Source organism: Cervus elaphus, chromosome 25 (genome assembly GCF_910594005.1).
Source record: "Cervus elaphus chromosome 25, mCerEla1.1, whole genome shotgun sequence".
Taxonomy (NCBI): domain Eukaryota; kingdom Metazoa; phylum Chordata; class Mammalia; order Artiodactyla; family Cervidae; genus Cervus; species Cervus elaphus.
Genome location: NC_057839.1, coordinates 37,965,431 through 38,087,326, shown reverse-complemented (window position 1 = coordinate 38,087,326; position 121,896 = coordinate 37,965,431). Strand labels below are relative to the sequence as shown.

The 121,896-nt window shown below is 40.8% G+C and overlaps 1 protein-coding gene across 5 annotated transcripts; it reads right to left on the bottom strand.

Moving 5' to 3' along the window:
* Positions 1–355: 355 nt before the first annotated feature.
* LIFR (LIF receptor subunit alpha) lies at positions 356–116,322 on the bottom strand. Of its 5 annotated transcripts, none has more exons than XM_043887143.1 (21): positions 116,189–116,322; positions 115,807–116,034; positions 53,381–53,529; positions 51,657–51,771; positions 49,065–49,201; positions 41,765–41,928; positions 36,813–36,987; positions 34,496–34,750; positions 30,395–30,524; positions 29,791–29,960; positions 27,724–27,869; positions 26,382–26,544; positions 23,936–24,006; positions 21,425–21,635; positions 17,700–17,879; positions 15,701–15,802; positions 14,946–15,113; positions 10,593–10,754; positions 9,584–9,677; positions 7,848–7,926; positions 356–7,462 (listed from the first exon to the last, which is right to left on the bottom strand). In XM_043887143.1, the coding sequence occupies exons 3-21, from the start codon at positions 53,520–53,522 to the stop codon at positions 6,839–6,841; spliced, it is 3,288 nt and encodes a 1,095-aa protein (XP_043743078.1). In that variant the 5' UTR covers positions 53,523–53,529; positions 115,807–116,034; positions 116,189–116,322; the 3' UTR covers positions 356–6,838. The 5 variants fall into 5 exon arrangements, with proteins under 5 accessions (XP_043743078.1, XP_043743076.1, XP_043743077.1 ...); XM_043887141.1 differs by lacking the exons at positions 115,807–116,034; positions 116,189–116,322 and adding exons at positions 74,513–74,569; positions 76,410–76,481; XM_043887142.1 differs by lacking the exons at positions 115,807–116,034; positions 116,189–116,322 and adding an exon at positions 76,410–76,539.
* Between the last annotated feature and the right edge of the window lie 5,574 nt (positions 116,323–121,896).

Sequence of the window (121,896 nt, the reverse complement as noted above, 5' to 3'; positions counted from 1 at the left end):
TTTTTAGAATCTCCAGAAATGTTTAGGTTATCCTCGGAGGAAATAAATTAAAAGCCATACTTTAAGGACCAGTATTTATTATTTGTTTTATAATGCTGGTTCCCCACTACTTGTTTTCATAGTTAACTTCTCCACTATACAGAATGTAGATTTAGTGGAATATATGGAAGGTTTTATCAATGATATAACAATATATTAAAATATTAAAAATTTAGTCATAGCCCTATGGGATTGCTTCACAGCCATTTTAATTTCTGAGACATAACCAAAAGTGTTAACAACAAAGCAGAAACCACTTCTCCCAAGTGCTTAAAATAGGAGGAAACCATCCCCCATCCTAAATAATGCCCAAATCTGTCAGTGTAAGAAAATATATTTATTTTTTCCATGACAATACTATGATAAAATTGTTAAATACATGCATGTTTTAAAAACAGACATAAGTAACATCTTTAGCATTAACAGCCAAGCATACTAGTTTTATATTTAAGTGTCTTAGTAATAGGTTACTTATAATTCTATGTTCTTGCTATGACCATGTTTCCCAAAAGTAAATTAAATTCTGAAATTATACAATGATTTAAAGTGTCCAAATTTTTCCTTTTAACAGCAACATAATTTCCAAATTTTCATTAAGGCAGAAAATACTTCAGTTGTTATCTCTGTAAGTGGAGTTATTTTATTCCATGTTAAACTACAAATTCTGTGAACCAGACTGAAACACACAAATATACTGCAATCTATATAGTTTGCTTCCTGCATATGTGTATTTAAATGTTTCCTGACATGATTAAGCGCAATCTTAGGTACAGAACATCGCAACTGATCATTCAGGATTAAAAAAAAAGTCTGTAGTGGTAACATTTCAAGAAATCAAACAGTTTGGATTTGCAGTTTCTCCCTTTCAGCTACATTTGCACACACCTGACCAAACAAAAATTAGTAAACAGTTAACTAGTATTTATAAAAAACTGAAAATATTTTAACATATAACATCCCCTTTAAAAAAACACTCATTCTACAAACAACCTTATAAAAGACAAAAACCTATATCTGTTCACAGTATGTGTATTTTGTAAACAGTAATTCACTATAATGCAATTTTGAAAGGAAAAAATGGTGCCGGTCTAGCATTGTAAGGACCTGACTTCTAGCCGGCTAACAAAAGAGAAGGAAAGGGAACACACGCCAATGAGCAAAGCTGAGTGCTTTAAAACGACTCTACCTTTGGACATACTTTAAGGTGGCACCATCTCAAGCTGAGGATGTCTCTCTATCCAGGTCAAATTTTCTCAAGCAATTCTGAATTAAAATGTAAAAAAAAAAAAGCCTTGTCCCTTTTGGAGGAAATAATTGGATAAATCCCAATCCCAGGAATATCCACCCTTCCACAACCATGAGTGGAAGTGGGTTTCTTTTTTGTGTGTTGGATTCATAACAGTCACATTTTTCTGAAACATTATGCTGGACGGAAAAAATGGAATTGAAGGATGTATCAATAAATAATGCGGAAAAGTACTGAAAATCAAACTGGGGAGATTTGAAAAAAATTTTTATGAGAATTATTCAGTATTGTTTTCTATCATCAACTACAAAAATACTAATGCTAAGGTTAAACCTAACAGTTAACGTGTCCATGTTTTGTAAATAAAATTGCATTACCACCTAGAAATCTTTTGATCTTTTATAATATACCACTGGAATGCTTAGGAAAAAACAGTAAGTTCAGAAACTGAAAGCTACCTATTTAAGATGGGGTAATTCTAAAGGGAAGTACATTTTAAATGTATAAAGAAATTCAATACACTTAGGTGAAATTCAATCAGGTATACAAATTACTTTTGGATTCTGTGCAGTGTAAGGTCTATGTTGTTAGATTTTTTGTTTTAAAGCTCTGATTGGCTACTGCAAAGGCAATTTTAGATGATATATGCATTAATAAATGTAATAAAAATTAATTCCTTATCAATTAAGCATTCATTTTTTTTCCCCAACGCATCTTTTAAGTTTTTGGGTATTCAGTTTCAGCAACCAAAGAGTAATATTTATTACTTTTTGTGTTTGGTTAATATTCAATCAGTTACAGTTTACTTATTTAAAAGCTTTTGAATTTATTGTTTCTGTATTTCTTCAACTAGGCACTTGCATATTAAAAAAAATTCAGAGGCTTTCCCTCTAAAAACACTACTTTTAATTTTCATAAAAATGTCCCACAGAATTTGTCTCGCACATGTAAATTCTCTTGATAACACGCTTTATAATCCAAAATATTAACACTCTTAATGTAGGGAGAAAGAAATGCTATTCATGATTAAAAATAATAGAATTCCATCATAATCCAGTATCATAATTATAAGGATTTGGATATATTCAAATCACATCCCATGAAACTTTACCATATACAACAGAATCTGACATCTCAATTAACAGAATATTGTTCTCTAATCTATTACCAGCATTAAAGACAGTTCATCTGTGTTAAAATCAGCATGAATATGATCATGTAATAGTTAAAAGACAAAAAGTACTAACTGAAAAAGAATAAAAATCTCACCGCCTAATTGAAGTAAGAGGTTTAAATATTAATAGCCTTGGCACATAATCCACGGAGGTATAAATAGACCAAATTCAAAACAAGTCATTTCCAATGATATTCTAAGGTCATGTCTAAAAGCTACATTGCCAGTAAGTTTAGCCACAAATCGTTTTCTTTTGTCAAAGATATTCTTCTGGATATAAAAAATAAAATGGCCATGGTACCATGAAACTTTGTTTCAGCAGGAAGTATCAGTTTAAAATAAAAGCTTTTAAGAGTTTATCAGGAGAATGAGTGCTCATTTTAATCAGTAAAACTCATGCATCAATGTGTTGATTTGCTAGAACCAACTTAATTGGTTGGTACAAACATGTCCCGCATTGTTAACCCATCATATAAAAGTTACTGTGAATATTTAAAATTAGAGTAGATAAGATACCTGTGTAAGACCCAAGTTTTCACTCAACCTGTGGAGTCCCTTGTACAGTAGATCTGAATCTGTGCGCCAATGGTCTCAGATCTGTACAAGCTAGATCTTGGCATGCACCATCCTGCCGGAGAACTCTGCTGAATCCACACACTCTGGGATGGGACTCAGTCAGTGAAAAACCTGACTGAATTGCCACTATGTGCCTAGTCGTAGTGATTAACTAATGATCCCACATTTGACTTCTGAGATGCCCTATTTTATACTTTCAAAATAAGGGGGAAATGCATGTTATAAAAGATACACAAATTTTAAATTAACATGGTTCAAAACAGAAAACAGTAAAAATTACCTTAAATAGAAAAAAAAAAAGGTTTTATCAGATTATGTGCCTGGGCAGTAGAAAAATTTGAGATAATATTTTCTGCATATTAACAGGTTAGGGAGCCCTTTCATTTCAAACCATCATAAAACTGATTCCAAATTCCTTTTGGAAGAAAACATTCACATGTCTCCTTCACTAAACTACATCTAATTATTCAAGTACAAAAAAGGACTGTGACGTTCTTTAAATATGACCAGTATGAAGACAACTAAGAAATTACAGGACTAATTTCCAACAAGAATACAAGTTGCATGAAGGTTTAAGAATGTGACTTTTACCACAGTTTCTGAGAGTGCAACAGGACTAGATGTTCTCAATGCAATCCTTCAGATCCATGAGCCGTGAAAGCAATGCTGGTATGAAAAATGAGGCTGAAACGTCTGCCTTTAAATTTTTCTGGGAATGGCTGCCACTGTGTGTAAACTGCAGGGATGGAGCACCTCTATCACTGAAGCAATAAATACCCAACCATCCAGATACTTGGGCCACAATGTCAAGCTCAGGCTCCGACAGGTTTAGCACACTGAAGACTTCAATCATATATGGATGCTAGTCCACGCAACACTCAATTTACAAGGCCTATCTAATGTCAAAAGCCTAGCTAAGTCTTCCAAGAATATTTTTATGTTAAATGTTATTTCAGATGGCCACTCATAAGAGAAATGCAGTCACAATGACCATCAGAATCTCCATTCCTCACAAGGGAAGTCTGGTTTGCTGGCTTGGAGGAGATGTGAAATGTATCCTTTACATGGCACTCTAATCAAGACATACTGGGATATATTTCAGACATTTAGAATTTTCTAACCAATGACTGGGCTTTAACTGGAAACTTTGGCTGGAAAGGTGGGTTTCCCAATTATTCTCCCAGTCAGGAAGGGCTGGAGGGAAGCCCTCCCTCAGAAGAGGAGCTAATCTGACTGCAGAGCAAGGCCCTATTAGACCACCTCTCACCCATGTGCAGGGTCCCGGCACTGAACATTTACCAGGGTCTGCAGTGACATAGACAACCGGATGTGGGACAGAGGGTGCCCTCTTCCCTCTGGCTCCCTCCCCTCCCCTGGCCCCCAGGTGCCCAGGGGTTGGGTGGTAATCACTTCCCACCTGCAGCTCAGGTCTGGCAGTCTTCAACAGGGGAAAGACAGAGAAATCTGTTCTGACCTCAGACCTAAGTCACACTCTTCTAAGCCTGTCACAAGTAATAAGGAGCCTGCCCAGACTTAACAGAGAGACATTCTGCTGCTCATTAACCCAGCGATCCTGTGTGTGGATCCCCAGGGGCAGGGGAGAGGTGAGCTGCACTCTGAAGCTTCATACAGAAAAAGCTATGATGCCTTGGACGGAGTGAGAGGACTTGAGAGACCATGAGCTGAACAAAGGAGTCGTTACGTAGGTAGATGGTAGCAGCTGCAACACACATGATGGAAATCAAACAATCTCTTCCAGCCTTTTTCCATTATCTCAGGTTAGTGGAGTGAAGATCAATAAACTTCTACCTTGGCCTAAAGAGACACTTTAGAGACCTAAACACTTATCCTAAAGAGATGAGGTACAGGACTGGTGAGTTTTGATGGGAAAAGAGGCATGAATTGGGGGAGAGAGAGTGTGGTGACAAGCTTCTGCAGGGAGAGAAGGCAACCCAGGTCTCAGGGTCTGGGGTGGAAGCAAACAGAAGGAGCCCAACAGGAGAAATAACAGGACAGAGCAAACTGTCTAGAGGCGGCTCTGGTGTGATACAACTTTCATTGTTGAAAATATCTATGAGCTATTATGTGGTTTGACTGCACTATGTGTATACATACTTAATTGTATTTCACTCCACATGTTCATATACCAGGAAGCTCTGGGATTTAATTGAATCCTAGCAATTAGAATCAGGATTCATAAAGCAGAGTACTACCTAAGTAGATTTTTGTCCCTTGTTGAGGCTTTTTTCTACAACATGGTTTTTATAATGATACATCATGGGCTAGAAAAGAAAAAAACACCTGATCCATTATGTGCACATACACTACAGAATCTCGAATGATAAATAAAAAGGGACTTATCATGACTTCTTCAGATCTTCCAAATTTTCAAGTACTTTGGCCCTAACTCTCAAAAGACAAAATACACAGACAACCTGAGGGCAGGGAAAATAGAAGACACAGTTTTTAGCTCTGCAATCTGCTTTTCCAAGAACCACACTCATTCCAGACGTCACTTGTGAAGATCGGGGGTGGACAGAGAATTCTGTGAGGACCCCACTCTGGACAGCTCCCAAAGCCATTGCTGCACCTTTAATAGAGGTACGCCCAAGGATTCAAATCCGCTGTAATGACATTCCATATGAAAGAGCCCTTAAGCAACTGTCCCTGTTAAGAAGCATTATATTTTATAGTTTTATATTTAAAAGTTTGAGGACTGAAACAACTAGCTTGGACTGATGAAGAGGAAGGAATTGCTAAGATGTGCGATGAGAAAGAACACCTGCTAGCAGGTGTCAGAGATGGTCACACTGCCTGGGCAACCAGGGCTCAAAGCATGGTCTTCTCAGGAGGAACTGAGGCCAATCCGACCTATACAGACAGCTGATGCTGCCAGATATTGCTCAGTAGTCATCTCAAATAGTAAGTCACTGGAATCCTGTGTTTATGAATAATATTGAATTTGCTCATATATTTATAAAACTGACACTGTCATAAAAAAACACAATTTTTAAAAGAAACTTAAAATCTAGAGTCTTAGAAATTTAGTTTTAAATATTAGGGCAACCTAATAAGGGAAGCTAGCACAAACACTAAAAAATAATGGAACAATGTAAAATGCCTACCAAAGCAAGGAGACATGATTCTGATTTGGGCTGGTCAGTGTCATGCTCGTTTTCCAAGTTTGTACCCCTGAGAAAACTGTTTGATAACCATTATACAGTAGGCACAGAAATCAGCACACTTTATCAAACAAAACACTAAATAGCTGCTGCTACATTAAAAATTATATTAATTTTCTTAAATGCTGTGGATAAAGAATGTCAAGTTTCCACATCTGTGCTTGGTTTTCATCTAGAATGGAGCAAATGTCAGGCAAGTAACATCACCTGTTACTTTGACATTTTACCCCCCTGCCTGCAAATCTGTGTGCAACTCCATAAATTATATGTGTGAGAAAACCAGATGAACAACAGAACACAGCTGCTGGAGGGTTTGTTTTGCACGAATGGGCCTGGCACTGCTTGTTCTTGAAAAGCTTCTTCAAGGCAGAGCAGTGGGATTCTTTGGCTCGAATCCCAAATAGCTTCAAATTGTGAGTTGTGTGGATCCAATTTCTGAGTTACTGTACTTTGGCTTTGAGACTGCATGAAAAGCACATTAACACTTTTTAGTGTAACTTGTGAGAGGGAAGTCCACCCCACTAGCAACACTTCACAGGATTCCTCCAAGGTGCCCTGTAGATGTGGCAACTCTAGTAATGGCGGCTTATTGAGATGGTGGACTGAAGTGACGGGGGACACTTAATCATTTGGTTTGCTCTGAAAAAAGTTTGTAAAGGACCATCCTCCTCCACTCGACTTAGGAGAATCTTCATCTTTAGGCGGAATCAAAAATTGTCGGGAGTTAATGGAGCATGGACTTCCAAAAGACACAATCTCACTGTTGCTGTCTGTGGACCTAGGTGAGTCTGGAGATACCAAGTTCCAAGTATTTACATTTGCCTGAGGTCTGTAACCTGCAGTTTTATCTAAGTCATCATCTGCATCCAGATCGTCTACAGTAGAAGTAACAGGGAGGTGCATCTGTGGCTTATAGCCTGCTCCCCCTACAGGGTCACTGTCCAGTTCCTCCTCTGGTTTTGCCTGAGGCTGGTACATGGACTGGACGTCAATGTAAATGACTTGTGAGGCCCCTCCGCCTTCTTCTGCTCCTGAGCTGGCTAGCTCCTCTTCGATGACGGGTGGACAGTAGGACACAACCACGTGGTTTCCGGGTTCTGCGTCGGAGCTATCTTCTGGACGCTCAGCCACTGGAGAAATTATTTCTGTGTCTTCTATTTTGGGAGCCACTGACCGAGTTTCCAGAACCTCGACATTATTTGGGGTACAAGGATTCATTTCCAATGTTTTAAGAGCACCGTTGCCCTAGAAATAAATTTTAAAACAGGGATTAGGGATACCATGAAAAGCTGCTGTGATGCTCCTCCTACAAAAAGAAGCATTATTTTATATATTTTTCACAGATGCTTACAAAATTGCATCTCTACTATTCTTTAGCTCATACTAGAGCAAAGCTACTTTTTTCTACATATCAGTATTTTCCCTGCTCTTAATAGCAGTGAAAGGAAAAAAGAGCATGCACAAACAATTTAAAATTAATAATTTTACAAGTTCAGCGGATGCTCAAGCACTGCTATTTTCTTAGTACATTTTACTGTGCATGACACCGGCATGTTAAAAACTTTTCACAAAAGACTAAAAAAAAGGAAGTCAGTACTTCAAAGGTAAAGGTAAGAAAATAAAGGATTACCTCACAGACACTCTTTTGAAACTGTAAAGCTTTACAATTTTCTGGATTTGGAATATCAGGATAGAAGGTTTCTTTAATCCTTTAAATAAAGATGATTAAATACATTGAATAATTATAGGATTATCAGTTAGACAACGAGTTAGTAAGTTATCAGGCTTATTTTGACGTTTCATAGGAATATGCTAATGAACACCTGAGATAAAAAGGGAAAATCACTTTCAGTGTGATCGGTCGCTGGAGCTTTCATACAATGCATCCAGAGGTTCCTATCTAAAAGCTACAAACAGTGCTTCTATTTCTAGAACTCTAATATCTTATGAAAACGGAAAGAAAAGAGTTAAGATGCTGTGTTATCAAGTCAAAAGATACAGGCATTACTCATATAACCAAAATGTTCATACTGCAGACTGGATTCAGTACCATTAACTGCTTGAGAACATATTTGCATTTTCAGTTCTCTACTACTCAAAACAGACTTTTTCTGGACTATCAGAAAAAGGAAGGCTATTAATCTTAAGCGAACGCTAAAAACAAAAATGAAATTTGCTTAGTGCCCTATCATAGTTACAGCTGTTAAAAAAATTTTTTGTTTGAAATTCCTATACGAGAAAAAAAATGTTGTCAATGTATGTCCAAAATGCTAACTTCCAATCTATCTTCTTATTTTATCTTTTTTCTGAATTGAAATAGTCTTAAAAATGTGATTTTTGGTAATGAGAATGTGGTTATCAAACAGGGTATTCTATAGTTTTAAACTGTTACTATACTGATTTATAAGCCAGGATAGCTAGAACACATTCTCTTCCTTACCATGAATGATGGCATTTTGAAGGCCAGTGAGGATCAAATGAAGACAGCCATTTGCCCGAAGCCCAGCCCAGGGCAGTGCCTGCTGGCTGAGCATGAGGCGCAACTTCCTCAGCCCGCTCACCTCAGCTCACACCACTCACATGGTCACTGCACCCAAACACACTGCTTTCTCCAGAAGACCAAGCTCTTTCCAATTCCTTTTCTCTGCCTGGCACATCCCCTCCTCTTCCCCTGTTCCAGGGGAACCTCCACAGGGAAGCCTGACCACCCGCAGAGACATGTTCCCCACGGTTCTCTCATGCGCTGTTCCCAGCACCCACTCACACTTCTCCACATGTATTTATTAAATGACTATGGGTTCAAGTCCATCCTCCCCACTATTCTATATGTCTGCGGATCATACTTATTTAGACTACCACTGTACCTCCCCCTTCACATGGGAGGGCCATTCACATTTGTTAAATAAATGACCAGATTTTCTAAATAGATCACCAGGACAAGTGAGAGCGCAATCATTAAACTACATTTAGCCCTGCATATAGCTACTGACATATTTATGCCTTTAGATTTTTTTTTTTTTTTGGTACAATGGCTACTACTTTAATTAGTAAATATGCTTTTGTGCATGTTCAATCATGTCTAACTATCTGTGACCTCATGGACTGCAGTCTGCCAGACTTCCCAGTCCATAGTAGGGGAAATTTATACTTTTCCTTTGTTAAGTTTTAAAACCTGTAAATAATATGCCATGTTCTTGTCTAATATTATCTCCAACATTAATTCTGACCAATATAAATATTTATTACCTAGTTTCCACCAAAAAAGTGTACTTGTTATTTTGTTCAGTCGCAAGCTGGGTCAGACTCTCAACACATGAACTAATCAATCATGCCCTTAAGAACAAAACAGCGAGAGTAAATCATTACCATTCTCGTTTCCGATAGCAAAGGATACTTGTTACCACTCCAATGATGACAGCCACTGCCACTGGGATGAGAATGGCAATAATCAAACCCACAGCTGAAAAGAGAACATTGCAGATGTTAAAATCATCGTTTTCATATATGAACTCAATAAATTCATATCATAAGACATTTAAGTCAGTAGATTATTTGAAGAAAAAATCCTAACTGCTCCAGAGAAACTGAAAAATTATTAAAACATAACCTTAAAAGTACTGTAATGATTTTTATACTAACACATAAATTCTTTAGAGCAGGGTTTCCCAACTTTGGCACTCCTAACATTTTAGGGCAGATATTTCTTTGACATGTGCTGGTGGGGAAGAGGCTGTTCCATGCACTGGAAGAAGATTAACAGCATCCTTCAGCCTCTAATCACCAGATACCAGTAGCACCAACCAAAACGGCACCATACAATGCCAAGTGTCCCTAGGAGGCAAAATCACCCCCAGGTGAGAACTATCGCCACATGGCCCTCCTTTATTTAAAGGCATGTATGACCTTCAACCCAGGGCTAGAGAACAAGCCTGTGATCAATGAAAGTTCTTTGCTGTTGACCAACTAATCAAGTCCATCTCCTCTACTTTCCATCTCAAATTTATAAGTGTTTTACACTTTTTAAAGGCTGTTTCTTACATTCTTCCCTGGATATGTTAAAAATCTCAGAATATTTCGGCCAAAAAATTTTAAACCAGCTGACCTTAAGTTCAACATGAATTTAGAACTCTAAACTTCAGATATATCCCCAATCCCTTAATTTCTCAAGTATGCATTAGACAACAGGTTCAGATAACTGGTAAGAATAAATATGAAGTCATTTCAGGCCTTTCAAGACAGGCCTGCCCTCCACCTACTTTAAAAGTGTAACAAAATGTGAAATTTAAAGAAGGGGGGTTTTCTATATAAACAAAAATCACTAGAAACCCAATGCACTTGAGTATGGAAAGCAACTCAATCACAACATTTAACTCACAGTTTTCCTTTGTCACCACAAACATGCTTCTCTCTGGGCCCATTCCTGCACCTGTGTAGGCTCGCAAGACCAGGTGGTAGCTTGTTTTACCTTGAAGATCAGCAATCCTCAGTGTCTTCTGGGATATGTCAGTAATATTCTTAACCTTTATGTCAAAACGACCTGTTTTTCAAGTGAAGAAGATGATTACTGATCTCTGTACTACTTTTAAACACCTGGTTACTCACACCTGTCACACATCGTTTTTAAGTGAGTCTGAGTGCTAGTCGCCTCCAGGGCCACGGCCTGTAGTGCCAGTCAGCACCATGTTCAATTCCGCCTCCACCAGTTAGTAGCTGGGTTATCTGGACCTAGTATTTGAACCACTCTGAACCTGAGTTTCTCTAACTGTGAAATCCCGTATCATGACTTAGCTCTCAGAGCTGTTTTGAAGCTCTCAGAAATTTCCATGCACATTCTCTAGAATAATGCCTGGCATATAGCAGGCAATCAATAAAAGTCTCTTTTCTTTCTGTTACTAAGAGCATGAAAACCCACTGCAACCCAAACCCACGGGGGCAGGGACACTGTCACCTGAACTGACCATCTGTCTGTGAGTCAAGTGAGAAACTCAAGGGAGCGGGAGCACGAATCAATGGAGATCACTCCAAATTACTCAGGAGACCAAGGTCTCAAGAAAGAGGACGCCTTGGAATTCTTTTAAAAGGAAATGAGAAGACTTGCTTATTAAACTATTGTTTTTTAAAATTTTAACCAAAATAATGCAGTTCAATAGCTTAAAAACTCAATTACACTATATGGCTAATAAAAAGCAGCAGTTGCCTGCCTGTATCTCCCTCCTCCCAGACAATCACTTCAAAATCAAGCTATCAGGTTCTGTGGGTATTCACTTCCATTTTTGAAATAAACTTAGATTGGTGGTGGTTTAGTCACTACGTCATGTCTGACTCTTGCAATCCCATGGACTACAGTCCATGAGACTCCTCTGTCTATGAGATTTCCCAGGCAAGAACACTGGAGTGGATTGCCATTTCCTTCTCCAGGGAATCTTTCTGACCCAGGGATTGAACCTGGGTCTACTGTACTGCAAGGCAATCTCCTGCACCGCAGGCATCTTCTTTACTGACTGAGCCACCAGGGAAACCTAGATTGGTAGTGTTTGACTTTTAAATTTTAGACATTAGCTCTAACACACAACCACTACCCCCTCTCCCCTCTGCCACATCACTGGCAGAAAAACATAAAAAAATTTGGTAAATTCAGTGTTTATATTATCATGATTATATAAATATGAATTATTGCTAAGACAAACTGCTTGATATGTTTCCTTTCTTATTTTTCTGTTGTTTTAACTGCCTTTCTCCCTTATTTGTCTGATGTACCAGTTACTGATTCTTCCCACATCCTTCAATGAATATTCAACGCGATTTTCCATGTGATCCAACACAACTAAGTCCCAGTGCTGTGACCTCCCCTAGCCCCTGTCCGCTCTTTTGTCAGGTTGCTTCCAAGGTGTCTTTTCTGGACTGAAAGCCTTCCGGGGGCCCTTGTCCCAGGACTCACTGCCCCACTTATCTCCTTGTGTTGAGGCTCACTCTTCTAGTAGCTTCTGGAGAAGGGATAGCTGCGGGAAGTAATATGTGCAGCCTTGCCTATCTAAAAATGTCTTCTATTCTCACAGAAGCAGTATAGATACTACTGTATCTGTAGACAAATTGGCTTGAGTACAGTATTATTTTAGGTTGAAAACAATTTTTTATTCAGTATTTTAGCCGTAATATCTTCTAGTATCCGGTATGTTGTTGAGAACTGCCATTCTTATTCTTGATCTGGCACTATAACTGCTTTTCTTTGTTTTTAGGACTTTTTCTTTATATATTAGGTGCTCTGAAAACATACCATGACATATTCAGCATAGATCTATTTCTCTATTTTACTGGTGTATTTAATGGCACCTTTTACTGCATACACTGAGGTCTTTTGGTTTTGGGAGATTTTCTTGTGCTATTTCTTTGATAGTTTCCTTCCCTCCATTCCACTCTTCTCTCTTTACAGAATTCTTATAAAGGAGGACAGGGTAGGTCTTTGACTCAAGCTGCAACTTACTTTTACCTCCAAGTCTCTTTTGCCTCGGTCTCATTTTCAGAAGAATTTCCCCATTTTCCTTTTAATATTTCTACTTTTATTTAATTCCTTGAAAATTTCCTCGATTGCAGTTTTAATTCTGAGGAATTCATAACTGTCTTCTGTTCCTTTTTATAACATCATGTCTTTTCAATAAATAGTTGTACCTCAACTATCCAAGAATAGTTGTTTTTTTTTAAAATTTCTCTGCTTTCCCACGTAACATTTGTTTCCTCTGATTTCTCCTGGTGTCTGTCTTACAGGTTAGAAGCTTTCTCAATCATCTGGTTATCCCTGGCTACTCCTCATGTTTGAGAGTGAGCCACTAAAAGGCTCACTGGAAGCCTGGTGTGCACAGGTGGGATTTGTTGGTGGGTGGGCTTCACGTCTGTTCCTGACAGGAAATGACCAGCTGGGCTCCTGACTTTTCATTGGGATAGTACCCTGAATCTCAGCATGTTTTATGTCTTTTCTCAGGAACCATTTAATCCTCTCACCTCTTGTTTGGGAAACATGCCTAGCTGAAGATCTATTAACCATGTGGAAAGGAGGAAGAAGGAAGGTCACACTGTCTGCTGTGGTGTCCCCTGCCTGGAGGCTCTCTGGTTCGGAATAAATCTGTCCTCATTCAGGGCAGAGGGCACTCACATGAGCTACATGACACTCTGTAGGACTTGGGGGTTCTAGTTGATGCTTACACGCCTTCAGTCAACTCCTGCTGTTCAGCCCAGATTCATCCTAACCATTGGCCTCCACTGCTGGCCCTGCAGGATAAACCAAACTACTTCTAACTGATGCCCGTGCAACTGTCCACCTAGACTGTCCCACCATCCACTCCTCTAGTTCACTTGGCCCACTTCCATGTCCTAATGTTTCTATATCCTCTTTTTCGCCTCTCAGATTCTGTCTTTATTGGCTTTATGGGTTTTTTGTTTTTTCCTGTTTTTTACTCTAATTTTAGGGACCAATCCACTCTAACTAGAAGTCTACATGCTATAATTTTAACTGATTCAAGTGCAAAATTTCTGAGAACCTGAGGTTCAAGTGCAAAATTTCTGAGCACCTGCTGGTATAGTGTCTGGGCTTCCCTGGTGGCTCAGATGGTAAAGAATCACCTGCAATGCAGAAGACCCAGGTTCAATCCCTGGGTTGGGAAGATCCCCTGGAGAAGGGAATGGCAACCCACTCCAGTATTCTTGCCTGGAGAATCCCATGGACAGAGGAGCCTAGTGGGCTACAGTCCATGGGATCAAGAAGATTTGGACATGACTGAGCACTTTTTTTTTTCTGCATTTTTGCAGAATCTGATAGTTAGGGTTTGCCTCAACTCTGAAGGTTCAGAAAACGCTGAACTCCATGATTTGGGGGAGGCACACGTTTATGCAGCTGTTCTCCAGAGGTGATTAAACTAATGCCCAGGTGGGCAGCATCTCCCAGTGGCATTGTTTGTTCTCTACTTGTCAGATAGTCATTAAATAAATAAAATGGTTTCTTTCCAAGAAAAGGTCATTAAGGAAAACAAAAACTCTCAAACTGAAGAGATGATACATGCTTGTGTTATTCAGTCATAAAGAAGCAGCATCTGACTTTGAACAGAAATGTCATTGAGGGTTTAAAGGCAAAAGTCTGCATAAACATTTCTGTATTTGTAAATTTGAGGATTCTCAAAGGTCTCTGTGCATACACTTACCAATTGTCAAGACTGACTCTAAGTTTTTAAGATTTAAGGGACACACATATGCTCTATCAAGTCAATTAAGTTTCCCAGCTCATTAAGGTCTTGGCTAACTGTGGGGATAGCTCTTTGTCAAATAAAGGGAGGCTCTGAAGCCATTCTTTAGGTTCCTGAGTTTTCACCTCCATCAGCATAAATGCAGGAAGACTTTTTTTTCTTAAGGTAACCTTCATAAGATGCTTTGTTATGCACCATGCAAGATTAGTAAGAGATGTACTCTGTCCTGTGGGGACCATAATCAAAGGCCTCAGAATAAATGATTTGAATGATTTCTTAAAGACCAAATGCCACTTATCACATACTAAAAACTTGAAAATCTCATATTCATCAAATGACTTCATTTTCACTTCCTTATTGTTCAGAGTTTTGGAGACCAGTTTAAACTATTCAGTAGTATTTTCTTTTACCTTTTCTTCCTTCTTTCTTTTCGTTTTTTTGTAATTAATATATAACTTCTAAGAAACAGTATATACTTATTCTAGTAATTTACTCACTTGATCCCAAACCTATTATCTTAGATGTGTCTCTCTCTCCTTTTTCAAAGTAAAACAAATATCCTCTTAAAAACCCTCTAAGCTCTTCCACAGGAATTTCTTCCCATTTCACTAATATAGAATCTGCAGATGTATCCTCAACAGTAAAATTTGGAGCAACAACTGGAGCTGTAAAAGAAAAGAAGTCCACACTTAAAGGAGGATTTACTAATACAGAGCAAGACATTAAGGTTTAATGAGATTTCTAGCCTCAAAAATAGCTGAACCTGGAATTAGAACATTATTCTTTATTTAATCATAAACTTTCACATATATTATCACAGCACTTTTACTATGAAGATACAAAGGTAGAACTTACAACTCTCAGGTATAAAACATATCTGGGGGCGTTTGCAAAACCTATGCAAAATCTTTAAGTGGCTACTCCAATAGACTATTTCTATTTCCCCTTTTTAGTAATAGTCCTAAATAAACAGTTTTTATCATTTGTAAAAGCACATAGTTAAGTCTTTTTGACATCCAAAATAAGACTTAGTTTTCTCTATGACAAAAGTAAAACTGTGAAATGTAAACATTAAACAAATGAACAGTAAGTAACTATAAATAATTTTAGTTATCATATAACTTATTTTTCTTCCTTGAACTAATGAACATCTCAATTCAATCTATTTTTAGAATTCAATATTAAAATTGATGTTTACTTATAATTTCTCATGTTATCTTCAACTCTAAGAAAACTTACCCATTTAACTTACCCAATTCTTCTACATATCCAATTATAGAACGTAATAATTGATATCCTTGATTTCTGCACCCATACACTGAAAAATTGTATCTTACACCTGGTCGAAACTGATCTACAGGATGAACACAATCAGTAAACTTTCCTAAGTACATATGACTATGAATATCTATTTTAGAAATGTCAAACAGATAATAACTCACTTTGAAATTTCCAAAACTAATTTTACAAAGGTTACAGAAAATACATTTGCATTTCCAAAACTAGTAAATATTCAGAGTGAAAACTGACTTGACAAAAATTAAATTCACATCTGTAAAGTTTAGTATTATAACATGACATCATCTTGAAGGGAAAAAAATGGTAATCAAGGTTTTCATTTTGTTCCTTCAAATTAAGCAATGACTTCTTCCTAGATTTGGTCCTGGGTCAGTTTTTGAAATGGTCCCAGGTGTATCACACCTCTGAAAAGCCGTTCTCTGACTAGGGTTATTTGTGGGTTGGAAAGAACCCATTGCTCTTCCCTTGTTCCAAGAAGCAGATACTAAAATTTCCACTCTATACGACACCTCGGGGTTAAAGGAAATGGGACTTAAGAATCTAATCCTCTTTACAGCATCAGCATTTAGTGCTATTAACTCCACAAGACAAACAAGAAAAACATTTTAACTTCGATCCAAGTTAATCACTTTCAAATGTCTCCTCAATACAATGCAGAGCGGGGTGGATGTAACAAGACCCCTGGCCTGGAGCAGCTGGCAGGACAGATGTGAAGGGCTAACAGAAAGATGCTATGTGGGGCCTCTACATCAAAGGTCCTCCTTCTCATCCTACAGGTTTCAACTTCATCTTATATTCCAGATATTCCAACTAGAGAGACATTTCTCACCTCTCTGCATCATTCCACCCTGCCCCAGTCCATTCTGATCATTCTTAAGGCCAAAGTGAGAAAGGAGGGAAGAGGGGTCATAATTTATACAGAGCACACTATGGCTGTGTAAGGTTGGGCTGTACTTCTCTGGTAAGGGACGGCGTACTCGGCAAGGAAAAAGAAAGGCAACCATTGAGGCCTTGGCCAATTATGCACATGAAAGAATCTGGCTGTATTCCAAGTAGAACTGGAAAAAAAAAAATCTGAAGCTCCATGTAGGAATCCAATGCATGGGGCTCACCCTGACCATCTGACAGTGAACAGAGTAAATGAGCAGAAGGTGATTGCTGGGAGAGAAGGCTCAGCAGCTGCTCGCTCCCCTGAACTTCATTCACTCACACGTGAGGGAGAACGGGGCGGGGGAGGAGGGTGACGTCAGAAGCTTCACTACCAAGAGGTTCCACAGTTCCCACAGGCAGAGGCACACTCACTCATGCCAGGGACTCAGAAGGAACAGTGACAGCGCAGAGCCTAGAGCTCCCGAGGACAAGGCTGGCTCAGCCTGCAGGTAACCGCACCCCCCTGGCTGCATCATCTCAGGCTTGCAGCTCCTGAGCTGCACCCCGCCCCTCAATGCGCCCCTGACCTACAGCAGGGGAAGTGGTAATGGGTGCAAGTCCTTTGTGCTCAGTAACCTGGCTTGTGGGCAAACAGGGGCAAAAAGATGGCGAGTGAGGTCATTATAAACAATGCTGTGCTGAACATTCTTAGATGTACATCTGTGCTGCTCTTGGATTTTTTTTTTTCTTAGAATACATTCCTAGACAAGTAACGACGAGATCAAAGTCTATGAATTGTTTCACACACATACTGCCACAAACTGCTTTTCAAAAAAGTTAAACCAATCCGTATCCAGCCCAATGGTGAGGGGGAACAGTCACTGCACTGCAACCAGTCACTCCGTGTTGCTCTTTTTTAAAAAAATAAATTTTTTTTTTGGTGGTTAGCCGCTGTAGTGTATACAGAAATAGAAACATAATGGTGTACACATGAAACTTGCATGATGTTATTATAAACCAATGTCACCCCAATAAAAAGTAAATTTAAAAAATATCTTTAAAGAACTCTGAGAGACACCTACCAGATTCTATTACAGTTTCAGTGCTGTTTGAAGGGACTCTTTTCCAGTCCATGAGGCAGGGTTCAGACTGAGATGACTTACACCACTTAATTACATAGTCGCAGGTCATGTTGGGGTTGTAATTCCAAGTGAGAAGGATCCTATTTCCCATTCCAACAGCCTGCTCTATTTTGAGATCATCTTCAAGAAAGAAGGATTTTTACTAGTGTTAAAAATAATGTTTTAAGGTAAACCTCATGAAAATGAGCCAGAGTTACACAAATCATTTCATTGTACATACACTGCAAAATGGTGCTAAACTAGATAAACCTTCAGCCAAGTTTAGAAATGCTGCTCTATGGCAATTACTTGGTCATACAGATCAACTCTGCAGCTGGAAAAACAAAACAAAACAAAACAAAAAAGAACCAAGGATCAGGTGGTGACATAGCTGGGCTGGGACATGAAGCTCAAAAGCCGTGACGAATGGGGCAGAGGGAATGAGCACTAAAGGGTCACGGCACAGCAGCAGAGGGATGGGAGGCTGGAGAAGAGCAGGCATGGGTGGTCAGAATCTCCTCTCTCATCGTCCACTATGGATGTGAGCTCCACAAGAGCAGATGGGGGCCTGCGCCTGCAGCTCCACTCTTGGCACAGACCACGCCAAGCAGGAGCACAACCCCATGCAGTGGGTGAATGAACTGGTGTGCCAGCCCCTCACTTCCCTTCAAGGGAGACTGCTGTCCCACAGGTGGGCGGAAGGGATTTTGGAGACAGGACAGGGAGAAAAGCTATGGGATGGGATGGCCAGTGTGGGCAGAGAGCAGTATGGATGCGTGAGGTGCAGAGGCTGACAGAGGGCGCTGGGGGCCATGGTGAGGTTTGACTTCCCCACCTGCCAGATCTCAGCCTCAGTGATAAGGGAGGCCCAAGGTTGGCAGCAAGTAATTAGTGTGGGTTAGGACAGCATGGCCAAGAGGGAAATTTTCCAGAGAAACAGGGGAAAGAAGTAATTTCTCTAACTGATGCATATTTAAGGGCTCAGTAAAAAGCCACGGAAAGGTTTTTTTGAACAAAATTTGCATTCATAAGCAACTACTACTGGACACAAGACAACAATTTGGCTTGGAATACAGGACTCTGGATACAACAGCTTCTTCGCTCAATGTGACGAAAAAATCCACACCGTCAGCCTGTGCTGAGGTTACAGTAGGGCCTCCCACTGGGGAAATCCTTTAGGAACCATGATTTGTTCTGAGTTGTAGTAACTTTCTGAAAGCTGATGGCCAGACCATTGTTAGTTCTGTAAATTACTCCTGAGAGACACACAGAAAAGGTAGGAATATAGCTCCTGAATTAAAAGATAACATAGGCATTGCCTATTATTGTGAGAGCCATGAAATACCTAACCTAAATCGGCAGCTTATCTTGCCACGGGCGTTCATACATCTTTCCCTTGTCTCGTTTCTGCCTCCACAGCACTGCCTGCAGACCTCTCCTCTCTAGCAAGCACTGCTACCTGGGCTCTGGCTGCTGCTCTGTGTCTTGAAACATACTGTGTGTCCCTATTTCTTCCTCCTAATGTGTCCACAACTGACTGGAACAGAGAAACGGTTACGTAACAAGCAGTCAGACACCGCCCAGTGCCCTCAAGCAAGTACTGAAAAGGTCCTGGGGACCCAAGCTGGACCCATTTTTCTTCCTTCAGGAGTGGGTGCTCATAGAAACGTGACCCCATACTAGGGCGGGACAGCAAGGGGGGCGATCAGGAATGACTCAGAAGAGGCGCTAACTGGGCGAGGAGGCAGGAGTAGCTGCTGAGAACTTGTGACTTAAAAAGCTGTCAAGGCAGCTGAGGAAGAACGGATAGTCACTGTTCAGTTCAGTTGCTCAGTCACATCCGACTCTCTTCGACCCCATGGACTACAGCACACCAGGCTTCCATGTCCATCACCAACTCTGAGTTTACTCAAACTCATGTCCACTGAGTCAGCGATGCCATCCAACCATCTCATCTTCCCCTCCTTCTCTTGCCCTCAATCTTTCCCAGCATCAGGGTCTTTTCCAACGAGTCAACTCTTTGCATCAGGTGGCCAAAGTATTGGAGTTTCAGCTTCAGCATCAGTCCTTCCAATGAATATTCAGGACTGATTTCCTTTAGGATGGCCTGGCTGGATCTCCTTGCAGTCCAAGGGACTCTCAAGAGATTTCTCCAACACCACAGTTCAAAAGCATCAATTCTTGGGTGCTCAGCTTTCTTTATAGTCCAACTCTCACATCCATACATGACTACTGGAAAAACCATAGCTCTGACTAGACAAACCTTTGTTGGCAAAGTAATGTCTCTGTTTTTTAATATGCTATCTAGGTTGGTCACAGTTTTTCTTCCAAGGAGCAAGCGTCTTTTAATTTCATGGCTGCGGTCACCATCTGCAGTGATTTTGGAGCCCCCAAAAATAAAGTCTGCCACTGTTTCCATTGTTTCTCCATTTGCCATGAAGTGATGGAACTAGAAGCCATTATCCTAGTTTTCTGAATCTTGAGTTTTAAGCCAGCTTTTAAACTCTCCTCTTTCACTTTCATCACGAGGCTCTTTAGTTCTTTTTTGCTTTCTGTCATAAGGGTGGTGTTATCTGCGTATCTGAAGTTATTGACATTTCTCGCGGCAATCTTGATTCCAGCTTGTGCTTCATCCAGCCCAGCGTTTCTCATGATGCACTCTGCATATAAGTTAAATAAGCAGGGTGACAATATACAGCCTTGACGTACTCCTTTTCCTATTTGGAACCAGTCTGTTATTCTATGTCCAGTTCTAACTGTTGCTTCTTGACCTGCATACAGATTTCTCAGCAGGCAGATCAGGTGGTCTGGTATTCCCATCTCTTGAATTCTCCAGTTTGTTGTGATCCACACAGCCGAAGGCTTTGGCATAGTCAATAAAGCAGCAGTAGATGTTTTTCTGGAACTCTCTTGCTTTTTTGATGATCCAGCAGATATTGGCAATTTGATCTCTGGCTCCTCTGCCTTTTCTAAAACCAGCTTGAACATCTGGAAGTTCACAGTTCATGTATTGCTGAAGCCTGGCTTGGAGAAGTTTGAGCATTAGTTTGCTAGTGTGTGAGATGAGTGCAACTGTGCGGTAGTTTGAGCATTCTTTGGCATTGCCTTTCTCTGGGATTGGAATGAAAACTGACAGTCACTGTAACTCATTAAATTTAAAGGGGGTACTGAGGAATTTTAAAATTACATCAAAATTCTTTTCTAAAGCTTATACTGAAGATGCAATTTAGACTTCAAGAAAAAATTTTTATCAGTAAAGGATTCCTATTAATAAAGAATTATCTTATCAATGAAGCTGTCATTTAAAATGAGTATTTCTTCCTGTTTAAAAATAGCCTAGCTGATGTGTCAACTGTCATGGTCTTGGGGAGATGTCTGAAAGCAGTTATAAATAAACTGTTAAAATATTTCTTCCTAAGAGTAGTATCTACTGCCATAACTCTACATTATGTGTTAAAGTAATTGGGTTTTGTAATTATTTTATCTATCAGTGTAGATGCTTCCAGTCAATACTGAAGGCTACTGCCTCTCCACGAATATTTAAGAGTAATCTGCCTTACTCGTTACTCATTAGCAGCAGCAGAGGGTATGAGAAGAAAGATGACATTATGAGAGCAAGCAACACCATCAAAATGTTTCCCCTTGGTTTCCTATACTTATATACTACTTTTACCTTAAGTACTCACCATTGGGAATTTCCATACTAGCTATTTTAGAAGGTGGTGATAAGCCAGCAGAATTTTTTGCCACCACACTGATGATGTAGTCATTTTTATCAAGTTGTAATTCTGCCTTGTGTTGAGGATCAGCAATAGAAAGGGACTGTGTTTCCTCATCTGATGAATATGATACTTTATAAGAAAGTATTTTTCCATTAGCTTCATTAATGGGTAAAGGCTATTAAAAAAAGAAAAATAAATTCTGTTATAAAAACTGGCAAAGGTGATGTGACAAGGCAAGGCCATTGAGTCTAAACTGGATACTTCACTAATCCGAACAAAGTAATGTTAGGAAACATGAGTCATTAACAGTGCACAGCACAGACTTTAAATACAGTGAGATCTGGATAAATCAGGGAAGCGATGCTGAACAAAAACTACCCTTGCTGTAAGCAGTAGAGTACACAAAAATATAAAAATTAAGTAACAAAACAATATTTAGCTTCGTATTATTCAGAAGGAAACCAAAAGAAGAGATGAGAAGCAGTGCTCTACTTAAAACTAAATAAAATGTTAAAAAGTATGGCATCATGTTTTTAAAATAGTTATTGTTTTCTCATTTTAAAGTATTACTTGCTTATTACAGAAAATGTGGAAAATATTAAAAAGTTGGAAGAAAAATCTCCCATATTCCCATTTCTTAAATATTCTTACATTCTGGTATTTCCTTCAAGCTGTTTTTCTAGATGGAGACTTTTATTAAAATTGTTTCCATCATACTATACAATTGTCTATCTTTTTTTCACTTTTCTACAAGACACACTTTTTTTTTGATAATACAGTTATGTATATTTCTAACAGCTTTATATTTCATATAGCATTTTCATTAGTTTACCTGAATATTTCTTAAATAAGTAGAATTTAAATTGTCGCCATTTTTTTTTTTTTCACAATAAAACGAACCTTTTGGTGCCACAGTTTTTTCCCCAGTTAGGATTAATTCCTTAATGTGGGGTCCCAAATCTGGGCTTACGGGAAAGGAAATAATCATTCAAACGTCTTTATTTTTATGTCTACACTGCTTTTCAAAACAATCTCTCCAATTTATACAGTACTGCCCAGGACCCTCTGATCCAGCCACTAGTGCTCTGCTGCAGACACAGAGGTAGCTCTCTGATGGCCTGGTCCAGGGAACACGCTACCATCCCAAGAACTGTGGGTTTCACTTGATACTGTCTATTCCTTCACATACCACCCCCATTCCCTTGGTTTCTGCACACTATTTTCTTCTGGTCTTCCTGCCCTTCTAACCTTCCCAATCTCCACTGCTGGATCCTCCTCCTCTGCTGGGTCTTCAGATGCCGCCACTACCCACCATTCCACACTTGGCCTCCTTCTATGCTGTGTGCTCTGAGTGATCAATTTACATGCCACTCAAAGCTGTGTCTTTAGCTCAGACCTCTCCGGAGCTCCAGAGCCTTACACCAAACTACTGCCTACTGAACTATACTCGATCATCCTAGGGGCACATGTTTTAAATAATCAACATGTCCAAAACAACTTAATTTTCCACCCAAATGTGGCGGAACCATAAACTAGTCACTGAAGTTAGAATCTGAATTGCTTCAATATTTTTAATCCTTGGTTTAACATTCATCTAGTCTGAAAAATATCCTAAACTTTCTACATTGAAGTCATTTGTATAATCATTCCTGTATTACTGTACAATCTGACAGACAACTGACAGCAGCCAGGGGGTTTTTCCAATTAAGAATAAGAGGGGATGCAGAGTTATATACAGACGACCTCTAAGTGACGGAAGATGTACACAACGTGCTCATAGACTTCAAAGATTCACTTTAATCAAAGCCATACGATGTCAAGTTTTTGTTAAAGCTTACTTTAAATAACAAAATGCACTATTTAAAAGAATCTGGTTATAACTGTTCCTATGAAATCTGATGTAGAAAACAACTGTTTGTGGTTTTGATTTTCATAAATCAGCAATGAAAACATTTGCTCCAGTAAGGTTTATGCTCTAGTAAAACATAATGCAAATCATATTCTAGCTAAAATTTTAGAAAACTTTGTAAAACTTTGTAATTGCTATACTGTAACACAATTTATTTAGGGAACAACAAATTATGCTGACTGATAGATATAAAAAGTTGGTTTCCTATTCACTGAAGACAAAATACAACATAAACACTTAGGATTCTAAATTGTGGTTTCTGGCTGCACTTCTGACTAAAGTGAGATAGATGGAATTCATGAAATCCTCGGTCCTTTATAAGTCTCATAAAATCAAACTGAAGAATGCCTAGACCTGAGACAGAGATCCTCACTACAAGGACTGTGGTACGTCTGCAGTGATGAGGAATTTGGAAGTCTTAGAAGCCAGGCTACATTCTCAGCAATACTGTCAACTAAGCCAGTCTGGGAAATCCTGGCTCCCTAATAGCCCAAGAACCATATGTAATTTAAGTAGTTTAGCATACTAAAGTTACTTAAATATTCAAGGAAAAATAAGACATTTACCTTCCAATATATTATTAGATTTCTTCCATCAGAACTCCACTCCCTCCAAGTATCTGGTCCCTTTGAAGGAACTAGAAAAGAGATTTAAGAGTTAGTATTTGAAGATGCATACTATGTCAGTTGATAAGATCAGTAACTGGGATGGCAGGGTTTAAAACTGAAATTTTCAATAAAAATGTGAAGCAGTTAGTGCTTTTAAGTCATTTTCCACTTAGAAAATGAAGCAATGGAAAAGCTGAGCTCTGAACATCTGCAAAGCACAGGTCCCTTACAAGGGGTTAAAATCACCCTCACCTCCCTCAGAGGATTGGGGCTGCCTCTCCATCTCACATCCTCCAACCTCCCCTCATTCAAGCTGGCTCTGGCTACAGGCTGGCTTCCTGATTGCTCCTAAAACATGCAGAGGACACCCACTCCAGTCTTTCTGCACTTTCTGTATTCTCTCTTCCTCTACCTAGAACTTTCCTCCTCTGAATTAACTATGTAGCTTCCTTCCCCACCTCCTTTATATCTCAGATCAAGTGTTACCTTATTAGTGAAGTCTTTCCCAGCTACCTTATTTAAAATTGCACCCCCTCTCCCCAACCACTTGGCCTTCATTCCCTAGCCCTCTCTCTAGTTTTTATTTTTTTCCATGGTACTCATTGCCACCCAAAATACACTATTATACATGTAGTTTAAAAACTCATTTCTAACTCTATCCTCTACACTCCATGGGCAGAGAGTGCTGTTTTATTCACTGCTATATTCCTAGTAACTAGATGATTCCTGACACATGGCGGATACTTATAAGTATTTATTAAGTGAATTAATGCCTTTATTCAATGAGGTGTAAATAAAGTGCTTCCTCTAGGCAACAATAGCTCATCAACTAAGGGCAAAAGCTCCTATGGTAACTAGTTTCCAAAAGGACCAATGATGCTGGTCATGCCCCCTGACATTCACAGTGTCGTGGTCCCTCCTCTACTGTATCAGGGTTGGCCTGTGTGGCCAGTAGAGTACAGTAGATGTGATGTGTGTTCCTTCTAAGACTAGGACATAAAGACATTGTGGAAGCTGCCTTGTCTTCTCTTTGATCACTAAATCTGGGTGCTGCTGGCTGCCATTTGAGGATACTCCGGCAGCCCTATGGAGAGGCCTACACAGTGAGGAATGGAGACCTCATGCCAACAGCCATGTGAGTGAACCATCCTAAAAGCCAATCCTCTAGACCCAGTCAAGCCCACAGCCCCCACTCACATCCTGATTGTAGCCTCCTAAGAAACTCTAAGCCAGAGCCACTCAGCTAAGCTGCTCCTAAATTTCTGATCCAAAAACACTGTGAGATAACAAATGCTTGCAGTTTTAAGCCACTGAGCTCTGGGGTAATTTGTCACAGCAAGAAATAACTAGTGTACTCTCTCTCGGGACTCAAGCATGATCCAAATAATTCTTGGATGCGTTGTAAAGATCCTCTCATCTCTCTCGTCTTCATGTGAGGAGACAAAATCTGGGTTAATACCTATCAGTTTTTGTCTTACTGTTTCTCTGCTTATTGCTTCCCCTGTGGTTCAGACAATAAAGAATCTGCCTGCCATGCCAGGGACCTGGTTCAACCCCTGGGTCAGGAAGATCCCCTGGAGAAGGGAATGACAACCCACTCCAGTATTCTTGCCTGGGAAATATATGGACAGAGGAGCCTGGCCAGCTACAGTCCATGGGGTTGCAAAGACTTGGACACGACTGAGCGACTAACACACATTACATTTTTTGGAAGAAGTTTGATATTCCCTATATTATATAGTGCAAATAAATCTTTTGCTATTCTTTTACTGAATAATTTCCGAAAATTACACCTATTTCTAAATTTTTGCTGTTTGAAAGTTGATATCTGGATTAATCAAGAGTAGAATCTCAATCTGTCTTTAGAAATTATCATACTCGGCAAACCAGTTACCTGATTTTTTAGATGTTTTGATCTGGGTGTACCACAGAAACTGAAGTTCAAGAACTTGTAGTCCCGACCATCCTCAGGCCTAAGTCACAATATTCTACCAAATTAGCTTTATTAATAATTGCTTTCAATAAAGAAACACTCTAAATATATTATAATAATTATAACACCAGGAATAGGAGGAAGAAGTGTGAGAAAAATCACCCCATAATCTTACTAAATTTCAAGTTTGGTTTCCTATGTATCATCCTAATATAGTTATAATCACATTGTGGATAAGGTAGCTTAGCAGTTTCACATAACATAAGCCAAGCATTTTTCCATGTTATCACGAAACTAAAACTCATTTAAAATCTTTGTATGGTATTTTACTGCTGCGGTATTAAATAATTACACAATTTATCTAAACATTCTCCTACTTTTAGTCACTCTGGTGATATTTTCGTTAAAAAAAAAGGTATAAAATTTCAGGATCTATATAATAATTAGCCATAAATCATTCAGTTAACTTACTGGCTTCTTTGGTTAAATACTGTTTTTCTTTGCTCCATTTGCTCCATTTCCAGAAAGGGTCAGTAGAACAACGAATCCGAAAAGTGTATATGGTATATGGATTTAACTTGTCCACAGTAGTAAGATAATTTGAACTTTCTACCCCCCTCATTGTGACACTCCGCTATTAGAAAACAATCATATATATTACATATGTAATATCATGTGTATATGAATAAATATATATATACATATATTTTTTAGAAGAAAGCCTCCCAAGTTCGCAACATAAATTGACTGAATGTCCTAAGACTTTACCTCTATAAAACCAAAGACAGTTCATCCACTATATTTTAATTCTTATATAAAATTCAAAATCAGTGAAATTATGTTCTGCAATAGGAAAAAAATTAAGGTATATTTTTAATCCAAATGTTGAATCTAAGTAATAATGGTCAATTAAATTATACAGAGATGATGATATTCTGTCAATGGTTAATGGTGATGCAATATACCTTAATATAATTTAGTAATCTAAGATGACCTGGAGTATTAAATACATTATTCAGATATTTGGAAGCTTATTGGAGGCAGGCATCATTTATGCATTATTTTTTACATGGCACTTAGAGCCTCTAGTGCAGTGCTAAACATGTAGAATATTCAACAAATATTTAAACCAAATAAAATTAAGATGAAGCAATCTGAAACAAATTTGAGATCTGCATGCCTCCAGAAAGTCTCTGAGTTCCCAATTACTTCTGGCAAAGGAACTTTTTGTGTTACATTTTGCAGTTTGACTGATTTTCTAGAAATTATCAGTACATTTCCAAATAACTATTTAAGTAGAATGTCATTTATTTTAGATCTACCCCAGATTACAAGATGGTGCAGCATAAAATTCAACTTAAGTATTTAAAATGTATTAAAAAGTCATGTTTTGACTTATAATGACCAATTATAACTTGCTCCTATTGCTGCACTTAGCAGTTTTAAAAATCACATCTTCTCTCTGCTGCTGATTAGTCCATTAACTAACACAAAGGCTACAGCAAAAACTACTCATTCATTCACAAATTTACTGAGCGCCAGTTGCATGCCAGAGACTATACTAGACCTGGGCATGTTCTGAGTAGCAGAAGTCATACTTATATTCTATAACACCTAGTGCTACAATTGTTTTTAAGTGCTAAATGCAATACTGTTATGATGTGTGTATATATATACACACATATAATGGCTCTTAGGAAACCTCTATAATAAGTAATCTGAGAGCTTACACATGTGAATTTACTTCTTTCTGAAAACTACGTATTTTATCCAAAATAATGTCAAAGGAAGTTTAGAGGAGAATCTTACTCACCAATTCATGCTCTGAGTTAGTTTTATTAATTTTAATTTGACATAACAGTTTAATTTTTGTAAAGTTGCCCGGTAAATGCCAGGAAAGTGTCACAGCTGTTGAATTAATATCCTTCACTTTGACTGAAGTAGGAATACGGGGATGAACTGTAAATATAATTTTCAAAAATTACTTTAAAAGTTATTTTCTAATATGACAAATGAGAGCCAAAGAAAACAAAAAACAGGAGACGTGTTATTAGTGCTGATCAACAACGTTCCACCCAGTGTTTGTGGAAGGCAAACCTCACACTCATGGCCTGACACCAGGCCAGCATTGCTTAAGAACCATTCATGCTCAAGTTGCTCAGTTAGCACCAGAAATACTAAAAGGTAGTCTCTACCATTAAGGAACCCCTCCTTTACTTGAGGAATGACAAACAGAAAGAAAGAAAATCAACAAGAGTATTTACAATAAGTCCTAATGTGTGGTATAGATATTAAGAGATACTGTAATTTGGCAAAACTATTGCAGAAAAGCGTTTCAGGCTGGAGTCCTGGCAAGAACAAAGGCAGAGGGAAGCAAACTACACACTATACTGGTTATACTGCATACACTAACTTGAGTGATAGGAAAGAATCATGGGAAAGACAGGGCTGAAATGGCAGAGGGCAGATAAATACATACAAAACTGCCACTCAAATATAAAATGTAGCCTTTCTGATCTTAGGGGGAAAAAAATCAACAAATAACGAAGATGAAGAGAAAGAATAATTGATATAAGTGACTTACATTTACAAGTAAGGCAACAGGACCATCCACTAATCACTTGAGGGCTGTCTTTAATGCAAATGGTTTAAGCCCTTAGCCCCTGACTGTCTCTAAGAGAAGGCTTCCATGCTACTGCTCTGTATATTGCAGAGCTGGTCTCAGTTGATACATGTGGAAACACCACAGGAATGAATGCCAAAAAGAACTGACCTCTTTTATTTCTATTTTGAGCTATATATTAATAGGGTTGGTAAAAATTCAGAAATCATCAGTAGTAAAATGGAACTAAACTATTTACTGATACATAAAACAACGTGGATGGATAGCAAAGACATCATCCTTAGTAAAAATGCCAACTTCCTATGGCGCAGTGGTAAAGAATGTGTTTGCCAATGCAGGAGATGCAAAAGACACAGTTGAATCCCTGGGTGGGGAAGACTGCCTGGAGGAAGAAATGGCAACCCACTCCAGTATTCTTGCTTGGAGAATCCCATGGACAGAGGAGCCTGGCAGGCTAGAGTTTATGGGGTTGCAGAGTCAGAAACAAGCACAAACAAACACACGAATGCCAAAGGTTACATAGTGTATGGCTCTATTTACACACATTCCCCATGTGACAAAACAACAGACATAAAGAACTGATTGGCTGTTTTCCAGGGACAGAGGTTCATGTGTGTGTGTGTGTGTGTGTGTGTGTGTTGACGGAGGGAGGTGGGGTTGCTAAAGTGACAGCAAAAGGAAGTTCCTTTGGGGTGTTGGACAGTTCTACATCTTAACTGTACTGGTGGGTTACATGAATCTATACATGGATCTGATTGCACAAAGCTACACACACACCACACACAATTAAATGCATAAAAACTGGTGAAAACAGAGCAAGGTCAGTAGTCAGGTTCAGTATTGAACCAGGAGGGTCAATTGCCTAACTGAAGTACAGTTCCATAAGATGATACTACTGAGAAAGTCGGAAGGAGGACTCTATTATTTTTGCAACCACCCCTGAGTCTACAATTATTTCAATATAAAAAGTTTTTAAAAATTGGGCAAAAATATCTTCAGAAATCAAAATTATTAGATAAAGCCATTTACAGTCTCTATGAAACTAATTCAAATTTTTATTTGAATTCAATAAAATAGTGAAACTTGAAATTTAAATTTTAAAGATTTTTAAATGAAATTTTTAAAATGAATACTAAGTAACTATAAAGGAAATAATCAGTTAAAAAAAAAAATCCCTAGAAGCACTTTTCATTAACCTCAAGACATTTTACCACTTCTAAAGTTATTTTTTAGACACTGGTTTATGCAGCAATTTACCTTTTTCAGTTACGTTAATTAAAAGTGTTGATTCTGTCTGACCCAGAAGATTTTGAGCATTCAATGTAAAGTTGTATATTTCTTGGTTTGAAAGTATTTGAAAGAATAACTGGTAGCTTTCATTTGTGGACACTTTATTTCCGCTAAATCTAATATATTTTCCTGAAAAACTGAAAAAGAGAATATAAAGGAATATTAAAATAATTTCAAAATGTCAAGAGATATATTACAGGAAAAAATTGATGAGTAAATTTCAAGTAGTTTTTTCAAAACGGCTTATATTTCCAAGTGTAGATATATTACATACTCAGGGAAGAAAATATATACAATGCAAAAAAACAGAAGAAAATAATCAGTCATATTCCCACTACCCAGAGAGTCTCCGCTCATATTTGAGGGTTCTTCTTTCTAGGCCTTTTAAAAAAAGACGACAAGATATTGAGTCTGCACTGTGTTCAAATTACAGTGTTTATAATATATCCAATTTTCTACAGCATATTTTGTTTTATATCTTTTGTATAAATGAAATAGAACATCTCCTTATGTCATTTAACATCCTTCCAGCATGCAATACTGTCTGACAACCTTTCCCAGCGACCTTCACCTTTCAAATAAAGTGTAACTTGTACTGCGTGGGCCCTCCAAGGACGTCGGTCTTCCTGGATTCCAAGTGCAAATGATTTCTTTTAAATCATATGTCTCACAGTTCAGTTTCTGAGGAATGTCTGGTGGATCTAATTAAAAAATGAAAAAAAAGCAGTTACTTTGGTTACATATACCTTCCCAAAAAAATGCTGCCTTTTATAAATGTTAATTACATTTTGGACAATTTTCTTAAAAAATAAAATAATTTGCTTATTACATTTTGAATGATGCAGCTATTACCATTCTTTGTATAGCATGTTGTGTCAGAGTTCATATTACATTAGGAACGATGGATTAAAATATACCTAAGAGCGACTATTAGCTCATTCGGAAACTTCCTCCTAGCAACTTTAAGAGATCAACTATCATGTTTTTCCCTTAATCCTATTTTAGAGTCCATCAAATCTCTCAAAGGAACCTGTGTGCAACTAGTTCAATCAGAAAAATCTACAGGTTAAAAGTATTATCATCTATCATCTTTATATTGTGACTTGAAAAGAAGTACCAAATCATATTATAAGTCAATATAAGTCATGTTATAAGTTTCAGAGTTCTTAAATAAGTTACAAGGACTGTTATTTACAAAGTAATTCTTGGTAAAATTCTGCATCTCCCTATATTCAAAGTGACAACTGCTCTTTTGTTCCTTAATGAAACTATTCTGTTTTTGTAGGGGCAAGACAAGAAAAACAGTTGTCTTTGTTTTGACAGACCTTAGTGTGATAAATTAAAATTCTACAGTGTGACAATGATTACAGAAAGTGATCTTTTTTTTTTAGAAAGTGATATTTCTATAATCTTACCTAACCAAGCATACACAGAAACTGATATTTCCTGTCATTTTTTTTAAGAATTAAAAAAAAATTACTTATTTTCAGCTGCACTGGGTCTTTGTTGCTGCACGGGCTTTCTCTACCTGCGGCTGTGTTTGTTTGCGGTGCACAGGCTTCTCACGGCGATGGCCTCTCCGGTTGAGGAGCACAGGCTCCAGGCACATGGGCTTCGGCAGTCACAGCACAGGGGCTCAGGAGCCGTGGCCCACGGGGCCCAGCTGCTCCTTGGCATGTGGAATCTTCCCAGACCAGGGATCAAACCCGAGTCTCCTGAACTGGCAGACTGATTCTTATCCTCTTTATCTTATCCACCAGAGAAGTCCCTTACTGTCATATTTATCTAAACTATCTTCCAAGGTGGTTAAGTTTTTGTTAAACAATTATCACTTGTTGAAAAACTCTAAAAAAAGAATTTATTTTTAAAAACCTGTATTTTTAAAATAGTCCTTAGTTTATCAAACAAGATTTAGAAAATTTCACATACTTTCCCCAGAGATAAGCATTACATCCTTCAAAGTACTTGGGGTAACATTAAGAGAAGTAATGAGTATTTATATGAAAGTTTAACAACTGGTTAATAAAACTAACACTGACTTATTTATTTTGAAAACCATTTTAAACTTAAGGCCAAACTTTTAGTCATTTTATTTAACTCAAATACCCCCAAGTTTTGAGGATATTTAAAATGCTGATTATTTTAGGATTTGGCAGATTTTTTTAAGTTGAAATACTTAAAATCCAAAATAACAGGAGCAACTAGACAAAAGTGGAAGGAAAAATTGAAGGAGAAAAAAATATGGAAGGGCAGTATTTAAAATGTAATGCTTTTCAAAAAAACCAACTAAAGCTAGGTAAAAGATTAGTATAAATCAACTGTCTTTCTATATAGCAGTATATAGAAAATGCAATTTTAAAAAATCCATTTTTTATAGCACCAGAAAACATCAAACACCTAAAAATAAATTTACAAAAAGATATGAAAGACCTCATCTCACTAATATAAATGAAACAAAATCTAAATAAATGGAAGGCTATACCACGTTCATGGATTGGAAGACTCAATATTGTAACAATAAAAATCTTCCTAAATTGATAGATTTAATGTAATATCAATCAAAATCCTGGCAGGTTTGAATCTGTATGTGTGTGTAAGGGAAAATTAACAAGCTGGTTCTAAAACTCTTTTCAGCCTTTTCAGTAAATAATGAGTTAACAGGATCCCCTTAAGGCATAGAAAAGTGAATCTTGATCCCTAACTCACACCAGAGCCCTAGTTACAGGTTTCTAAAGACTCTCTGAAGTGAAGGTTACTGCTGCTCCTGAATTAACAAATATTGATCAATATTTCAACCTCCAAATATTAAAAACGAAAGCTAAATTATGAATTAAGTAGGTTTTCCCTAGCACTGTAATAAAAATTAGAAAATTGTTAGAAATACTAGTGAATATTATCATCTTTTAAGTTTTAATTTTTATCTCCTTCTTTTACGTGAATATTTCACTGTTTGGTATCACTTGTCAAGTAGTTTCCCTTCACTGGTTCTTAACTTTAGACTTCATGATTATTTATGAGGAATGTTGCAAATCATTTCCTAAAATTCCATTTAGGAAAGAAAATTTAATTTTTAAAATTTGTAAAATTTAAATTTGAATGTATCCTCACTCTCACTTGAATTCCAAAATGTTCACTGGGAAGGCAAGAAGTAATTAAGGTTACAGCCATCAATCTGAGAAGGGCACCTAATGCTGGTTATTCCCTCGGAAATCTATCAGCAACTGAATGTAATTCATCATTAAGTTTCTATGGAAGTGTAAAAAAAGGCTGAAAGCAGCTGATGTAGAGCACCACTGAGAATCATTTAAAAAAAAAAGGGCATAAGAAAAATCATTCCGTGACACCAGGGAAGCCCAAGTGATCAAAAGAAAATCACAAAATCTGTTCACTACATTTTATACACTTTACTCATGAGATCCTCGGACCACTCAGAACTTTTAAGTTCAGAATGAGAGGTGAAAGAGAAGCACTGCTGGAGGCAAAGCCATCAGGGCTCCTAACATCACAGTTACCATAAGGGAGAGGAGAGAAAAACTCTACATATAAAATTATCCGTGCATGGGTAACACAAGCCATCTAGGTAGGGCAGTCCACCTACAACTTTCAGAAGCGTCATGGGACAGAGGTATAACCATGCTAAAAGATGCCCCTGCATTACAGAGCATCCACCGTACAGAGAACACAGTGAGGGGGGACTCTTCCTCCCACACGTCCTCCAGCCACCCTCCTCTCATCAGAGAAGTGCAGGTTATGCTTTTGCAAGATTTTGTGTAAAATCCTTACAATTTCTTTAATTTAGGTACTTAAAAAAAAGGCACAGTTTAATCAGGTGGGAAATTAATTTATATGAAAAAATTCCTAAACAATGGAAGATTAAGACATACTAACTGCCCCTGACTCAACAAAGCTGTTAAATAAGAATTTAAACTAAAAATTAGCAGCTGAATGTCTCAAATCTTATTATAAAATCTACAAATTTTACATATATATATATATATATATATTTTCTTATGGGGCTTCCCTTGTAGTTCAGTCAGTAAAGAATCTGCCTACAATGCAGGAGACCTGGGTTCGATCCCTGGATCAGGAAGATCCACTGGAGAAGGAAATGGCAGCCCATTCCAGTATTCTTGCCTGGAGAATGCCATGGACAGAGGAGCCTGGCAGGCTATATAGTCCATGGGGTTGCAAGAATTGGACATGACTTAGCGACTAAACCAATACCTCATATATTCTTCTATGGGGCTTCCCTGGGGGCTCAGATGGTAAAGAATCCTCTTGCAATGTGGGAGACCTGGGTTCAATCCCTGGGTTGGGAAGATACTCTGGAGAAGGGAATGGCTACCCACTCCAGTATTCTTGCCTGTAGAATTCTATGGACAGAGAGGCCTAGCAGGCTACAATCCATGGGGTTGCAAAGAGTTGGATACAACTGAGCAACTTTCACTTTCACAAATTATACCGATACAATTATGTAAAAAAGCTTAGAACTCACCTGAACTTGCTTAAAAACATGCAAAAAATGCTGGTACCTTCTTATGTTATTTATCAAAGAATAAAAAAAACAAGAAAGAAAGAAAATCATCCCCCAGAAAAAACATTAAGGCTTTCCAAGAAGACCCAAAAAACATTAATAGGAACTCTTAAAAAAAAAAAAAAGTAATAGACTTACATCCCGCAAAAACAACTGTTCCAAATATGTTATCTTCTACTGAGAAAACCACATTTGTTCCACTACTTGCAGAAGCAGAAATATTGCGAATCTTGATTGCAACATTTTCCCCATCAAGATGGATAAGGGGACAATGTGTACTGCCAATCTGTGCCGATAACACTCTTTCTTCAGTCACACAACAGACTGTTATATCCGAGCCTGCAAGTACCACTCTGTCTTGAGGAAAAACCTCAGTCTGAGAATCAGGAGGCCCTAGAAAGAGCAAAAGGAATTATAAATACTTTTACATAATACATACTTTTACATAAATTAGCCCAGTGTACATAAACCACAGTTAGGTACTTTGAAATAATGGTGACTTAAAAGAAAAAGTACACCCTCCAGGTTTCAAAGGAGCAAGACATACACAAGAAATAAAAATGTGTGTGGTTTTATTTACTTATGATGGGGTGATAGTGGGGGAGTGGAAGGGATTGCAGATCAATGTATAAGGTTACAGGTTAATATTAGTATCTAAGGAGTCTAAAGGTTGATATTAAGCAGGTTTATATCCACCATGTGAAAAATCCACACCAAAAAGAGGTGCACGTTAAATAATTCCACTTCTTTGAAATTACTCTATGTGCTTAGATCAGATGTCTTACTTTCCATTAGCCTACATATATGGTTAAGTATTCCACATCTTAAAAAGCACTTTAAAAAAAAAAAAAGCCCAACTCTCTATATGTTAATGGAAGCCACCCCTTTGTTTTTATTTTCCTAAGTACCCAATTTAAGAAAAGTATCTCTAGTCTCCTTTCTACCTACTCATTCTCTAATCTCCTGCAATCTGGCTTGTACTCTGATACTTACTAAAATGGTTCTGTGGCCCAGCTGCTCAATCAAATGGCCACTTTTTAGTAATCTTTCTTTCAACTTCCATTGCATCTGGTATGTTGCCTAAAGTCTTCCTTTTCAAAATTCCCCTCTCTCTTGGGGTGTAGACTACCGACTTTTGCTACTCTTAACCCTCTGGCTGCTACTTGCTTTGCTGGCCTCTTTCTTCCATCATCCCTCCTCATACCAGCTTCTAAGGGATCTATCCTTGGTCTTCACGCCCCTTTCCTTATGTTAGCCTCCAAGATTTAAAAAATTTCACATCATGTATATTAATGATTCTCAAATACATAGTTGACCCTTGAAGGATACAGGTTTGAACTGCCTGGGTTCACTTACACATGGATTTTTTTCAATAGTAAATATGACAGGATTTGTGGTTGGTTGAACCTTTGGGTGTGAAACCACAGATATGGGGGTTCCACGGGTGCAGAGGTCAACTATAAGTTATATATGGGCTATCCACTACACGGAGGGTCAGAGCCCTTAACCCCCAGTTGTTCAGGGATCAACTAGATAACTCCAGTTCCAACTAATCACCTGGATGCTGAACCTGTATTCCCAACCGACAATAAGAAATTGCTCCCAGACACTTCACAGCTACCTCAAACTCAACACTCAACACATTAAAATGAAATTTATCTATCCTGCCCAGTTTGTTCATATAGTTCTGTCTCATTGGACAGAATCACCAGATACCCAGATGCCCAAAGCAATAGCCTTTTTGGCTCTATTTCTCCCCTACCAAATACACAGTCACTAATCCTGTCTTTTCAGTGTTTTCATACCTCTCCCCCTTTTCATTTCTAAACCCAGGTGTCCCACTTTATGCTTGTCTCTTGCTGAACTAGAAGATGCTTATTAATCTGCTGCTCCTAGTCCCTCCTTCCTCTGGCCATCTCTCCACACTGTCACTGGAGTGAATAACGCACAATGATCACTAGCCTTCTTAAGGACTTCATTTTACTGTCAACAGTATTCCAGGCCCCTTCTCACACTGCCAACATTATACTTGCATATGAGTTTTGGTCAATGTACAGATGATTCGGGGTTATCTTGCAGATTCCCACGTTCTCTGCAATAACTCTGCAGCTCACAGGGGTCTGCTCTATGGGCAAGAAATTGGGAGCTAATTTTTAAAAATATGGACTTGATATCATTACATAAAAATCTTAAATGTTCTTTAATGCTGATTCAAACTGATTTTTAAACGTGGACATTTATCCAATCCCTCAGAATGTTCTATTAAAAAAACAAGATTTCTGAAGCCTCAGAGTTTTTTAATCAAAATGTTCTGGGATGGAAGACTTGGAAGATCCCTAGGTGACCCCTGTACATCCAAATGGGGTTCTGAGAACTAAAAGCTTAAACTCAGCCCTACCCTTAAACAAGACTAATCTAATTCATCTGAAACAAAAATTGTTTAATATGCACTTACAGGAGATGTTCTTCAGTAGGCTCCAGTCACTCCACTCTTTGCGACCAGAGAACTGAGGATCGTCAATGTAGCATCTAATCCCCACATAGTGAATGGCACACTCCAGGGGCATGTCTGAAGTCCAGTTCCAATGATGAACTGTATCTCTGCCATTCAGAGTTGTGCTGTAGGTCACCTACAAAGTAAACATAAACACAAAACTCTATTTTCAAGTAGTATGTTCTGCTTTCCTTTAGGGTTAAAAAACAGACTGTATACAATTTCCAGCAAAGTAAGTAAAACTGTATTACAAAGTAAGTAAAACTATAACATATTAAGGAGAGTTGGAGTAACAATAACTATGATTCACTTATGTTTACCTCTTCAACTTGAGGGCCTACTTCTTTTTATACTGATGTTAATATTAAAAAACACTCAATATACTTCATGAGAAGTACTAGGTTATCCTGGAAATGCACAGTGCAGGTAAGGTGCTAAACTGGTAGCCTGCCTAAAAGTTATTTGAAGATATATTAGGCACTCAAATCCCCTTCCACATTTTGTTCTACCAAAGGACTATTCTTCACCATGGCTGAAGAATGGAGACTAACCCTTTGTAAAAGTGAAACAGAATTCCTCTGAATTTAATAACCCTAGGAGGAACTAAGAATGTGGAATACCATACTAAAAACAGGGAGACTGCAAACTATGCATTCTAAAGGCCGGGACATTCCTCCCTTCCTCCTCTACTCAGCACCCAGAATACTGACAGCGAAGTACATATTCACTAGGTTAAGAGTCTAAACAAATTTTTCTAAGGAGCATATGAACAAGTCAAGATAAAAACCTAAAATAATATTAAGATTTTTACAGCTTGACAGCCCATCCTAAGCAAGTATATGAAGCACTAGTCAACAATTCCCACCCAGGCAAAAATAAGTTCCAGTTAGACTTGCTTTATTTTTTAAGATTCTCACTTAAATAAAAGCAGCAATCAGAATGATCAGAAAGTGAGAAAAAGTTATAATATGAAAGTCAAAGATCAAAATAAAGAAAAAAGCAGCTTGAAAAAACAGACTGCATAGAAAGAAAAATAAAAAATTGAAATCTGATATCCTCAAAGAAGACATACTGCATCTATAAAAGAACATGATAAAAATTTTTTTAAAAAGGACTAAGAATAAAAATGGGATATCTTGTATATTAAAAAGTATATTAATGAAAACTTCAAAAGCACCAGATAAAGTTTAGGAAAAATTGCTTATGCTAAGAATGCTAAGAAGTCTTAAAATACTGATGTAAGAATGCTAAGAGAATTAGACAAAAGGTTAGAAAGGTCCAGTCTCTAAAGAACAGAAATTCTAAGGAAAAAAAGAGAAAACAGGAAATCAAAGACAAAATATGAAAATGTCCCAAGTTCACAGGCATGTGTTTTCAGACTGAAAGGGGCCTAATGAATGTCCACTGCAGTAGATGAAGATAAATCCATAATAAGAAACAAATAGAACAATGGCTTCAAAATCTTGAGAAAACTTCCTAACCTAGAATTCTATACCCAGCTAATCTAGCAATCATGACTGAATGCATAAAAAGACATTGTTAGAAATGTCGAGTCTCAATGTTTTTACCAAGTAGCACTTTACATTCCTACCAGAAGGGTATGAAAATTTCAATTGTTCTGGATCTTTTCAATATTTGGAATTGACAGTCTTTTAAATTTTGTTGACAGCTAATTTAAATTTTTTTAATAAAATATATTTGCAAGCTACCTGCAGTTAGCAGGGCATCAACAATAAATAGCAAATAAATTTAAGCTTCCACCAAAATGAGAAAGTAAGATGAAGACAAGGAATTCAGGAAAAAGAGTCCATTGTAAGAAAAATAAAAAAGGAATCTTCTGGATGAGGATGAACCACAGCTTTCTAACAAATGTGTTGAAACACATAGAGGTTTGTCCTGAATGGGTTACAGACACACTCAGGTATTAATCTCTTTGAACCAAGGGTTGGCTACTACAAGTGGAGGCTTCTGGAGCTTCTGAGAAACCCCTGGCCACAAGAATACTTAGCTATTTATCACATTCTGTGCTTTACAAATATTGGCAGCATCCATGTGAACTCTTATATGACAAAGGTTGGGAAGTAAGTTAGAAGGCCCTCAGAGAGATTTATTCACAAAGGCAAAACTGATAAAATATTAATATGCTTGAACATTTTGACAGACTTATACAACCTAGAAAGAATTCAGAATTGAATTAATGAAGCAGACAAGTAAAACTAAAAGCATAAGACAATATGAAAAGATGTACCCTCTCCAAAAATGGAAAAGTAAGAACAGTATACAGTACTTGGTTCAGTTATGAATAGTGTTTATATAATCATAACACAAATAATGATTACTGGCCTACCAAAAATTATAGTAGAATGATATTGGAAAAACAGGAAGTGGAAAGAGAACATGAGCACAGGTGTAAGTGCATATGCATGGGCGAGTGTGTCTGTGGCTGGGAAGTGAGACAGGATTCAATTCTTATCTTTCATTGTGGGAAGTTAATAAAACAGTGCTTAAAACTTAAAAAAAAGGAAGAGTAACATAAGTGTGCTAACTGGAAAAATGGAGACAAATAATAAATGAATCAGCTAAAAGAACTGAAATGCACTGTTTACAGGCGAGAAAACCAAGAGGAGGAAAGGGGGCTGCGTAACTCCCAGGTGTCACGCACATTCTGGTCTGTGCAGAGCACAGCTTCCACAGCTGCTTGTGAGACTGTGGGCAGAAATCTTCAAGTTGTAAGTGAAACACTACAAAAGAAACTTATAAACGAAGCATTTGTATTAGTAGTGTTTTATGCTCTTTAGTGATCTTTAAACTATTACAAAATAATAGCATTATAATCTGTCATAAAATGACTGATTACAAGCAATTCTGCCTTAAATACTAATCCTAACAATATAATTACAAATAAAAATGTCACATTTTACTATGCAAAGGAATAACGTTTTAAAATTAATTTGTTCTATTGCTATTTTTCTTGCTTCTTGCTATTCTTCTTCAAAGATCGTATTCCCCAAAGTAGGGAATTCCTATTTTGACATTGCTATCTTGTTATGCATCTTGTGGTGGTGAGGTACACAACCTTAGAATAGTATCTCCATTCATTTCTGCCTGATTTCACTTACATATCAAACAGTATCCCTCTTATTCTAGCATCCCTAAGTTAGGGGAAAAAACACCTATTCCCCCAAAGGAAGTAATGACAATGAGGAGCTGCTAAGTAGCTTTATAAACATCATATCATTCACAGTAGCAAATATCAGCACTACTTTACAAATAAGAAAAAGGTTTTGAGAAGTCATCCTAAGCTGGTAATTAGTAACCCAGAATACAACTGTTAGGCCATAATAAAAAGCTACACAATACAATTTTAAAGAAGTCATAGTTCTAAGACAACAATGCTAGACGAAATCAAAGTTGGCTGCAAATCTGACATTAAAATTAAAGAAAAGAAAGAGCATTTTAGATCGAGGTAATTAGAATGGGCTTCAAAATAAGGATTTGACCTGGGTCATGAAATGTGTATTGAGTTTACACAGGTGAAAAGGAGAGGGAGGGCATCTTAGATGAAGATAACAATACTGATAATGTAATATAAACTTTACTGGTTAATGGAGAGCACAGACTCTGCAATCAACTGTCAGCTGGGGTCTGAGTTCTGGCTCCTTCACTTAATGTGTTCCTCAGACTCTATATCTGAATCTGTAAAATGGGGATGATACTGACAGTGCCTCCCCCAGAGGCCTGTTGTAAAGATGCAAATGATTAACATATAGAGAGCTTTCACATCAATGTCAGTAACACCAGAAGCACTGGATACATGATAACCACAATTATGGCTACTGTCGTTTCAAGGGTGTAATACATAGGTTGTCTACAAGGAAAAATAAGATCGTGACTGTGAAATACAGAATAATCTTATTTATTATCTGTACTATCTTACCTATAAACTTAGGCAAAAAAATTACAAAATCATGGTCTTCTAATTCTTAAGTCTATGCTGCTGCTAAGTCATGTCAGTCGTGTCCGACTCTGTGGGACCCCATAGAGGGCAGCCCAACAGGCTCCTCTGTCCCTGGGATTCTCCAGGCAAGAATACTGGAGTGGGTTGCCATTTCCTTCTCCAATGCATGAAAGTGAAAAGTGAAAGTGAAGTCGCTCAGTCACATCTGACTCTTAGCGACCCCATGTACTGTAGCCTACCAGGCTCCTCCGTCCATGGGATTCTCCAGGCAAGAGTACTGGAGTGGGGTGCCATTGCCTTCTCTTAAGTCTATAACTAGGCATATATCAAGTGCATTAAAGAGGAAAAGGATAAAGGGAATTCCCACATACTAGTTGTCAACTTGTTTTACTACTGTCTCACTATTCCTCAGACAAAGAACAAACTGAAGACAGACCATAAAGTAACTATTCATAACCAGTATTAAAAAAAAGCATGTACTACTAATATAAGAATGTCATTTTGGATTGAGATAAATTCAAACTTACAGATTTATGCAAAATTTCTCAACAATTACTATGTCTAAATATGTTTCAAAACATTTATGCTTATATTTATAATGTTAGATAATTTATAATAATAAGTAAATGAAATTATATGTATATTTTTATTCCATTTATGCAAAAACATGCATATAAAAAGGCTAGACAGGAATACACAAATATATTGTTTACTATATTCAAGTGGCAGAATCATGGATTAAACTTCCCTTAGTTTCCTAAACTTCCTATAATTGTTACACATTATTTCATTAATTTAGTGATTTTTTTTATAGTCATATCATACAGTCTTTAATGAACTCCAAAGGGATATCTGATCTACTTCTTTAATAATCAAAAGGTTCACTTCAAAATTTAAAAAAATTATTCAGTTTCTTTAGTGTCATAGGAAAAAATCTATTTTTGTTTAAACTTACTAATTTTACAATTTCCATATTCTTTTTACGTAGAACTTTAATTTCCCAGATGACATTTGAGTCATGTGGAAAAACAGAACCTTTGTCATTCCACTTTAGGTGTAACGTAGAAGTTGAGAAATCAGCAGACAAATTCAAGATCTCTGGAGCTTCTGGAATTAAGGCTTAAAAAAGGAAACAAAAGATAAAATTTATTAAAAGAAGTAATGTTCTTCATATTGTAATTCCATTAATCAACTAATTTTAAACTCTATTCCTTCTTGATCCAAAAATAATTAAGGAGTAAAGCAAGTTCTTAGTACTGAAAAGAGAATAAATATATGTATTCATTTGTACAAGCAGCTCCCAATGATTCATCAGCCAAATCTGAGGAAATTATTTACCAGCCAGATGTTTCAAATCCATAACACAAACAGCAACTGGGTTCCCACAACACTCTGGTGTCACTGGGTCTGGGATCTCCAAACAGGCAACATCAGAGGGAAGTGAAAGAGCTTCCGCTGTATGGACTGTGTCAAGCTGGCCTTGGCAAAGCTCTCCATCTGCGCTCTCTGCTCCCTCCCCACTCATCTTCAATGCCACAGCCTCCACACTAGGGAAAGTCACCCACTTCTGGATGCAGTGAACTGGCACTGGCATATTGTTGTTGCTAAGTTGTGTCTGACTGTTAGTGACCCCAGAGCCCGCCAGGCTCCTCTGTCCATGGGATTTCCCAGGCAAGGATACAGGAGTGGGTTCCCATTTCCTTCTCCAGGCAATCTTCCCAACCCAGGGATCGAACCCAAGTCTCCTGCATTGGTAGGCAGATTCTTTACCACTGGGACACCAGAGAAGCCCACAATGGGCACAGGCAGCAGTAAATAGCAGCAAGATGGTGCTAATGAGATGAGGAAGCCAATGGGATTCCATGCAGATCTAAGAAGCACTCGGCAGGATGTGGGAAGTCTTTCAGAAAGGTTAGTTTGCAGTGGTGGGCAAAAGGCCTGTAGGGAGCTGAGAAAGAGATAAGGTGACCCAGTAGGAGACAGCCAGGCTATGGTAATAAGGATACGGCTCAGGATGTCATATATGGAAAAGAAAGGACAAATCTAATGGACATTTCAAAGAAATAAAGGATTAGTAAGACATGAAAACATCTAAAATTTCCTCAAGTCACCAGCCCAGAAAGCAAGAAAGGCAAAAGGAACCATGGACCATTGTGAAGAGAGGTGGGAGCCAGGCCATGGCTAAGTGTCAAGGAGGAAGAGACCATCACTGAAGCAGGGAGCAGACAGTAAGAACGGGGACCAGGGAGAGTATGCACACAGACTCAAGAGGAACTCAGTGAGTGCAGCTCAAGAAATGAACCTAACACACAGATACAAAGCCGCCAAAGCCGGAGAGCTAGTGACCCAGTCACACTTCCAAGAAACCAGAGAACCCAGCAAGAATCCTGAGAGCAACACATGTGGAAGCAGCAGAAGGCAGAGAAAATCTGGGATCGCTAGGATCAAAAGAAATGGGCTGTCTTCCGGGCCCAAGAAAACAGAGTTCAGAAGGTACAGAAGTTCAGAAGGTCTGAGAAAAGACCATTGATGGTGGTGAGGGTACCATCAATTCTAAGAAACAATGCTGGCAGGGCAACTGGCTCTGAACCTGCATTACAAAAGGTAAAGAGAAAAACCATGCTCAACGATAGGGCCTCTCATAGGGAGAAAACTGGTACACTAAAAAGAAAGAAAGAAAAAGCAGAAAGAATAAGGAATTCTTAAAAATCTTCAAGTCTTTGTACCTACAAGGGATGAGCATCATATGGAAAAACTTAGGGGGTCAGTGGAAAACACACACGGTATGAGCCTATTCTATAAAATTCAGGGTTTCTAGTAGGTAGGGCTCTTTCTTGCCTGTGCTCTCCTCAAATGACAGTTGAGGTGAAGGTAAGTTCAAAATCACTGCAGACGGTGACTGCAGCGATGAAATTAAAAGATGCTTGCTTGTTGGAAGAAAAGCTACGACAAACCTAGACAGCATATATATTAAAAAACAGAGACATCCCTTTGCTGACAAAGGTCTGTATAGTCAAAGCTATGGTTTTTCCAGTAGTCATGTACAGATGAGAGCCGGACCATTAGAAAGGCAAGTGCGGAAGAACTGACGCTTTCAAACCACAGTCCAGGAGAAGACTCTTGAAGAGTCCCTTGGACAGCAAGGAGAACAAACCAGTCAATCCTAAAGGAAATCAACCCTGAAAATTCATTGGAAGCACCAATGCTGAAGCTGAAGTTCCAACACTTTGACCACCTGATGTGAAAAGCTGACTCACTGGAAAAGACCCTGATGCTGGAAAAGATTGAGGGCAGGAAGAGAAAGGGGCAACAGAGGATGAGATGGTAGGATGGCATCACCGACTCAATGGACATGAACTTGAGTGAACCCTCAGACAGTAAAGGACAGGGAGGCCTGGCATGCTGCAGTCCATGGGGTCACAAAGAGTTAGACATAACTTAGCAACTGAACTACAACCGTTATATAGCTCCATAAGGACAGTGGAAGATTCTTTATAGAAGTTTAAGTGGGAAACCGCTTTTAAAAAGAAGGAGCAAATGAGGAGCAACAAGCTGATTCAGAGCCAGAAGGGGCAAGTTCAAGGTGGCAGGGCAACCACAGAAAGCAGAGGCTGCCAAGAACTTGGGTCTGTCAAATGTTTCAAGAAGTCACAATGTATTAACTTAAAATCATGCAACATGAGAATATTTTATTAAGGCAACACTCATCTATTAAAATGCTTCACTCTCTGAAAAGTACACATAATTAACATTTTATCAAATAGCAGTAGCCTACTCTTCAAAACCTAAGTCATATCTAATATTTCAAGCTAAAAACAGAAGCAGTCATAATTACAAGTGAAAAGATTAAACACACTTCTTTTCATTTCATAGTAAATTTCTTCATCATGCACCTGGGAAGCTCCCCTAGGCGCCCATGAACTGTCATCTGCCTTTCTCTCCAGCTAAAATGCACTTGAGGACAATGTTAACTTGTTTTCTAGAAACTAGAAACTTTTCAGCTAGAAAAAAATATCATCAGTCTTATTTGTGATGCTGGCATATCTTTGCCCATAACCTCCATGTCCCTTCCACCTTAGGACATCAGACCTGGGAGCTTTCCCAGGTCTTTCTGAAAGGATCCACAGTATTTATTCGGCCTCAGACAGATCCAAATTTTCATTTTAAGAAGCTTAAGAGATTAAAAATCTTACAAAGACTTATTTTTGTCCTTGTCCTTGTCAATTAGAAGTATATTGTACGTGCTAAGTCACTTCAATTGTGTCCGACTCTTTGCGACCCTATGGACTGTAGACCGCCAGGCTCTCTGTCCATGGGGATTCTCCAGGCAAGAGTATTGGAGTGGGTTGCCATGCCCTCCTCCAGGGGATCTTCCTGACCCAGGGATCAAACACGCATCTCTTCTGTCTCCTGCATTGGCAGGCAGGCTCTTTACCACTGATGCCACTTGGGAAGCCCAGAAGTTTATTAGATGTATGTATATATGTTAAATTTCTTCTTGACTCTGTATGTATACTTTTGAAAGGATCTTAATATCTGGAGAAAACTTAATTTCTCATAGCTTTATTTAGTAGCAAATTGCCAAAGTACCCAAATCTTCTGATGTACAGCTCCACACCATTTCACAGCATCTCTTGCACATGATAGATGTTCAAAGGTTTACTGATGGACCCGTCTCCCTCTCTTATATTCATGTAATTTGCTATTTGTTTTCTTGAGTAGTGGTAGTAATAACTTAGCATTGGGATACTGTTTATCTAATATTCTAATCATGATCAGAACCATTATTATTAAAAATGCTATCTGGCTCAGTGGTAAAGAACACGCCAATGTAGGAGATGTGGGTTTGATCCCTGGGTCGGGAAGGTCCCCTGGAGGAGGAAATGGCAACCCATTCCAGTATAAATATAGCTTGGGAAATCCCAGGGACAGAGGAGCTGGCAGACTGCAGGGTACAAAGAGTCAGACATGACTGAAGTGTCTTTGCATGCACAATAAACTTCTAATTGACAAGGACAAGCACAAAAATAAGTCTTTGCGAGATTTTTAATCTCTTAATAACCCTTTGTAAGATTTGGTCTGTTAATCAAATGTTACCTAGGGTCCGTCCTGATTTGCCTTTCTAACACTGTTATCTTCAAGTAGTTTTCCAGATGGAATGCTCTTACTCCCTACTAAAAAAGCAGACAACACAAATTGGCTCTTTGACGGAGTCCTGGGGAAATTTTTTAAAATCTGGAATAAAATTAAGTTAGAGTCCTCATACCTCACTACAAAATAATTCCAGATGGATGAAAGATTTAAGCATGATAACAAAACCAAAATCCCCCAAATATCATGAGATTCTATTATATAAAAATGAAAACTTGTGGTGTGAAAAACACCACAAAGTTTAAATTTGGGGAAATATTTATGGAAAAAGATTTTTAACAAATAGAACATAACTGATAATCATACTATATGGAGAGCTCTTGTGAACTGAGAAGGAAATATGAAATTTCAACATGAGAGAAAATTTACAAAGGACACAAATAGTTCAGAAAAAGAATAAAAATGACAGATAATTTTTTAAAAGTAAACACAGAAATATAAAAACAATAATGCTGTAATTTGGGGGGGTCATCAGAATGCAGTGGTCAAACTAAGGGAGAAGGACAATATGCGTAGTCCTGGCCAGGATGCAGACAAGCAGGCGTGCTCTAATATGATGTCTGTGAGAATGCAAAAAGATTCAAAATTTTGGAGGAACAACTGGTAATGGATATCAAGAGTCATAAAAAGGAAATGCTTCCAACACAGCATTCCCAATTCTACGAATTCAGCTTAGGAAAATCATCATACAAATTCAGCAACGTAGATGTGCAAAAAATGTTCATTAAAGCATTGGAAGTAATACTGAAAAGCTACAAGTAAAAATCTCAATGATAATAATCACTGACAATCCCAAACTCCCTAACTATCCCTTCCTACTACCCTTCCCACCTGGTCTGGAACTGGTATGCACACAGTACTATATTTCAAATGGATAACTAATAAGGACCTACTGTCCATATAATCAAAGCTATGGTTTTTCCAGTAGCCAGGTATGAATGTGAGAGTTGGACTATAAAGACGACTGAGTGCCAAAGAATTGATGCTTTTGAACTGTGGTGCCAGAGAAAACTCTTCAGAGTCCCTTGCACAGCAAGATCAAACCAGTCAATCCTAAAGGAAATCAACCCTGAATATTCATTCGAAGGACTGAGGCTGAAGTTGAAACTCCAATACTTTGGCCACCTGATGGGAAAAGCCGACTCACTGGAAAAGACCCTGATGCTAGGAAAGATTGAGGATGCAGGAGAAGGGGGTGGTAGAGGATGGGATGGCTGGATGGTACCACCAACTCAATGGACCTGAGTTTGAGCAAACTCTGGGAGATAGTGAAGGACAAGGAAGCCTGGAGTGCTGGAGTCCATGGGGTCATGAAGAGTTGGACAGGACTTAAGTGACTGAACAATAATAGTAACTGTATAGAACAGGGAACTCTGCTCAGTATTATGTAACAACCTAAATGGGAAAAGAATTTGAAAAGAACAGATACATGTTATGTATAAATTGGGGAAAAAAAGACACCAATCTAGTTCAGTTTTACAAGGCCTCTATTTAAAACAAGAAAATGAGGCTTCCCTAGTGGCTCAGATGGTAAAGAATCTGCCAGCAATACAGGGGATCTGGGTTCAATCTCTGGGTCAGGAAGATCCCCTGGAGAAGGGAATGTCTACCCATTCCAGTATTTTTGCCTAGAGAATTCCATGGACAGAGGATCTTGGTGGTCTTTAGTCCATGGGGTTGCAGAGTCAGACGCAACTGACTAACACACACACATACACATTTGATTACAATAAATAGTATAATAAGCTAAAAAATAAAATATAACTTGCTAAAAATAAAATACAATTTGCTAAAAATAAAATCAATAACAAAGTAATTACGGTACCTCCATTCAATGGAATACTATGCAACCTAAAAAAATGGAGATTTACATAATGTCTTGAAAATCTATATGTTCTGGTAAGCCTATTATAAAGTAATATAAACTTTACTGTATATATATATATATATATATATACACACACACACACACATACACACACACAGAGAAAATACATGTAGTTAATACTATTTAACAGAATACAAGTATTAACAATATTTCTCCGCAGGTACTGGCATCATGGCTGATCTATACAAAATAATCTCACATGGATCTCACGTACAACTACAGAAAGAAAATAACAAACACGGCTCTTCTCTCTTTTATTTTGAAGACAGCCTTAAATAGCACTTACCCCAGACCAGCCAGAAAATGAGAGAAAATGAGACAGGTTCTAAATTCCTGGACAGCATGCTTGTTATTATCCTTTAAAAATCTGTGCTATCTCAGACACAGACCACTCCAAACATGCATTCTGTCTGTAAATCTGGACAGATCACTTATATTTTCTTTCCCTTGCTTCAGCGTAAGTCATCCTTGTAAGACTCACTGTGGTATCATTATGATGCCATCCCATAATAGTTGTCATAAGGCAACACACCTGTTTAGCCAACCATTAAAAGAATCAAGACAACTAAGGTTTTTAAGATCTCACTGCAAAGAATAATTTCATTTCCATCAGCCTGGGTTTATTCATGCTTCCACCCAGCTTGTAGCATTATATCCAAGGTATTCGGTCAACACATCTGTAAAAGATACCGGCGAAGTGCAAGGCACTGAACTAGACCCTAGCAGTAGAAGACAGAGTCTCTGCCCTTGGGGAGCCTATTTTCTTGTAAGGGAAACACACACAGGGAGCACCTACTTACATAATAAATTATTTATGCAATTGTGAGAAATGCCACAAAAGAGAAAGACAGACTGCCAAAAGGAATGGGGTCTCCTCTGGGCAGGGATGGTCAATGACTAGTTCCTTGAGATGGCTGAAGAATTCTGAAAGGCGTGCAGGAATCAACAAAGTAGACGGGGAGGAGAAAAGCTTCCAACTGTGGGAAGGACCTTAACCTCTACAGCATCTATTTGCTTGACCAGAGGAAGAGTTTGCTTTCATCGTGATCTTGCCTGTGCTCCACAGTTGGAAGTGTGATCATTGGGTACATGGGAGTATTAGTATAACAACAGATATCAAAGAACGGTACATGTTTGTCAACAATAAAGCACTGAAATACTAACAAAGGCACCATTCTGAGATATTTTCAAATCAATTTTCTTTTCAAATACTTACAAACATTTTTTTCATTTAGTATGAATTTACTTTTGGAACTTCCAAACTCATATAAAGGGTTTACTGTTATTTCATAATCACCAGGTAAAAGAGGTGGGATTTTAATATCTTTCTCCAATTGATAACAAGAATGGGACCTGAAATATAAGAAATCAAAATTCAATTAGCAGATAAAATTGAGTTCAATTTTCATAAAAGTTGATTGACAAAAGATGCACTGAAAAACACTTTATGTTCTTTTGTATACAAAAACATGACAGGTCATGTTGCATTTCAAGACTGAAAAAAGAGAGTAAGTGGTAAGTCCATCAATGTAGAGGTGGTAAAACTAACCAGACTGGACCAGAAGTAGAGAGAGTAAGCAGAGATGATTCTCTCCAGAAACTCAGGATTTCAGCGTGCCCTTCAAAGCCCCACCCCAACTTTCTCTGTGCAGGCTTGTGTCCCCCACCTCACACACCTGCCCCCCACTTGTGGACCACACCATCACAGGGTTCCCATCACTGGGACTTCAACTCAGCCTGTCTGCTCCTCTGTCTTGGCTCACGGTTCAGTCATACAAAACATTCTCATCAGCTCTGCTTTCAAAGAGCTTCTAGTTCCCACCCATTACCTCTCAGACAAAAGAGTTTTTTTCCTCTGTGGTTCCATGGGCTTTTGTATCTTTACAGGGCATGTTTACACACTCTGTTATTCACATACATTTCTAACTTCCCATAAAAATTTTAATTCAAGCAAAAGGACTTTGGGTGCCTTCTGCATCCCCACCCTGTTCCGCACAGGCTTCCTCACATTACTCACTTAGGACTGAGGACTTGAAAGGGTCGGCTCGCCTCCTCTCAACCTCACCTGTGAGGTTTCTTTATGCGCCAGCAACACAAAACCACCTGAATTCTATAAATCAGGCTTTTCATACATTGATACCATTGTACCCAACATCCTCGCCGGCTGGAATGGCTTTCCGTCCTATTTCTGCTGAGCAAATTGAGTATTCCTGCTCCACAACCACGCTTCTGACAGCCTCTCTGGACCTCACACTGCTTAGTCAGCGCTCCCTCAGACCACCACAGACAACTCCCATCAGCACTTAATCCACGGCATCGTTATGACCTGCTTCTTGTGCACTCCTGGGGCCAGGATAACTTCCTCTCTGGGGGGCCTGCGGTGGTTATTAGTGCCGTTTACCAGATTTTTCGGATTCTCCCCTTCTGGGTTCAAACGAGGATGGCCCTTCCCTGCTCCTCTGAAGCAAGGCATGGCCATGTGACACTGTTCATGGAGAAACTGAGTGAAAGTCACATCTCTCACGTCAGGAAGGAAGCTCTGAAAGGCTGTGCTCCCCTTCTGCCTCGTTCCAGTGCATTAAAAGATGAGGGTCCCCTGGCCTGGGTCCCTGAGGGCAGGACAAGGGGCAGAGATGCCAGATGACCCCATGATAGACACAAGACACAAGCAAGAGTAATCCTTTATTTTCACTGCAGAAAACGACAATATAAAACCTGAGGGTTGTCTCTGCAACAAAGCCAAGCTCAACTTAGCTGATAAACGACCACAACACTTAGACTAAGGCCCGAAAAATCTACATGCACTGGGAAAAAACCTGAGTGTACTTAAACCCACATTTATGTCACTTTACAATAGGACCACTCGTCAGCACACTGGTGCTTGGAGCTCTGTACCGAACTTCTCTGGCATCGCTAAACAGCTCTGAGGCTTGCTGGGGTCAGGGAGGGGCACGCAGAGTGTTCGGGCTTGCAGACACCCTGAGGGCTTCCACTGCAGGCCCCGGGACTTGTAGCGACTACAGGATCACCTGAGAGGGTGAGGCGGTGTGACAGAATCTGCCACTTGTCTCTTGGCACCCCCTCCCCCTCCTCTGAGTGACATTACCCCAGGTTTACTCAGGCACATTGCCATCAGCTCTGAGAACACATCACCCAGCCTCTCATGCAAATAGGTCTGGCCCTTGGATGAAGTTCTGCCAATGACAGACATCTCTTCAGGGAGTCTCTGAAGAAAATCACTTCTCCCTGAAGGAAATCATCCTTCCTGTCCTTCCTGCTTCCTGGAACGCAGACATGACAGTCACCCTGGAGCATCATCGTGAACCAGGAGATCACACACTCAGGATGGCAGAGTACTATGGGAAACAGGAAAATGGGTCTATCGTGGCCATGTGCACCCACGTCAGCCTTGAACTGCCCACTCCGGACCTTTTACGTGAGAGTAAATGCCTGTCTATCAAACTGCTACTACTGACATTTTCTATTGGAATCTAAACTTGAACCTCACTGATACAGGCAGGCATTGGTTTAGGACAGACCAGTAAAACTTCCCCACAGCTTATCAGAACCCACAGCCCATGAGAAGTGTGTCCCATACTCAAAATTCCCACAACAAAAGAATCAGTCATGGCCAAGAGAAGGGTTTGTTTCCACCCTGACTGAAGTTAAGAGTCACCTTTTTTGGGAATAGAGAGCTAGGATTTAAAATTTCTTTTAAAAATTTCCAGAATAAAATCTTTATATTCTAAAATGAAAGACAAGGAACCTTTAGGTTATAACTGTAAATTAACCAAAGTATTTCCGTTACCGGTTTTCAATGCAAACTTCATAAGCAGCACCATGACCTGCTCCAGAAGGTACTCTCCAAGAACAGTTCCACACTTGTAAATTGTTAGTTACACACTTCAAATCAGGAAGAGTCCCTGGAGAAGGAGAAACAACACACAACACACACACACATACTGCATATTAATTTAACTGCACTGTAAAGGTCAACAAGTCAAACCATCCCCAGGTGTAAGTACAAGCTATGCAGGGCCCAAGTTCTTTATGCAGAGGTGAACCTGCAGTCACAGGACGTGACTGCTTTTCTATTTCTTTTTTTGTAGCTTTGGTTTAAAGAAGCTAGCGAGTAAACTGATGAAAGCGGGCCAACCACTAGACCACTTAGGGGTTAGGCCTCTCTCAAAAATTCCACTTCCAGGCAACTAATATAAATAGAGGGAGTGACTGTACAGATTCGATGAAGGGACCGAGAAAGGGCCTGGGAGAATTTTAATCTACAGTGACCCCATTTGCAAAAAAACAAAAAAAAAATTTTTTTTTTAAGTAACTGTAAGACTCTAAGTAAAAATAAAAACTATGTATCTCTTATACCACAAACATAGCTTCTAAGCACTCCTAACTACTACTGCTTCACAGCTTGTTACAGACTGCCACCTATACAGAAATCCCACAGCCAATCTTTAGGTTTTTATGAAGCACATCATATACATGGTAATAAACTCACATGAGTCTCTGGAAAATAGATATTTTGTGTAGGCCTAAACAACTGAAAGGTGACAAGTAATTCAGAAGATTACAGTCCTAATAGTACTGACTGACGCAACACTGCTCACGAAGTACATCAACACTATACAATGAAAAACTGTCACTCTAAAAAGGCAAGGGAGAAGAGAGAGAGCAGAGGACAGAAGGAGGGAAAGCGGGCGGAAAAATGGAAGGAGGGAGAAAAGGGAAGGAGGGAAAGCAAGCAGAGTGTGAAAAAAGGTATTCTATCTCAGACTCTCCATATAAATATCTATTAAAAAGGCTTCTTAATTTTTACATATTATTGGTATGATATTCACTATAGCAATAAATTATACACATATAAGCTAGAAAACAAAAACATCAGAAACACATTATAAATCATTAGTAATATAATAATGTTATTTAATAGTAATTTGGGGGGAAGAAAAGGTATGTTTAATTATGAAAATAATATAAAAACTAAGCTCAGAGACAGAGGATGAAAATGTTCTTTGTACAGTAAGCTAGGTAACACCTACAGACATTCTTAATGCTTTTAAATAAGATGAAAATGAATAATATAAAATTTAAAGTAGATATGAAAGGCAAAATTACAGACAGAAAATAGACCAGTGTTGGCTGGAGGTGGGGAAGGGAGGGGCTCACAGCAGAGGAGCAGGGTCATTTTCTGGAATGATGGATCTGCCCCGAATCTTGACTGCACAGGTGGTTACATGACTGTATGCATTTGTCAAAACTAATAGAAATTTATCCTAAAAGGGTGAATTTTATTTTATTCTAACAGGAAGTCACACGTTACTTTTTTAAAGGGGAAAGAAAACTTAAATCTATCTCTTTATGGGCCTTTTTAAAAGAAACCAAAAGTACGTTTTAAAACATGACAAAGAAATGAAGTTTAACCATAACCTAAAGGGTTCAATATAGACTCAAGATCACTTCCTAATGAAAACAGTAATGACACTGCAATCAGTTCATCTTCTCTGACTCTCATGCACTTACTTTTTTCCTGGCTGTTTACTTGATTTGTTAAATACAGAAGCAGAACTGTTAATAAGAGCCACTGGAAATCTGAAGTCATCCTCATTCTTTTGCTGTCCACCAGGAAGGATGGTCGTTTCAAACATAAAGAAATGTCCATCATCTGTGTACTGCAATCAGTTAAGGAGAAGAATTTCAAATGGTGTTCAAACTGGTTCAAGACACTCCTTATCCTGTGCACATCAACACTGAAAATGGATACCGACAAATACCAAAACCTGCTGCGCATTAAAGCCCTGGAGAGACAACGAGACTCAGCTGCCCTGGCTTTGGGGGACGTGCCAGTTGGACACAGCTGCTGCTCCGGGAGCTGTTATAGGGTCAATTTTCAAATGATAGGCTTCAAGTTCAAGATTACAACAGAGCACATATTTATCAACCCTCAGTACTGCTAGAATAGAGAAAATCAGTGCCTAAAACCTAGGTCTTCACAATTTTAAGTGATACATGAAATGGCATTTTTAATTAGTATGTATTAACTTTTCCAGTTACTTATTTACGACAAGTAATACTGGTTTTCTTTTCCATGTACACTGCGATGTTAAGTTTCTATTTCATGTACTTTGAAACAGTTTTAAGAAAATAGTAGGGTCATTAGTTACATATGGGGGATTGCAGATGTGACAAAAACACCAAGTGACACACAAATGACTGAAATGTAACGAACACTCCAGCAGCTCCAGCGGGGAAGGGACCATTGGTAAACGAGATTTTAACCCATATCTGTTGAAAACCGAAAGCACAAGGACGAACAGCAACTGGCCCTGGTGGGCAGTAGGGAGGGGCTGCATCAGAGGGAGGCGCTGTTCAACCCGAGAGCTCCCAGAGGTACCTGTCAGCCTACCGAGCACCAGGTCCCCCTCTAGACACCAGAAACTGAGGCGGACAAAGTCCCTGCCATCAAGGGCCTTAGATGCTAGTTCTGGAGATACCTAAGTAAACAAGGAAGAAATTTAAGGTCCTGATACAAACTTTAAAAACCAGAGTAAGTCGATGTGCATGGAAGCGTGTGAGTGGTGGTCTATTATCTGGGCTGGGATGTGACTGACCAGAAGCCTGCCATGCTAAGATCAGGGAAAGAGTGGCAAGAGCAAATACAAGGACCCTAAGACGAGGACAGCTCACCAGGTTCAAAGGTCAGGAAGAGGGGCTGAGAGGACGTGGGCTGGTCAGGCCACAGAGAGCCTGAGGTCATCTAAAGGACACGAGCTTTTATGGGATTGAGATATAAGCCACTGGAGTGTTTTCATCAGGGGAGACCCACAATTCGATCTGTACTTTGGGAAGATTTCTCTCGCTTCTACATGGAGGACAGACTCTAGGGGAGAATGGAGGCTGGGGAACAAAGGTCCAAATAAGATAATCAGTGGTGAGGACTAGGGTTCTAAAAATGGAGGTGGTGAGAGGCCATCAGATTCAGGATCTGTTATAGAGATGGGGGACCTTACAAGCCATTATAGGCGGGGCAGGGTGGTGGTTAAAAACAGGTGCTGAATTGCAGCTTCTGTACTACTGTGTAACTTGAACCACTCTATGCTTCAGTTTCCCCATCGGTAAAGTAGGGATGATAACTGTATCTTTCTTGTAAGTCTGTTGTGAAGATTAAATTGTAAATATATGCAAATCACTTGGAATAGTGCCAACGACATGTAAGTGCTATAAGTGTATTTTGTATATTATGAAAGGTGAAGAGAGAAGTCAAAAGTGACTACTAGATTTGGTGGAAAAAATAACACTGGATGGATAGTGCACGCTCAGTCACTCAGTCATGTGTGATGCCCATGGACTGCAGCCTGCCTGACTCCTCCATCCATGGGACTTTCCAGGCAAGAATACTAGAGTGCGTTGCAATGTTCTACTCCAGGGGATCTTTCCAGCCCAGGGATCGAACCCATGCCTCCTGCACTGGCAGGCAGATTCTCTACCACTGAGCCACCTGGGAAGTCCCTGGATGGAGGTGCTGTGCTTGGTCGCTCAGGCATGTCTGACTCTTCATGACCCCATGACTGCAGCCTGCCAGGCTCCTCTGTCCATGGGGATTTTCCAAGCAAGAATACTGAAGTGGGTTACCATGTCCTACCCCAGGGGACCTCCGCGACTCAGGGATTGAACCCAGGTCTCCCACATTGAAGGCAGATTCTTCACCAACTGGGCTACCTAGGAAGCTCAAGAATACTGGAGTGGGTAGCCTATCCCTTCTCAAGGGAATCTTCCCAACCAAGGAATCGAACCAGGATCTCCTGTACTACAGGTGGATACTTTATCAGCTGAGATACCAGGGAAGCCCTATTGGATGGACAGTGGTACCATTTAAGTTCTCTCTGCATGCATGAAGATGGAGGCAGTGACTCATGGAGCCGAAGCTCAAGGATTACAAGATCTGTTACAGAAACCAACTTGGACATGCTCCTATGCCCCACTCCCAAAAGAAGTGTCCTCCCTGCAGAACACCAAAGAAATGTTGAGGACACAGAGCACTAGCAAAGACAAGGCTGTCAGAGGAAAGCTTTCACAACTGACCCTGATGCACTCCTCTGAGTAATGATGTTCCCGTCCACTGTTACTGAATGAAACTTGACAGCCAACAAGTCCTCAAAGTGTGCTGAAAATTCCTTGTCAGACCTAATATTACCTCATTTGTATATTGGAATAGACAACTAAGGATCATAAAACATATAAGCAAAGCCTAAATCATTAAAGAGAAATTCAGGATAAAAAGTATCACCAAAAGGAAAATAAAAATTACTCCCAGAGGAAATAGGGATCAGGAAAACTGGAAACACACACACATACACACACAAAACAGAAAACCACCTCTAAATAGTATTCTCTAAGGAGGCATGGCACAGTCATAAAAACAAGAGGAGGATGCAATAAAAAAGGAATAATAGAAACAGGAATAGCTCTTACACGTTACATACATTGGCTGATATTAAAAGACTTCTAATGAAAGATAAAACATTGAGCAATCTTTCAGAATAAACAAAAGACAGAAAAATGTGAGAAGAGAGATGAGCAACAGGAAATTGGGGGAAAAAACCACAGTGATTGAACATCTGAAAAACTGGAACCTACTAACAAGAGAATTCAAGAAACACATGTCTTAGTGAAAGCAAACGACAGGATGGCTGCCTGTCAACTGCTGAGCACTGTCACATAGTCTTAACCAAACAAATACGAGGGACAAGCACACAATTCAAGTGTTCACCATTAGTTCTGGATGAATAACTTCTTAATCAATCACAGGGTTGCTGAGTTTACTTATTAGAATGAAAATACACTCATGGAATGTCTAAAATCCCAATTGCTAAAGTCAGGTGGCGTGTACAGCAATAGCCGAATAAAGAGACCAAACATGACCACGCCATGACCAAAACAATCACAACCCATACTCACAGATTAGCTATACGTTATCTTAAAGAAAACAATCCTGCACTATAAGATTTCATTTGTTTTAGAAAAGAGGGGAGTGTCCCATGAAGTGGCAGGTGGGGGATGGTGGCGGCTGAGGAGAGCTCTGGATGGGGATGCTGTGGACTTAAGACTTTCATCCTGGCTCTGTTACTGATGATGGTGTGACTGAGTGCAATCACTCAATCCCTCCTGGCTTCAGCCTCAACTAGGGCAGCATGGAGGCAAGCTCTGCCCAGGGTCTTTATGAGAGAGAGATTCCCCTCCTGGCTTCAGCCTTAACCAGGGCGGCGTGGAGGCAGGCTCTGCCCAGGGTGTCTATGAAAGAGAGATTCCCCTCCTGGCTTCAGCCTTAACCAGGGCGGCGTGGAGGCAGGCTCTGCCCAGGGTGTCTATGAGAGATTCCCCTCCTGGCTTCAGCCTTAACCAGGGCGGCGTGGAGGCAGGCTCTGCCCAGGGTCTCTATGAGAGATTCCCCGAGTTGGGCGGGGATATTCCGCCCCTGTGGGCAGGCACGAGCACACTGCCAGCAGCCCCATGAGGGGCTGCACTGAGCAGGTCTGTGAGGGGCAGGGTCGGGGTGCTCAGGAACAGAAGAATCAACGTCACTGTCACCAAGGCCAGCTTGACTGAAAATAGCCAAGATGATAAAAAGGACTTTCTTGTTACAACATTTACACAGAAAACCTTGAGTAAGACATTTAGGCCATACAGTATCAATGTGCTCATAAAATATCTGACTTCTCTACCAAAGGGACTGACTGGAGGCTGGAGCAACACACGAACAGAGCTTTCCAGTGAACAGGAAAATGAGGACACAGGACACTTTCTACTCCCTCCTGACACGTACACTGTCAGAACTTACTTTTTCCACCAATGCCTTATTCCTTAGAGGAAAGCATACCTTTTATTGAATTTCAGGAGCTAATTTTCAAAACTAGGCAAGCTGTCTCTCGACACATAGAAGAACACAAATGTAAACGCCAAGGGTAAGAGGGGAGAAATCACACAGGCAGGTGCCAACAAGAGCCCTGTGTCCTTGCATGGGGCAGAGCCACCTGCTTGAAAAATGGCAGCCAGATTTTCTTCTTTTTCAAGACTAGGTAGAAATCTGGGATTTTACATGAAATACTCAAATTTTTAAGCATAAGCAGCTCGTTCATATTTTTCAAACATCCTAAAGGCCAAACAGTGGACTCACAGAAAAGGCCCTGATGCAGGGAAAGATTGAGGGCAGCAGGAGAAGGGGGCGACAGAAGATGAGATGGCTGGATGGCATCACCGACTCAATGCACAAAGATCTGAGCAAACTCTGGGAGACAGTGAAGGACAGGGAAGCCTGGAGTGCTGCAGTCCATGGGGTTGCAAAGAGTCAGACACAACTTACTGACTGAACAATAACGAAAGGCCAAACGAGGTATGTCTACCAGTGTGTCTCTTGAGTGATGTAAATTAAAGGATTCCAAAATGTCGATAAATCCTTCTGTTCAGGAAAACTGATCACGCAGAATCAATTTATAAAACTGCTGAACTGAAAAAAAAAAAAGGATCTATCTTTTGCTTGTTTGTTCCCATGTCTTTGAATATATCAGCCCTGAGTGTATATGCTGAGAGCCGGGGTGCAGAGCTCGGCCCCTCCCACAAAAGCTCCACACAGGTGCTGTTTTCGTTCTCCTAGGCTCTGAGAGCTCTGCCTCCAGGATGTGTGAGGTCCCAGAACTTTCTGCTGAGGACAGTTAGGAAAAAAAAGTGGAGAAAAGCAAAGCGAAAGGCAGAAAAGCACCAGAAACTGCAGTCCTGATAAACTCTGTTTAGTTGTGATAGCTTGTTGTTGTTGTTTTTCTTTTCAGGGGGTGAAGGGGAGACAGGAGGGCAGAGAGGGGGTAGGAATGTGACAGAGAGTGACTGAGCGTATTTGGCTGACGCAAGTCTATCCTACCCTGAAACAGGGCTTGAGAAACACCTGCTTAGGTGGGGGGAGGTGAGTAAAAATCCAAAGCATCTTTACCCTGAGCCCCATCCTTGTCGTCACAGTGAGATAACTCCCCTGTCATTAACTCATCAAAGGAATGAGATACTTGAAGGAGAAAGCTGCTTAACTCTAAGACAGCAAAACAATTGTGCAAGCAGGTGGCCAAGTCTGCAGGAGAGGAGATGTCTGGATGGTCACCCCGAGCAAGGTTCACTGGATGGAAAGCAGACAGTGTCCTACTGCTGGGTCCCAGCCTCCCAGTGTCCCTTTTCTTATTGTTTTCTATTAGGGAAGATAAAAATCATAAAAAAAAAAACAAAAAAACAAAAAAAAACCAAACCCTGTGATCATCATCCACTTTCCTAATTCCACCTCTCACTCGGACCCCCTACTTACAAGATCTCAAGTTTCTCAAGCTCAGCCCTCTGGAGAAGACTCCCCAGGAACAGAAACTGCAGGTAGGTAGACTCTACTGTATTAGTATAGTCAAGTGCAGGGATCTAGGTAAAATGAGATGTACCCATGGAAAACGCCAACCTGGCTGAACTGGGAGCGGAGGAGCAGTGAGGAGAGGAAAACATAGACTTCTCAACCCTGGGAGCTTAAAGGTCGTCTTCCAAAAGTGGACTGAAAATTATTTCCACACTTGAATTCTATACTCAAACTACTAACTGAGAGAATAAAACACGTTTTAGAAAGACATACCAGATCTCAGAAGATACGTCTTCCTTGCGGCCATTCTTTGGAGGCTATTAGGGGATGCTGTCTGTTGTTGTTGTATAGTCACCAAGTCGTGTCTGACTCTTTGCCACCCTATGGACTGTAGCCCACCAGGCTCATCTGTCTATGGGATTCTCCAGGCAAGAATACTGCAGTGGGTTGCCATTCCCTTCTACAGGGGAATCTTCCCCTCCTAGGGATCAAACCAGTGTCTCCTGTATTAACAGGTGGGATTTACCCCTCTGATCTCTTTCCAGGTCACACTAAGATGGATTCCCTTCTCCTAGCTGCCCGAACCCCTCCATGACCCTGTCTATTTGTGCCTTTTCCCTTCTGCCTGGTGTCCCCTCTGTGCTCCTTTCTGCCACCCTCTGCTCAGTTCACCTGGGAGACTCCTGCTGGGCAGCAGGATGAGCTCACCATCACCTTCATGATCCCTCCCGGGATTCCCTGAAGGTCTGCTGCTCCTTCTTCTGCTTCCATGACACCGTGATTCCATCTCTACGACAGGGGCTGCACAAACTCTGGCCTCTGGACCATACAGGACCCACCTCGGCTTTTAGAAATAAAGTTTCACTAGACAGAGCCAAGCCCATTTGTGTACACAGTGCCCATCACATCACTGCACTGAGACTGAATGGCTCCCACAGAGACTGCGTGGCCAAGCCTAAAATACCGACCACCTGGTCCCTTCTAGAAAGTCTGCTGGCCCCTTCCCCATTCTGCAATTCTTCCCTCAGACTACAAGCTCCTTGAGAGAAAACACTGTCTCTCTCTTCACTGTAAGCCATGCCCCCCTACTCCCGCCTTGGATGAGCACAATGCCCGGCACTGAGCAGACACTCACAGTTCCAGCTGGCTGACTGGTGAAGGAACACCAAGAGGTACATGAATACGCGTACGTCTGCATACTATGCTTTGGCTGCTGGCTCCATACCAACTCATGTACTACCAACTGCGAACATAAACTGGGGATGTAGTTCCCATCCCATGTACTCAGGTGCCCCAAGGCACGTAAGGAAATGACCTCGGGTACGACATTACAGTTTAAATTTTTGGAGGTAACAAAGGGACATCTGTCCAACACCGTGAGGACCTTCAGTTCAGTGTGGTTCGGTCTGAACACTAGGTCATGCCACAGTCCTCTCCATGGCGTTCTATCTTTGTAAAGCAGGAGGGAAGGCTTGTTGGATGCTGTGATGAAGTGTAAGCACCACCCAAAGATCAATGGAGAGCTGTGGAAACGAGGCTGGCAGTGCCCGATCCATTCCCAAGTTTTGAAAAGTTATGCAGTACACAGCAGATTCATACATATGACTTTTAAAGAATAAAATAAAGATATTATTTCCTTTAGGTTGATATGCATTATTTTTTCAAACTGCTACTTGAAGTGTCAGGTCATACACACTTGCTAAGTTGTCAGGACCTAACAAATTCATAAAAAGAACTATAAGGTATTTCTTTTGACCTGGGGGCACTATAAAAACATCAATGAAACACTAAGGACACTATGGACCAAGAAAATTTGGAATTTACATTAGAGGACAGCTGAAGTGCTCAGGAAATTCCAGTATCTTATTTTAGCCTGCCTTCTGCGTGCAGGAGAGTGATGCTGAAATTCAAGCTTTGCTATGTTGTAAGAATCTAGCTGCTGTTTTTCTGAATTTCCTAGGAATTTTTTATACACTCTCATCCTGATGTTTCGTTCCTTGGGATCCTGACATTCCTGTCACTTTTGGTCATCTTCATTCCAGCAAGAACTTCCCTCTTAATTCAATAGCCTGTTCCTTATCAACTTCAGCATGTGACAATAAATTTGAGCACATCGTTCCAGTGCCTAAAATGCTTTGAAGGTTCCCACTGCTCCAACATCAGGGCCTTGTTCTGCCTGGCAGAATGAACCTCCACACTTCCACAGGCCTCAGGTCTCCTCCCAAACCACGACTCTAGGGAATGGCCCCTTCCACCCACCAACATTCTCCACCCCAACGCTTCCCAAGATTCAGAGGCCCCTGGAAGCTCCACCCTACTGAAGAGAGACATTCATCCACTCAAATCTCACCTCAGCCCAGCCATAACAGGAGTGACTTCAACAGCCTTCAAGAAATGTCAACAAGCATCTATCAGACAAATAAACTTGTTCTCCCCTGAAACACTCTACTACTACAGTAAAGGAACAACCTGAAGAACATTCCTTCTTATTCAAAAACATGTCAAGAGATCTTCAACATGCAAGAAAGCATGATATAAGCTCACCTTCAGAAAGAACCAGGAGCAGCTCCATTCCCCAGTCCATGCTTGCCCACACTCTTGCTGTATCAAAGGTTGTCTCTTCTTTTCTAAAAAATTCTAATCTCTTCCAACTGTTAGCCAAAAATCTCATTTCCTTGCTTATGTAATCAAAATACATTTTCATATGTTTACTGGTGATTTACAATGCTTTATTTGCAAACTGCTTGTTCTATCTTTTGCCTCTCTTTTAAATTAGGCATTATTCCTTACTGCTCAATTAGAAAGAAATATCACAATATGCACATGAACTCTATTATATACATTGCAAATATATATCCCAGTTTGCTTTCTTACTTTCCAGTGAAGTATCTGTTTGACTTTCAGACTTCTTAATTCTGTTCTTTATAGTTTTTGACTGTAAACTTCTTTCTCATGCAAAGATTCTATAAATTGTCACCTTTGAGGAATCTGTGAAATATCTAGTCCTTGTCACTGTCTTCAAGTACAATTAAGACTTTTAACATTTTAGACTTGAATCCATATGAAATTAAATGTGGTGAACAGTAAGGGCCAGGGACCGAGCTCTCCCCTCTCCCCATCAAGGTTAGCACGTGCCCCAATGTTGGTTATTAAATAACAGAATCCTTCCTCCACTGATTTGAGATGCAATTAGGACTCCATTCCTTCTCAACTTCCTTCATGGAAGTCCTTTAACCCTTCATCACACATTCTTTCACTGAACAGCATACTCTCTTCTTGTGGCTTTAACCATCACTCATAACTAATGTGCTAATGATAAAGAACCCGCCTGCCAGTGCAGGAGACGTGAGCGATGTGGGTTCTATCCCTGGGTCAGGAAGATCCCCTGAAGGAGGGCATAACAACACACTCCAGTATTCTTGCCTGGGAAATGTCATGGACAGAAGGAGGCTGGTGGGCTAGGATCCATACAGTGGCAGAGATGGACACAAAGGAAGCAACCTGGCATGGCATGGCGTAACTAATGACTTTTAAATATGTATTTCCAGAATTGTCATCCTCCCGGTTACAGACTAAGCATCGACTGGGCAACTCCTCATCTGCAGAAACCCATGCAAATGAGGTCCGTGAGGAAAGACAAAATATTCTGATGCTACATACCCACTAAGATATTTCACAGATTCCTCAAAAACTCCACATGTGCAGAATTAAAGTCACTTCCCCTTCCAAACCTACCCCTTGCCAAGTCCGATTCCCATGCACCGCACCAGCCTCTCCTGGGTCACTCAACTTCTCCCACTCCTCCTACCTATTCACCAGTTCTACCTCCAAAACATGCCTTGACTCTTTGCCCTGGAACGTACCCCTACTTCCACCCGCACTGCTCTGGTAGACCCTCATCAGAATCTCTGTCACAGGTCACTCACATCACTACCTGATTAACCCCATTGCCTTGGGCATGGGCCTCCCACACCCCACTGCCTTGGGCATGGGATTCCCACACAGTGGGAATCTTCCACATCTTCCACAGTGACTCACCTAGCTCTGAAGACCATCTAAGTTTCATCATTCATCCAAACTCTAGGCTGAATGCCGGGAGGCTTCACATCTACCGCCCTTCTACTCCTGTTCCTGGGGCATCTGTGCCTCCTGGCTCTTTCCAAGACCCTCATGTCCAGATACTGATGGTCTCCTATTGTTCCTGCTGCATCCTGTTGCATTTCTACTTTGGTCATTTATCACATCATACCAGGCATCTCAAAGATTATTCTTGCCCTCCTTCCCACCCCCATTAAAAGTACCCTAAGAGCAGAGATTTGTTTTAACAACACTCCTGAGTCTAAGAGAGCTTTATATGCAAAACATGTTTATTTAGTGAAGTGAACAAATCCACCCAAATGGCATCTTGGGCAAGGACTTACGATATTTTGATGACACCCAATTATTTCTTTACATTCTGAAGAGAAAGCTGAATGCTATGCTTTTGAATGCACCTATCCGCTATAGATAAATTTATGAATTAAAAGAACAGTATTGGCTCACACTGCTAGAGGATTTTAAAAAAAAACAGATGAAATGAAACTATCCTTAAAGCTCTTTCTAAACTCTAAAATGAAAAAATTGATTATTATGTCATAGTTCTGAGCTGCTGAAATGGTGGGTTTAGCTGCGTCAACCTCAATACGTAATTCATAACTACTATTTTTCAGATACCATGCATTGTTTATGTATTATTTATAATAGGCAAGGCACTATTTTAAGTTCTTCAAATCCAAGAGTGGATTTAATGCCCATAACAACATTATGGAGGTCGTATCATGATTGCCCTTCTTTGTATAACAAGAAAAAAGAGGCACAGAGAGGTTTCTGACATTTGCTTGAGGTCACACAGCTAGTCAGGAGTGGAACCTGGATTTAGATCCAGGTCTGGCTACAAATCTCATCTCTAGGCCATTACACTAAATGTGGAGCAGAAGTCACTGAAGTGGGGCAGTGGGTCCAGGGCTCCAGTCCCCATTCCACTCACTAGGTAGCAGGCATGGGGCCTTGGACAAAGCCCCTCATATCTCTAAAATCACACAGCTATGACCCAGGACCCTATAGCTGTTCTCCTCATGGGATACCTTATCTGTCATGTCTGTGAACTGGGAGATCTAGAATGTGAGCAGGAATGCTGCTCCCCAACCCTGGCCAGCTGAGCACTGTTCCTGGTGGAAATACCCCTCACTCTACCAAGCCCTTCCAACCATCACAGCAGGCCAAAGGTCAGGCAGTCAGTGTCAGGGGGCAACACGGCCAACAGCTACCATCTTACTATTCTCCTTACAGCTCAAAGTACATTTCCAATTGGTCAGCTATGACTCAGCAGGTGCTGAGACATACCACAAGGGCCAGGCTGATGAAGGGGGCGACGCTGGCCCCAGGAGTGCAGTGAGGATGGGAGAGCTGTGGTGGGCAGCCCCCAGTTAGCACCTTACTTCCATATTACCAACAGGCAGGAGAGTCTGGTAGAGTCACAGATCTTCAAGATTTTCACAAAGAGGCAGAAACGCAGGGTTTTTTTCCCCTTTAATGTGAAATCTTTATTTTTAAATGTTGGCAACTAATTCCTTCTTCAAAAATCAGTAGGTAAGCCAAACAAAACACATTTGCAGGCCAACTACAATTCTTAAGGCACCAGTTAGCAACCTGTTTCAGAATGCATCAGCATGAAAAAAATTCTTGTCTTGCTGTTGAAATAACCCTAAAATATAAACTGTTTGAAGACATATATTTCAGGGCACAGATATTGACCAAAATGTGCCTATATGTTTTCTTAACATTCTTTAGGATTGGAATTTGAAGATTCCCTTCTCCAAAAGAAGTCAAATACCTTTTCAATTGGTTGTATTCTTTAATTCCAGATTGTAATATCCTAGGCATCATTCTAGAATATGAATGCTTATCAAAAAAGCAAATGAAAACTGAAATAAAACCTTGAGCATCTGACCAGAGTTATAAGGTCTTCTAAGTATGAGGAAGCATAGCACTTACCTAATGTTATACTTGAGTCTTCAACATAAAGTGGAACAGAGTATGTCAAAACAGAACCTGAAATAATTGGCATTTGTCAAAACTATCCTGGAAAGGGCATTCAATCAGGACAGCAGATACTATCGACTAGAGACACGTAAGCTTGACGTTGATCCTAGACAAGATTATAAAATGTGTTAGGCAAGGAGCCCTAATTTAACGTAACCCAGTCCCACCTAATCCCTTACTTGACGACGCCAATGAGCTGGAAAAGCCAGTGTCAGCATCAGACACAAAGGGTTTGGCTCTGAAAAGACTTTTCCTGACATCTGAAAGGTGTTCATAAGCAAGATGGAGGGACACGGGTTGTATTAAAAGGGACGAGGGCTCTTTCCCCAAGTGATCAATCCTACCCAAGGGGTGCTAATTAATCTATGATGCCAAGCTAGATGAAGATTATGAAAAGATGTAGCAGAGTTCTGTTTTCCTTGACATTTTCATTAATGAAATGGAAGATGATATAGGAATCATATTCACCAAATTTGTGGACCAAAAAGTGTGTAAATAACAAATATACTGGATGTAATAATGAAGATTCTTACAATTAATTTAACAAACTAATTCAATAAGATAAATTTAGCATTAATAATTTCAGGGTCTCAAATAAAATGATGGTGATGATAACAATAACACATAAAAAATTGTATAGTTTGGAGGAGGTGTGACTTAACAGCAACATGTGGAAAAAAAAAAGTACTGGTTGATGAAGTGGGCCAATAATGTAATAGAACTGCCAAAATAACAAGAAGAGGGACAACTCTACTGTCTACTTATTTTATCATAATGTCTGAAATCTTGTCCTCTTGCGGTATTAAAATTGAGGGATTCATTTCTGGTCTAAAAAATTACTAAGTAGATAACCTAACATTAAAGTAATACTAATATAAAACATAAGCTATTACTGTTATCTTTATTACTGTCCAAATTATTATAAATTCTTACTTCAATATAAACAAATCTTTTCTCTCCACTGGTGCAATCTACTCCCTAATTTTTCCCCAGCTTTACTGGGATATAATTTGACAAACAAAACTGTATGGTTGTGAAGTACACAACGTGACGATTTGATATGTATGTGTACACTGTGGGATGATTCTCACAGCCAAGCTCATGTCACCTCACAGAGGCCTTCTCTTCTGGGTGCAGTAAAAATGTTTAGGATTTACTCTCGTAACACTTTTCAGGCATATAATACTGTACAGTAGTACCACCTATCAATTCCCAGACTTTATTGATCTTATAACTGAAAATTTTTGCCTTCTGACCAACATCTTTAGCTTAAGTGGCTACCTCCTCACTTCCACTTCACCTACTCCGTTTTATAACCACCCACACTGAGGATCACTTGAGCTTTTAAACTTTTAAGGGTAAGGCATCAGCAGACCTCTGTTTGAGAGCTTTATTATTTTGTTGTTGTTGTTGTTGTTTTCATTTATATTAGTTGGAGACTAATTACAATATTGTAGTGGTTTTTGCCATACATTGATATGAATCAGCCATGGATTTACATGTGTTCCCCATCCTGAACCCCCCTCCCACCTCCCTCCTTTAAACACACTGAACGCCTTCACCGACCAGCAAACTCTGGGAGAGAGCAAAGGACAGGGAAACCTGGCGTGCTGCACTCCCTGGGGTCGCTTAGAGTCAGACACAACTTAGTCACCCGACAGAAGTTTAAGAAAAAGGTGTGAGGGATTGAGCATGGTAAGAGCAGAGTCATTACTGCTGTTCATGTCATTATTAGGAAATACTGCCTCAATGTTATTAGGAAAATAAAGACAAATTTCTAGGGCCAGGCCTGGCTGGGGCCCTGGGGGGCATTTTCCCTTTGGTCTACACTCCTGCCAGGTTGCTGGCTTCTTGGATTCCAGGTTGTTGGATTCCCAGGCCTCCCTGACACAACACGGAGTCACCCTCTGAACCACTGGTCTCACATGCCTGAAACTTCCCCTGGCTTTCCCTGGCCTATGGAGAAGGCGCCAGCTGTCGTCACGGCAGGAGGCTCTCTGCTGTTCCGAGCCATCTAACTTCAGGCCTTTGCCCGCACTGGCCCTGTATTCAAGTTCCAACAAAAGCACCAGGCTCTGCTGTCCTCTGCATCACTGCACACCTTACCCTCTACCCAGAATGTCTTTCCCACCCCACTCTTCCTTATCCACTTAACCAGCACCAACTTGTCCTTCAAAACTCAGCTCATGCTGCTCCTGATCCAACCCTCCTCAGTGTTCTTCCCTATGGATTTCCCCAAACTGAGACAAATTTCAGTTGCCATGCATCCAGTGTGGTCTACCATGCAGCAGAATTAAGAAGCAAGTAAAAATATCAAATATTTCTTATGGCTTTTATCAAAAGCATAAAGACAAAAGGCAGATTACACCCACTCAGCAACATCTGTGGCCTCTTCTGTCGCTGTAAGCGTTTGAGTTTTTGATCCCAGCAATGCAGCCCATGGAATGCATGAATAGAGCAATCACAACTTTGACGATTTGTGAACTGAAAAGTTCCAAAACACAGTTGTCTGTAATTTTACTGAAGCTGGCATTTGAGAAAACACTGAGTTGGCTAAACTCTACACCTAGCCAACAGAGCCAACAGTCTAATGTCTACAGGTCAACACAGCTTTGTTGCTCTCCATTTACTATTACATACTCAGTATATCTCAAGACAGGTAAAGAGTATTCATGACAAGGGAGCCCCCCCACCCGAATAAAAAGAAGAAAGCCAATTGCTGGTTCCAGCAGAGGCCAGGGGAGCAGAGTGGGCCATGGGAAGCAGTGTTATAAATGGAAAAAATGTGAGATAAAGAAGGAATAAAATGTTGGCTTTGCTAGTGGCTCCAATCTGTGACATGACTTCTACATGCATTCTCCACAGGAATAACAAAAAAATGATATATGATACCATCTTATTAGGCTATATGAGAAAAATAAAATGCAAGGTCAGTATTTGTCATAAAGGTCCTAAGACATTTTTCATGAACACTGAGGGTTTCTTTTATATAAAAATATTTAAAGCTGCTACCAACTTTAAAAGATCTGACTCAAAAAAATTAATGTGTTTTGATATATTGTCAAATGGAAACCTCACTTTAAAATGCAGGTTTTATTGCCTCATGCTCAGTAAGACCATGTGCTGGAATTTTTCAAATGGTATATCCATGGATATCCATCCATCCTAAATTCATGAGTACGAACCTACTTCAGTAATTTTACATAAAATAATCTCAAAAAGGCATGTCCTTCACAGAAGATACATAGTAGCAATTTTAAGACTGTTAGCCCAGGATATTCTAACAGATGTGTAACAAGTGTCATCACTAAATCATGAGAGAATGTCAAGGTGAAATAACCTGGTCAGCACCTCATGTCCTTGGTGGAACAAGCAGGAGGCAATGTCTGTGTTCACTGAAAAGTAACATCACAACAGTTTCTTTCAAAATTGTAGGAGAGGAAATGAGGCCCGCTTGATTGTCAGCCGTGGTAACATAGCTTTGCTGAGTAGGTGTGCCTCCTGGCCTTGGACTGCCCTGGGCACTTTCCATGTCATTCAGCAGTGAGCATGTGTCTGCCCTGGGCACTGCTGCCTATTTGATGCCTACCCACTGACTGGGGGAAAAAAGCCCTCAATAGTTGTTGAATGAATGAATCACATGTCATTTTAACAACTCTATGAGTAAAAAAGATTGTATCCTGACATTCAAGAACTTATCATACAGGACTGTTAAAGACGATAACAAAAGGGGGAAAAAAGCTTTTGATTCAAAATAAAATCTCTTGGCAATGGAAAGGACTGCAGTTTTAAAGTAAATAATAACTTATTTCCCAGTGACCAGAAGCAATGAAATATTTCATCAGAATGCCCTAAAATGCTTCTTACAAGAGTTGATATAAGTTATTCGGCTAAGAAATTTGTCTTTGTAGGACTATTGGCCTTAATCGTAACAGAATTGTGAGGTCAAGGTAGTATTTACATACTAGCTATGGGCACCATGAGCTGGATATTATTATTCCCTTAACAGATAAGAAATCAGACACAGAACGTACCCAAGTTCACACAACCAATAGATCAAAAAGGGAATCTGGTCTCATTCCCTTCACTACAAAATATGCTTTAAATGTTGGAAATCCAGGAAACCAAAAATGGTTGTTGTTTAGTTGTTAAGTCTTGTCTGACTCTTTGGCGACCCCTATGGACTGTAACCCGGTAGACTCTAAAAATAGTAGTCACCTGTACTTTCAACACAAAACACATAGCATTTGGAGCATAGCCTTCCTGGCATTTTCCTACATAAAAGGTAGAAAACTGAGGCTCTGACTCACTTGAGCTTGCTTGAGCTCTCTCTCTGCCTCTTTCTTCAAGAACAAAAAAAACCACTCCTAGATCAACTTACACATACTGTTTTGCAGTTTGCTTTTTCAGTTTACAAACTTGGAATATCTTTCTACATCAATAAATACTTCCCTACCTCAGTGTCAATGAAGAAAGGGTTTTCCATTACATATGTATGCCACAATTTATGTAATCAATATCCCTATTATTGAGCATTTAAGTTATTTCTAGTTTATAACTATCATAAGCAAAGCTGCAAAAATAATTTTTGCAAATTAGAGGTTGGGTTTTTTGGTGTACTTTTCATGGAGGTCACCAGAATTTGGAGATGAGGTTTTTCCTAATTTGGGAGAGAACTCCCCCGGACAATTTTGAGACACCCCACTATGTGGGCTTCCCATCAAGGGACGAATCACTGTGCCAGGAGAAAGCAACTGACAGGAACATGGGCCCACATGCCTATGTAGGCGAGAACCACTGCTATAGATTGGTCTCCATACACAGGCTTAATTTTTTTTTCCCCTTAGCTTAAATTCCTAGTGGTGGAAATGCCTGACTAAGGGACATGGCACATTTTTGAGGCTTTCTATGAGTAATGCAAAATTACCCTCCTGGAAAGTTGTAACAATTGAAAATACCCACCAGCAGCATTCGAAAGTGACAATCCCCCAAACCTAATAGTTAGCAAGATTTGTTTTTGAACAGTCAAATCCCTATATGGCTCTAAGTTTTAAAAACAGTGAAACTCTTGATAAAACGTATCAAGAAAAAGAGCAGACAATGTGGACAATAAATGCTGGATTTTATAGTACACATGTTTTCAAATACAAAATATAGAACTTTGACAGCACATCCCAGCAGAATGAACAGAATGAATGTTAAAAAAATCTAGTGACACTGGGCTCTGAAAAGTGCCAAGCCAGTAAGACTCCACATCTTTGTCTGCCCACCTGGTTAATATCAGGCTTCACGGTTGGGCTCTAATAGTTAACATGCTCTATTGTTTACAAGAAAACAAACTCACAAAATTGGATATTCTCTCAAATTTTTAAGTACTATCTTATAGCTAAGGTGCAATCTTAAGTTCTCAAAATTCTTACATATTCACTTAGTCAATAAATATCTGAATGTCTACTGTGGGCTAGGCACTGTTCTATGGAGACACAGCAGTGAACCCCACAGATCCCCTGCTGTTCCAGAGTGGAGCGCAGAGCCCTGCAGTTAGGAATTAGCAAATCATAGTTACAATGCCAGTCTGGAACTACTGGATTCTTAGGCAAATGAGAACACCTCTGGGGCTTGGTTTCTTTAGCAGTAAACTTAAAGTTGACCAGAAGATCTAAGGCCCTTTCTGGCTCTTAAATTCTATACCTTCTTTGGTTTTGTTTGAATGCTTAAGCTCCTACCGCTCTTAAGTACTTTGCATTTTAAGCTATATATAGGACTACATATAGTCCTTCCTTAGAAATCAGAACCAGGCTCTCAGCCCCTTCCTCCCAGATTTTACATTTAGAGTGAAACTCTGGTGATCCAGATAATTTCAAGGGATAATACAGGATCAGGTTTCACGTGGATGAAGATTTATGCTCCCAATTTAACTGTTTCTTTGAAAAGGATCCTAAAATGTTCTTGTTCCTTCGCTTTTGCACTGCACTATAAACACTACAGCCAACATGAAACAGGACCAGTGGTGTGGCGGCTGGTCTCCAAGCCTGCGGCTGGGAGGCTGGCTCCCAGCTTTAAGGTGGCGTGCTGGCAGCTGCAGCACTGGGGTTGTGGTAGCCGAGTCTCAGCTCGCTCCAGCTTACCCGCACCCCCAATTCACAGGCACATTCTGTCTACAGAATGTCTACAACTCACTGCCCCACCAGCATTTCTAACAGGAGATATGGGGGCATGCCTTCTGCCACCACTTGTTATGTTCCACATGTTCCCACCACCACCATTTCAACTGTCCTCTGATCCAGGGTCTCCTTGGAGAAGCCTGCTTCTGCAAGCTGAGAGAGGAAGGCAAGGGGCCTCAGTATCCCAAGTCACCCTTAGGGAAGAACCACACACTGTCTACAAGCACTAGCACCTTTCTGGGGTCTTCCAGGATACTACCACTTAATAATACAGGTGCAGATTCTCAGCTCTGGGTATGTGATTTCAAGTCCTCCTCTGTACCTGCCCTACAAACCAGAAGAATGTGTAGAGGCAAGGTGTTCTCACATTTCTGCAAAAGTACGTGAAAAATTCACCTACTAAAAGGTTTTCTTCAACTTCCAACATAAAAGCATAAAACAGTAACTGATATACACAACCTCTGCCCACAGAAGCGAAAAGGAGCAGCCAGTACCAGTAAGAATGTATGTGTTGTCAATTGTAGACAATGGAAAGTCAACCTGGAAGTCCCGCATCTCTACAGTTCACAAAGGAAATGTAAAGGGAGCAGTACCGGTACTTTTGACTCAAGCGCCTCGGCCTGTACATGTTCCAGTGACCTATAAAACAGATGCTTACGGGCTTCAGTTAGTTTCCCTGGAGGGTTTTTGCTGCAAGGAGACTGACAAAAGACAAAAGGAACTTGATCTAAGATTTCAGAGTCCATCCTTTACCTAGCATGTGCATACAGCTCATGAGAGAATGCTGAAAGATAAAATCATCTTACATGGGAGCAACTTTTTGGGTTCAGGCATCAACCAATTAGAATAGGAAATAAAAATATCAAATCCCCTCATTCTGCAAGATCACAGCTCCTGATGTTGGACAGGACCCCAAAAGTCACAGTTAAGAAAAAGACAACAGATTCTAATTAGGCATCTACAACAATTGCTTGGCACAACACTCATTTCCCAAGATTTCAGTTAATCTAAAGGAACATATATTTAGAATGACAAACAAGTTAGAAGTTGGGAAGAGGAAATACCACAGTTCCTGATACACCCTAAAATAGAACAGGCACACATTCTTCCTGTGAGAATAAAAGTACCTGCATAAAGTACATATATTTTATGGGCTCATTAGTCTGTAATCTGCCCCCAAAGAATTCAAACATTCACTATACTAAAAAAGGCCTCCCAAAGTTTTACACTTAAGCAAAGGGCTAATACACTGAAATCAAAGATGGAACTTCTGACTGAATTACTCAGAAATCACTATAATGTCCTGGAAAATTAGGCACATTTTTAAGGCTTCATAGTTTAATTTCAGGGTACAAAAACAAAATGCAACTCACTTAAAGCAACAATGTGAGAAGATGCTTTAACAGTGGGATGGATCTGGTAACGTCAAGGGCCACAGCCAAGATGGAGAAAACTCAGTTCAAAGACTCCCAAATCTAAGTATTTTGAGAAAAACCAGACAAGATTATTTTTTAAATTCTCTAATTATTAGTTAATTCTCTAAATATTCACAGCACATCATGACCCAGGCTAAGCAATGAAGAAGCAGCAGATCCACACCTGCCCTCCTGGAGCTTCCAGGTGGAGGAACCCCACCATCCAAGGTCTCTCTCCCACGTCACTGAAACTTCCTTGCCATTTGCAAATGCCCAAGACACCCATCCCAGCGCCTTTCTGATCAGAAACTCCAGCCACACTGGCGGCCGTCTGTTCCCCTGGTGTGTGAGGCTCGGTCCCACCGCCTGGCCTTTGCACAAGCCATGCCCTCCGCGTATGTCATGCCCTCTGCCTCAGCCACCACTCCTCCAGATCTCCAAGAACACACTCAACTCTCGGTTTAAATTTCTTCACCTCAGAGAGGCTTCCAGAACTGCTCAGTCTAAAACAGCGGCCCCACCCTGCCCCTCTTTATCCCAGCAACCCTATTTTATCACTTCCCTAGCACGTCTCACTCTCTGACCTTATTGTCTTTATTGCTTCTCAGCTTTTTATCCATCTCCCTCACTAAGAGGTGAACTCATTAGAATGGGGTCTCTGTCCTGTGCATTGCTACCTTCTCAGTCTCTAGAAAGTTGCCTGGGATGTAACGATGCTCAGAAAATACTTATTTAAGAAGAGCAAACACAGCCAATGTTAGCAGTTTTGTACCACAATGACAGGTATTAAATAACAAAGAAAAAACAAAACACCTTAAACATGAAAAGGTTTCCCTGGTCATTTAAAAAAAGGATTATTATAGTTTCTTACATTAGCTATAAAAACACTTTCAAAAATAAACATAATGGAAATATAAAGCTCAACAATGAATAATACTCAAATTTTATAATGTATTTGGCTCAACTGCTAGCATTAGTCTTACTTCTACAATTTATTGCTTTAAGAGCACTCTAAGAGACCTCAATTTTTAATTTAGAAAGGCCAAATATTTTCTAAAAGCACACTCCTCCTTAAGAGTTACGTGTAACCTTCTCCCAAAGTGTACAATTTATAAACATATAGCAACATTAAAATATGAGATACCAGTGATCATTTGCAGAAGGCAGGGGTGTCGGTGCCTAATGGCAAACAAGTTTTATAAAACACAACCTGCCTTTACCTCCAACCTAACCAAAAATATGAACCTCTTCTCTATGTTCAAAATATTTAAACTCCTAAGAATTTTTCTTGCAGATTACTCTTAAAATTTTATATCTGTTCTATTTCTTTTGTTGAGACAAAGAGCTAAGGTGTTAATCAAGGAATGCCACCTTAGTAACTGGCCCTGGTGTCTCCCACTTCACCACAAAGACACCAGAGACCCTTATGGATCACTTTGAAATTATATAAAAGGAAAGAGTGTACACTGGAGACAAGGGGCATTTATTTCCTGGAACATGATGCAAAGAAATGTTACCATTGCCTTTGGGAATAATTGAAATTCACTTAAAAACCTCAGAAACTAATGTTTTACAACAGTTCTACAACAAAATAGTAGAAACAATCTACTACACATACCTCAATAAAGAAGAGGTTAAATAAATGATGGCTCATCCTTAATGGAGTACTCCGCAGCTGTTGGAGAATGAGACAGCTCTTAGGTACCGATGTAGAGACTGCCAAGATTTAGTACTCTGCGGGGAGGGAAAGGGAGGGCGGGGAGCTGGTGCAGAACAGAGTACACAATGTGTCCTCAATTGTGGAAAGACAAATAAAAAGAACACATACAAAATGTTTATACTAGCATAGGCTTTATCTGGAAAGATATACACAGGGTCCTGGGGAGAACCGGGTGCAGTGGAGGGGCGGGGGGTGGGGAGAGGAGATACGCTTTTCACTCCATAGCTTTTTATACATGCTGAATCTTCTAGAGGGCGCACAGGCAGCTGGTCCCACAAATAATGGTGATAAATTTTAATGTTATAATAATTTATATCATTGCCAACATATTATTGAACAATGACCATCAATAGGCGGAAGGTTTCAAAAATCACAGAAGTTCGTTCTCTTTGACAGCAAAGTTCCTGATCCTTATTCCCCAGAAAAGAATCCAACTCTCCAGTAATTAGAGGTGAGCTTGTGATCTCACCTATTACAAAGAAAATAAACCTCAATTCAATGCTTGTAAGGGAAATTTAAATCGAGCTTGTAACTACCTAATGAAGTCTCCAAATCAACAGTTTCCCCTTGGCTATAAAACAGAAAGTCAACCTATGAAACAAGTAAGAGGACAGTGTTTTTAAAAACATACTCTATACTTAGGTTTCCTTTCCCCTGCCAGGCTAAGACAAGGAAGCCTCTGATATTAGTGAAATGTGATTTCAGATCTGTGGCAAAATCAGCATTTAAGGGAAGGGACAAGCATCATTTGCACTAAGCAAACGCTTTCACTTTTCTAGGAAGGGGAATTTGCTTTAAATTTAATTTAGGCATCATTTTTGGACCTCTGACTAAATGATAGTACTAAGTCACTTCACTTTACTCCAAAACACATTTTTTTAAAGTTAAATATAAATCTAAAACTGAAAACAAATCAGAAGGCAAACTTTAAACTGAAACCTTTCTGTCAGAAAATGTACCTTAAATGAACACATTAAAACATGCAGAGAAATTCATTTCCATACAAATGCTATTGAGTAGCAGCATATATGCTCTATCAATATTTGAGTGCAATAACACAGCCATACAAAAAGGAGCACAGAGGTACCCAACCGCAAATAAAACACCTCATATATTTTTGGAAGCCAAAGGTGGGGATGAGGAAGGTGGAGACTAGAATCACATTATTCAAGGCGTAAATTCACAACATGTGAAATGCAGAATTTTCTGTCGGTCAGAACTTAGGATTCCAGCTGTCTTTTGAAACGATGCATTTAAAATCGGAATCTATTATGAAGCCTAAGTTTGACGGTCAACTCCTTAAACTCTGGATTCAATCAGTATAGCACCTTCGGATACAAGCACATAAAATAAAGGTAAATCAAAATACACCATGAATACAGAAGGGACAGCGAACTAGCTTTAATGCAGAGATGAGGCACGGGGGTCACTCGGTTGATTACATCACTTAAGAAAAATAAAATTAAAGCTCCTTCCCATCCCCCAGGTAGCCTGTGGCCTCAGAACTTCTGACCTACGAGCGGCAGAAGTTCGCGGCCGGGGAGTCGGCGTCCTCCGGGAGCCCGGGTGGCCCAAGGGCGCGGAGAGCGGCGAGAGCTGGTGCGCCCCATCCCCCGCCCCGGTCACTCCTCTCGGGCGCTCCCGGACCGCGGAGCCGAAGCCGCCCGCAGCGCTGCCCCCGGCCCCGCGCCGGCCGCCCGGCGCCCGCGACGATGCGCCCAGGGGACCCGGCTCCGGGGTCTGCGGCTCCCACTCCCCACGCCTCGCGCCGCGCCCACCCGCTCCCAGTACTCACGGGCCGCTCGCGCGCCGCTATCTAGCCATCCTCGGCCGCCGCCCGGGGGCTGCCCGGAGTTCGCAGTCGCCCGTGGGCTGGAAGCGTGGAGGAGGGGGGCCGAACACCACCCGCCGCCTCCGCCGTCTCGCCTCCCCCAGTCCCAGCGCAGGGCTGCAGCAGGCGACCGCGGGCGAGGGGTGGCCCGCTGCCCTCCGCGAGCCCCAGGAGACGCCGCCGCCGCCACAGACGCGCGGAGGCAACAGTAACGGCCACCGCCACTGGCGAGACGCTCCAGCCCCGACTGCGGCGCGCGGGGGCGGTGCCTGCACGCCGCTCGGCGGGGGGCGCCGCTACCCGGGTCCCGGCCCCGCCCCCGGCCCCGCCCCGCGCACCCCCGCCGGAAGCCGCCCGCGCGCCCCCGCCGTCGCCCCTCGGCGGGGCCGCGCGCGTCCGGCGCTCGTCGCGGGGCCGCCCCCGGGAGCCGGAGAGGAGCGGCCGCGCTCGGGGCTCCAGCGCCGAGGGTGGTGCTTCCGCGGAGAGTCCCGTCGCGAGGCCCATCTTGGAAGGTCACGGAAGAGTCGCGGAGAGGAGCGGCCTGGCCTGTGCAAATGGTCGGGAAGGCAGGCCTAGCGCGCGGCGGCCCTGCGAGGAGAGCGGCTCTCGAGACCGTGTCAAAGCGCATTGCAAACATTGCCTGGAGGAGAGGACGACCTGCGGCCGTGTTTTAGCTTCCTCTGTAAATACACTCGAAAACTAGCCTCTACGCGGGGGCGCGGATGGTTGGGGGCGGGGGGGGAAGGACAAGGGGAGCGATTGCTTAGATTTTATGAATAACTTAAAATGCTCCCAGGGCTGGGGCGCTGCAGCTCCGGGCACTTTCCTCCTGCCCACGCAGGGCTCGCTCGGCCGGAGAGGGCCTGCGGGGGCATTCGGAGTCATCTAGTCTTGCCTGCAAGGCGTGGTGGGCTTATTTGTGCGGAGAAAAAACGGATCTCTTAATGGGGTGAGATTTTTCCTCCTTGCATTGTTCCCATTTCCGCAGTTTCACTTGGCCTCGGTTTTCGTCCAGAGTAATGCACCAAATGTAATTAGCTGGAGAGTGTTTGATGGCGCAGAATCATGGTTTGAAGATGTTTACCCTCTATGCCGGACGCGTTTGATGATGTTCTCTTCAGCACAATTAATTTTGCAAAGTTCAGAAATGTGCCAGATGGAGCCCCTGGCACGCAGAGTCACAGAGCTCTGCAGACACACCTTCAATAGGAAGCCAACTTGTTTGTTTCATTTGTGATTTATTTGATGCACCAGCACACGGGCCAACGTGTTTTTATAAGAGACCTTTGGATGAAATTCCAAAGCAATTTCTAAATTGGCAAAACGAACCTTATTTTCTGAGGCAATATTTCCCTGTTGATAATGTAACTAAAAATGGGCAAGAAAACACCATCAGGTACACTGAAAAATAGTCTCCCTAAATGAAAGTGTGTGTTTCACAGTAAGACATGGACCCCACTTGTGTTCTAACGGCCAGCTTTATCCATATGCGTATTTTAAACGCCAAAACTAATGCTTCCTATTATCTCTGAGACCTTGTTTACAAAACAGATTTCCAGTATGTGTACCTGAACCCCTGTTTAAGATGCTGTTTTTTGTGTTACCTTGGTTCTTGAGTCCTTGGTGGTTTGGGACATTTATCTCATTTTAAAAGATTTTAATGGATGAAGGGGTTCAACAAAGCGTCACAGGTGCCTAGAGTCTAAGAAAATTGTGATGTAGCCCCTACATGAGGTGGAGAAATTCCTTTTGTGGGGAAAAATCATAGTTAGTTTTTAAGCATATTACATAGAATGCTTACTTCTGTGACTTAGACATAGAAACTCTTGGGGGAATAATAATGCCTAGCAACGATTGGATACACTCTGTACCTGGCACCATCCATCAGCTCTTTTAACCTGCACAACTTACTTGTAAAACAGGTACTGTTATCACACCTAGGGGTGCGTTGATGCAGATTTTATGAGAAATTTATGCAATTTGGGTGGTCCTTCCAAAGAAAAAGGAAAAACAAAACAATACAGCACACCCAGGCTGCTCCAGCACCACCCAACCCGAGGGAAAGTGACAAAGGGAAAACTGAAAGGGAAAGAGATCTCAGTCTCAGCTGATGGTGGTTAAAATATCTTACTTTTGCCAATTGTACAAAAACACAACCATGTGAATGTATTGCCTTGTCTCCTGCCAGGGACTTGGATGTGGGGCTGGAACAATGCCTTAAAGCTTATGCTTTAATTAAATTCAGAAAACCTGCCTCTAGTGCACACCCCCATATCACAAGTCAGGGAACTCAGGAACTTGACACAGTTTTCAAGGAGCACTCCAGACCCACATCATACCGAGGTCTGGTTTGAAGAGCCATGTTACACACACGTTTCATGAGAAAAAGTAGATTTTATATTTCCAGAAGAAAGCAAGGGCTTTAAAAATATGTTAGCAATTTTCTGATTACAACCAGAAACTCAGTTTTTGCAGCACTTCATATGGTCCTGCTGAGTTGATAGTAGGAAATTTTCCTTAATGATTGTATAAAAGATGGATTAACCACTTTGGATTCTTAAAGGAATTTCAACTTAATTTCAAGTGCCACGGATTGACACTGTTATCTCCCTTGTCATAGACAAGTCTGTTTTGTAAATACTATTTTATATAATAATTAAGTTTGTAAACAAAAGACATATTGCAAATAAATATCAAAACATGTTTGTGTTTGATGCTTATATTGTATAATATGAAGAGTCTGATAGTAGTTCTTATTCAGTGTTTGTGTTGAACAAATAAAGAAGGAAATGGAAATGACTACATAATTAGAAGCAAGAAGCTAAGTTGTATAATAAGCTAAAATTGAATGGGAATAAAGAAGCAAAATGTTGAACATAAAGTACTTGTTGGGTAGCTCAAATTGATTTCCTTGTTAACTATTTTACGCCCAAGATTTGTGTTCTTCCTTCTAGCTATTCCCCCTGCTTTTCTATTTTGTTCATTTCTTTCTTTTTTTTCGTAAATAAGATTTCGTTTGAAATGTTTAAACATAAAGATAATCTTTAAGTGAAACAAAAATCATCACCACACCTGTAATGAAAATTTGGGAAATGAAAGGCTTTGTTATTTGAAAGGATCCATCACTCACAAAAGCAGCAAATGTGAGATGATGGGGTTTTGTTATTAAATTACTCATATCTTGGCTCCCGTGCAGGCTTCTTGGGCTGTGTGATCTAACACGTGTGCTGTTATCAATCAGTGGGACAAGATAGGGCTTTCTTCCTGGAAGAAATTTTGGAACCAAATAAAACTACAAATTAAGCATAATTATTACCCAGACAATAGGTGAAATGAGTGATGCCATTCTTCATTTTAAGCCTGACTGATAAATGTAGACTTAAATTGGTTTATTTTAGAAAGTAGTTTTGGGCAAGGTACAAAACTTTAGATATATGACAAGATACATGAGAAAAATCAGCTAATTTTCTGTCCGTGTTATGTTCTGAGTAACCAAAGTAGTTTGAAATGTGGTGTGAGGGGCATGAAAAATGCAATAAACACCATGAAAGATATCTTCCTGGGATTCTGTTTAAAATATTCTCTTTCAAATAGAAAGATTTTGGGGGTGTTATGTAAACTGTTTTGGTTTATATCCTCAGCATGGCCCCAACAAGATTGTATTTTGTCTTTTGCTTATTTTTACCAAAGCCTTCTCCCAAGGAGACTTCAGGTGATTTACAATGAAAAACAAATATATATTTTTTTTAAAAAAAAAGGAAAAAAACTTCTGGCTAAGACAAACAATAGCATTTGAGCACAAAACTTAGCTCCAGGCTTCCTCACAGCCAAATGAAGTAGGGGGAAATGAAGATTTTTGTAACTCTTATTGTTAAGTGCAAGGAATGGCAAAGTGGAGTTTATTTTGAAGAAAGTCTTTCCTGGCTCACACTGGGAGAGAAATTTGTCATAAGGGTCCTTATATGATGGATATTCCAGAGTCTTAAGATACAACAGGACACTACAATCCACATCAATGGTTTCAGCCATTCTTTGATGGCAGGCAGAGCCGACATTTTTTTTTTCTCCATGGTGGAAACCTTTGAAATTGCTATTGTCGTAAGTGGAGAGACTCATACAGGGTTATTTTCTTTCTTTTAATACTGCGCCATTGTAAAGTAATTAGCCTCCAACTAATAATAAGTGGAAAAAAAAAAATACTGCCCTGTGAAGGCAAACCAAGGACATCAAATCTTGGTTTCCCCAGTTTCTTTATGAAAAGAGCTTATTTAAAATACCTATCAAGGTGGCAGAGAAGACAAATCAATTAATTTCTATAAAGCCTCTTATTGCACTGTGTTGAACATGCTACAGTTTTCCTCAGACAAGGTGTGTGTGTATCATTTTTCCTCTTCTCTTATAATGTCTATCATGGTAAATCACCTCAGATCCCTTTTGGAAGACTGCATGGAGTATATGCCTGACACTAAGCAATAAATATTAACTACAAATTGTATCCTTATTACCACTTCTACTATCACTTCTAAATCAATCAAAGCAGGTAGATGAGTCTCTTTGGGACTACCTGTGGTAGTTAGGTGGTTATAAATGCTGTTATCCTCAGTGGGTAAAGCTTAGAGATTGATTTGAGGAGCACTGGGTGAGGAGGGTCCTTTCCCCCAACAGACTAACACTTAGTTAATTTCCTGGTAGAGCCAGGCTTCCCAGTGGCTCAGTGGTAAAGATTCTGCCTGTAGTGCAGGAGCCACAGGTTCAATCCCTACCTAGGGATGATCCCCCGGAGGAGGGCATGGCACCCCACTCCAGTATTACTGCCTGGAGAATCCCATGGACAGAGAAGCCTGGTGGGCCCCAGTCCATGGGGTTGCAAAGAGTCGGACACCGCTAAAGCGACTGAGCACAAGATCTGTCACCCCAAGAATCCTATTAACATTAATCTTACAAAAAAAATGTTAATCTTACACGTCTGAGAGGTTAAACATCTTAAGCTGTTGAGGTTACCTATGAACCAGAGCCTAGGGTGGGGGTGCCAGGGATGTAGAAGGAGCCTCTGAAGACCAGCAGCAAACCCTCACCTGGAATGAACCCTGCCCCACTGCTCTGCTCTGCTGCAATCTCCTTCCCTCCAGCCGGATACCAATAAATTACTGTCTTGAGTGAAACTTCACTTCAAAGCCTTGCCTTCCTCTCCCTCATTTTCTTGTTTTTCTTCCTGCCTCTTCCGTCTTCTCATTTCTGCTTCTGTTTCCACTCACACCACACATCTTATCTTTTGATCCTCCATCCCTTCAACTTGTAGCTCTTCTTTTTGACTTACCAAGTTCTCTCTTCTGTTCTTGCTTGTCTCTTTCTTTCCCTATATTCTTTATCTGTTGTCATTGAGGGGCAAAGCAAGACATTCAAATTGACGCAATGCTATTCCATATAGTCCATCATAGACCCAGAATCCTGTGCGGTTACTCTCAGTTGAGCTAATGGATCCTGCAGAAGAGCTATTTACTCCAATCTTGGTGGTGATATTAAGCCCATTATTTAATTTGTTCCTACAGTTACTGCACTCAGTGTGTTGCCAGAGGCATCTTGCACAGATGGAGAGAGAAGCCAAAAGATTAAGGAATTGAGCTGAGGTCAAGCCAGAGGTAGTGGAGTGGTTCGAAATTGGACCCAAATTCCTTAAATCCTTGAATATATTATTCTAACTAATGCACTTAATCCACAGCCTTCGATGTTCTGTACAAGACCAAAAAAAATCTAAAACCGAAAGAGAGTTTTTGTTTCCAGTTTCTGACTGTGGAGAGTTTTTAATGGTTACATATTTGCCAGCAGAGCTAACTCAAGGTCTCTAACGCATCAGGTAGCTGAAAAATAATGAGTCAGTTATATAATTAATTTTAATAACTGCAGTGTCCCTGGGGTTTCCTCTGGGCACCTCACCTGGTACACTGCCTGGGTCTCACATCGGAAAACAAAAGTGGCCATCACTATGGAAGCTCCAGCCAATAGGGACGTTGCTGTTGATGATTTCCGTGCTGGAACTTAAGGTAACTGAGGACAACACTCTCAAAAGAGAAGTCCACAGCTCTCAGATTCTCTTCTGCGACATGCCCAAGAAATCTGAGGTTTCTGACTATTTTGTCTCATTACAGAATCTTACATTTAAAGAGCTGACAGAAACCTTAACACTGCCGAAATTAAGATATCATCCAAATCAAACTCAAGTGCATTTAGAATTGTGTTCTACCCACCTCAATAGGCCTAACATGGACTACATCAATTAATCTAGTCTCAACAGATGTTTTTCTCTTAACTCTAGGAAAGAGAAACAGGTGTACATGTGACCCTCAGGTTGGGAGATGAGTATTAATTGATTATTAGCATGAAAAGTCTCAGCGCAGGGCACTTTCTTTGTGTCATATGTATTAATCCCACTGACAAATGATGAAACCAAAGCTCAATAGCAAAAGAAGGAAAATAACAAAGGTCTGAATTCCAGGCTAATTCAAAAGCTTCATTATTCTAAGTTAAAAGACATTAACTAAAAGTAGGGTTCAGAACACTTACTTGCTAGATACCAGCAACGAACATTTATTGAGTACTTATAGGGTTCCAGGTTATACCAAGTTGCTCCATGCTCCCTGCAACCTAGTGAGTTTCAAGGAGGGCTGTCATTTACATTTACAAACAGGGCTGCATAGATGTTGACAACAGTTTATTTCAAACCACGGCAGTGTGCCTCCAACACCCACACTCCTGATTACTGGGCTCTGTGTTCCGCTATCAGTGCCAGCCTGGCTGCTCACCCCTGCACTGCTTCCGGTTTCACCCAGTGCTTTGCAAAGCCCTTCTCAGTCCGAAGCCACACTAGGAATGTTCTCCCATCTCTCCTGAGTCCAGTTTGCTCCTCTCCTTTGCCTCTGTCGGCACAAACCTCTTTCTCTCATATACCCCTGTTTCAGATTTTCTTACTCATTGAGAGAGATGAATTGCTATTTTTTCTGGGTACTGTTTGCATTCTGCCATCTCATGTAGGACTGTGTCTACAGGGCCCGGCCCATCCCACCATCCCCAAGTTTCTCCTCTCTGCATTGAGACCTCATGATCAGATTTTCACACTAGTATTTACCTCTGTGGGGTTACTACTTCCTCAAAGTGAAAGTATCTCTATACTCAGAACCCCAACAGCCAGGAGCACCCCAGATACTTCCAATGGATTTAGAGAGTGTTGCTTTTGCCTATGCCTTCCAACGGTATTTTTACTTCACATAGAACAGTTTTGTTAGGAGTTTCTTAGAATTACCATATAATTAAATTTGTTGAATCCTGAATTTTCAATACATGTTTCCATCTTTAGAAAATAAGAAATTTCAGTTAAAAAACAAAGAAGATCAGTAATTCACAGATACAGTTTTAAGCATAATAGACATCCATGAAGAGAGGATGAGATGCTTGGATGGCATCACTGACTTGATGGACATCAGTTTGAGCAGGCTCTGGGAGTTGGTGATGGACAGGGAAGCCTGGCATGCTGCAGTCCATGGGGTAGCAAAATTCGGACACAACCGAACAATTGAACTGAACTGATTGTCATTTTTAGATTTTTAAAGTCAATATTCAACACTTACTCATTGAACGCTTAGTACATACAAATGTGTAGGTTACAACAGTGAGCAAAATAAAGCCCTTATCCTCATGAAATTTGCATTGTAAGACTCTTTCAAAACACAGAATGTAATTAATTTTCTATTAGTTAAGTATTAACTAATAGAAATTATGTTGCTGGTAGCTCAGCTGGTTAAGAATCCACCTGCATTGCAGGAGCTAAGTTCAATTCCTGGGTTGGGAAGATCTGCTGGAGAAGGGATAGGCTACCCACTCCAGTATTCTTGGGCTTTCCTGGTGGCTCAGCTAGTAAAGAATCTACCCACAATGTGGGAGATCTGGGTTTGGTCCCTGGGTTGGGATGATCTGCTAGAGGAGCCTGGAGGGCTATAGTCCATGGGGTTGCAAAGAGTCGGACATGACTGAGCAACTAAGCACCGCAGTTTTCTATTGCTCTGTTTGGGCTTTCCAGGTGATGCTAGTGACAAAGAACCCGCCTACCAATGCAGGAGATGTAAGACAAGTGGGTTCTATCCCTGGGTCGGGAAGATCCCCTAGAAGAAGTTATGGCAGCCCACTCTAGTATTCTTGCCTGGGAAATCCCGTGGACAGAGGAGCCTGGTGGGCTACAGTCCAAGGGTTGAAAAGAGTGACAACTGAAAACCTGAGCCCAGAGTACATTACGTAACTAGACTGAGTTTCACATCTAAATGCTTAAAGGCTTAACATTTGATTTCTCAAAGGCCCAAGGTTAATTACACCTCATAAAAGTACTAGAAATTAACATATACTATCTAGCCTAAAAATGTAGGGAATTTGTTATTCCTTTGATTTTAAACCTTTTTTTTAATTGGCTAAAAGTCCAAATGGGCATACATCTCAGTTGGCTTAAAGTCAACACTTTCTTCACTTTAGACATTTTCTAGTTTCTCTTCAAGAGCCAGTGAACCAGAAAATAACTGTGGGCTTTTCCCCCCAGCCACTAACACGCAATAGGTCTACATATTATTTTTCTTCTTAGTTCTCTTATATTCTGTCTCTAAAGTCTGGTTCACTAGTTTCCAAAGATGTTAGAAAGTTAATTAGAGCTTCATGAAAATAAGGGACTCCTGAATCAAAGAAGTTTGGGTGACAAGGAGTTATATAATGTGATATGATGCGATGTGATAATACAATATAATATAATATACAGTGTAAAGGACACTGCCCAACATTCGTTCTCCCATCTTTCAGCAACAGTACCCTGATTTCTGGTTAGGGAGCCACTCCCCCTCTGTTCTTACTCTTTCAGTTCTGGCGGGTCCATTCTCCATTCTTTGGCTTTACAAGTGATCATAAGACAAGTGAGGTGTTCCTGGGTATTTAACAACTCATTCTCCAAAGGAAAAGAGCCGTGATTTACAGCACTTGCCAGTTTCCATGATGTAAATACTCCCACCATGGCCAATGTCAGGCTACCAAGTGAAATCACTGAATGTGGAGTTGGAAAGAGAGGCATGCAGTTGAGTTGTGGAAGCCTCTAGCACACCATATCAGATACACCCAGACTCAGAATCAGAACACTTAGCCCACAGGGCACATGACTCGAGCCAGACCAACTCCTTAGGCCCAATTCCTTGAAATTTTTTGGTGGGAGAAAATTGTTGTGAAAGGCGTAGTATCTTTAGCTAGGTTTGCTGACTGAAGGACCTGGAACTGATTCTGGGGTGGGTCTCCTGCACTGCAAACAGATGCTTGACCATCTGAGCCACCAGGGAAGCCAATCTGCTTGCCATGTGGTCCATTTCGAAGGAGGCTAGCTGAGAGTGCAGTCAATGTAGAGAAGAGAAGGGCAGAGGGGTGAAGAGAGACCAAGTTCTGGTATCACTCTTTGAGTCCCTGGATCTGTACCAGTCTGGACTTTGCAGTCACATGAGTCAACAAATCCCTTTTCCTGGCCTTCCTTTCTTTCTCTGTCTCTCTGTCTCTCTCTATCTCTCTCTTCGCTTATTTTTTCTTTTAATACATCTGTTTGCATTGGGCTTCCCATGTGGCTCAGCTGGTAAAGAATCTGCCTGCAATGTGGGAGACCTGGGTTCGATACCTGGGTTGGGAAGATCCCCTGGAGAAGGGAAAGGCTACCCACTCCAGTATCCTGGCCTGGAGAATTCCATGGACTGTATAGTCCATAGGGTCTCAAAGAGTCGGACAGGACTAAGCGGCTTTCACTTTCACTTTTCTGAATTGGGTGAATTCTGAATTCTGAATTCTCTCTCTTATTTTCAAAGAGAGACTCATTAGTCTCTCCTGAGATTAACATTTCCCAGAGCAACCTGGGAACTGCTCTTCAGGTTCATCCCCTGCTCCACCCCCATTCACTTTACAGGGTACTGGACACTCTGAGGAAATTCCTCGGCTCTGTCTTTACCTAGAAACTTAAATTGGTAACTGTCTTCCAAACTTCTGATGTAACTGTTCTAAAGACAGTTCAGACTCAACATATTCAAAATGAAACTCATGTTTTCTACTGAAAGTACACTCCTTGTATGTCCCTGATTTTCATTAACTTCTGCACAAATTATGTTCCTGACTAGGGATACAACAGAAAAGAACAGTGTTCTTGTCCTTACAGAGTTCTTGTCCTTACAGAGTTCTTGTCCTTACAGAGCACTTGTCCTTATAGAGCACTCATGCTAGAGAGAGAAAAGCACAGCAACAAACAGGTTAAATAATACAAAGTCGATGTCAACTTGAAACAACTGCTTTGGGGAAAAAAAAAGAATGCGTTTCAGGGATAGAAAATGACAGAGGTTGATATTCTAAATAGGGTAATTGGGCTGCCTTCCAGAGAAGGAGTTTTTGAGGAAAGAGGTATAAATGAGGAATAAATGAGAGGTGTAACCTTGGGAATATCTGGGGACAGTGGGATATGGTTGCCATGTTCCAGAAATGAACAGAGGCCAGTGTGGTGGAGCATGGAGCAGTTGGAGACGCATCGGGGGTCAGATTAGGTAGAACATTGTAGGAAGGATAAGGAGTTTTTATTTTCTTCTGTATATGATCCCTCTGGTGTACGTGTGAAGAGGGGATCATTTCTATGATGATCAGGAAAAGAAATAAGGAGGTCATTAAGAGGTCTTTTTACAGTTACCCAAGAAAGGCATCAGGCTTCCCAGGTGGCCCTAGTGGTAAAGAATCCCATGGACAGAAGAGCCTGGCAGGCTACAGTTCATAGGGTCACAAAGAGTCTATATGACTGAAGTGACTTAGCACACAGAGGGGACAGCATGCTAGCTAAGACCGTCAAGCTTCTAGCTACCTTGTTTGGGCATCTTCCTTGACTTGCCTTCTCTTTCACTTGCTACATGCCCAGCTGTGGGTTTTATTCCTACAGAGCACCAGCAGTCATGGAAGCAGGTGTAGTTTCCCAGAATGCAGACTTTAAGGTATGAAGGAGGAGGTGAATTAGGGAGAGCTCTTAGGATAATGGCCTTTCAAAGAGAAAAGGAAGGGGGTGAGACTGGGCAGAGAAAGAATTTCAACAGCAGAGTAGGGAGTTCTGAAGCTGGGATGATCCTTCAGAGCTGTTCCCAGCTGGAGTGAGAGATGAGGGCCTTTATACCCCCGCAATACTTAGTCATTGGATGCCAGTCATTCCAGGAGGAAGGCATGACTCTAGGTAAAGGGGCTTCACAGCTGAGGGCTCTCTGATGGCATCATTCCCAGTGACTAGGAGAGTAAGACTTTTGTATACCATATCACAATATCCACCAACCCATCCCTTTTTACATTTGTTGCTAAAACTTCCCTGAATTAATTCCTCATTCCTCCTGCTTAGGATAGAGCCCACCATGCTATCTCCAGAATTATACTCCAAGGAAAAGTCACATTGGGCTTCCCCGGTGGCTCAGCAGTAAAGAATCCACCTGCTATGCAGGAGACTTGTGGGAGATGCTGGCAATTAAACAAGAACAAAATCCACCTAGGTGACTCAGTGGTAAAGAATCTGCCTGCCAATGGAGGAGATGTGTGTTCAATTCCTGGGTCAGAAAGATCCCCTGGAGGAGGAAATGGCAACCCTGCTCGGGTATTCTTGCTTGGGAAATCCCATGGACAGAGGAGCCTGGGGGCTACAGTCCATGGGGTCACAAAAGAGTTGGGCAGGACTTAATGACTAAACAACACAACAACAACAACAAAATCCTCACGGGATTGTTGCTTGAACCTGCAATGCTCTCCTCCCACTTTATCTGTTAAAATCCATCCCTCAGGGTTCCCTCAAATTCACCAGAATTTCTAATCTAGTCATCATTCCATTTGGCTGGGAGTGAGTTGCTTGTTTTTTAGCTGGGTAAGCAGAGCAATGATGTCCTCATCATTTCACCCCTCCTCCATCCCCAGCAGCAGCAGCAGCACAGGGGGCTCCTCATAAATGTGGGGTGACTTGTCTATTTCAGCTTCCATCAGTGGCTAAATGATACCCTGCGTGGCAGCAGAACAGAGGATCAAGCAGAACTTCTGGATCTCTACCACTTAGGTTCAAATTTACCTCCATCACTTACTAGGTCCATAATCCTGGGCAAATTGAACCTTTTATGCCCCAGTTTGGGCTTCCCTGGTGGCTCAGAGGCAAAGAACCTGCCTGTAACACAGGAGATAAGGGTTCAATCCCTGGGTCGGGAAGATCCCCTGGAGGAGGGCATGGCAACCACTCCAATATTCTTGCCTGGAGAATCCCATGGACAGAGGAGCCTGATGGGCTATAGTCGTACATGACTGAGCATGCATGAACACCCCAGGTTATCCATCAGTGAAATCCTCATTTTTATAATCATAACACCTACTGCATATGATTATTGTCAGGAATAAACTAGTATAACCAGAGCATTTAGAACAGCGGCTCCTACTTAATAAGCACATGTAAGTGTTGGCCCCTGTTAGGGCCTATGCCGCACCAGTCCCCTTGTTGACCCATGCTCACCCGTGCTCATCAAGATGGCCACAGAGGAGACCACTGCCTTCTCTAAGCAATGTATGCTCACTGAAAGGGCCTTCACACAGCTCTTCTGCAGGGAAATCTGTTAACAGAGCTCTTGTTTTTCTCTTATGAACATTTCTTTAATAAGTGAAGAAATTCTTGCAAAATGTCCTGGAATTCTCTGCTTTCCTGGGGCCCTTTCAGTCTGGACTCTGACCTGGTTTTATAATGAAGATTATGCACTTTTCCAATGTTGCAAGGGAAAAAAAAAAAGCAACAAAGCATCACATTTATAAGTGAATAGATTCAGACACTTCTGACCTGAGAAGAACTTTAGAGATCACCTAGTCCTGGAATCAAGAAAACAAGGAAATTATGTGACTTGTCTACTTCATACAAACTTATCCAAGTTATTAAAGGACAAAGTTACTCAATAACATTATCCAGTTTCTGCCCAAAGATGCTATTTTCTTTAGTATATATAATTCAAACAAATGTAGATCTAACTTGCTAATTCTCCATAGGACAAAAAAAGAAATCTCGTTTATTTCTCAGACTTACTGTTTAATTAAAATTTTCTCCTTGATTTGGTACAATGCCTAGTGGTTTCATAATTAGTTTTTCTTGTGAGAACAAATAGTAACCATTATCGTTCTTCAGTTATGTATTCATTCATTTACTCAAAAGTTATTTGTGAAGTGTCTTTTATGTACCAAGCAGTCAACTGAAAGTTGGAAACTTTTAAAATGAATGAGCCCTAGTGTTCTGTGACTGGCCCACATCTGTGGGATCTGTGTGTCTGCTGGGTCATTCAGATTCAAGCAATTTCAGAACACGAGTTCAGGCTCGGAATTGATTGTCATCAGTCAAAGGTTAACGATCGTCAGTCACAAAGCCAGTGTTTGGATTCAGAGCAATGTTGCCGTATATACAACCAGTTCTCATTAAGTAAGAACTGTTCTCTAAAAAATAAAAAATACTATGGACAGGTCTCTGCCTACCTCTCTCTCTCTTTTTCTTGCTGATGAAGCTCCACAAACACCAGGACCAAAAAAGATGACATTCTAAATTCTGTAGTACAGCATCATGTTATTACAACACAATTATCAATGCAGATATTATCACGTTCCTATGATAATAATGTTAGGGTAAAAAAATTCCATGGTCACCTCAACTTGGAAAATTCTGGGTGCATACCATTAAAGAGGTTTCTTGTAGTGTGCTTTTATTTCCTGAACCTTTAACATGCTGACATGCGTTATGGATTTCTATGATGAAAATAAAGGATTTGACCTAAGTCAAACTAACTTGCCCGTGGAACCCAGTGTTGGGTTCCCATGTACATTGTCTATGAATATGTCCACGCCCAAGGTCAGTTTAGTAAGTTTCTACAATCCACCATCCATCAGGTAATTGCTTTTTTCTAATTGAAAATATCCTTGTACAGTTTAAGCCTACTTTTATATTCTATATTTCATGTTACATTTTAATATTTTTATAGAGAAAAATAAGTCAAAGTCATCTGTGTGAGAATCTTATCTGTACTTGAAGATCATTATGAAAGCACCCCTGGGCATTGTGCTACTAGCTGCTGCTCCAATCCATCACAGAACTCTTCACCCAAGTGAAGTTCCACTCCGGTCTGAAAGGAGGCTCAGAATCCTTCTCAAAGCCTTGCTTTCGACAACAGTTTCCAGTCCATGAAATTTAGGCTGCTGGATTGAATTGATCTTGCCTTCTTTGTTAATAATATCCACTCATTACAAGGTACCTACTATGTGTCAAGTATTTTGCAAGTTCTCCTACTGAGAATCTCTCACTTCACCTCCACATGGACTGGTAGCATCTCACACCCAAACTATTTCAATCACCTCCTAACCAATCATACAGCTTCCTTCTGCACTAAGAGGATGATCTGAACTACTTCCATGGTCTTCAAGGCCTGCAGGATTTGAATCCTGCCTCGACGTCCTTGGCGGTCCAGTGGTTAAGACTTCTGCGCTTTCAATGCAGTGGATGTGGGTTCCATCCGTGGTCAGGGAACTATGATCCAACATGCCATGAAGGACTTCCCTGGTGGCTCAGATGGTAAAGCGTCTGTCTACAATGCGGGAGACCTGGGTTCGATCCCTGGGTCAGGAAGATCCCCTGGAGAATAAAATGGCAACCCACTCCAGTACTATTGCCTGGAAAATCCCATGGACAGAGGTTCCTGGTAGGCTACAGTCCATGGGGTTGCAAGTTGGACATGACTGAGCGACTCCACTTTACTGCCCCCAACCCCTGTCTCTACTTCTATCACTCGCCTGAGATGTAGTCATGGAACCACAGCTGGATTGGCAGGTCTGGAAGCTCAGCCATCTCAGTACACTATTAGGAAATTGAATCATGCTAAGCCACTCACTAGAGGTGAATGTGCACCACACACGCTAATTCATTAATTTACAGTGAGAAGTGGAGCAACCCAACCAACCGGAAGTTTGTGTTGGCATATTTGTCACCTCTTTATGGAGGCTATAAAGAGTAGTCATTGAGAGCTTGTGGGCTGGAATCAGACTGCCTGAGAGTGAATCCTGCCTCTGTGCTTACTAATAGTGATTTCAGGCAAGCGGGTCAGTGTGTCTTCATTGTCTATTTCCCTATCAGTAAAATGAGCATAATAATAAAAATGTATCTGCCTGGATTGTTATGATGAGGATTAAATGAGATTATATACTTGTTGGGCTTCCCAGGTGGTGCAGTGGTAAAGAATCTGCCTACCAGTGCAGAGATGCAGGTTGGATCCTTGGGTCAGAAGAGCCCTCTGGAGGAGAAAATGACAACCTGTTCCAGTATTCTTGCCTGGAGAATCCCATGGACAGAGGACCCTGGTGAACTACAGTCCCTGGGGTTGCAAACAGTCAGACAAGGTGAGCACACACACACACACACACACACACACACGCACGCACACACGCACACACACACACACGCACACTTGTTACATTCCGTTTAGAACAGAGTTTGGAGCATGAAAGTGAAAGTGAAGTGTCTCAGTCGTGTCTGACTCTGCAACCCGGTGGACTGTATTCTACCAGGCTCCTCGGTTCATGGGATTCTCCAGGCAAGAATATTGGAGTGGGTTGCCATTTCCTTCTCCAGGGTATCTTCTCGACCTAGGGATCGAACCCAGGGACCGAACCCGGGTCTCCCGCATTGGAGGCAGATGCTTTAACCTCTGAGCCACCAGGAAGTTTGGAGCATAGTAACATAATAAATACTTGTTGTTCCTAGAGTGGAGATCTAGCTAAATTAAGTTAATATCATAGCAAAAGGAATGAAATAATGTTAAACAGATTTGTTTCAAGTTGCATTAACCTTGTATTTTACTATTTCTGTATTCATCCATTTAATAGTTATTGATACCTAAGTAATTTCAGATACTACCAGATTCACTGGGTAGTCCCACATCCCATAAATGTAAATAAATTCTTTGATAGATATGGAAATGCAAGCACACAAATTAATCTATATTTTTGCACTTAACTAATTTTGTCCATTTCCTGACCCCAAACTCTCCTTACCTTCTGTTTAAAATTTTTAAAAATCAACTGATGTCAGTTTCATCATTTAAAAACCCTGTCTGCCCCTTCACCCATCTTCCCCCTCCTTCACGTGCCTTCTGTCTGCACACTTGCTGTCCCTTTTCCTCACACGTGCCAAGCTCCTTCCCTCCTTAGAATTCCCTCATGCTGTTTCATCTGCCTGGAATTTCTCACCTCCAACTCTTGTCCTGGCTCATGTCTGCTTGGCCCCAGAAAAGCCTCCCTGGTGCCCAGACTAGATTAGAGCCCTTCATTGCATTTAACCATGATTGTAATTAACTATCATTGTTTACTGTATTATTCCCAGTAAAATCAATGTGGACAGGACCGTTTTCTAGTGTTCACCACCGAGTCCCCAATACCCTGAACAGAGGTAGATATTCAGTCAACAGGTCAGTTGAATGAATGAATTTAGTCTTCTCAACAATCTATATTTCCTGCAATGGAAAAGTCAAAGATTGGAGCTGCCAAGTGATACACCCAAGTCACACAGTCAGGTCTTTCTGACTCCGATCCAAGCCCCTTATTACCCCACAGACTGCCACTTGATTTCTGCACACTACATGCCTATCTGCATGCAATTATTCTCCATAGGTTTAACTACGCTCTACTTTGCATCCTTGCTGTCGCAGTGTTTTCCATTCTGGGGTCTGGACTTTTTCTTTCATCCTTGAACCAATTCAGTTCTTCCCTGTCATATTTATACAACTTACTGCTCTAGCATATGCTACATTTCATTTTACTCAGACTTCTTTTCTCTCCGACAACCTTGCAATTCCACTCTTAGATGTATACCAACCAGAAATGTGTCACCAAAAGTCATGCACTGTAATTTTCATAAAGCAGTACTCATTATAATCCCAAACAAGAAGTTATCCAAATGCCCATCCAAGTAGCATAGACTGACTCTTTCATATCCACACAATGGCATATAATATAATGTCATATAATGTGACAATGAGAAAGAACGATTTACAACTTTACATGGCAACATGGGTGAATCTTACAAACGTAATGTTGAAGGGAAAAATGTCAAGTACATGTTATTAATATATAATTCTATTTATAAAAAGTTCAAAGGCTTCCCGGGCAGTTCAGTGGTAAAGAGTCTACCTCCCAACTCAGGAGACATGAGTTCGATCCCTGGTCTGGACAGATCCCACATGCTGCAGAGCAACTGAGTCTGGGCGCCACAACTATTGAACCTGTGCTCTAGAGGCTGGGAGCCACAACTGCTGAGCCTTTGTGCCACAACTAGTGGAGGCCATGCTCCCTAGAGCCTGTGCTCTCTAATAAGAGAAGCCACTGCAATGAGAAGTCCGTGCACCGCAATTAGAGTGTAGCTGCTGCTCGCCGCAATTAGAGAAAAGCCCACATAGCAATGAAGGCCCAGGACCGCCAAAAATAAGTAAATAAATTCAATACTTAAAAAGTTCAAAAATCGGCAAACTATAATATTACAAGTCAGGATAGCGGCTACTCTTGGAAGAATAGCAAGTAGAGGAGAGGATGAAGATGTTCAGGGCACCGATGATGTTCTGTTTCTTGACCTATGTGCTACTTAGGTATCAGTGTTTTGCTTGCAAAGATATATCAATATGTGCATTCATAGTGTGCATACTGTTCTTTATGTATATTAGACTTTAATAATAGGTTTTATGAAATGACTTCGTATCTGTTTGTTTCTGACAACTTCAAATTACAGAGGTCAGTTTGAAATCTAACACTACTGTCCAACATGCTCCCTGCTTTTTTCCCAAGTGGGAGCTTCCTGTGCATGCAAAGAGCCTCCTTTGAATTGCTCAAAATCTCACTTGGAAAAAAAAGCTGCTAATGGTGACAACAAAAATGTTCCCAGGAAACAAACTGACCCCAGTTGAGAACCACTGGCCTAATAGGGCTTAAATGATTTCCCCACCTGTATCTCTTGCCAGCTTCCTCTCTCACCCTCTTTCTGCCCCTGACCTGTCAAATCCAGTCACCTGGCCTCCTTGGTGTCCTCTGAATACACCAGACATGTTCTCACCTCACTTCTGCACCAGCTGTTTCCTCTGCCTGTAACATTCCCTTCCAGGTATCTGGGGTCTCACCCCCTCACCTCCTTCAAGGATGTGCCCAGAGGTCACTTTCTCAGTGAGGCTTTCCTTATGTAAAATTTGAATCCTCTATACCCTCTGTCTGTCTAGCTTGCTTTATTTCTATCCAGAGCATTTATAACCTGATCATCTAGCATAAAACTTATTTCATTTGCTACCTGTCTCCCTTAAGAAAATATAAGATCCAAAGGGGCAAGAATTTTGTTTTCTTCACTGCTCTGTCCCCTGTGCCTAGACAGTGCTTGACACATAGTAGATGCTCAATTTAAATTTGTTGACTAAAATGAATGAATACAGTTGAGAGCCCAGTTCAGTGTCTGACATGCATATGACCTCCAGATTAATTTAGGATTCAACCACTGTCTTACTGTTCTTCTTGTAACCTCCATCCCCCCAAGATTAGGGTCTACCCTTTACTTCCACATGGCCCCGTGACTTTGGTTGACTAGCACTCTTGATTGTGACTACTTTCCTTCTCACCTCCTCTGGTCATGCTTAGCCTACCTGCCAGGATGTTCACCTGTCCCTCCCTCATCTCCACCTTCCTAGTGCAGGCTACCTGTCTGGATCACCACCTTCCTGTCCCTAGAGTCTCCCAGTGCTGTGATCCTCCGGTTTCTCTCCTTCTCTGTCCTGCGCACTATCCCCATCCCTCCTCTTGTCCCAGCAAACCCTCACCCTGGTACCACCTTCCCAGAGGTGGATGTGGTTCTGATCTCCAGTTCTAACATGACCTACTTATGTCCCCAACTGTATAACTTCCATGTGCCAAAATCTTGGAAAAGTCAAGATATGACGTCTCTCTTTTTCCTCTGTTCATTTACCATGAAACCTGAAATTGTGGCAGGCCTGTCTTTCCATGAAAGGCTGCCTGAGTTTTCTTGCTTCCACTTGACTGTAATATGAGCCAGTGTTCAGAGCCATAGAAACCTGACACTGTTCAATAAGCAAGCAACTGTAAATGCCAAGAGTCAAGATGCCTCAAGTGAAGGGGAACTTGGAGCCAAGGTTGGTCATCATTTTTGTTGCATAATGTGACAATAGGCAGTTTCAATAGCAGACATCACAATAATGTCAGCAGGGACTTCTCTAGATATGGTAGTTAGTTGCCTGTGATAAGTAAGAATCAAATAACCAGACACATGATCTTTCTATATAAGGTTTGTTTGTACACCTATTGTGGGAAGGCATTTGGGCCAAAATCCAGATACACCCAAAGCACAAACCTAGAAAAATTGGCAAACAACACTTAAAATTTTTACCTAGAAATAGATCTGTGGACCTAATCCCAAAGTTCTCAATAAACAAAACAACTGATTGAACCATAATGCATTTGCCTGTGCTAAAACTGAAGATCATTTATCAAACTGTCCACAGAATCCGTGATTTGAACTGACACTGATGACATAAACAGATAATCAAGATTTTGAGAATTTCATGGCTAGCTCAAGGAATTCAAGGACACTAGTTGAAAAGATGATTAGGATTTGGTTTCTGGACATCTGGCCATGGGATCCAGCCAACCCTCCTCTCTCCTCCCTCCTCTCTCTTCCCATGCTGACCTCTAACAGTTTTCCAATGAGCTACCAAGGAAGGAGCTGACAGATAAGTCCTCCATGCCCTTGAACTTTCCAATGCCTGAGTGCTATGTGGGAAGACAGCCATTTATCACCTTCACAATGGCCAGGAGGCTGCAGGGGCAGGACAGGAGTCTGGTTTCCTGGTTGTTTCTCTGTTTTCTGCAATGGTCTGAAAATGATAAAAGAACTTGTTATCATATCAGCCCTGTGGAGGAAGAAATGTGACATGGGAAAGGGCAGAAATAGCTCAATCTGCATGATCACACAAGTTATGTATGGGTTATATGTATCAGATCTATTTCTGTACAGTCAGATGTTGAAATATTGAGTGCCAAGGTTGTCAAGGTCTGCATAGAGTTTAATAGTCTTCCTAAATATACCTCATTTTATTAATTGCACTCCCTTTACATTTGAACTTTAAGAAATAAAAGTGACAGTTACGTTTTTCTTTTTTAAAAAAAAAGGAAGCCATATCTTAAAAAAAATCTCATGTTTGGAATTTCCCAAGTCTCTGGTAAAATGCCCAAATATCTAGATCTTGGCAAAGTTCCAAGTCATCTCAGAAATGACTCCACAGTGCTTCAGTGAATGGTGGCTTAATGCAAAACATGTTGAGCCTGTGTTGAGTCATTAATTAGTAACATTTATTGAACACTCATTGTATACAAGGCATCATATTAATGCAACATACAAACAAAAATACAAGAAAGGGAGTCTAATTATACTAAGGCAATAAGTAAAGGATGCCTTTTTTAGATAAAAGGAATAGGGTAATGGAGAAACAACTTTATTTATGAACGTCCTTACCTTAACATTGTTCCCTGATAATAAATAAGTGAAAATATGAACTATAAATAGAGAGACACACCAAACTCCAAACCTGTTTTTGTCAAGAAACTTGATGTGAAGCATCTTGGTTAACACTCATAAGTGAGTCAATAAAGGTCATAATGAAGACCGAATTGCTTTTCTCTGTGATATTTTGAGAACTCTGTAGCAAACAGCTCTGATTTCAGCCTTTTAATAATTGACTTAAGGGACAAAAGGTTGCCAGAACTTCTTTCCCCTTAACTTTATGCATCTATAGAAAATCTGGCCCCCATGGAAACTAAATAATTATGAATTTCAAGCAAGATTAATAGGTATTCAGGCTCAACATATCTAGTGGGAAAAAAAATTCATGCAACCTTGAAGTAGAAAACACAGGTTCCTGTAATTGCAATTAGACCTAACTGATATCTATAACATTGGGTTCCTTGCAGATATTTTCCAAGAAGGAATAGGCAGTTTGCTTAATTCAAACACTTTGGAATATAATTGCTAGCTTTATTCATTTTAGAAAAAAAAAAATCCTCTTTTCGGGAAAGGAGAATCCAATGTGTGAGTTTCCTTCCCTGTCAGATTGCTGATCCAGAGCAAAAGTATCATCAACTACAGTAGACTGAATTTTCCCTGCCCTGTCTTCATTGCCCCTTCTTGCTGGGAATAACACGAACCTTTTTCCTTTTGGGAAACCTTTGTGATTCAGTAGCTGTAACCCATTCCTGTCTCCAGAGATGAACACAGGGCTCCAAAGGTCAATCTCTGGCCTCAGTAATTGAGTCAAAGATTGGCCTTGACCCAAGCCAGACCGATGATGCCCAGTTTGGGGATACCTAAATTGGTGGCCGCCATCTTCCTTCTCATGGGAGAATCTTCCTGAGAGTGAAGCTAACACAGAAGAAAGCAGAGCTGAGAGATGGAAAAAAAACCAAAATATACTTGAAACCATCTTTTAAAAAATATTTTGGCCATGACATGTGACATGTGGGATATTATTTCCCAGACCAGAGATTGAACCCACACCCCCTGCATTGGAAGCCTGGACTTTTAACTCCTGGACCACCAGGGAAGTCCCTTGAAGTTGTCTTCTGAGCATCTCAATCCAGCTATAGGTGAAACCTTGATTTTGGCTGACTGACATTCTTAACTCTGTTCCTTACCTGCTCAGGTTTGGGACTTCTACTTGATCACATCCTGCCAAACTTCTTTGGTACAAATTACCTGCCTAGACTCCACTCCCAGCCTTCCAGCCCCCAGTACTCCAGGTAGTACCCTGGAGAACCCCCTCCAGAGTCTTCCTCCCATGAGAACCTGCACAGCACCCTCATTTTGCCCTCTTACGTACAACCTCCCCCACTCCCAACCATCCCATAGGTAGGTCTGGCCTCCAGTTTTAACATGTCCAGCTTGTTCAACCAGCAACTAAACTTCATTCTCTCAAAACCATGCACATTTAGTTCTGTAACCAATAAATCTGTTTTGCTTCCGGTGGTTCAAATTCACTTTCTGTCACTTGCAACTGAACGCCCTTTTAATCATCATAGATGGCAGATAATTTTTTCAAGCATGTTGATTATTTTGGAAGAGTCAAGGGTCAACCAGAATCAGGTTTTTTGAATGTGATAGGCATTCAAGCAGAGAGTACCATTGTGTGCAGGAAATATTTTGTGGTCAAATAAAATGAAACATAATTAATATGAACTAAAATGTGAAACTAATTATACATGCTTCTAGTAATTCCAAAGAGGAGTCTCCATGGTGCCTCTTTAAATTGAAATGGCATTTAAATACATGTTATCATAAGATTGGTAGATAAGTGAATAGCTTCAGAGTAACACACTCAAGTATGACTGACAGGCCACCTGCACTGGTAATTTCTTGGGAGGATGGTTTAAAATTCAGATTCCTTGGACCCATTCCAAGCTCGTTGAATCAGCATCTCTGGGAATTGGACATGAGAATGTTCATTTTGGATAAAATTCCAGGGTATTTTCTAGGCATACAAGAGTTTGAGCACAATTTGCTTCTAAGTCCTGCTTCATATATATATTTTTAGTAAACCTTCAAGTGTCACTGTCTGAATCTAATGAATAATTCTAAGAACATCTCATTATTGATAAGAGTGAAGCTGAATGGGCACACCTATAAAAAGCAGTAAGGTTCAGGTAATTTATAAAGGCTTAGAGGCAGGATGTAGTCAGCTCAGGCTAAGTTCTCTGTGGTAGTTCAGTTCAGTTCAGTCGCTCAGTCTTGTCCGACTCTGCGACCCAATGAACCACAGCACGCCAGGCCTCCCTGTCCATCACCAACTTCCGGAGTTTACCCTAACTCATGTCCATTGAGTCAGTGATGCCATCCAACCCTCTCATCCTCTGTCGTCCCCTTCTCCTCCTGCCCTCAATCTTTCCCAGCATCAGGGTCTTTTCAAATGAGTCAGCTCTTCGCATCAGGTGGCCAAAGTATTGCAGTTTCAGCTTCAACATTAGTCCTTCCAATGAACACCCACCCAGGACTGATCTCCTTTAGGATGGACTGATTGGATCTCCTTGCAGTCCAAGGGACTCTCAAGAATCTTCTCCAACACCATAGTTCAAAAGCATCAATTCTTCGGCGCTCTGCCTTCTTTATAGTCCAACTCTCACATCCATACATGACTACTGGGAAAACCATAGCCTTGACTAGATGAACCTTTGTTGACAAAGTAATGTCTCTGCTTTTTAATATGCTGCCCAGGTTGGTCATAACTTTCCTTCTAAGGAGTAAGCGTCTTTTAATTTCACGGCTGCAATCACCATCTGTAGTGATTTTGGAGCCCAGAAAAATAAAGTCAGCCACCGTTTCCACTGTTTCCCTATATATTTGCCATGAAGTGATGGGACTGGATGCCATGATCTTAGTTTTCTGAATGTTGAGTTTTAAGCCGGAGTTTACCCTAACTTCTCTTTTGCTTTCACCAAGAGGCTCTTTAGTTCTTCTTCACTATCTGCCATAAGGGTGGTGTCATCTGCATATCTGAGGTTATTGATATTTCTCCTGGCAATCTTGATTCCAGCTTGTGTTTCTTCCAGCCCAGTGTTTCTCATGATGTACTCTGCATATAAGTTAAATAAGCAGGGTGACAATATATGGCCTTGACGTACTCCTTTTCCTATTTGGAACCAGTCTGTTGTTCCATGTCCAGTTCTAACTGTTGCTTCCTGACCTGCATACAGGTTTCTCAAGAGGCAGGTCAGGTGGTCTGGTATGCCCATCTCTTTCAGAATTTTCCACAGTTTGTTGTGATCCACACAGTCAAAGGCTTTGGCATAATCAATAAAGCAGAAATAGATGTTTTTCTGAAACTCTCTTGCTTTTTCAATGATCCATCAGATGTTGGCAATTTGATCTCTGGTTCCTCTGCCTTTTCTAAATTGAGCTTGAACATCTGGAAGTTCTCGGTTCACGTATTGCTGAAGCCTGGTTTGGAGAATTTTGAGCATTACTTTACTAGCGTGTGAGATGAGAGCAATTGTGTGGTAGTTTGAACATTCTTTGGCATTGCCTTTCTTTGGGATTGGAATGAAAACTGACCTTTTCCAGTCCTGTGGCCACTGCTGAGTTTTCCAAATTTGCTAACATATTCATTGCAGCACTTTCACAGCATCATCTTTTAGGATTTGAAATAGCTCAACTGAAATTCCATCACCTCCACTAGCTTTGTTCATAGTGATACTTCCTAAGACCCACTTCACATTCCTAAGGACTCCACTCTGCTTCCTAAGGACTTCACATTCCAGGATGTCTGGCTCTAGGTGAGTGATCACACCATCGTGATTATCTGGTTCGTGAAGATCTTTTTCATATAGTTCTTGTTTGTATTCTTGCCACCTCTTCCTAATATCTTCTGCTTCTGTTAGGTCCATACCATTTCTGTCCTTTATTGAGCCCATCTTTGCATGAAATGTTCCCTTGGCATCTCTAATTTTCTTGAAGAGATCTCTAGTCTTTCCCATTCTATTGTTTTCCTCTATTTCTTTGCATTGATTGCTGAGGAAGGCTTCCTATCTCTCCTTGCTATTCTTTGGAACTCCGCATTCAGATGGGTATATCTTTTCTTTTCTCCTTTGCTTTTTGCTTCTCTTCTCTTCACAGCTATTTGTAAGGCCTCCTCAGACAGCCATTTTGCTTTTTTGCATTTCTTTTTCTTGGGGATGGTCTTGCTTCTTGGGAATGGTCTCCGGTACAATGTCACAAACCTCTGTCCATAGTTCATCAGGCACTCTGTCTATCACATCTAGTCCCTTAAATCTATTTCTCTCTTCCACTGTATAATCAGAACGGATTTGATTTAGGTCATACCTGAATGGTCTAGTGGTTATCCCTACCTTCTTCAGTTTAAGTCTGAATTTGGCAATAAGGAGTTCATGATCTGAGCCACAGTCAGCTCCTGATCTTGTTTTTGCTGACTGTATAGAGCTTCTCCATCTTTGGCTGCAAAGAATATAATCAATGAGCCACAGTCAGCTCCTGATCTTGTTTTTGCTGACTGTATAGAGTTTCTCCATCTTTGGCTGCAAAGAATATAATCAATCTGATTTCAGTGTTGGCCATCTGGTGATGTCCATGTGTAGAGTTTTCTCTTGTGTTGTTGGAAGAGGGTGTGTACTATGACCAGTGTGTTCTCGTGGCAAAACTCTATTAGCCTTTGCCCTGCTTCATTCCGTACTCCAAGGCCAAATTTGCCTGATACTCCAGGCATTTCTTGACTGCCTACTTTTGCATTCCAGTCCCCATAATGAAAAAGACATCTTTTCTGGGTGTTAGTTCTAAAAGGTCTTGTAGGTCTTCATAGAACCATTCAATTTTAGCTTCTTCAGTGTTACTGGTTGGGGCATAGACTTGGATTATGGTGATATTGAATGGTTTGCCTTGTAAACAAACAGAGATCATTCTGTCATTTTTGAGAATCTCTGTGGTAACAAGTGGCCTAAAATATTAACGGCTTACAACATCAAAGGTTGACTTTTTATGCATTTACATATCCATCACAGAACACTCCAGAACTCAGGGCTATTGGAACAATCTTTCTCTGGGACATAGCTGGTCCTGTATTGGAGGGTAAAGGGAATAGGGGTACCTCAGGCTGGCTCTTAAAGTCTTTGCTCAGAAGTGATACATGTTACTTGCAGCCATATTCCATTGACCAAAGCAGGTTACACTGTTCTTGTGTTCAGTGGAGTAGGGAGGGGTAATCCTATAGAAAAGGATACTAAAGGGAAGAGCAGCAAACATTTTGAATGGAAATATAATCTACTGTATAGGACATTCGACCAAGAAGGTTATGTGCTCTTGAAAAACATGGGAGAGCCTATGGTAAGATAAGTTTGGGGACTGCTGCTTACTCTAGCCACTTCTGGAGCTGCACAATGTAACCCAGCATATTAAAGGCTCTCAGAAGTCTTGCAATAGAAAACTACTAATATTATTAACCCCAAGTTTCCAAGCTTTGTTTCCATGGTGTTTTCAAACACCATCTCAACACATGTCAACAATTTGACATTGACAAAGACATCATTTGTGCTGTAGACAAAATAATATTTTCTTCTTCTATGACTACAAAGCAGGCATGTGGGATGTTCCTAGTAGAATATTGCATAATAAATTTTATGTAGCCTCAAGCTATTCATGTTTTTTAAAAAAATCCTGATATTCTACTAAGTCATCAAAAAAGCCTGGGGAATTCTATGCAAATATCTCTCTTGTTATTCTAACTAGTTAAAGTCTGTTGAACTTTAGTAGCATTATTAGAGAGCACTTAAGAAGTAAATCTAATAAACCAGTTCTTCCAGGTATGATGAGAGTATTCCAGAAAAGATTTTATTTTAAAATCTTCCTCATTTCCATGTTTGGGATTAGGCAATTCCTGTAAATTGAAGCAATGCATTTTTTCCCCCATTTATGGGAACTTGTCATTTTACAAGCTAATCAGCAGTTCTGTACTTACAAATAAACATGAAAGTACTCAAATCTATCAGCAACATGATGGGGGAGGTCATTTCCTACTTTTTCTCTGCCTCCACCCAACACATCCTTGTATCCCTGCTGGGATGCTGGTGATGTACAATGTTTTTGCTGCCGTGTAAGTGGAGGGTGTTGTTTCTCAAGTTACTGTGTGGCTAGAGCATGCCACAAACAGAGGTGGTTGTGGTCATTGCCCAGTTTTTCCACGGTTTAGTCACTGGTGATGAACACCATTTTTGAAAACCCATGCTCTGTTCTCTGATGCTTTCCCCTGCTTTATCACTGCCTCTCAGTCTTTCCCTGGCTCCTCTTCCTGATCTAGTCATCACATAATGGAGTTCTTCTGATTAGTCTCTTGACCTTTTCTCAGCTCACTCTGCATATGCCTGCCAATGTGAATGAGTCTACTTTCTAGGCTTGGGCCCCACCTGGCTCTATCTCCAGCTTGCTCCTGAGATTTAGTGTGTGTGTGTGTGTATGTGTGTATTTGTGTGTGTTAGTTGTTCAGTCATGTCTGATTCTTTGCGACCCCATGGACTATACCCACCAGGCTCCTCTGTCCATGGAATTCTCCAAGCAAGAATACTGGAGTGGCTTGCCATTTCCTCCTCTAGAGCATCTTTCTGACCCAGGGATTGAACCTGGGTCTCCTGCATTGGCAGGCAGGTTCTTTGCCATCTGAACGACTAGAGATACCTCCCTCCCTGAGCTTTGGTATCATATTCTAATTGCCGAGAGATGGTCTCCACTTGGTGCTGCATATCTGCCTCAAAGTGAATGTATCCCAAACAAAACTCTTCATTTTCCTCCCAAACTTGTTCTAATATTCTGTTTCCCATTCATTGTTTCACTACTTATTTAGTCTCCTGATTAAAAATGGGACATTATCTCTGACCCCTCCATGTCTTCTACCCAAGACTCCAACTCATGCCTGTATTCAGTGCAATATCAGAAGTATGAGACTTAAGACTTCCTCTCTATCTCCACGTACTGTCTTGATTCAGATGCCAAATCATCTGCCTGGATACTGAGAGTGTGGTATCATGGTGAAAAGTATGGGTTCTGGCAGCCAGACAGCTTGGGATGGAATTCTGACTCTAACCACTTCTATAGACTGATGAGGCCAAGTTATTCAACCTCCCTGTGCCTGAGTTTCCTCTTCTACAAAAAAGGATCATTACGTTGTGCTGTGCTCAGCCACTCAGTCACGTCTAACTCTTTGTGACCTCATGATCTGTACCTCGCTAGGCTCTTCTGTCCGTGAAATTTTCTAGGCAAGATCAGTTGCCTAGATCAGTTGCCATTTCCTACTCCAAGGGATCTTCCCAACTCAGGGATCAAACCTGCATCTCCTGCATTGACAGGCAGATTCTTTACCACTGTGCCACTGGGAAGCATAAGGATCCTTCTAGTCACTAAACAGGGCTGTTGTGAGGATTACTTTGGTAAACATATATGAAATGTCTAGCACATAATAAATGCACATTGAGTGTTAGTTACTAGTATCATAACAACATCTTAGCTCATTTCACTGGTACTAGTATTTTTCCATTCTCATTAGAATCACCTTCCTGAGATAAATCTTATGTCACTCCTTACCTTCTACTTACTTTCTATCATTTAAAGAATAAAGTTAACTTTCCTAGCAGGACATGTAAGACCCTTCAAAAATCTCTTCCTAACTGCCCTTTTGGGTTTATTTCTGGCCACATGAGGCTTTAAATACCAGCTCTGCACTAAATTTCTCACCATTTCCCACCACTCTATATCCACTGATACTTCTGCACCCTTGTACATACTACTTCCACGTTTGTCAGCTTTCCTAAGTTGTGCTGCCTTAACAACCATCCCCAGGTCTCAATGGTTTTCAACAACATAAATTTCCTTCTTACTTAAGTTATAGGCTGTCTGCAGGACAGCTTCAACTCTACTCCAGAAGTCTCCTTTACTCTGAGATCTACACTGAATAAGCAGTCCCTTTCTGAAAATGGTTTTCCATGTGGCAGAGGGGAAAGAGTGACCTTGGAATGTTATGACAGATCTTAAAGGTTTTGTTCAGAAATGGCACAAAACACTTCTATGCAGATTTTATTGGCCAAGGTAAGTAACTCGGCTAAGCCTGACTTTAATTAGGGTGGGGAGATACAACCTCTCCTGTCCCTACATATCTCTCCCTATATTAGGAAGAAGAAACTAGCAATTAGAAGCAATAATATAGTCTCCCATCATTCCCTATATTTGAAACACCCTCACATGTCCCTGCTTTACCCATTTTTCAAAATCTTCTAAGCCTTGTTATCACTTCCCTTATGGAATTTTTCTGTTGGCACCAGACAGTTAGCTCATTTCTCATCATTCTCTCAGGGCTCCAGCCCCATTTTTAATAAAGTGCTTGTCAAGCTATTATTAAAAGTATGTGTTTACATCCCCTTTTCTCTCATGGGCAAAGGCTACACCTTCTCAATTTCTCTATCCCTGGCTCTAAGCATCCTAGGACTCAGAACATGTCAACAGAATGAATGAATGAGGCAGTTTGTTTCTTGGCCATTTATAGGCAAGGTTGGTTAAGCTTTTCTGCTAATACACAGTGGGAGGTGGCCAAGTAACTAAGTAACTCCTTTATGCAGGCAGAAAGGAGACTTAAAGACCAGTGAAAAACGCATGTGCCTTTTTCCCTCCATGCCCACCAAATATTATGTCATTTTCTTATTTTGCCCTTAGTCCATGGCTATGCACCAAGACAAAATGCTTTGGAAATATACTATCTGTGCAGGTAGCCTTGGGAATTTATATACATGCAATATTCAAACGAAAGCAGGCTGTGCCTATATAGTTTGTTAAAACTTTGTTTCAAATCCAGTTATCTACTGAAAAGACTGTACCAGTAAAATTGTTTTGATGAACTATCAAGAGGTCTTATCTTCGGCAGCTTTTTGGGAAGATACTAAATCAAATTGACAAAGTATTCAGTTTTACCTCCCAAGTATTGCAGGCTCATTCTCTGTCATCTCTCTCCTCTGGCACCGTCTTAGTTTAGGTTCTTATCACTCCTTGCACACATGCATGCTAAGCTGCTTCAGTCATGTCTGACTCTTTGCAACCCTACGGACTGTAGCCCATCAGGCTCCTCTGTCTATGGGAGTCTCCAAGCAAGAATACTGGAGTGGGTTGCCATTTCCCCTTCCAGGGGATCTTCCCAGCCCAGGGACTGAACTGGCATCTCGTATGTCTCCTGCATTGACAGGCAGGTTCTTTACCACTGAGCCACCTTGGGAAGCCCTCGTCACTCCTTACCTGCACTTTTACTACAAACTCCTTCTTGGTTTCTCTCTGCCCAGAATTTCCCCCTCCAATCAAGCATGACTTAATTGATGAAGGATGCATTTTCATTAGGCATCACCTTCCTTCTACACTCTCTCCAATGCCCTCTCTTTCAGTTCATTTCAGTTCAGTTCAGTCACTCAGTCGTGTCCGACTCTTTGCAACCCCATGAATCGCAGCACGCCAGGCCTCCCTGTCCATCACCAAGTCCCGGAGTTTACCCAAACTCATGTTCATTGAGTTGGTGATGCCATCCAACCATCTCATCCTCTGTTGTCCCCTTCTCCTCCTGCCCTCAATTTTTCCCAGGATCAGGGTCTTTTCAAATGAGTCAGCCCTTCACGTCAGGTGGCCAAAGTATTGGAGTTTCAGCTTCAACATCAGTCCTCTCTTTACATGTCCTTCAACAGGGTTAAGTCTTGTCCCTCTATATCTTTATATCATCATGTTTTATCACATCACATTGTAATTGTTTGTTTATATATCTGTTTCCTCTTAATGGAATAAGAGTTTTATGAGAGTAAGTGTTAGTGGTGTAAGATTCATCTCTTAATCAGAGCAAAGTGCCTTTGAACACACATAAGATGCTCAATTAATGTTTGGTACATTGAGGTCCTGTTGAACTGAAGGCAAACTTACAGCTTACACATTTTGTGCTAAATAATACAGTACAGTTGAAAGGAGATTTTGATCTGGGCTTTTAATATGTGATTTTCATGATTGATGAAGAATGCAGTGTTTATGTTTTGATTTAATTTATATGAATTTTAACTTTTATATATAAGCTCTGTGCAAAACTTTTTGGAAATGAACTAATTCTCACAAGAATTTTAGTAGACTAAGAAAAAAGTCTATAAAAATTATCCTTCGTAAGACCTTGTATGGCTAAAGAAAATTTTTAGAAGATACAATGCCTCTTTATTATCCTTGCCACTGAAAACAAAAATGAAATTTTTACTGAGATATAAAAACTAAAGAAAGAAAGAGAATTTAAGTTATGTGTGCCTTAGAAAAACAGTATGACATGCTAATTTGGCCAGATCTCTTGAAAGAAAAGAAGCCAAGTGCAAATTACGTTTATCTAATTTAGCTCGAGAATGAAATTTTCAGTTTTGGTAACTCTAACACATGTTATGTAAGAGATCATGAGTATGAGACGGAGAGAAAAAGGGCGAAAGAAGTTGTAATTAAAGTAAATCTTCCCAGAACCCTGGATTGCACCAGGAACGTGGCCAGAATAAGCAAGGCTACTGACTTTTGCCAGGGTCATGTTTAGAGGTTACTTTATCATACCCCTTGCTCAAAAAACATAATTTGAGCTAAGAAGGGTTCCCAATGTTCAGTGATCTCCATGTGCTTCCCATTAGGGTCGGAAGAAGAAATGCTGTGGTGTCTTCCGCAGACGGAATGGAATGGGAGTTTTCAGATCTCTTTCCGACTTGGCAACAGATGCCAGCCTGGACATCAGGAAGGCCCAGCTATTTCTAGAGTACAGGGGCACACAGCCATAGCGACACCTAGGAACCACTGCAAATAGTTACTTACTCCTTTTCCAGACAGGAAAGCATCTAGTTCAACTCAGAATTGTTATCTACCTTAATCTAAACAACATTATGACTTTTGAAGTCTAAGTTAAGAGCAAAATATTATTAGTGATTTCCTTTGCTAGCGAGCTCAGATTTAGAAGCCCCCTGAAATGGCCTGTCAAATCTTCATTCATTCACCTACTCCCTACCAAGAGAGAAGGACAGATCACATAGGTCAATTAATCCCTTCTCCTAACTCCCATCAGCAACCAGGATAGTGTGAAGGCCAAACCAAGGGGAGTATCATGGTCAGTTGCTTATCCAATATCCACTTCCCTCTTTTTCCTCACTTAACACTTGTCCAGCTAAATATTCTCTTTTCCAGCCAATAAAACACAAGGAGATGTTTGCCTGGGAGTTCTGATAAAGCCTTTGCCTTCCTGTTAGAAGGAGACAGAGATAACATTCTCTTCCTGCTTTCACAGCACATATGATGTCAACTACAGCAAACATCTTGGAACATCTTGAAACATAAGGCTCTAAGGATAACAGAGCAGAAAGATAGAATGACCTGGGTCCCTCATGGCATTATGAACTATAAACAACTCCAGCAATCACTTCACTCTGGATTTTTGTAATGAGTGAATCCCCTATTCATTGAAGCTACTATGGTTTGGGTTTTCTGTTACTTGCAGTCAAACATATCCCTAACTTATATACCAAGTCTATTAACAGAAGCTCGATTAGGGATTCTCAGAGGAAAGGCTACTAGTCTCAGGCCACTAGCAGTAGAAAGATAACAGTTTAGAAGAGGTAGAAGCTGGTCAGATTTTTCTCTCCATTTGCAAATGTCCCTTCATTTCCCCTGCAACATCCTCATGAAATTTTGGACCAGTCATCCTGCTCACGCCTAGTTGCTCAGTGGTGTCTAACTCTTTGCAATGCTGTGGACTGAGACCCATCAGGCTTCTCTGTCCATGGGATTTTCCAGGCAATAATACTGGAGTAGGTTGCCATTTCCTCCTCCAGGGAATCTTCCTGACCCAGGAAGTGAACCCACATCTCCTGCATCTCCTGCATGGGCAGGTGGATTCTTTACTACTGAGCCACCTGGGAAACCCCAGATCAGTCATAGAAGATGGAATTAAAAGTTCCCATTTTAAAATATCAGTCCTGATATATGATGTACCAATATTATGACTTCATTGCTTTGAATCATAAAGTTTCTTCCAGTACTAAGAATCATTAGCATCTATCCTGCCCCTGTTAGATTTCAGCAGAGTTTGTAACTTAAGAGGCTTAGTTGATTGAAAATAATAGAAGTCTTACACTTATTTATAATTTTAAATAAAAGAAGATATGGCTCTATCTCATCAAATTTTACCTAATCCCATCTCTATTAGGAAAACTTTATCTTTAAATTCCAGTGGGAGGTACAGTTCTAACCTTTTATTACTCAAGTTTAAGATTCACGTATAAGACTTTCATGTGGATTCTATAATTATCTTTTGCAAATTATGTTTTTATATGATATTCATTGCCATCATTTCCCAAGTGCTAACATGTAGGTTTCTATAGGCATAGATCATATTTCTGTATTTTTTTTTATAAAAAAAAGACTGGTAACATCTGGTTGATGGACTGGGTTATGGATGTGTGCACCTGGAGTACAGCCAGGCCCATGCAAACATACAATTACACTCGATCCATCACATCAAAGCCATTTTCTATCCTGGCTCCAATTTTGGTTTGGCACATTGCTTCATCTTGTTCTGCTCTAAAACTCTGCAATAGTATTGAAAAGAATGAATAGAAATGGGCAACTTGCTAATCTACTTTTAACTCTCCCAACTGGAGAGGTGCCCACCGAAGAATTTAGAAATGAAACAAATTCATCACTTAAACATTTCTATTAATGATAATAGCCACCATTGGCTGAGATATTTACCAGGTGCTAAGAGAGATTCTGAACTCTGTGCAGACATCTGGCCCTCACACATCTGGGAGGAGATCTCAGTCTCCCGATAGAAAGTCCTTCGTGCATCCAGTCAATGCATGTTACAAGCAGCCTCTGGGCTGGACTCTGGGACTGCAGTAGAGAAAAAGGCAAACCTGCCGCTCCCCACTCCACGCTGGGCACCACTTTCTGCATATACACAGATGTCTCATGCAGTCTAATGGAGGGCTGGGGGAAGAGATATCCCAGTGCAACAAGAGGGAAGAAAGAGGGAAACTAGGGAGCATAATGACAAGCCCTAACTTCGAGGGGGACAGGAGGTAAAATCTTACTGAGAAAATGATGTTTAAACCTAGACATTCAGGGTTAGTCACTATAAATGGGAGAAGAGGTACTGGCACTGGGGATGAAATACTTCCAGGCAGATGAGACAAGACATGGTAGGATAACACGGGGTCAAGAAAGGGCCAGAGAGCAGTTTGGGGGACTGAAAAAGGACACTGCTGGGAGAGCTAAGAGAACCAGGGAGAGATGTGAGAGGGACACTGCTGTGTGGGGCCATGCTTGGGACTTTATCCTAAAGGCAAGGTGAAGCCATCTAGAGTGGTAATTGTCACAGTTTTGTGTGAGTGTGAATGTGTGTGTGTGGGGGGGGGTAGTAAAGACGGTGGGGTGAGGAGGGAGAAGAATAATCAGATTTAAATCAGAGAAATTCCCACCTTTGTCCAAAGTCACTCCAAAGCTAGAATCTGATCTCAGTGGGCTTGATTCCCAGCATTTGCTCTTTACCCATCATTCTCTACCATCTTCTAACTTTACCAGCTCTCTGCTAGGCAGGGTGCATGCATGCTCAGTTGGTAAGTCTTGTTCAACTCCTTGTGACCTCATGGACTATAGCCCTCCAGGCTCTACTGTCCATGGGATTCTCCAGGCTAGAATACTGGAGTGGGTATCCATACCCTTCTCCAGGGGATCTTCCCCACCCAGGGATGGAACCCTTGCATTGTAGGCAGATTCTTTACCATTTGAGCCACTAGGAAAGCCAAAGCATGATATGAGACTCTCCAATTAGTCCCCTTGGCTTTAAGTAATTTTAACCAAACTTATTGTTATAAAGCCCCATACAAGTCATTACTTCATAGAAAAAAAAAATGGATTTTCAATTCTTGCTAAATCCCAAAGTACATTTTTAACTTTCCAATTTTTTTTTCTTTTAGGTTAGAAGTTGTATCCACTTAGAATTATTAGTAGGACATATGATTTTGCTCAGACAAATAAGGAATAAAATATAAAATTCAAAGGTAATATTTGTTTAGGTCTTTGAGTACCTTTTTAAAAAGGCCTTAGATCCCTGAGGATTAATCAAGCACCTCTCAGATTTTGTCTTTCATAGCTCAAGAAAGGAATGGCTTCTAGTATGATAAAAGGTATATTAAGACCTGAACTGGGGAACTTGCCTGAATGTTTTTCTTTAGAACTAGGTTTGCTTTGGCAAATTTTATAAAATGCTCCAAGCTTTTCACTTTGTTTTCCAGATTATTTACCCAGTCTAAACCATCTGTCTATAGGTTAGCAGCATTTTTATATACTCTATCTATCAGAATTAAATGAATCAGATTATGCACATATTTCTTAGTATTAATTTAAATTGAGGCGATCTAGACACTACTGTCATTTACCACAATTATGTTCTTTAGAATACTGCCTTCTTAAAGTGTCAAGCTAAACCCTCCCCCTTTTTTTTACAAGTAACTACTGATCTTGCTAGATCATGTTTAAACCTGAACTAGTAATGCATAGTGTTATACTTCAAAGAACTACAAATCTTAAAGTGCATGCTCCTTAATCATAAAAAAGAATAAAATGGATCAAAATGATTTTGCCTATTAAAAATAATTAGATTTTTAACAACAGTCAGTTCTCAAATAAGTGAAATTGAATCCCACATTGTATGGGAAAAAGCTTGTTCTTAAAATGCTATAAAATTCAAAACTGGTGTCATTAAATCTAGCCAATTAGGGGAGAGGGTAAGGATAAGATTTGATTGCCTTATTCAATTAAAGAACACTATGTAGAAAATATCGGAATAAAATTACAGCATGATTCAAATTTTACTTATGAATTGGAAAAGAGGTCAGAAGGCAAAAAAGAAAGCATGTGTGCATGTGTGCGTGTGTTTGTGTCCTTCCCCGCCCCTCCTTTGTCCTCAGGCAGGATGTAGCCCCATTTAAAAATGGGGTCCCTAGGGACAGGAAAAAGCCCTTAGCTAAATCTTCCAGATCAACGTGGAAACTCAGAATGACTACGGTGGGGGTGGTAAAATTTGTTCTTTTCACAATTTAGAAACTCTCTTCTCTTAATTAGAGCTAGATCTTTTGCATGTTTTTCTCATTTAATTTTCAAAAGCCCAGAGGTGGATCACATATTGATTAGTACCATCTGATATTATTCTGAGACCCATTCCATCCAGTAACTTATCTTCTGGATGATTAAGTGACTTTACTAAGTGACTTAGTAAAGGCAAGATCTAGAATTAGTTTCAAATATTGTTTTTTATTTTCCCTTTCTGTCCTAAATACAAAGATATAGACTTTTATTGCTTACCTTTTGGCAATAAATTATTTCCATGAGAGAACAGATTGCTAAAAAGGATCCTTCAATTCTGATGGGTAGAGACAGATTCTGTAGGGGAGGTTGATTTGCAAACTGGGGACTTTCTGGGACCATTGGACAAATAGAGATGAGAGGAGGGTATAGGAGGTGAGAGAGGGATGATGTAATGTAGGGAGGTGGGAAAATATTTTGTAACTTTTCCTTGGACCCTAAAGACCCAAGTACCATTGTGAACAGCATTTTGGTGTTTCCTTGACATGATGTCTCCACCCTTGTGCCGGGCATAGCATACAAAGGGGAAGCAGCCATCCTATTATGGTAATACACGTAACTGGGGACCTGCATATAACTGCTACTTCAAAGGGGAAAAACACTTTCAATAATGATAGCAAATAGGAAGAAAAAATGGCATTTATGAAGTACTTATTACACATCAACTATCCTCATTGTTAAAAATTATTAACATTTATCGGGTCTTATGTACCAGACACTGTTCTAAGATCTTTGCATATATCATCTCACTTAATTCCTACAATTACTCAGTCAAGTAGATACCATCACTATCTTCCTTCAGAGAAAAAGAAATAAAGACCCAGGCAGGAAAGCTACTTGTCCAAGAACACAGGAGCCAAGCCCAGGGATCTGACTCCAGGGACTCTAGATGAGTTACACATTTCATTCAAAAGATTTATGTTGACTCCTTCCTCCATGCCAGACTCTGAGCAAAGCTGACACAATCCCTGCTCTCTTGGAACTTACATTTTAGCATGGAGAGACAGTAGGCAAGTGATGATATAAACAAATGGGTCACTGCAATGGCGCTGAAGCCTCTGAAGGGTTTATGCAGTGCTATGCCCTGGTCTCCCGTAGTCATCACGACACTGCTATTCCTATTCTTCACCACAGAAGCAAGGTTTAGGGAGAGAGAGAAAACATACTTGAGCACTTGGCTGAGGACAATTGACTCAAACTCTCCCAAGTTATGAATCAATTATTTTACTCAGGGGTATGTCACATTTAGTGGCCATTAGCAAATCATTTAACTTGGAATCCTAAATGGTAATTACACGCACACTAAGAGTTTCAGAACATGAGTTTTACTTTAGCACACTCACCCTATTTTTAACTGCAGAGACTTCCTACTGCTTATGTAACAGAGACCAGGCATGGGCACACAGGCAAGGCAGACTCAGCCAGGGAGGCCACGCTTATACTGCAACTTTTCATCTGTTTTGTGGAATGTAGGCTTTGGATGAAAGACTGTGTTTATCTCTGTCCAAAGCACTGGAAATAAAAGGTCTGTGCAGATGTTTTAAGGACACCATATAGACTATTCACAAACTTTTGTGGTCAGTTGAGCCACTAGAGTCAGGACCAATGACTCACTCTGAACTGGGTTCCGTTGGTTCTTAAAATATTGTTTTAGTCTTGTCCTTAACAAAGTTAACGTGTTCATCATCGACACTACTAGCTGGGGAAGCGGGTGGTGGGGGTGAGATTGTGTGAAATATTCCATGTGATCACAGCCTATTTCCAGTGCCCTAGTCATTCCCAGGCTACTTTTGACCCAAGAAGCATTTTAATGGGGGAGGCAGGTCAAACCAGAGCCTCTGGTCCAGACCCTTCATTTTATGAAGGAGAAAGCTGAGCCTCCGGTAGGACCAAGGTCATGGGCCTGCTGGTGGCACAGAAAGCCAGCCTCCTGAGAACCCCTAGCCACAACTCCTGACTCACACCATGCTGAGTTCTGAGACGAAACTCTTAATTCCCTTCATTTCCTTTGATGTTATTATTTCTTCTCTTCCTCCTCTTTCAACCCTTCAAAATTGTGTGACAATCTTCTAAAATGGCACGTATGAACCCACTTATAATGGCTTATAGTGACTGCCAACTAAAGCATGAGTTATGTAATTCTACTCTGTTTTCTAGGGTATGGAGTCTTGAACAGAAAACATTTAACAGAGACATAAAAAGGCATAGATAAGGAACATGGGAGAGCCTCATACATTAAGTACATTTTATAAGATATCTTAATGTTCTGGGTAAGAAAAGAATATATTTGCTGGTAATAAATGTGACCGATGTGAGAACTGTGTATTTTAGTGATAAACGGGGTCAGGCAGAATTCAGTTACTTTTCTAATTTGTCAGAGAGGATTCAAGAGGACAGGGAGGATTCAAGTATGAAGAAGGGGAAATTCTGAATGCTATCAGGATGGGTGATCTGGCTGATGCAAGAACTTCGATCTGTGCTGTCCAGTACAGTAGCTATTGGCCACATGGGCTATTTAAGTTGAAATTATTAACATTAAATAGAATGAAAAAATTCAGTTCCTCCATTGCACTAGCCACATTCCAAGTGCTCAATAAGTAACATGAAACTAGTGGCTACTGTATTGGGTGGCAGAGATGTAGAGCATTCTCATCACTGCCGAAAGGTCTTTGGGACAATACTGACACAGAAGATGCATGGTAGAAGGGGAGGGATGGATAAGTGGAGAAAGGGGACCATAAAGTAATTCAAAAAAGTGGTACTAGATAAGAAAAAATTAGGGAAATGGTATACACTGAAGGGATCCCGAGAAAGAAATTAAACTAGATTTCCTCTTTGATTCAAGGCATTGACTAACTTTTTTTTTAAATGGTATGTCTCTGGGCAGAAGCAACCTTGTGGTTTTAGCTGGTAGATATTCCTTTGTACAAAGAAAAGTATACCTTCAACCAAACTATGGAACAGTAAAAAGATCAATGGTTTCTAGGGCCTGGGGAAGGGAAGCAAGGGAGGGAGTTATGAGAAGTGAAACACAGGGGGTTTTTAGAGCAGTGAAACTCTTTTGTGTGATACAAACGTGGTGACTACAAGACATTGTGTACTTGCCAAAACCTGTACAACTACAAAGAGGGAGACCTAATGTAAACTATGGACTTCAGTTCATAATAATGGATTAATATGGGCTCATCCATCATAACAGATATACCCCCAACTAGTGCAAGATGTTAATAATAGAGGAAATGGGAGGAGGTGGGGTGGGAGGCGGTGGGTGGGAACATGCTGGAACGCCCTGTACTTTCTGTTCAGTTTTTCTGTAAACCTAAAACTGCCCTAAGAAATAAAACTTATGAGTTAACTATTTCTCATAAAATATTTTCAAGCACTCTTAACGTCTTCATTTTCATGTAAACACTGAGATGACAATAAAACACATTAACCTAGTCTCAGCTGATAATCTAATGTAACTATGTGTTCATAGAGAGAGAGATATACGTATATACATACTTGTCATGTAGAAAGAAAACAGGAGTGTACCTTCTTGCAACTGTCCACAGTACAGTGTCAGGCACTCATCTTGGTGAGCACGAGCTGGATTTAAGTCCACACTTGCTGCCTTCTTCGGGTGTCTCTCTGCAGTGCACGAACTGCATAGCTGTAAGCAGTGGGTCTAGGGGACCCCAGCCATTGCTATTATGGGGTTCCAAACAGTGACTGGAGACAAAGGAGGACCCTATGTCTAGGGCGCCAAACTGAAGGAAGAGTCTGTTAAGAAGAGATCATAGTAAACCACATAAGAAGAAAAAAAAAAAAAGAACCTGACATTCAGAAGCAGCAGAGAAGTTAAGTGGTAAAACGTCAAAAAGGATGAGAGAAACAAAACCAGGAAGACAGGAGCCAAACCACAGCAATACTGTACCTGGAAGCCTAGATAGAGCAGCAGCCACAGCTCCCTCTTGGAGCTGGAATTCAGAGCCGATAGTGGTCTTGGCGAGTGCAGTTCTGCACAGTGAAAGGCAGGGTATCTGGTGGGAGAGACAACTTGGAGAGAGGGTTAGGATTTGAGGATGGCCACTCCAGGAGGCTATATATACTCATATGGCATAGGCTGGGGGGTGGAGGAAAAGAGGAGAAACAATGCATCCCAACAATGCCTGGAATGCATCAGTTGTGCAAACCAAAACTCCTGGGAAAACCAAGCTGTGTCTTGGATTGTGGTTCAAGGAACTAGTAATGGGATACAAAGCTTTTCCTTCCAGGCTAACAGCGTGAGCCCAGCGCAGGATAGGAGTTAGCAAAGTGCTTTAGACGGCAGAGTGAAAGGAAATGATGGGGCCAGCCTGACCTTCTAGTATTTTGAGTAATCCTGAAAAGAACCACCTGCCACAATAGGTAACCCTAGCAGCCAGCTTCATGGAATGACTGGGAAGGGAAGCTGAATTGTGATATCCACTTCATTCTCAGCACCCAGGGGAATCTCTCTAGAACAGAACTGGAGCACTGTAGAAAATTTCTACTGCCCCTGGGAAGAGAGATCAGGGCTTCCCTAAGCTTGGGCCTTGGACTCTGCATTCAAATCACCCTGGGATACTTATTAACAAGGCAGGCTTCCCAGGGCCCAATTTGGACCAAGTGAAGCTGTGTCTTTAGGGATGGGGCTCTGGACACCTGCATTTTCATCAGGTCCCTATGTGTTTCTTAGGTACTCGGCATTTTGAGGGTTACGGATAGAGACATGTTTCTCAGCTTGCATTAAAATCACCGGGAGGGCTGGGTAGTGCAGATGGTGGCCCCACCTCCAGAGGTGCCAAATTCACTATCTGGGATGGAGCCAGAGAATCAACATTTCTAACAAGTTCCCAGGTGATGCTGCTGGCTTTTGGGCCCGCACTTTGAGAATCACTGCAACACGGAGAGAATCCCTTCACCAGGAAATTTCTTAAAAGCTATGAAAAGTATAAAACTCCACTAATCATTCATCCGCATAGTTGAGCTAGTTCCTACCACCTCGGTATTCAGATGACTAATACCCATGACCTCTTTCTCACCTTGTTAGATAACTTGAAGCTGTAAACTGACAACATGAAAAGGGATCTCACCTGGCCAGCCCTAATCTTGTCTCTTGTCCTGCTTCCAAATATTTATATTATCACAAGCCCCGTCCTTTCCCCCTGTTTGGCGGTGACCTGCAGAAAATCACTCAGCTTTGTGTTATCCTGGACTTCAGCAACTCAAATCAACCCTTTCCTTTACTTGCCATAAAGAGATAAGCTGCAAAACAAAACAAAACAAAAAATAAATTAAAAAAAAATGCTTATGAAAAAACAAAAAAGAGAAACCTGAAAATATTCTGAAATTCATAAAGTGTTATTTTGGGGAGTCTTCTGGGACAGGATGTCCCCATCATTAGCGAGAGGAAGCTCCGCTTCTGATAAGCACTATTTGGCCTCTCACAGATCAAAGAGAGCCATTTACTGAAGGAAGGGATGGAAGTATTTGATGGGGCCCTTCGGCAGACTCCTCGTAAACAGGATAGGCTCTATCAATGAAAGCATATACGCAGCCAGGCCACCGTCCCCAGAAACAATGGAAGAGCAACAACAGTAGGTGGCAAGGAAAAGAGCCTCGGTCCTGGCAAGACTGTTCTGCCAAGAGAGTGGCTGTAAACAGGATTAGTCGTAATGAGATTATCAACTCAGGACCTGGAGGTCTGAGTTGGAGAGTTCAGTGTTGCACGAAGGAGAGACACAGAAGTAGCTTGTAGGGTGAGAGGATGACAAAGCAAGGGGCAGGGTCTTTCCCTTCCTGGAACCTGCTGGACCAGGGATGCCCTCTCTCCTGGGCTGAAAAAGTAGTGTGATTGCAAACACTGCTTTGAAGGAGCAGAAGAACCAGGAGCTAAAGCCTTGAAGAAGTGCTTCTCAATCAGGGGACATTAGCAGTACCTGGAGACATTTTTGGTTGTCATAACTGGTGGGGGCAGGGTGCTATTAGCATCTAAGGGCAGAGGCCAGGGAAGATGCTCGGCATCTTACAATGCATAGGACAGCCTCCCACTTCCAATAAAGAAACACCCAGCTCCAAATGCTTGAGAGGGCTTCCCCAATGGCTCAGTGGTAAAGAATCCACCTAGTAAAGAAACTGCAGGAGATGCAGGTTCTATCCCGGGGTGAGGAAAATCCCCTGGAGGAGGAAATGGCAACCCACTCCAGTATTCTTGCCAGGAAATTCCATGAACAGAGGGGCCCGAGGGGCTACATCCACAGGGTGGCAAAGTGTCAGACACAACTGAGCAACTGAGCATCATGCACACATGCAGGAAAATGATTGAGAACACCTGGGCTGGGGTGGTTACGAGGGACTCCAGATAGGGTTTTGATAAATGACAAGCTGGATACTGAGCATGATAAGTGAGGGGAGGTGAGAGGCAGCTGGAGGGAGGAGGGAGTGGGAAGAGTGAGCAAGCATTTATTAAACCCGAAACTTGAAGTCATCACTTCCCAGGTGAAAACTGGTTCAAAACACAGAATCATTTATGTATAAAGCACAGATATGTCCATGGCACCTAAACATATGAATATTTTCTGTGATATTAAAACTTCATAGGAGGCAGCAGAGTGATTAGAGGAAAAAAAAATGTCTCAAAAGGCTCCTTAGGGAGATGATAATGAAACAAAGGTTGAGAGACAGAGAGCCACTGGTCTAGATCAGAATCGAGACTGAAATGCTTTCTCCAGCTGCATTCAGGAATCACGTGGTGGGATCTTACTAAGAGCTGAATCGGCAGCAGTGGCTCCAGGACTGATAAAATATAAAGAGCCTTGTGCTTGAAGGCACGCTTTCCACCTGGCCCCACCACACCGAAACCCAGCACTCTTGGTCTCAACCACAATGAATCACTCCTGGGCTGCTCACCCCTCCCAGGTCCTTTCCTCTCCTTCCCCCAGCCTCTCTCAGGGGCTAACTGCAGCTCCTCCACCAAGGACAAAGCGCTGACAGCAACTCTAACTCCCTCAACCCTTGGCTGCTTGCCCCTTCTCCATGCTTCCCTAGGGAAGAACAGCAGTTTACTCCTATTGTAGCATCATTTCCACTTTATTGTAATAATTCACTGCCTCAATGGCAGGCATTTGCACCCAACACAATGCCTAGTCTGTAGTGGCCCCTCAATTTTTTGTTTAGTCACTAAGTCATGTCCAACTCTTGCGACCCCATGGCCCCTCCAAACCTGATAGTTAAAACATGAGAGAATTTGTGCTCACTACTCACTTTGAAACAGTAATGATCATCCTCATCCTACAGAGTGGCATCTGGATTTCCCAGATGAGGAACAGGTGTGCCCTTTCATGCCACTTTTCTGGGTCCTCAGCTTCACCTAGACCTTGGCCAAGAAGGGGCTTCCCTGGTAGCTTAGCTGGTAAAGAATCTGCCTGCAATGCAGGAGACCCTGGTTCTATTCCAGGGTTGGGAAGATTTCCTGGAGAAGGGATAGGCTATCCACTCCACTATTCTTGGGCTTCCCTGGTGGCTCAGATGGTAAAGAATCTGCCTGAAATGTGGTAAACCTGGGCTTGATCCCTATGTTGGGAAGATCCCCTGGAGAAGGGAATGGTTACCCACTCTAGTATTCTTGTCTGGAGAATTCCGTGGACAGAGGAGCCTGGTGGGCTACACTCAATGGGGTTGCAAAGAGTTTGACATGACTGAGCAACTTTCACTTTCACTTTTGGTCCAGAGAGACATGGCAGGCTTCTCCAGAGCTGTGCTTCCAGCAAGAGTGCATCACTTAGAAATGGGTCACAGATAGAACCAAGAACAAGAACAGAAAGTGAGTCAGGGGGAGGAGTTTTACAAAGTCAAGCCCTTTTAATACTCCTTTTAGAGGAGATACAAATACTTTGGCCACCTGAGACTCCAGTACTTTGGCCACCTGATGTGAAGAACTGACTCATTGGAAAAGACCCCGTTGCTGGGGAAGACTGAAGGCAGGAGAAAGGGACGACAGATGATGAGCTGGTTGGATGACATCACCGACTCGATGGACATGAGTTGGAGCAAGCTCTGGGAGTTGGTGATGGACAGATGGGGAAGTCTGGCATGCTGCAATCCATGGGGTCACAAAGAGTCAGACACGACTGAGCGACTGAACTGAACTGAACTGAGAGGAGACACCTAGGGCCATGCCACTTAAGAGGTCTCCACTTAACAGAGTTTGAAAATCATTGCCTTGAAATCTTAGAGCTAAGGCAAGCATTTTTCAGTAAAGCGGCCCCTAGCTTGACTGGAAGTGTTCTGGCACCAGTACTAACAGGCTCACCAGCCCAAGTGCAGAGTCCATTGGGCTGAGTAGTAATAGTGGAGATGGAAGCCCTGGGGGGCAGGCAGAAATGCCATCTGGAGATTGAAGGGCAGGTTTCAAGGTGTAGCTCTATGTTGTCATTAGTACAGAGAGGGCTGTATCACAGGCAGCCCTTGAAACTGTGGGAGTGGGTGCGATCACAGGGATGAACGTGCAGAGTGACAATAGGACTGAGTGGGGACAATGGCACACGTTCCTCAATGGCTTGTATTTTCAGTTAACTTTTAAAAATTTTTAATTGAAGGACAATTTTTTACCATGTTGTGTTGGTGTTTGCCATACATCAACATGAATCAGCCCTAGGTAAACATATGTCCCCTCCCTCTTGAAACTCCTTCCCACCCCACACCCCATCCCACCCCGTGAGGTTGTCATGCAGAACTCAGTTGAGTTCCCTGTGTTGTGTAGCAACTTCCCATTAGCTGTCTATCTTACATATGGTAATATACATGTGTCTATGCTACTCTCTCAATTTGTCCCACTCTCTCCTTCCCCCACTGTGTCCACAAGTCTCCTCTCTATGTTTGTGTCTCTATTGCTGCCCTGCAATTTTTATGTGTGGCTTATCATCTCAATTAGATTGCAGGTGCCTTGCTTTTATGGAAAACTTTGGATATATAAAATATTTTTTGCTTGTTTTTCATATTATTGCTTAATAAATAAGAATTAAATAACTAATTAATAAATCAAGAATTAAATAAATGAATGAATTAGAACTGTTTCCTCCATCTTTAAATTTCTGAAAAGAGTTTTCTTTTTTGCTTCCGCTTCCTTTACTTTCAACAATTTGGGTTCGAGTGACACAGCTCTTTAGCAAGTTGCATGTGATTTCTGCATTGCTGAATCCATTGACCTCTTCTCGATCACTGTTATCAAACTCAGGTTCAACCACTCACTGCTCAAAATCCAGTAATTTGAGAGGCAAATGTCAATAGAAAGGGAAGATGTTTTAATCAGAAAAGCCAGTTATCTGGGGAGATTGTGGACTCATGCCCTGAGACCAACTTCAAAGACTGCTCAGCCATGACAGGGAAAAGCGGGGAAAAAATCAGAGATATCACTTTGATGACAAAGGTCTGTCTAGTCAAAGCTATGGTTTTTCCAGTAGTCATGTATAGATGTGAGAGTTGGACCATAAAGGAGGCAGAGCGCTGAAGAATTGATGCTTTAGAACTGCGGTGTTGGAGAAGACTTATGGACAGCAAGGAGATCAAACCAGTCAATCTTAAAGGAAATCAACTCTGAATATTCATTGGAAGGACTCATAC

What these genes read in the sequence shown, in the direction of transcription:
- LIFR (XM_043887140.1), bottom strand. Translation starts at nt 77,082, where the DNA reads ATGTTTGCAATGCGCTTTGACACGGTCTCGAGAGCCGCTCTCCTCGCA. An exon ending in TGAAACTGTAATAGAATCTG is followed by an intron (nt 15,803 to 17,699) that starts GTAGGTGTCTCT and finishes TTCATCCTGTAG; the next exon opens with ATCAGTTTCGACCAGGTGTA. An exon ending in GATAATAGGTTTGGGATCAA is followed by an intron (nt 10,755 to 14,945) that starts GTGAGTAAATTA and finishes CTTGAAAAACAG; the next exon opens with GTCGTTTTGACATAAAGGTT.